The 144,179-nt window shown below is 40.6% G+C and overlaps 3 protein-coding genes across 5 annotated transcripts; 2 read left to right on the top strand and 1 right to left on the bottom strand.

The window, feature by feature from the left end:
- The first annotated feature begins 44,088 nt into the window (after positions 1 to 44,088).
- Positions 44,089 to 120,284, top strand: SPIN1 (spindlin 1). Of its 3 annotated transcripts, none has more exons than XM_039567756.1 (6): positions 44,089 to 44,167; positions 98,154 to 98,378; positions 106,491 to 106,539; positions 111,758 to 112,011; positions 112,983 to 113,216; positions 115,921 to 120,284. In XM_039567756.1, exons 2-6 carry the CDS (start codon positions 98,327 to 98,329, stop codon positions 116,118 to 116,120), a joined length of 789 nt encoding a protein of 262 aa, XP_039423690.1. In that variant the 5' UTR covers positions 44,089 to 44,167; positions 98,154 to 98,326; the 3' UTR covers positions 116,121 to 120,284. The 3 variants fall into 3 exon arrangements, with proteins under 3 accessions (XP_039423690.1, XP_039423691.1, XP_010398254.1); XM_039567757.1 differs by lacking the exon at positions 44,089 to 44,167 and adding an exon at positions 44,174 to 44,390; XM_010399952.3 differs by lacking the exon at positions 44,089 to 44,167 and adding an exon at positions 45,091 to 45,327 and having other exon boundaries at positions 115,921 to 120,066.
- On the bottom strand, positions 65,464 to 70,346 carry LOC104689715. Its single transcript, XM_010399949.4, has 2 exons — positions 70,270 to 70,346; positions 65,464 to 66,981 (listed from the first exon to the last, which is right to left on the bottom strand). Exon 2 carries the CDS (start codon positions 66,954 to 66,956, stop codon positions 66,168 to 66,170), a length of 789 nt encoding a protein of 262 aa, XP_010398251.2. The 5' UTR covers positions 66,957 to 66,981; positions 70,270 to 70,346; the 3' UTR covers positions 65,464 to 66,167.
- Positions 120,285 to 132,699: 12,415 nt separating the features above from the next.
- NXNL2 (nucleoredoxin like 2) lies at positions 132,700 to 139,703 on the top strand. Its single transcript, XM_039567707.1, is given in 3 exon segments — positions 132,700 to 132,906; positions 132,908 to 133,152; positions 139,095 to 139,703. Coding segments are annotated over 3 exon segments (471 nt in total). The 5' UTR covers positions 132,700 to 132,849; the 3' UTR covers positions 139,264 to 139,703.
- Positions 139,704 to 144,179: the final 4,476 nt, after the last annotated feature.

Here is a 144,179-nt window from a genome sequence, read left to right as displayed (position 1 = left end):
AACTCTGCCACTCGACTGTGTAGGTTAATTTTGTGCAGCTCTGTCTCCGGGTATTTTTGTGTTTTTTCTTCAGGTTTGTTGTGGTGCAGGGGGCACTCTGCATGCAATTCAGCTTACCAGAGCAATAGCTCTCTGGAACTTTTAAGGATAGGGTGGAGGATGACTGGATAGTGAGTTATAAGTCATTCTCCACGTTAATTGCTCTATCTGAATGTTACATCTAAGGCTTCCCCACCAGTTTCCCTACAGGAGGAGATTCTCCATGCTGAGGAGAGACTAGGAGAAGAACGGCAGAGTATTCAGCAGCATGTTCAGCAACTGCTTTCTATTATGCAAGAGTTTAAAGGAATGTGAACAGTCTGCCGAAATCCTTCTCATGTGACCAAGATCACAGCAACAACCCAGAGCTAAATGAACAACCAAGCTCTTATATGCTAGTACAAAGGCCCAGCTAGAAGAGCATGCTGGAAGTCTAGTTTCAAATATGGTGAATAGGATTTTAATCTCTGCAGGTTGCTCAGCTGGCTGCTTTTCAACTATGGAAAAATATTTTAATTAAATTTCCACCTCACCATATTGAGTGTATTTTCCCTTTTCACTCAATATTTTTCATCAGATCCTTGAAAATTCATCTCTTTGCTCTCTATGAGCTTTAAAAAGCAGAAGGGAAAAATTGCTTCTTTGCCCTATGAAATTTTTGACTGTTGGTTGTTACTTGTATGTTCTATTATTTTGTGTTGCAAAGTTAGGATAAGAATGGGTCTCACATACAACAAAACAGATGGGTATTTGAGCTGAATCATCAGAAAAATAAAAATCACAGCAATTGCCTGCAATGCAGAGATTTTGGAAAAGCTAAGGACATAATTATAGCTTCTTATAGAAAGGTCCAGATATAAATTATGCTGCAATAATTTCTGTCTCTAGAGGAAAAGCAGTGGTCTCCTGATTCAGGGCCTCTTAGTTTTTCACACTCAAATTGCTAAAGACAGGCATTTCAGTCATCTGTTTCTCTGCATTAAGCTATGTCTCCCTTTTGGATATAAATAGATTGCTTTATACCTTCAGGTGTCAAGCCAACTCACTACTGTTTTAAATCTGGCCTTGAAAATAAATGGTGTACCCCTATTAATTAAAAATATATTTTAGTAGACAGTTTCCAATGTTTGTAACGGTGAAGTTATTTATCATGTTATGTTTGTTACCTGTCATGAAGGGAGAAGCCCTGTTTATGAATTACACATTTTGATTGTTCTTTTATGTTTTTAATATGTGTATTTTATGCTAGTATTTTTTGAACATATATATTATGTAATATAATATATAATTTTATACTTAACCATGGTAGATATGCAAAACTAGAGCAAAGGTCTTCTGCGTTGGGGGATACTACAGATTTAAACTACACCTAACAGTCTGAGGACCACAAGGACTTAAGGGGACTGTATCTGTATGCCCTCTTCTATGAAGTGCATAATTGCAACGTAACAGCTCCCCTTTGAGATTAAAAAGTTTGTTTCTTATACCCCCAACCATCTGGTCAGAGCAAAAATGGTAAACAGTATCCTTAAATAAGACAGATAAAGTGCTTACAAATTCTTAAAGCAAAAGGCACCATTTTCAAAGAAAATGTTCACAAAGTTCTTTACACTTTGCAGTTTGTTGCAACCAAAATGACACTTTTGTCTAAGCCAGAGAAAAACTCCATTTCACTTCGTTGCAAGCAGAAAGGAGTTCCTGAACTTTCTAAGCAATGGTTTCCAGCACAGGATAGCATGGAGTTTCCTGGGCAATGATAGAACAGAGTAAACTGGGAACAAGAAGATCAGATCTCCAAAAGTGTCTTTTGCTGCTGGCTGCCTGCCTTTGGAATTCAGATTTTATCTGTCCTCAGAATGTGCTGTGTTCAACAAAGCAGAAACAAAACACAAAAGAGGAGAGGACTACAGTTGAAAGAAATCAAATAATAGATATTTAAATTAAGACTGCAAATGTTATCTTGCTGCAGGGAGAGTCAGTTATGTAGTTCCTTTTAGGAAAAGGGTCATATCTTACTCTGAGATGGTAAAACAAGTTCAAGTCTCTTGTCAGCAACTGATTACAAAACAGTAATACATAATCCTAACCTCATGGTAGCTAACCAGCTATTTAAAGAACTGCTTACATTTTTAAACAAATCACTCTGTAAAAACAGTGTAAGTGGTGAGATAAGACTGTAGAAAACCTTATTGCAGGGTTGTTTTTTTCCGACAAACATGGATTTTCAATAAAATATTGCTCTTTTTGTGTGTAAAAGTATATTTATTTTTGGACTGAGCAGGGCAGAAGGCTGCCCTCCCAAGTATGAGTCAGACCACAGCAATTTTAAAAGTTATCATAGGTTCAAACAGGAAAAGTTTCAGATGACTACGATTTTCAGACACTTGTTTATGCTGCATATAAAGGTCATTTTAAAGTCTAACTACCCTTGGTAAGGTGGTGGTTTTTAAATTACTATTAGTGTTTCCTCAAACAAAGTATAATGGTAGATGAAAACTGGAGGCTAGCTGATGTATAGGGCTCCTCTTAAATCTGGCCTGGTGACCAGTAAGTTTTGCTTCAGGTCTGTATGGTCACATTGATCATTTCTTCTTCATTGTTTTGTGTGTTTGGTCAGACTGACGATTCAGAAATTAACAAACACACATCCGTGCTTCACCTCCTTTCTCACTGTGAAAGGCTTTTTGTAAGCTTCCTGCATCCAGGGCAGCAAGAGGATTTTAAGCATCTGATCACAGGTACAAATAGGATACTTTTTTAAATCAGAAAAATTAACTAGGATTAGGTTTGTTTGTTTTTATTTTTTTTTCTATTTTGAATCTTGTAGCTACAGGTGTTGTTACTACCATGCAAATTAGCAGTATGTCTCAGTAGTTGGACCTAACCTCAATTAACTATAGTAATGCAGGTACAACAGCATCTTTTTACTAGAATTGTGTGTTGCAATAGCTGCTTCCATGGTAGTGCAAGCTTTTAAAAAATAATTTGCAGCTATTTTCTTCTTAGCAAGTAAGTGCGTTCATAGTTAGGATCTTTTGTCTTCTACAGAAAACTTGTATTTCTAATATTCTTAACCTGCATTGTAGTTGGCATCTTGTCATGCTGGAAGTGCTGTGGTTCCACTGATGTTAGTGAGAAGAGCAGAAGAAGGCTATGTGAGACAATGTGATAGGCTGACTGTGACTGCCAGCCTCCTACCAAACTCTCTCCCACTCCCCCTACTCAAGAGGACAGGTGAACAAAATACCAAGAAAAAGCCCATGGGTTGAGATAAGGACAGGGAGATCAGTCACCAATTACCAGTATGGCCAAAACTGAATCAACCTGGGGAAAATTAATTTAATTTATTGCCAATTAAGAGTAGGGTAACAAGAAATAAAAACAACACTAAAAACCACTTCCCCCACCTTCCTCTTCTTTGGGGGCTCATCTCCATTCCTTCATTCCTGACTCTATTCCTCCACACACAAAACACACACAAAAGCCATGTAGAGAATGGGGAACAGGGGCTGTGGTCTGCTTGTCACTGAAACTGTGGGAAAAACAAAACCCCTCCAACAACATTTTTTATGTTAGAGAGTCAAGGCATTCCTTTATTCTCTAGCCAGGATGTTGTTCTGGCCAGGATGTACCACAGAAATCATCTCATCCACACATAGCCCATCACCTTTACTAGATTTTTCAGGTCTTTTTTACAGTCAAAACTCACAGAAATGAATTGATTCAGTGTTCATTGGTCTCAAGTTGTGTAGTTCTTAGTATTTGGTCTCCTATTGGATCCAGATTTCTTTGCTTCTGATGTTAATTAGATCTTCATTCCTTGATTTTCTTATCAGTCTTTTCCAGAGGAGATGTCCCCAACTCTGCCAGAGGCAGAGTCTGGAGTAGATGTTCCTAGATGGCCGCTGATGTTCTGTTGATGTTCTGTCGATGGCCATCTCTTGTTGGGGCTACTCCCAGTCTGTTGAAATGCTGAGCCCATCAGGCCTCACCTAGAGAAACAATGCCCTGGGAAGAAGCTTCAGTTCCCTTCCCCTGGGGCAAAGATGAACAAACCTGGCTAAAGTCATATATAAAAAATTTTTAAACTGGTATGTTTTCCAACATGCTCATTATGCTTTGCCACTTCTTTCTCATCATGCCCTTTTCTTGCTACAACAACAGGTCCCTTCCATGGGGTACATACAGTCCTTCACAAACTTTTCCAGTGTGGATCAAAGACTGCTGAAAGGGATATTCCATACCACAAAACAGTATATGGGGCGTGTTGGCTGGAGATGCTGATTGCTTCTTGGGAACAGTCTGGGCATAATTAAATTTTATTTTGATTCAATTATTAAACTGTTTTTATCTGAGCACATGAGTTTTAGTGCTTTCTTCTCCTGATTCTCCCCTCCATGCCACAGAGAGTGCTGTAGGGGAGGGGGAAGCAAGGAAGCACCTGCATACTATTAGTTGCCAGCAAGGCTAAACCATGACAGGTGTCCCCCAGGGTCTGCAACGTGAATATCTGCTCCAGCACGCTCCTCCTCAGTGAGCTGCAGGGGGAGAGCCTGCACCACCACTGTCTTCACCACGGGCTGCAGGGCCTGGAGCACCTCCTGCCCTCTTTCTTCACTGACCTTGGTGGCTGCAGAGTCTCACATTTTTCTCTCTCCTCTCTTCCAGAGCTGCTGTGTATCATTTTTAACACTGTAATAAACTCTGTGTTATCACAGAGGTGTCACTAGTGTTGCTAACTGTATCAGGTATGGGCAGCTCTGGGTCTGTTTTGGAGCCTGCTGGTGCTTGCTCTGTCCAGCACCTGGGCAGCTCCTGCTTTTTTCACGAAGACCACTCCTGCAGTCTCCCTGCTGCCACCACCTTGCCATGAAAGCCCAACAGAGATCAATTATTCAGGCTTCAGCCACTGAAACCACCAGGTGCCACCAAAGTTACTCCAGGAAAGTTATTGAAAACTATCAGAATAGCTAAGGACTCTAACTCCCTGCATAAAAAGTAGTAGCATGCTTCTTAATTTCTCTGATAATAACGACAACAGTAATCCTTGCTATAGCAATAACCAGAGGGATATTAATGAGTTCTTCAGGCAAAAATAATAAAAATCAATGCAATTGCATACAAAGGGAGTCCATCTGATATTTAAAATCAATATCTTTTACCCAAGTGGTTGTATACAGTCTACCAGTTATGTGCTACTCCTTCAGATTTTAGCTTTCCTTTATATTTTGTTTCTTTCACAAGGGTGTGTAGGAGATCAATACATCAGGCCAGTTTTAGTCTTCAAAATAAAACTATAATAAACTGACACTGACTAATACACTTCACCAATGGCTAGCCTTATTTGCTCTCCCACTGCATTTTCAAAATTAGTTCTTGATAATTTTGTCTGAAATCAGCTGTAAATGAAGAGTTGATGCCATGCTGATAGCACTGATGGCTGTAGTTCTTCACTGCATTAGTAATTAAGGTTCAGCTCCTCTGGCTGGCAAGCCCCTTGATGAAGAGGAGAGAAGCTGAAATCAAAAGGGGACAACATGCTCCATCCTTATTTCAACACCTTTCATGGTGTTGTGCTCCTGGATCCTTCCAGCACAATAACAAAAGGGTGAGGCATCTCATCTTCACCCAGAATTTTTTATCTGATTTTGGGGGCTGGGTCTCACCAGGCAGCCTTCCTCTTTATTCTACAGAATTTTTCTGTTTTGGTGCCCAGGTGCTCATCTCCCAGGTTTTCTACCTGATCTACTGCTCAGGTGTATTCCTGCACCTTGGCTGTGCAACTGTATTGTAGGTCTCTTTGTAGCTTATCATTATTTATGTATTGATGCTTCATGGCATTACAAGATGCTCACAGGTTGGTGCCAGTTATGTCATAGCAGTATTACAGTGTTAGAAAATGCTTACATACTGCTATAATTTACCCTATTTTGATGTGGTTTTGGCTAGGTTAAATGCATGCAAATACTAATTACATTCTTTTTAGTGTAATTCTATTTTATGGGAAGCAACAGCCTTCTGCTTTTGCTACAATTTATTTCGTATTAAAGATTTGGCTTTCCTGCATTCAAAAATCAGCAAAGGCAAAAGAATTCTCTTTGCTGATTTCCACGTGAATTTAACCCCCAAGTATAATGAATCCTTGAACATACAAGTTTACCAGAGAAATGCTGTCAGGCACTTGCACTCTAACTGTTAATTGGGGATCTTTAACTGCAAAAGCATCATTTTGCTGTGTTGAAGCCCTTGCTCATGCCTCAAGGCCACCAAAAGATGTAGCATAGCATTTGACTTACTGGGAGTTGTTATCATGCAGTGTAAAAGAATGTAAACAGCAAACCCAAGCGGCACAATGCAAGATAGTGTTTCTATCTACACTGCCTTCTCCAGCAACTCTTTTTCAATTCCCTTTATTTTAAAATATGATTTATATTCACTTGGGTTCCCATTATGCATGTTTATTTTAACAGCACCTCGACTACTCTCTGTTATTACCAGGACATTAAAACCCGAAGTATTTTACTGAAATGAGTTTCATACCAGCTATCAGTTACGTGATATTCCTTCAGCCTTCAGAATTCCTTTAAATTTCCTTTATATTATTAGGATGTATAGGAGACCAATTAGATTCAGAGTTTCCACCACTAGAATTGACCTGACTCGCAAGCACGAAAGTCTGTCTTACTTGTTTATCTATTTTTTTTGTATATTCCCATAACCAGCATCTTGTCTTGAAACTCAAAGTTCTTGGCAACTGCTTTGTTGTACATTTCATATTAGGCAGAGCATGTAATTTTGTATGTCTGTTTAACAACTGCATGTGGTATGTGGCCTTCCAGAACAGCTGCATTTTTTACTGAGACCAAACAACCTCTCCTACTAAAGCATTATCACAGAATCACAGAATCACAAAACACCCTGAGTTGGAAGAGACACACAAGGATCATCGAGTCCAGCTCCTGGCTCTGCACAGGACAGCCCCAAGAGTCACACTGTCACTGAAACAGCAAGAAAAACTAAAACTCTCAGACATCTTTTCAGTGTTAGAGAATTTAGGCATTACTTTATCCTGGCCAGGATGTTATTCTGGCCAAGATGTGCAATAGAAATTACTTCATCCACACATGCCCAGGTTGTGCAGAAAATCATTCCATCACACAGGGTTCTTTACCTGTTTTTTTATATATTTATGTATACAAACCCCAAAGAAATTCTCATTCATTGTCCCAAATTACACAATTCCTAGTATTCAATCTCCTATTGGTTATTGATCCCTTTGATGCTAATTTGGTCCTTATTCTTTGGTTCTCTTATCAATCTTTTCCCAGACCAGGTGACCGACCGCTCCAGTGGGTAATGTTCGCTAATGTTCCCTTCTCTCCTGTGTATACTCCTAGCCTGTTGATTTTAAGCTCATCAGACTTCGACCAGGCTCGGTGAACAAAGTCTTGAAGAGAAACTTTGATTCCCCTCCCCCTGGGCAAAGGCAAACAAACACCTGAATAAAGTTACCTAAAGAATTTTAAAAGTTTGTGTCATTTCCAACAACACCGTGTGTCCGACAGCATTGTCCAAACACTTCTTGAACTCTGTCAGGCTGGTGCTGTGACCACTTCCCTGGGGAGGCCATTATGGTTGACATCTAACATCATAAACTGTGAGATTACTAGGCAAGTTCATAATGCATCTGGTGAACAAATGGTCAAATTCACAGAGTTTTAGTAAATGGGGTTACACCAGGCTGGTGCTCAGTCACCACTGGGGTTCTGCAAAGCTCGATTTTATGGTCAGTGCTTTTCAATGTTTTTATAAATAATTTGGATGCAGAAGGAAAATGTACATAAGTAAGTTTGCCAGTGATACTAAATTAGGAGGAGCCATGGACTCCCTACAGGGCAGAGAGGCTGTACAGAGACATCTGGAGAGCTAGGCAATCACCAGCCATTTGAAATTTAACAGGAGGTAGTGCCAGATTCTCTCCCTGGGGCAAGGTAATCCTGCTTATACATACAAATTGGGGGATGAGAGTCCGGAGGGCAGCCCTGCAGAAAGAGATGGTGGGTGGGGGGTGTCGGGCTGATGGTGAATTGAACACGAGCCAGCAGTGACCTGGCAGCCAGGAGGGCCAACCCTGTCCTGGGGTGCATCAGGCACAGCATCGCCAGCCGGGCAAAGGAGGGGATTGTCCCACTCTGCTCTGCACTGGGGCAGCCTCACCTCGAGGGCTGGGGGCAGTTTTGGGCGCCACAATATAAGAAGGGCATAAATCTATTAAGGAGTGCAGAGGAAGGTTACCAAGGTGGTGGAAGATCTCCAGGGCAAGATTTACAAGGAGCAGCTGAGGTCACTTGGTTTAATTAGCCTGGAGAAGAGAAGGCTGAGGGGTGATCCCATCGCAGTCTACAGCTTCCTTAAGGTGGGCAGTGCAGGGGATGTGCTGATCTCCCCTCTGGTGAGCAGCAGTCGAACACGAGGAAATGGAACAAAGCTGCATATATGATTTAGTGTTAGGTAGTCCTGCAGGGAGTTGATCATTAATGATCTTTATGGGTTCGTTCTAAATTGAGATTCTCTATGATTCTAGGGTTCTATAAGCTTCTCACAGGTTGTTAAAATTTAAACCCTGGAAGATGAACACTTCTTTCTAAACTCAATATTAGTTTTGAAAAACAAGGATGTGCCTTTCACTTACCAATTTAAGCCCCCTTAAATTTGGCCTCATGTTTATCACTGTTGCAATCAATACTGCTTCAGAAAAGACACCAGCCTGATAAACCACACTGCCACATTTAAACATGTATCTATGCTTCTACCTGCACACCAAGAGCTTCTTACAAAAAATCGGAGAAAGCTGCTCCAGGTGATAACAGCCACAAAAAATGCAAGTGACAAATCTTTTAAACTGAGAGGTGAGAGTAGCATTAATTTTATCAAGTAATCTCTTGTTTCTCAGCCAAAGATCTATTGTTTCTCAAAGACAAACTCTTCAATGCTAAGAAATACATTTGAACACATTGAATAATTGTAATTTCACAACTTTCAAATACTATGCATCAACTAATTTCTCTTGTGAATTTTGTCTCCACATTAAGTCTGAGGGTTAAAGCAAGAGCTGGCTGATTCTTTTTTCAGAAGAATATTTCTTGAAGAAATTTGGGGTTTTTTCAGCTGAAATTATTTTTCTTTTTAATAGGAAAAAAGATCACCTGAGGTGATTTCTTTATGATTATCTATCATAAAGATAGATATATATACTACACTTATCAACTAGTCTGTATGCTTTTTTACAAGCCCGTCTGTCGATTTTGTTATCCCAAACAAATTTTGGACCTGCTGGCTTATTCAAATTATTATTTAAATTTTAAAAACTGAATTTCTAAAAATTTTGTGACAGCAATGACTGAAAACAGCAGAAGCAGCAGAAAAAGTTTACTGGTACTCCTTGGCCCAGATAAGACTCCACCATGATACAGAAAATAATCTCAACGACCCAGCTTTTCTTCTGTTCTGATGATGAGAGAAACTTGAGTCAGAGGGCCTGATTATCTGCATGTGCAAATAAAATCCACACATCCATTCATCAGATGCAATTCTTCTAAGCAGTAAAAAAAAAAGATGCTTTTTTTGGTTTGTGTTTTGTTTTGGTCTTTTTTTTTTCATTTTATTTTAAGCTGATTTTCATTTTTTGGAAGAAAAAACGATCAAATTTTTCCCCTTTCTTAAAACTAAAGAAAAAAAACATTGAAGCATAGGATGTAAAAGACTATGGGGTTTTTTTCCTAATGTTTTTATCAAAAAAAGTATTTCTGAAGTAGATAGAGAGTTTTTATTTCTACCTTCTGTCCTTGGAAATCTTATTTCTGTATTTCTTATGAACACTGAGACATATAATGAGTTTATGATTCTGCCAGTTAACAAGGGGCCTTCATATAGTCAACATAAAGACTAATTTTGTTCTCACAGGATTAATTAAGCTGATTTGAAGGAGCAGAAAATTTTGTTTTGTTTAACTTAGATTGCTAAAATGATGCTAATAATTTAAATGAGGATTCTCCTCACTCTTTAATTAGTTTATTTTCTTATGAAAGGAAACATTTAAAAATATTACCAAAGAGGGAAAAATGAAGTTCAGAACTACAGCCTCTTTGTCAAATGAAGAGTTTACGTTATGAATATATATAAATTCAGTACAGTGGAGTACCACCAGTTATGTGTCATGAATTTATGCAGTAATTTTGTTTCTGTCACATCACTCTAAGTTCCAGTCCTCCTGGTTCAGCAGCCTACTGATTGATTCAATTTTGTTTGCATGGGTCAAACATTTTGCTTAAAATTAAAGCAAAAAGAGAAAGCAACAAATTGAGAACAAAAGGGGAGAACAAAACAAAAGCAAAGTACAGAACGGAAGAGGGAGAAATAGAGCAAAGGTTTCTACAGGTGAGACCACAAGTCTCAGATTGGATGAAGTGCCTTTTCCCCAGAAGGAACTTACCACTTTGGCTGTTAAGTCAGCCTAATAAACTCCACCAGTCTTTTGTCCCTAGCATTGATAGAATCCTTCAGTATATGCCTTTGGCTACAAATATTGCTTGAAACAACAACATTTTTGGTAACTTGAAAGCTTCCAAAGTGGCTGACAACCTCTCAAAGCACAATTCTAGGAAACTATTTTTAAGAGGTTACTTGTTGTTAGAGTAATCCTTCTGCCTATGTCTGGTCAAATAGGTTCAACTGTTTTGATCTCAAGTTGATCCTCCAAGCCATTCCACTGCTCCTTGCCATGCCACAGTTCTTTGCTAAATGCTCCTCCTTACCTTAACCTTCCTTTTGTACTTTGGTTGCTCAGTTCTGTGGACTGCTTAGACCCACAAACCACTCACACAGAATATCAGGATGTGGGGGAAAAAAAAGAGAGAAATAAATGGGGAGTGGCAAGTTTCTGGGGAGAATGGAAGTTGATTTACTCTTTTTTTAATTTGAGCAAAAAGACTGCAAAGCAAAAAAACCCACCAGATAACATCTGCACTTGCATCTTTGCATTTGTGTAAAGTGGTTTAAGTTGAAACTACAAGAGGTCTCAAACAGAGTAAGTCTCCCATCCCAAAAAACCCAAATCTGTTTCAGAGCTAGAAGTGTGTAGACACCAAGTTTCACTGGTCAATGGTCACAGAACCAGATGAAACACAACTTTGAGAAAAAAAAAATCTTGCTGAGTTATCAGATCAGCCAGTAAGCTTAATAAGCTTTGGAAGAACAACTTCCTCATTGCATTTAATTTCTAATATTCAGGGAAAGATATTTTAGTCATTATTTGCAAATAAATAATTTTGTACCAAAGATACCTTACTGTGTCCTCAGTCTCTGACATAATTTTCCCCAAAACTTGTGAAGACTTGAATATCTGACCGGCTACTTCAGTCAAAATGGATCGTGGTTAGGATTACTGGACATTTGCAGTTTCTGAGCAAGAACCATTTTCTTCTTTTTCTATTTACACTGATATGCTTTGAAATGGATCACATTCTATGTACTCTCTCTAAATACTTCAAGGCAAATGTTTACTCATCTTAAAAATTTAGGCATGTATGTTTCCAAATTCTGCCACCTAGTATACTGCAATATATTTGGAGAAACTTTTCATAAAGATAGTTACTACAGGTTTGCCCTTGCTTTAGGTCTACAGTCCCAGACTGATGACAATGTTTGGATTGATAAATCTCCCATTGACTATGGTGGTGCAGGACTTGGTACTAGCTGAAGATGCTAGATTGGTTTAATTTTGTGAACTTAGTGTGAAATTTTGTCACATATAATTTTGAAATTCTCTTTAATCTTTGAACTGTATGACAAACTGCTATAATACTCACATATTATTTATGTATCAGTAGTTGTCAGTTGTATTTAGCTCTTTTTTGTTCTGCTCACAGTGATCCTTACAGTCATATTTCATCCATGAATTAGAAGATTAAGAGAAGGAATGTATGTGCATTTGCACAGGAGCATACACTGCTATTACTTTTCAGATAACTGCCATGATCTCCATTTGTTTCACAAATGGAAGAGCCCAAGACCTTTTCTGGCTTGGGGTGTGACTAATCAGGGAAGAATTCCCAGGAATTAAGTGGGATTATGTTGGCCTGTCATCTCTCCCCATCCCCTACAGAAAATGATAATGAAACAAAACATTCTCTCGAAGTCTTTAACCTTCCTTTCTCAGACATTCCCATCTTAAAATAAAAATCCTCCAGATCACCCTACTTGATCACTCTTTCTCAAGAGATGTTGTTAGTTTGGGACAGGGAGTTAGTAGAAAGAGGAGCTCTGTAGTTTGAAAACCCCAAACTGATATTGATGAGTTCATGGTAATAACTTCACTGTAATCCTGTTTCCATCTAAAGCCCAAATTTCCAGACCCTGTCTGATTAAAATTTTCTGTTTAGAGCCAAAATTTCTGTATTTCCTTTAATCAAAATGCATTTGTTCTGGAACTATTTCCAAACTACAGTGGCCAGTGTCTTGTCCACAAAAACCTCTTCCATGGGTCACAGTGACAAAAAAGTCATCTCAGCTGTGGTCAAGATGCAAGGCTCAGTATGGCCCATGAATCAACCAACCTCAAAACAAGCCAACCAAATAAACAAACCACTGGGGGGTACAGGAATTATGCTCTATCTTTGGAATCTCAGCTTCCCTGGTGGTCTCCATTTAGTTCACAGTTCTCTTTCTGAGGCTCACCAGCATGTGCCAGAGAGGCAGAGTGCACACAGACAGGATTCAGCTCCTTGATTTACATATTTTTAGAAAACTTTTTTCTGCAGACTCCACTGCGGCTGTATTTTCTTTCCTGGCTTTTTTGCTGTTGTTGTTGTTGTTTTGTTTTTTGGTTGTTTGCTTGCTTTTTTTTTTTTTAATATAATTAAGAGCAACAGTACACTCACTTAAAAGATCTGAATTAATTAATCAGCAATTAGGCTGACTCACTGAATAAAGCAAGCCACAGGCTTCACATAGAGAGTCCTGCATCTAATCTTGAAATGAGCTGTTATGTCTTTAGATGTCTGTTGTCTCATATTTGTTCCAATGTTTAATTATATGTCCTGTTAAAAAAGCGGTTCCTGCATGAACTTTTCCTTATACCATCTGACAGCCATTGTATCTCATTACACCTTCACCTCCAAGACAAAAGTGGTACAGCTGCAGCTGTGAGAGTCAGTAGCATCCCCATGAATTCACACTCTTCCTCCTCTCAGAGATTTCTTTTTTTTGTAGGACTGCAGCATTCCTGCAAAGGCATTTGCTGCTGAGTGTTTCGTCCATGCTCTTGCAAAAGTGACGCTGTATTTCCTTGTATTTGCATAACTCATTTTGAAGAGTCATTAAATTTGCACACTGAAGACATGTAGGAAGTGGAGAAATAACTGTTGTGTGGAAGTAACTTTGCCTAATGAGAGCACTTTTCAATTAGATATGCTCCTCAAGTCTGTTGGGTACTTGTTGCCATTATATCCACTTGTAACTTTACCTCTCAAGATTGCAATTTTTCCTACTGCTGCTGTAATGAGACACAGCCTTTACTGCTTCTGTGTGTAAAGAAGCTCTTCCACAAGAGGTGTATTGATGACTAACACTTCATGCTTGCTTTTCCTTGCAGCATTCTCCTCTAAATATTTCTGTACGCAGCAACTCAGAACAGTAATTTACTGGTACAACTTTGTCTGTCCCTCTCAGTTCTATTCTGCTTTTCTCCAGCACTCTATTCCAGTATTTGAGCTTTATCAATGTGATAATCTCATGCCTCACAAAAATCATAAACTTTTTTGATAGTGCAAAGTGGCCTTCACGGTACTTTCCAAACACTGCTGCTCCTTAACTTGTAAAAGCCACAGACACCTTATAAAAGAAAGAGATGAGAAAAAGATGAAAATTGGAAATTAAAAATTAACAAATATATTTATTTATTCAAGACACTAATAAACTTTTTGAGTTAAGGTTCAGGCTTGTTTAATATGCAATCTTTACTTCTCTTTAGGTTTTTCCATGTAGCTAAAACGTGGAATATGTGAAATAATTTTCCAGCTTACAAATGACTACTGCTACTAAGACCTTCTTATAAATGTAACCAGAAGATAAAAGAAACATTTAAACAGACTTCTCCTGAGTTTGGACAGTTCCTTACATTCTAATGACTTATCCATACTCAATGTAACGATTCCTAGAATATGATAACTTTTTAAAAAAATACTCATTAATTTTGTATGACATCATGAATGTGCTGTGTATGTATGCTATTCTTCAATGTATGCTTCACTTGGGAAACTCAAGGCTTCCTTTCTTTTTTCCCCCAAGTTTTTTTTTATGCCTCAAGTCTTCTCTTTTTTTTTTTTTTGTTTTTGTTTTTGGTGTTTTGTTTGTTTGTTTGTTTTTGTTTTGTTTCCAGGTTGTGCTGGTGCTCAGGGGAGTAAAGATCCAGTCTAACAATGAAGAATCATTAATCCTCATGATCCTCTTCTGGAAGAAGTGTACCTTCTCTCCTCCAGCTGGGAGAATTTGTTTAAAAGCAAGAGATCACATAGCAACCAAGTCACCAGGCAAGCAGTGATGCAGATCAAGTCACCCCGGCACACAGCCGGGTGCTGCTGTAGTGCCAGGTAGAATGAGGATAGTCTGCTGATCTCAGGTGTCTCTCCACAACATATTCAGGTGGGAGCATGGGTGAGAGCCTGGGAGTCTTCAGCTTACTGGGCGTCTCACCAGCAATCTATGTTTGACTGCTCCCAGTATTGTAAGTAAAATGCAATTGTCATTGTAAAGCTCTGGAAAGCCTACTTCAGTGATGGGAACTGTACCTGTGGCGTGCTCTTGGAAAGAAAAGAGTGGAAATCATACTTAAATTGGTGGAATACTAAGCTGCCATCCATTACTAATCCTGCACCCGAAATGATTGCTAGAAGGCCCGAACAAAGGCAAGGTGTGATATGAGAATGCTGTCTAGCTCTGCCGATGGGAAAGCACACTGTACTAGGCTCATGGGTTTCTAACAAGCAGAAAGCAAGTCACTTGCAACAACACATTCTCATTCTAGTATTTCTACCTGGGGTCTGTATTCCCACTATACTGCTCAGGAAGCTGGCCAAACCAGAGCTGGCACCTCCCTTTCCTCTTTTACAGGCCTCACATACGGATACTATGGCTTCCATCTCTTTAGTCTCCTGTCCACAAGGCAGTGGATGGGGTCTCCTTTTCTTCCTAATACTTCCTAGCTCATTAGGAAGTTTTAGGGTTGAAGGAAACCAGAATTGTTCCAGGAAGCTAAATTATTTTCTTTACCTGTGCCAAAGACTAAACAACATTTTTAAGGACCACCAAATCATCGTGAATACAAATAAATCACTCTTTCTCTGAAGTCTTTATGTTGAAGGATAATGGCATCCTGTCAAAACAACAACAGATTAAAAAGATAGACTCTTGGAGAAGGAACAGTGTATCTAGGAAGAAAACTTGTGTGTTCTGCTCATGCTGTCATCATCCTGCACCTAGTAAACTAGCAGCCATTTGTGAGTCTGGGGACTGAAGCACTCTATTCACATTGAAAAAATGTCTTATAATGGGCAGTTTATTTAAATAAATAACTTTCCAGGGCTTGATAGAACCATACTCAAGCACAAAAATCCATCCACTTGGACAAAAATTACTCAATATGATATTTCTATTCACATATGCACAGGTATTCTTTACCAATGGCATTCTTGAATACAAAGGGTGATTATCAGAATTCCTGCTACATTTCCCTTCAATATTAATCCTTGTTCAATCTCCAGACTCTCACATCACACTTGAAACAAACTGCTGCCGTGGAAGGTCAGCAACCCAAATTTGCCTTTGTTTTCCCTCATAAATACAGGTATAAAATAGGATAAAATAGATATAAATCTAAAGCTTCATTAAAAATTTTAAATTATGTTGATAAATAATAATAGTCGTCATTATACATTAAATCCATAACCACATGAATTTACATGTGAGCTGAATATGTGTATGAGTTTTCTTTCCCTTATTTCTTTATATTTAATCTTATTTCTCTTTCCCTTCTATCATAAAATGCAAACAGTGAAATTCTCATCTTATTAAAAATTTTGGCAAAACTCCCAAGTCTGACATGGAGCCAGGATTTTACTTGGTAAATCTGGTTGACTGCTTTCTTCCTTTTAATAGCATTACATTGTATCTTTTTTTTCTGTGTTGTTTTCATGCTATATACTTTTGTGAAAGCTTATATTTGAATTAGCTAGCATGCAGCTGTGAGTACCTGTTTATAGAAAAAAGAATCTGAGTATTATTTTGCCAGGTTTAAAATAGAAGACATGAGCTGCAGTCGTCCTTTGTGCTCCTCTGATTGATATTCAAAAGCATTTGAAACCTCTTTTGATTTCTCACAACAGTGTGAACTGTGTGTCTATTACTTTCAGCATATTTAATGCGAAATATCCTCAGCATTTTCCACCTAAATCCTGTACCTTACATTCATTTATAAGGATGCTTCTTTTTGTTAGGTCTTTTCAATTTCTCCACAATCCCAAGACATGCTTTGGAGTTAGTGACAAGGTACACTCAAACTCTTCTCATATAAAAGAATGGGCAAGGCTGTAACTAGAGATAAAGAACAGTCTTCACAAAAGCATTGATAGAATTATTCTGCTCAACAGCATGTATGTACCACATAAAAGGCAGAACAGTAGTAGGACCTGTGAAACAAATAGGAATATTTTAAGGTTCTAAACATTTTTAAAAGAGAAAGATGTCATTGGATCAAAGAGCAGGTAATTCAGGTCAGCATATACCTCTATGAATCTGCATCTCCTTGTGACTCTGATGGATTTCCAGATTTAATGACTATATACTAAGACTAGAATAACATTTGAATGGAGGATCGATAGTTTGATCCTTATGCTGGTATGTTTTTTCACAACAAATCTGGCTTCAAGTGGCAAATGTTGCTTCTCTTCCAATTTATAATGGAAGCTGTATATTTGGGTTCTTTTCTTCTGTTTGCTGATGTTTGTGCAAAAACATACAAGGATTTTATTTCTATACTAGGCCCTCCTTTTTTATAAACAGCTACCTGTCTTTTCAGCATAGGTATAGATACAGATACAGATATCTGTATATATATATTGATATATATCTGTATATATATATTATATTGATATATATCTGTATATATATATTATCAAGCCATAACACCTGTAGATATTTTTGAGTGAATCATGGTGAAGACAGTTGAAGAGTCAGACAAACAAAACCCCTTCTGAAAATATCAGTGACAGGGAGGCTCACAAAAGTTCTCTTCAGTGACTAATAGTGGAAATCTGCTTGACAACCATCCAAAGTGGAGACCAGCCTGTTCTCCCTGGAGCTACCCTTTACTACTTCATTCATGCCATTTCAGAATTGTCTAAAATGCATTGCAGTAACATTTTGTTGGCAGTTTAAATCACTTGCATCACTTTTCTGTTGTGTTACAACATTAAAATTTTTCTCTATTTTTCCAAATATTTTTTACTGAACTGTAGAAAATTTGTCCGGGAAAATCCATTATGCTGTACCTAGCTTGTTCTTGGAAGACACATTTTTCTTTTGCAACCTTCTTCAGTGTTTATCTGATTCCACCACCTCCTCAATCAAGTTATTTCTGTGCTTACCTACATCCAAGTTTTTAATACTCCCCAAATAATACCTCATCTGCTGCAGTCTAAGTAAATTACATCTTGATTTGTCCCTTGTTTCTTTCACAGTGGCACTTGGCCATTTTGGACCTGTGTGAGACCATTCAAGCAGGAGTTTACATTCATGTCTCTACTTAAACATTAAGACACAAATGTGTCCATCACCCTAAGCTGCACTTAGCTATGCTTGTAGCTTCTGCTAGATTTCATACCTGGTTTCTCAAGTGGTGGAAATGGAATGAAGCAAACCTTTGCTTACAACATGTTTGACAGGAAAAGCAGAAGGTAGCACAGAGTGTGCAATATGCATAGCTGGATTTTGCAAATTAATCTTCAGATGTGGGTATCCATTTTCATGGAAAGGTGAATACATTGATAATAATGTAGGAGAGGAAGTCTGCCATACCAGTGGAGGAAAAAAATGACAAGGTTTAGCCCTGACTAACAGAACATGATGTTCACAGAATAAGGATTTCATGGACATCTTATTGTCTGACACTAGAAATTATATAAATTGTTTATAATTTTTTCTGTGAGTCCTTTTAATAAATTCAAATTTTACTGCAAAGTTAATTTCTCAATACTGATATATAAGTAACCTGCTGACATAAACATATCCCATGCAGAATAGAATCACATGGTAAGTAGCCTTATTGTTTGAGAAAAAAGTCCCTTCAGCTGGAAAAGGGACTGGGAAGTTGAGACTTCTGGGTTGTCTATACTTCTGAGTGTAATTTATTTGATAAAGGTGGGCTTTTCATCTTACTTTTGATGTCACACATCTCTCAGTAACCCCAAAAGACTTCAAACTTTGCACATCTGTAAACAGTATTTATGCACTATTCAAAACACATAATTTCTCAAATATACCACACAAAATTATATACACTGAATAAAAGAACTCCAATATTTGATACTTCAAATCAAACTTGGTCGATGTAAACACTTAAAATATAGGACAAAAGAGAAAGGCAGAGTATATATGTACAATGCCTGACTGGGATGGAGCTATTTTTCTCAGAGCAGCCCTTATAGTGTTAAGCTTTGCATTTGTGGTTAGGACTGTATTGAAAACACACCGGTGTTTTGGCTGCTGCTGAGCAGTGCATGAACAGCACCAAGGTTTTCTCTCTGACAGCTTCAACTACCACCAAAGGAGGGTAGGCTGTGGGTGGGCAAAAATTTGCAAGGGACAGCAGTCTCGAATTGATAGAAGTAATACCCTGTATCATGCAAAGTTCTACTCAGCAATAAAACTGGGGAAAAGGAGAGGCAGCAGGTGACATTTGTCATTATGGTGCTGGTCTTTCAAAGCAACCCTACATAAGTTGAGGCCTAGCTTCCAAGGCAATGGACAGACATCTGCCTGACAATGGGAAGTAGTGAATAATTCCTCTTTTTTGCTTTGTTTCCATGTGCAGTTTCTGCTTTTCTGGTTAAACTGCCTTTATCTCAGACAATGAACTTTTCCATCCTATTTCCTCTTGCTGTATTGTTGAGTACGAGTGAGAGAGCAGCTGAGAGGGCCTCTGGCAGCCATACAAGACAAAGTACAATGTAATTCAACTTGATCCCATTTATCCTTTTTCTGCAGTACTTAGAAAAGACACTGCATTTGTAACGCTTAATACTAATGTTGTATGAAAAAAATATTGTACCACACTTGTCAGAGACTGAAAATACTTCATGCCTCAAATATTGATATAAAGTTTTGCTCATTATAAAGAAGCTACAACCGAAGAAGCGTCCCTGAAGAGTGGGACTTTGAACTGAAAGTCAAACTGTTGATTAGATAAAGGGAAATGCATTGTTTAATCATCTCAGGCTGAGGGAACAGTATGCATCCACAAAATCCACAAAAACTCATCCCCGGCTGAGTTTGGGGTGGGGGGAGAGCACAGCTCACAGAAGCCAGGTTTACTCAGACTCCCCTCAACCAAGGGAGGAGGAGGAGGTTTTGGGTGCATGGTGCAGCCTCTGGTGAGAGGCAATAAACACCCATCCTCCGTTACACAAACTGGCCCAGCTGTGGAACCCCCAACCCCACAGGCCACATCCACAGGACATTCACGTGAGAGGTTTGGCCCCACAGGGCTGCACAGAGTCTGCTGTGAGAGACTGCCTCCCACCCCAGGGGGACATGGCTGGACATGCCCACCCAGCCTGAGCATATAAACCCATCGGACTCGGTGCCTTCTGGGGGGACCTACACCACCAAGAGAGCAGCTGGAGAGGACCAACGAACATGGCTGGGATCCACAGAGTGATGATATTTTCCTTATTCTGTCCCTGTCACTCTTTCTGTCCCCCCCATCTATCTTCTACTTCTTTCTTCCTTTCTTTCTTTCTTTCTCTCTCTCTCGTATTTACCATCAAATAAAATCCTTACTATTGTCCCTGGCATATGGTCTCGTTTGCACCTCAATTCGGGCAGAGGCATTTCTAAGAACCTTAAAACTGGATCATAACAACGCTGAATACAGCAAAGTGCCATTAGGACAGAGGAGCAAGAGATTTGATACATTGCTTATCACATCACCTGAACTGGTATTTATTTTCTGGGTCATGAAAGTAATTACACACCAAGAAGCAGTCCTGACAGCTTTCAAGGTAGGATGGTGGTAATTCAATATAATTGAATTTCTTTGCAAGCTTTTCAATAATTCACTTTTAGCACTAATTAATTTGAACAGACAAAATATAAACATGAGTTCTGAAGTAAATGAAAACCCTACTATCTTGATAAATTTCTGGTGTGGTTATAAAATCTGTTCCCAGTTGTGGTAAATAGTCAGAATTCTATAGTGTTGCTTTAAGACAGGGGAAGAATTGATGAGGCTGGTTGAGGAAAACATGAGCTGGGCCATTTGCTGGGCTATTTGCTTATCTTACATCTGGTTCAAGTAAGGCTTAGCAACAGAATGATGTCTGGAGTGGAGATGCTCAATGTTGTTTTGATGCCTTGAAGTGGCTACCTGAAAACAGAAGCTAGACAAGATTAAGAGAGTAAAAAAAGGTATTTATTTGAAGGGCCTACAAAGGTACACCTTGGGAGTAAAAAGCCTCCGAGGGGCTCCACCCAAGATGGACACTGGGTCATGGATTCTTCACACTTTTATAAGTTTGGTTCATTTGCGTATCAGGGTTAATTCTCCAATTAAAATTTCAGTTAATTATGTAATTACCCCAAGTTTGTTAATCCTCTCAAAGACTTTAGTTTACACATTTTGGGGCCTGGGACAACAAAGTGTCCTTGAAGTGCAAACCTAAAGAGGGTTTGTTATGTCTAACCAGCATGAGAGAACAGTTGTAAACAGGCCACATTAGGCAGTACCGGATTTGAAAATATAGAAGTTAAAACCTAAGGCATCAGTTTCAGTGAGGCACAGAAAAATACAGCACCCCTGTACCCTGTACAATAGTCACACTCCCTTCACCAGGAAAAAAAGCCCTGGTTCATTAACGAGATATGGTTGGGCACAAAGACCCTCTGAAGAAGGTCAGGCAACCTTTACTGCAATCTCAGTATGTGGAGGAGGACCAAAGTGTTTATTGCACCACTTCTGCCAATTATAAATCCTGACTAAAAGTAAGTGAGACCCTCATTAAGCCTCATTAACAGATTAATTTATCATCCTTTGGGATGCAAATGAAGGAGAACATGTGTTGTGCAATGCATGTATGACCAAAGCCGCCAAACATCACCTTTAACATGTGATTGGGATGGACCAAAATTTATAGTATAAAAGGTGGGCTTCAGGGCAGAAAAGCCTGGAGTGGGAAAAACACATCTGGAGGGGGAAAAAACCTCTGGAGGAGGAAAACATCACTGGAGGGGAAAAATATTTCTGCCTGCTTGGCATCAACTGATAGACTATGTCTATCCTTTTCCTCCTCTCCTGAAGGGATGCCCTTAGGTGAGCTTTACACCTCCAACTGCATTGTAGCACACCTCAGAATATTCATTTTCATATATACACCACTATTAGAATATCTCTTATGACACCTTCTGATGTGACACATACTAACACTCTGTACTTAGTGCATTTATCACTGGCAATCCTGAACGTGCTCTTCTGTTGCTTCAATAAACCTCATTACTGTGAATCTGGATTGTGCACAGAGTGCAACCAGACCTATAGTGCTGGACTGGTAAACTGCACCTGTGCTTCAACTTTTTTGACCTCAACCAGACTTACAGTGTTAATTGGTTAAAATCAGGCCAAACCCAGGCCCTCTGATCTCTGAAGGCCAACTGGAACTCAAGGGGTCTCATTTTCTGCTGAATTCCCAGCAGACTTAACATGAGACTGATGCCTAGGTTTTAACTTTTATATCTTCCTGATTCTGTACTGATTAGAGTGTAACTCTGAGGTTTCTTGTAGCTTGCTAATTTCTGCTCACTTGTGCTAGGTATACCTAACAAAGCCTCTCCGGGCCTGCTCTCCAAGGTCACCCAGACCATCCTAGGCCCAAAAAGTATAATCCAAAGAGCTTCTAAGGGAGGGCCAGCGGAGGGGAAATTACATCATTGAACTGAAGCTTTAATTGGAGAATTAACCCTGATATGCAAATGAACCAAACCCATAAAAGAGTGAAGAACTCATGACCTGTCGTCCATCTTGGGGTCCATTTTGGCAGTAGCCTCTGGATCCCCAGGGTGTACCTTTGAAGGCCTTTCAAATAAATACCTATTTTATTCTTTTACTCCTGTCCAGTCTCTGTGTCTAGGAGGCCTCTTAAGGCATCAAGACCAGGTAATTTGGTGTTTGGGTCGTAATTTTGTCTTTTTGAAATACATGTAAGTTGACCTAAGTATAATTACAAAATTGTAATAGCATTTAGATCAGATTAGACCATGCTGGTCTGATGTGCTTGGTGAGTTAAATACCCAAGTAAATAAATATATAAAAATTGTATGCTTTTCCTTTATATTATGTTTTTCCAAGTGCAACACTAGAAAACATCAAAATCAGGTATTTTTGTATTCAGAAATATGTAATTTCTTAGAATCTTGTCCAAAGCAACTATATTTTATATATACTTTTTGATCTTATTATGTATGACATTAAAAAAGTGCTAGTGACCTCCACAATAAGATTGTCCATTATTTCCAAAATAGATGTAATTGCACCTAAGTAGAGATGACTATGTCTTGGAGCATGTATTTGCAAATTGTGCAAATCAGTCTTCAAAATTCGGTTAAATGTCTAAGAGCTAATTAACAATTCTTTACAGATAAACAAGGCTAGTCCAATCCAAGAAAAACATATGTCTCATTTTTTACCACCTGGATTTATTTCTCAGGCTTCTTACCCAGAGTGGACTGATCATAATTAGGTCAAGTTATTACATGATTTTTTGCAGCACTACAGGCTGTTACAAATATTTGCTCTGGGATACAAGCATTTTTTCTTTCCTTTAAATTCACCATACTGTAATAAAAGACACACTGGTGAATGTATATTTATTCAAAATATTGACCAAAAAGATCTTTTTTTCCTTCTTCACCTCATGCAGTTTTGGAGTTAAATGAACCAGATACACAGCTGCTGTCAGAAGAAGCAGTCCAACCATTTATTTTTCTTATCTCCTCCCCACCCTTCCCAGTACGCTGATCCAAATAAAAAAATCCCATGTTGTATTTTGTACAGATCTGTTTTCAGTGAAAAGGCAGCTCCCACTCACCACACAACTTCACTGTCACTAGATCCAACACAGGGCAATCAGTAGGAGTGCACATCAAAAGGGTAAAGAAAGGCAGGACCAGGCAACAGCACTGCTTCAGCTTAATTTGAACCAGTCCTGAAGCGTCTTCTGAGAATGAAAGATGTGAATAGGATATTTCCCACTCCTTTTTTTTTCCTTTCTTTAAAGCTCAGATTAATTTTTCACTGCCTAGCAAAGTGACAGCTTGTACACTTGTCAGATTTATTGAGTTTATCAATAGTCTGTGGACATCCTGAGTGTAGAAGTTCTGTGATTTCACTGGTCATAAACTTTTGTTGTTGTGCAAGCACTTTCCAGGCCTTTATTTCCTTCCTGAGAAAATGGACTATGAACTGGATCCAATCATCTCTCCAGTCTTTCTCACTGACTATTTACTGAATATTTACTGAAACTGTAACTGTTCTTTATTATGTTATCATAAAACAACTGCTGAATACAAAAATGGAATCAAGTAGCAGAATTGAGACCTTGTTTCTCAAATAAACCAAATTTCTCAGATCTCTCCATATTACAGATAGGCTGTTCCTCACTTGATGATTGATTCAGGCAATTAACTCTCCATAATTCAATAACAGTGCAAGAGTCTACAGTTACCTTTTCAGTTATTTTACTTTAAAAAAAGAGGCACAAAAAATAACTGTGAACTGATACAATTGTTTCTCATTAATACAATTATATGAGTAGTTCTCTATTCTAGGGGTAAGAAGATTACTTTCCTGCAACATAGGAATTTGTTGGCCACATTATTCAGTCTACAGATTGAAAATTATTAATTATTAAGAGACACATTGATATAAAACTTACATTAGTTTGAAAAGGCGGTAAAGGTTCAGGATGTCAGCTGTGGAAATAGTACATCTTCTTGCTACTGGGGTGAAAATCCAATAAACCTAGACAGACACTTCTATGTCAATTTGATCTGGGAAACAATGAGGTGATGAGGATGTTTGCAGTGAGTACTCTTACGCAAAACAAATAATGATGCTGTCTCATGCCAAAACCTACTTTTTAAAAAACGCTTGCAAGATGAAGCTTTGATCTGCTACTAATGGAAGGGATTGGATACTATTGTTAACTCATAAAGTATCCTATTTACTACACAGTATAGATTACAAACAATATGTAAATGAAGGTAAGTTTAGGAGATAGAGGTGTATTTGAAGATGTTGTTTTTAAAGCTGTTACCAAAGATATGATCTCTCATTTATAATTTAGAATCATAGAATCATTTAGGTCAGAAAAGATCTTTAAGATCATTGAGTTCAACCATCAGTGTGACACTAACAAGTCCACTACAAAACCATGTCCTTAACTGCCACATCTACATGTCTTTTAAATACCTCCAGAGAGGGTGACTCAACCATTTTCCTGGGCAGCCTGTACCAGTGCTCAATAACTCCTTCAATGAAGAAATTTTCCCTCATATCCAATCTAAACATCCCCTGGCACAACTTGAAGACATTTCCTCCTGTTTCGTTACTTGTTACCTGGCAGAAGAGACCAACCCCCATCTAATTACAACCTCATTTCAGAGAGCAAAAAGATCACCCTTGAGCTTCCTTTCCTCCAGCATAAACACCCCCAGCTTCCTCAGCTGCTCCTCAGAGGACTTGGGATCTAGACCCTTCACCAGCTCTGTTGCCCTTCTCTGGACACTCTCCAGCACCACAGTGTTTCTCTTGGATTGAGGGGCCCAGAACTGAAAACGAGAATCAAGATGTGGCCTCCCCAGCGCTGAGTACAGGGGGACAATCACTGCCCTGGTCCTGCTGGCCACACTATTGCTGATACACACCAGGAAGTCACTGGCCTTCTTGGACACCTGGGCACAGCTGGCTCCTGTTCAGCCACTGTTGACCAGCACACCAACGTCCTTTTCCACTGAGCAGTTTTCCAGCCACTCTGCCCCCAGCCAGTAGCATTGCCTGGAGTTGTTGTGACCCAAGGGCAGGACCCACCATTTCACCTTGTTTAACCTCACACCACTGGCATCAGCCCACCAATCCAGCCTGCCCAGAATCCTCTGCAGAGCCTTTCTACCCCCAGCAGATCAACGTTCCCACCCAACTTTGTCGTCTTCAAACTGACTGAGGGGTGACTCGAACCCTCTGGTTCAGATCATCGATAAAAATGTTAAACACAACTGGCTCCAGTTCACAGGGCCAACACTGCTTGTGACTGGACACCAAATGTAATGGATGTAACTCCATTCAACACTCAGGTCATCCAACCAGTTTTCTACCTAGCAAAGAGCATGTCCATCCAATCCATGAAAGAGGATGTTTCTACAGGAGAATGCTCTGAGAAACAGTGTCAAAAGCCCAAGCAGGCAATATCCACAGACTTTCCCTCGTCCACTAAGCAGGTCATCTTGGCATAGAACATCAGCTTAACCATTTACTTTGTTCTTCCTAAGTCAAAGTTCTCTCCTGCTATAACTGTGACTTCTAGAATGTATAAACTACCTACTAAGTCATCTGGGCTTATTACACAGATCTTAGTGTGTTAATTATGTACATGTATTTATACATAGATAAATTACATCACTATGATACCAATATTATGTACTAATAAATAGATCAGTTCATGCTAGATAACATATCTATTTCCAATGTACTGAGAAGTTCAGCAAAGCTTTATATTGTATAATCATAGTTTGTCTTTCTAGGCTAACTGGAAATAAGAGGACCAGAAGACACTGGAAGAGTATCAGAGAAATAAGCTAAGATTTTCTGAAAGCAGAACTCAGAAGATAGCTTAAAAGCCAAAAAGCAAAAAAAAATTCTTTGCCTTACACAGGTTGTTAAACTTACTATTATAATGTCCACTTACATATTAAAGTTTAAGCAATTGTATGTAAATAATATGCAGATTAAAGGTATTGTATCACGTTATCCCGCAGTGGTAGGGAGGAGAAGAGAGATCTAACAGGCAGGCATTGTGCAGCAAGATTCCTTTTAATTATTTTACAGCTCTTTTATAGACTTTTTTCTTCATAGTCTAATTGGTCAAAGGATCAGCCGCCCCTTGGGGTGATTGGCTAAAATCCTAAAACATCCATTGTCAAAATATTTTTCTACTGTACTATAAACGAGACTTTTCAAGGTCGCAGGTGTTCATAGCTTATAGAACTCTGCTACTATCTTTGTGAGAGAAAAATATCTCATGAGACTGGAAGAAGCAAGAGAAATTCTTGCTAGCAGCATATTTGCATCCACGGTATTGGAATGATGTTTCTCTTTCACTAAACTCTGTTCTTCAGAGGTACTCATCTGCAAATGCCCCAAGTTTTCAGCAGAATTTATTCTTGCAATTTAAGTATATCCAATGAAGTTATCTCCCCAGTAGGCTGACTCACTGTCACGGAATCTTAGAATAATTCAGACTGGAAGAGATTCCAAGGTAAGTTCCCAACCTTAACAGCACAATTTTCAGTGTTGAATTTACATATTTATTTTACATTGTATGCAGTAAAAGACTGTCTATTGCTGTTATATGTGACTTTCATATGTTTTCTTGGCAGCTGATGAATCTTTATTTACATACTATTCCTCAGAAGTCCTGGAAAAAAAACTCGTTTCTGGTAAAATCTTGTTTATGTAGAGCAGCTTTCTTAAACTGCTATAGGTCTCATCCTATGTCCAAGAATCAGTAAGAAATTGCTAAAAATTTTTTGTAAGCTAGCTTAAGATATTACAAAGAAAGAAATGTTAATTTTTAATTTTATTTGTGAAGCACAAATATATGATATTTGTAATGTGACTCTCTAACTCGCAAATGAACAATCAGCATATTTCATAGTACCTCACAATTAGATTAATGGCAGTGAATCCACCTTTGATCATCAGATAACATGAATTTGAATTGAACAGAAACAACATTTTTGAAATTTTTCACCTGAAACCACTTTGAGAATGATTTAAACCAGCCCATTATCCATGCTTTCTTAAAACAAATCTTGAATTAATATTTGCCAAATAACTTCAGCTTCTTACACTATGGACAAATCCACTTATTGCAAGTCACAACGTATTTCTTTTTTATTTTCCTACCAGTAATCTGGTAATGGCAGGAAAAGAAAACAACAAACAAATAAACAAAGCTACAACACCCCCTTCTCCCCCAACCTAGAAGTTCAATCAAAAGTAATGATCTCCATAGAGTGCATCCATTTACAAATCATCTTACGCACTTGGTTACAGAAGAGTCAAAGGAAAACTATTTTTGCCTCAGATTTCAAAATGGGCTACTGGTTGGAAAATGAAACCCATTATATTAATCGAGTGACTTGTTCAGGTATTCCTGGAGCTTATTCACTACAGATGCAAATTAGATTGACACATGCTTCAATAGAATGTCCTCAACTGAAACACAGTGGACAGCCACATTGAGTCCATTCATGTATTTCCTGCAAGTCCTGAGGGACGGCATCAAATGAGACCCTCAGACTTGCTAAAAAAATTTCATGTGGAACAAATCGTATGCCACTCACCAAGTTCAGTGTTCAGTCAGAAGAATAAAAAGATGGATCCACAGTCAAAGTGGTCTTATAGATGGGTTTTATTCATGATTCCCAGAACCTGACAACCTTCTCCACAGTTTGGACTCATCTGGATTACAGGTGAAGATTGATCTCAGAGCCAAGCTAAAGAGCTTTCAGGTTTTTTTCACCTGTAAGATAAAAGAGCTCATGCAAGGAACTGGCAAGATGCAGAATGAGCACTAGGGGCATTTTCATCCCTCTTTGCCATAGCCATATACACACGAAAGGAGAATGAATATGAGTGCTAAATATCTTAAAAAGCTGCATGCACTATAAAAGCAATTTGTAGTTATACTTAATACCCTTTAAATATTACCCCCCTAAAACACCATCAAAGCAGCTGATTAAGAAATTCAGGTCTTCTGATGTTGTTGGTTTTGTTAATATATGCTGCTTCCTGCATCTTGGAAAACTGAAATCTGACTTGTCTGCTTTGCTTCCTCAGGCTCTCTCATTGCTGTAAAACAGCACTGTAAAAGAATATAAAAGCAGAGGGAAATGGCAAAAACTTTCATATATGAAAGTGCTTTGTCTGTTGGGGAAGATGAAACAGGAAAGCCTTATAAATATGATTGCCTGACAAAAGATTTTGGGAATATGAAAAATATAAGCGACATCGAAATGAAAGCCGCTTTTGAAATACCAAGTCTTAGTTACTGAACAACTGGAAAACAATGGTATGGCCGACTGAAGGTAATCCCCTCTTGATTGAACAATACCCTCTGCTTGCAGGCAGGTCCAAGGGTCAGAGCAGACCCTACTAGCTCAGCAGAAGGGGTCCAAAGAGTAGTTTTTAGAAGTTAAGATGTAACACTCTATGGTAATATAAGAACTCTTATAGACTGTATGTAAATGCTATAGGATTTGTATCTTGTATTAGATTGGTTAGTGACAATTAGAATATTCAGTATAGAAGATGATTTATTGTATTGTAACCAGGACTTCAGTATTCCACTCTTCGCACACTCTTACTCCACTCTTACTCTCTCTTACCACACTCTCTTACTGACACTCTTACTACACTCTCTCTCACTTCTTCATTCTCATTCCTTTCTTGCTCTCTCTCTCTCTCTTTACTTACCCGCTTACTCTCTTGCTCTCCTGGGCCTGCTCCGAGCTGAGTCTGGCAGCTCTAAGCAGTGCCCCTGTACCCACGCCCTTTGCAATAAACCACATGTTCCAAGATCTGACTATAGAGATCTCTCGTCTCCGTCTGTCTACGCCCGGTCCAGACTGAACCACAGCTCCCTACATTTGTCTTAAAGCCTTTGTAGGAGATTCAGTTTGGACAAAGCCATTGCTACTTTCTCTGTCCTTGCCTTAAGCTGCTTAAAGTCTGTGGATATCCTCTGCAAGCTCTCTGCCTGGGGTGGATTTTTATCCACAGAATCTGTTCAAGATAGTAGAATCCAGGCTATTTTGTGTTCTGCCATTTTTGGGGAAAATCACCCAAATAAATACATGAGATTGTTGATTTCCATGGTGTTAAGAGTTGTATGAGGTGAACAACTGATTTGCAACATTACAGCTGTGACAACTTAGTATTATTTTGTTTCACGCAAAGGGAATATTCTCTCAGGTTTTCTCTGCAACAAATGCCTATGTGAAACAGCAACAAAACTTCAGCTGTTTCCAATCAGACAGGCCTGTCTCCTTTCTTGACCCAAATTTTCCAGACACACAAAACTACTATTTTTCTCTGTTGGTCTAAGTAACAAATATTTAAGGTGTTAATTTCAAATCCTTAAAAAATAATGCCTGCATTATGAGTCATGGAAGAACATCTCTCACTGTAAACAAGAAAAAACACTTTTTCATTGAAGATATGATTTACCTCTTACAGAATGACTGCTTGAACTCCCTATTTGAGACCTAGCTAATATGAGGGAAAAGCAGAAAGAGGCATTAGTTAATGTGGGTGGGGAAAATCAGCACCTGATACTGCTTTCAGGAAAAATGTCCAAAATCAACAAGTTCCTTGGAGCAAGCAGATAGTATTGGTTCACATAAAATTACAGCCTGTAAATGCTATACCATGAATAGTCCTGGTGTTACTGAAATATAGACATAAAATGAGTCAAAAGTGTGTTTTCAGTAGTGAGCTATTTTGGCTAGCTGGGTTGAAATGGCTGGCAGAGTAGAAGTGCAACAGAAAGGTGTATCTTTGTGTTTCAAAACTCATACATACCATGCTGAGACAAGTTTGCCATTTCTCAGGCAGCAGTAGATTTGCAAGGCAGGAATGCATTCCTCCACTGTTATTTGTGAAGCCATACTGTCTGAAAAAATGTAAATATTCATCTAGTGAGATTAAACTGAAGTAAAAGAGTATCTCTGGTGAAGTATTATCTGTCTCCCAAATTAGGAAAGTCATGCTATATACTCCTGACATACTAGGAACTTCTTATTTGCCTATCTCTTTTTCTATCTTCAACATCTCTCGGCTCTATTTTAACAGCCATGTGTAAAACATTAATATGTATCTTCTTTTGAAATGTACAGTAGCTTATATTCTTAGTGCCACTTTTAACTATGGTATCACTTAAATGTATTTATCATATGTGTCAATCCATTTGTGACTCACTGGAAGACTGAAGATTTCTGTAGGCCCTCTTGAAATTAAGTGTAAAGACCTCCACCACTGTCTTTACTGTTCATCTCATAACACCATGAGTTTCCCATCTTCCTCTTTCTTCTAACACAATCATAGATATTTTGTAATATTAAGTGAATTCAAAACAATTTTTCTTGCAGTATCACAAAATTGTTTTCTCCAACACACAACTATTTAATAGTGTGATGTTCATTTAACAATCTTAGCTATGTTACATATTTTAATTCTGACATACTCTGGTTGTATAAACAAAAAGGTGCAGGGTACAAGCTGTCAGACTCTTTGCTTTGTAAGACTTTTCAAATTTGGTGATGGGTAGACTGGAGGACTGTGGCACCCACTTTTTGCACCTGATGAGTAAATTCCCTGTTTAAACTTGTCATACATGTCCTAAAACACTTTCTTTCGGATGGTTTTTGGTTTTATATTAATCTTTTATTATAATAATACTGCACACAGAATAGCTCTTACTTCCCCTTTTGAATCTCTTTCAGTAGTAGTCTGATTCTCAAGATGGCAAACCCATGTGAATATCCATTTATTCATGGAAATGGATTTGCTAATTACTATCTTTCCAAAGGTGATGCTTTATGCTCCTCAATTTATCTTTTTTTTATACACAAAATGATATGATTTTTCAATGTAAATATAAACATGAATAATTTCTATTTATTACCATGTGGCCTAATTTCCTCACAACACAATCAAAATTATAAGAAACAGCAAACAGACAGGACTGAGTGTAGAGCAAAACAGTAGAGCCATAGTTTTTAATTGATCAACAACATCTTGCTTTAATGAAGTCCTGGCTTCATTGTTTCCACATGCCCCTCACCCTGGCCTTTTTTTTGCCTCATTCCCTCATTCTATTTCACCAGCAATACAAACAGCTACCATGTAACATGTACCATGTCGCACCACCACCTAAAAAAGGATAAGTCTTAACATTGCGAATCAACATCAAGATAATGTAGACACAAAATTCAGTCACAAAAGACTTTACTAAAAAAAACGAAGTTTTATCTGGTTTGCTCTCCAGTAAAAACCCCTAAACTGTAATATCTCTAAACAAAGAGTATCAATTTGGCAATTTGAAAACCAAACTTTTAAACGTCCAACAATCTGGTAAAGATTATGTCCTTTGCTGGCTTTGTTTTTAACAAGAGAGAGGGAAGGAGGGAGAGCCACAGCTCTCCATCAAGAACTATTAATGGCACAGTAAGTTACCACTCCTAATAAATAATACAGATTCGTGAAATTGGTTCTCTGTACATGGAACATGAGAAGGCAGCCAAGAGGCTGCTATACAATCTTTTGGTCCTGCCCTCAGGCTGCCAGACATTGCACAGACAAAATCAGGAATTCTGACTGTCAAGGTATGGAAGAATACAGCAACAGCTGTATCTCTCTCCAAAGTGGTTATATTTTTTCTTAAAGACCCCTGGAGCATAAACTCTATCCACCCCCAGATTTGTAAGAGTAGGAGTACTTTCTAGACACTTGAAAAGACTGGAAAGGCATCGTGCTTGGCCATTGAAAATCTATTTCCAGTGTTTAAACACACAACAGATGCACTTTGTAGGCAATTCTACAGTTCTCATGCACTAGCCATGCAGACTTCAGGAGACAGGAAAATGAGGTGGCTTCCTCCTGCTTGACTACATGTATTTTGCACTGCAAAACAATCCAGGATGCACAGAAGGATACTCTCAGGTCTCATTCAGCTGGGATGTAATCTGGACCCAGTGAAATGTTTTTAAAGTTTCCCCACCTGGTTGTACTCAGTGCTCTTCAAATCTATCCAATCAAGTCTCATTATACCCTTCTCCAGTATTAGTCAGACCTGCTAATTTGGTGCTTGAAAGCTCTTTATCCATTAACCAACCCTGTGTGTATGTGTGTCTGTATGTGAAAAGGGTTTATTTTCAAGCTGATACTCTAGAGACATTACAATTCAGTCTTACTGCCAGCATACATCCTTCTTTTCTCTAAGTTAATAGCATAACAAAGTAGCCTTTCAATCAGACAAAAGGTCTCCATTCCATCCTTTAAATATAGTTTCATCCCTTTCTTCCATCCCATGTTCACTACTGAGTCACATTAATTAAACAATTAAAAATACTGAACACTATACAAATACAGAACTGTCAATTTACCAGTGGTTTTCTGCCCTTTTTGATTTAGAGATGTGTAGCTAATCCACATTTCTTTCACTGAATCTTCAGCAATATAGAACTACCTTAAGAAAATTTAAACCTTTCTGCACTGAAGGCAACATAACAAAAATATGAAATTATTCAGGCCTGCATGAGAATTGTCTGATTTTGTGCATTTACTAAAACCTGTTTATCACACAATTATGATGATTTTGAAGTTAAGGATTTGGGGACAATAAAATTCCTTATATTCTGGAAGTGTTAATAACAGGTTCTGGATGAAATTCACAAATAATTACAAACTCTAATTTAGATATTGTGTCTTCAATACACAGTGACTTCGAAATTATATGCTACCAGTAACAAAATAATTACTTAACATATGTGTATTTACTGCATTAGCACTGTATCTTTAAAAATGCCTGTATAATTAATTGCATTGCTTTTAATTTTCCTCTGTATCTCATGTTCCTTGATCAGTTGAGGTGAAGCTAAGTCCTTGGTTTCATGCAACTCAGAGCAGAAGGATGAAACTGGTTCCCACGCATATAATTAAAGAGCTGGTACAGAAGGGAAGACATCTTTTCTCTTCAACTAATGTGGTTGCCTATAGTTGAATGACTACTCCTGCTTGCTCCTAGAGTGAACACTTTAGAAGGATGCAGAAGAAAAGAACAGCTGTCTACAGAGCAAAAATTACATCCTATTTGAATTTATGGGAGACACCAGTTTAATGATCTGAAATATTTCTGAACAATATTTGTTTTCCTGTCTTTTTATACCATTAAAAAAAAAAATTAGTACTGTTTTGACTTTACTAGAAAATTGTAGGGTGACATTTCCCTGATATTTCTTATTTATAGGAAAATAATGTTTCTGTCTCAAGCATTTTATATGAGTAGTTCTCAAAAGTTAAGAAAGCTCAGAATTGCCTCCACAGAGAAGGATGCTCAGCCCTGAAGCAGAATGAAGACATTAAATAACTAGAATTTTCTCAACAGGATAGTAGAGAAATTCTTAACATGTTCATAGAGAAAATTATGTGGGAGGGAACATCTGTAGTACACGAAGCAGAGCTAACTTCAGACTTAGACAGGGCTGCTCAGGGACTTACCCAGTTTTGAAAATCTCTGAAGATGGAAATTCCACAGTTTCTAGGCAGGTCATTCCAGGGTCTGATCCCTTTACCAGAAACAAGCTGTTGTTTATATTGAGTTAGAATTCTCGCTCCTGTAATTTATGACTGCTGTCTCTTGTCCTGTTGCTGTGTACCTCCGAGAAGTGTTTGGGTGGTAAAAACTACAGCACATCCAATCACCTTGAAGACTGCTTACAAGCGCAAGTTTAGATATCACATAATTAAAACAAAGCACATACAGATGGCAAAAAAGACCCCACTTGTGAAGGGAAACAACAGGTTCCCTGTAAATCATATTGAATTTACCCCACCTGCCAAAAGTGACTCTCCATTTTATAACTGTTCCCTCCTTTTTCCATTTCCATTATGAACAGCCAAAGCAAATTTTCAAGAAGGTGGTTACACTGCAATAGGCATACAGTAGCATAAATAATCTGACAACTCATCACAGGCCTTACCTGAGTAAATAGGTATCTTGGAGATAGATTATGGGATCTGCCTCTTTCTCTGGTGAAATAAGAGACTTTAACCTCAAAATCCCTTTTGTGCTCATTCACCACCCCCATTTTACACAACACCACTGTTTGTTAGACAAGTTTAATTAATTATCATGCTAGAACATGCACTAATTTTTCAGCTACACTTTCACTGCAATTCAGACTTAATGGAGGAGCCTTAAGGGAGCTGTGTTCCAGTCAAGTGAACTAACAGACATTCTCATAAGAGGCCTCAGTTTATTTATTTGCAGTCTCATTTCCTCTTATATTCTTTTTTCAACATTCCCTTTTTCAACATTCCCTTTCCTACATAGATCTCTATATTTGAAATAATATTGCAACCCTGGGAGCAAAGCTTAAGATGAGACCTCATAAGAAGAAAAGGTTTATTTATTTTACAATAAAATCAATTTCACCCACACTGTCATATCCACACACTCAAAAGCGCACTCAAGAAGTGTGTCTCCAAGAGCTGTGTCATCTGTCAAGCATCAGGTGCCACTTAGTGTGCTGCCAGGTGTCTTTACAGGATTCAGATGCAAAGGGCAAGGTGCATGGACTATCAAGCCTCCTTTGTCACAAAAGCCACTACATTCCTAATGATCTGTTTATCCACTGGTTCCAACTACACTTAGCATCTGTGTGTCTACTTTTAAATTCTTTTAGCTATTTTCCCAGTTACTCTAAGCTCTCTTTAGCAACTTCAAGGGGAACTGAAAACTTCTGTTCTCTGTATTTTGTGTTGTCTGTCAGTGAGCACAAAGACAGAGGTAGCAATAATAAATAATCCATGTTACTTGTTTCCTCTGATTCACAAGTTGTCTGCAGAAGTAAGAAAGATTTATTTTCTACCTACCTGATTAAAAATGGTACCCTTGGATTCTCTGGAACCACAGGCAAAAAACCTTCAAGGATCACCTTCCTCTATCCTGCTACAATACATAAAAACCATGTCTTAAACCCCAAGATACTATCCTGTTGCAAAGATTGATGATTTCTGCAAGCAGTTAAGATTTCATTGAATGGTAAACTTTTTTGGGGGTTAACTCCAAACATCTCCTAACAGCAGGAGCTTATAAATTATTCTTTCTTTCCTAATGAAAGCAAATCCACTCCAGATCAAAAATAGGAAAAATTTACCTCAGTATTTTTCAAACTATTTTTTTCCTGCAGTATCTTTGGGAAGTGATAGAGTCATTATCACTAAATGTATTTAGAAGACATGTAGGTGTGACACAGACATAGTTAATGGCAGACTTGGCTGTGCTAGGCTAGTGGCTAGACTTGATGAGCTTAATGGTATTTTCCAACCAAGATAATTATATGATACTATGTCAAAATCCAATATTTTTATTAAATTCAATTAGGGACTTTTAGTCCCCTTTTATGAATGTTTGCTCCCAAGTTTGTTTTAGAAGGTATTTTTTTTAAGTCTCCCCAGAAGAAACATATTAAGGCACAAAGGACAGTTATTTTGTGAAAATACTACTACTATTAAATGGATATCTCCATCCTTTATCAACTGGTTCAATGCTGATGAGCAGTGTTTGATCAGCGCAACACCACACTGTTTCCATGAAGACACACGATGGACACAATGGAGTGGATCACATTCTGCTAAGTACATATATAGAATTACTATATTTTGATGGTTTTGCTGTAGGAGTTACCTATTGAAATAGTTGTGAAGTTCTGCAGGTAAGTCTTCTATCCATTGTTCTGGTGCAATTTGGTTCCATTTGCTGTATGGTCTCTAGGAAGCCTGACCCCAATGAGTCTCACAAGGCTATGGGGAAATTAAGTTCCAGCTTTAAATATATTTTATGGGTTCTTATGGAATTTTCAAAGCAGAATGGTATAAAATAACTGTGTGAGCTATCACTTCATGTGGTACTAATTGTATATAGGTTTTCTTAATTTTTTCTTGCCATGCTGAGCCTTTCAAACTACTCTTTCATTGTGTTGATCTTATTTTGTTATTTTCTTTTCAGGTTCTGTTGCAAGTGCAGCTGAGTAGAAAGTAATTGATGCTTTTATGCTTTTTTTAGATGGTTGCAGGTTTTATGAAGGTGGATGTGTTATGTCTAAGTGCACCTAGTAGTCCACAGGTTTCTATTTCTTTTCCTGTTCATCATCCTACTCAAAGCTTACTGGATAAGTATCACTATAAAAACAGACTAATTTTTATCCCTAGACCATCACAGCTGAGACCACTATAATATTCATCCTACCAAGTATTGTACAGACTCCATCTTCAATATCAGCATGGAACAGAGTAAAGCCCACGTTTCTTTTTATACAATCTGTGCATAAGAATTAGCAAACACATCTGAACTGGAAGTGACATGACTGTAATTAAACCAAAAAAAAAAAGTAATGAAGATATTACCCATAAAAAGTGAATGAACAAATGAAAATAATAAATACAAAGTACAAGTTATGTAAATACTATGAAAAATTGAAACGGAATGAGATATTATGCTCATAATGCAACTTGAAAATACTTTTTAAGATTTCCTAATTAATACAACACTACTGGGAGGAAAATCACACAAGATTATCTACATTGTATTTTCTATCTTGTATAGAAATATATTTGCCTTTCTTAAAAACAGATGAGTACTTCAAAATTTTTCCTCTCCTTTCAGTACTAAATCTTTGAAAGAACAATCTTCCTATCTTCTTTGGAAGGTATTAATAAGTTGGGAAGACATGCCTTTTTTTCCAAGATTTGTCACAGGGGTTTTCTTTATTTTAATTCCTTCTGTGTACTTTTTCAATATTATTGTTTGGTTCCCCTGGAAATCTTTAAAGAACATTACACAGAGACTACATGTATCTCAAGTGCTTCCATACCTCCTTTAAAACAAAAATTATCAGAATGGAAATGATTGGCACATATTTGTAAAATAAGTTGCTCATCAAACTTCTCATGTTTCCAAGTCCATATAATGGAAATGATGAAGAAAAGGTGTATTTTAGAGTAGGTATCTTCCTTTTCTGTCATAGAGATTTACTTTTTCTCCCTATATGGAAATCATAAAGAGGAAAAAATGCTATACTTTGTCCCACAAAAGGCTGACAACTACTTCTTTTTTATGTATGTGTTTGACAGTGAGCAGGGAAGATACAAGAGTGGGAGAAGAAGGGTTGAAATTTCTGCAACAGTAGTATGATCCATTTGACAATCTCTCTTCCTGTGACCAAAGTAAGTTTGTGAAGCAGGGTCTCATCTTACATGACAGAAATATTTATCTCTTCTAAAAGAATGTCGGGTTAATACCTGTGATTCTTCTCTCTGAGCACATTTATTAGACTTTTCCCCTTCAGTAGTTTATCATTCCTTGACACTTGGTAATAGATTATTCACTTATAAAAGGGATGTAACTACACCAGTAAAAATGAAGACTTTTGTTAATAGTAAGAAAACTGTAATCATGAATTGAGACTGGGCTATGAGAAAAATAATTAATTTTTCTACAAAAGCTTCCCTACCAAACCTCTCAAATTTCAGTTAGTTTTTGGATTTTGCTTCAAACTGAAGCTCTGGTTTAGTTTATTTTAAACTTTTTTTTTTTTTTTTTTTTTAACTTTTTATATGTGTTTCAATTCTAAGCAGATTCATTATAAGCCAGTCCTAGAAATTAAACACATTGATCAGAAGTCACTCTCTCTCTGTTAGCACAGGATAGAAACCTCTGATAGATCTTGAGCTTCAGTTCTGTAGTAGTTGGAGATTCTCTTTAAGCTGAGCTTTATTCACCATGTTCTGATGTATGCATAGACTAATTTTAAAAAAGACAAGTTTTAATATAAATCACCAATATTTGAACTTTATTGTGGTTTTACTTAAATTGTTAGAAGATACATATTTGGTTCCTGTAGACATGATATTATACAAATATTGGAACTATGTCATTCAGTAAACACACTAGGAGGCCTCTGTTTCCCTTAATTTTAAATAAGGTCTCTATCAGCTTTGTAACAACTTGTTTGGAGTAGAAAAATTTACCACAGAATCAATTAAAGTTACCCTTTAATACAGCAATTAAGTCCCCCTAGTCCCTTAAAGAAAATTAAAACAACAGGCTGACTGATCCCAGTACTTGAGGATGTGGATTGAAAATCAGGCTCAGAGGCAAGATGTCATTTCCCCTTCAAATTCACATCAAGCAAAGGTTTTTCCACTTGGATTCCAAGAGTTCTTGATTCTACCATCAAGTCAATAGCCAATTTCTTTCTTCAGGACTTAAGCCTGATTCCTCTTAGGCTTGGAGGATGTTGGAAAAGAAAATGTTTCTGGAACTGGAGGGAACCTGGTTCCTACCCAAAGCATCCCAACAGCATTCAAAGCTTGTGGGAGATTTCAGCCATTCTATTCCCAGAGAAACTAGGCAGCATTTAGAGCATTCCAAAATTCTAAGAAGTTTTTGTACAACACTTTGTAAAAAACCAGGATACTAATAACTGGATTAAGCTGCTTTTTGAGTTCACAATATGATGGCCTCAAATTCATGCCTCTTAAGATACAGGGAGCCAAATGAAGAGTGTTTATGGGTCTCCAGGAATTAAAGTTTCTTCGTCTTATGTTGTAACAAAATGTCCCATTATATCACGTTATACTTGCCAAGCTCCAGTGGAAGGCTTTCCAGCCTAAAGGAACCAAAAAGCTAGGAGCACAAACAACAGCTCAGCAAGGCCACCAGAACTGTATAAAGAACTTGCAACCTGTGCTTTTTTTAGCAGGGATTTTTGAAATGCTCCCCCATCCTCTTTTTGTTTCCCTGGTTCATAGATGACAAGAAGGAGAAAATTTTAAAGGAATCCTTCTGAAGGACTACTCCTGCATTTGAAGAAATACTGCTGTGTCTCTACCATAAGTAAGAAAATTGAGTACAAAACATAGTATTTGGTTTTGCTTTTGTCAGCATCTGAGGGCCTGTATTGGTCACAAAGACTTTGCCTAGTCACAGGAAATGCTAATTAATTGTCAGGCAGCTGCACAATCTTGGGCTTCTCTGTACAGACAAGACCACCTACACCTCCTCAGAAAACCTGAATGGACATGAGAGCTCCAAGCTTGTGCCAAGGAATCCACAGATTCACAGTCTGGCTGAAGCAGGTCAGATCCAAAGCTGCAAGGGTTACACAGTTCAATTTCCACTGCTCTGCCTACAGTCAGGAGGAGCTCTTACAATTCAGCAGGAAGAACAAATGGCCTTGATGGGCAGTCAGTTTCAAGTGTTTCTAAATCAAGTGATCTCCCATTCCTCAGGGATCATCACACCTAAGACGGTGGAGGAAGGGATGGGCTGATAGCACTGATCATCCTTTTCTATGAGGGTTTTCCAAGGTAATGGCTCTCCCATTGTTCCCAAGAGAAGAAAACAACTACAGCAACCCTGACGCAGCCCATGATTAACAGTAGTTACAGTTTTCCTTTTCAATTGCTCCTCCCCCCTCCAACAGCATAACAAAACTATGACGTCTGCAGTGTGTGCAGGACTGAATGTAGTTCTTGCTCCTGGGACCGCAGTTATCTCTCCAGAAATTACTTTGTTGACTTCACGTGTGGTCTGATGACTTCAGGAACAAGACCTCGTTGAACCCAAACACTATTTCACTCAAAAACCAGCCACATTCCATTTCTGTTCTGTGGCCCATAAACTCAGAAACAAGCCCTGTGGTACAATGTGAAGGCTTGTGGGTGGGCTTGGTAACTGGAGTTACTGGCAATGCACATTTTGGTCTGGCTTCCTGGGTACTTAGAGGCATCTGAACTGAAGAAGTGTATATGGAATTGGTTCTTATACTTTATGGTCTGAATGGAAGCTTAAGACAGAGCTTAACAGAGAGATCTTCCCACTGTGACGAGGGTTCAGAAAAGACCCCCTTGCTTTCTGAACTCCTCAGAGAGAAGTCTAGGTGCGTTGGATCCAACCCTAGTCCCAGACTTAATCAACTATTCATGTCTAAAGGATGCAGTCATATACAGGTATGACTGAACCTGTATATGACTTTGTCCTGCAAGACTGAGGATGGCAAACCAAATACATTAACATGAAGAAAGCAAATCAGTTATTTTAATTGATGACAGTGATTAGGCTAAAAGACTGCAATCAGAACTGTAACTACTAGTAGACTGCATCATTTGTTAAATCAATAATTTTGAAGCTAGCTTAACAACTATTAAATGGAGATTGATGTTACTTATCCATACCAATGACCATGGGCAAAGTAACCACTCACGGGAGGAATCTCCACATGCACTCCTAGAAGGAGCATGTTGCAAGTCCCTGCTGTAAGAAGAGGGACTGGGCTTTCATAGTATAAAGTCATTGACTGTCAAGTATATGTTTCTAGGCCAGATGTGTCAGATTAGCAGCCTTTAGCTCAGCAGCTTTAAATCAATTACAGTATTATCACTTGCTGGTTTCTTTATCAGGATCTTTGCAGCCTCCTCAGCAACATCAGCTGCTGTCAGAACATTGTTTTTCACATCCTCAGAATGTTTAGTTTTGGGATGAAGGACTCAAGCTGGTTTCAGCATTCTTTGAAACCAAAAGCAGCATGAGCCCTTCCTCTATCTATCACTGATAATTTTTACAAATAGGGTAAAGTTTGATCTGTTTTTTCCCCCACTTAGGCAGAGCATCCTGCTACAGTCAATGACACCTCAAAAGAACAAATACATCCTAGTACCATTAAATCCTCTCAGAAAAATAACACTGCAGCCGCTACTGCAAATATCTTTCCATGACGGAGTGTGTCCCACACATATATTCAGATCTTGGTATTCCCTCTGTCTGAACAGTCATGCATGATTTGATGGGTGGACTGTTCAGCAGATGAGGAATTGGTAGGATGCTTGCATCCAGAGAATAGCGTTCAACAGCTCAGTGTTCAGATGGAGATTGGTGGCAAGTGGTGTCCCTCAAGGATCTCCAGGGGAACAAGTACTGTTTAACGTCTTCATCAGCATCACAGACAGTGAGTCAAGTGCACCCCTAGCAAATCTGCAGACGACACCAAACTGAGAGTTGCTACTGACACAACTAAGGGATAAGATACCATCCTTAAGGACCTGGACAAGCTCAACAAGCAGGCCCATGTGAATCTCATGAGGTTTAACAACACCAAGTTCAAGTTGCTGCACCTGGGTCAGGGCAACCCCCAGTATCAATCCAGACTGGGGGATGAACAGATGGAGAGCAGCCCTGGGGAGAAGGACTTGGGGGTGCTGGTGGATGAGAGGCTGGACATGACCCAGCCATGGGCACTCACAGCCCAGAGAGCCAAACGTGTCCTGGGCTGCATCCAAAGCAGCGTGGGCAGCAGGGGAGGGAGGGGATTCTGCTCCTCTGCTCTGCTCTGGTGAGACCCCACCTGGAACACTGCATCCAGCTCTGGGGTCCCAGCAAACAGATGACATTGATCTGTTGGAGTGAGTCCAGAAGAGGGATACATAAATGATCAAAAGGATTAAGCACTTCTGCTATGAAGGAAGGCAGAAAGATTTGGGATGGTTCAGCCTGAGGAAGAGAAGGCACTAGAGAGGTCTTCAGTACTTAAGCAAAGGATGTAAGAAAGACAGGGACAGACTTTTTAGCAGTATCTGTAGCAACTGAACAAGGGACAGTGATTATACACTAAATGAGTGGGGACTTAGAGATGGTAGGAAGCAATTTTTTACGATGAGGGTGGTGAAACACTTAAACAGGTTCCCCAGAGAGGTGGTAGATTCCTGATCCCTGGAAACACTCAAGGTCAGATTGGATGGGACTCTGAGCAACCTGATCTAGATGAAGATGTCCCTGATCATTGCAGGGGCATTGGACTACATGATCTTTGAAGGTCCCTGCCAACCTACACCATTCTATGACTCTACGCCTGTTTTAATTTCAGGAAAATTTAACCAATAATTGCCCATCTCAACAACTGTCTTGTCATATCTCAGTGATATGCAAAGCTGGTTAGAGATCTCACAATCCTGCTGGGATGGCATGGCATTACCTGTACCCTCAGGTACAGGTAATTAACCTGTACCCTCATATTTGCCAATCTTTGTCCCCCACTTGATTGTTTCTCATTCTCTTTTCTCTCTCTCAGAAATTTATTTCTTTAAATTGCAAATGAATAATCTCTCAGAAGCTCAGGACTCTTTTGTCATAGGAATTACTGGGGATACAGTCCCTCTGATGAAATTAAGAGATGTGGAAACAACAAAGGACTAACTGAAAATACAATTCTTCTCCTGTTCTGCAAATAAGAATTTTAAGTAAAGTATGTATGTTTGTACCTTCACATATCTGTATTTTATTTTCTGTCACAGGCACAGAATTCATGAATTATGTGATCTGTAAATGTGACTTGGGATCTTACCCTGTGCACTTGCTACTGTTGAACTAAGAAACCCCAAATGTCCACTCCTTGAACTAAATCTTCCCTTCCCCAAACTGACTTAGTTTCTTGCCAAGCCTTGCTTCAGAAAAAGGTACGAGTTTGATTTGTTACGGCAGACCAGCTATTCACCTGCTTTCATTACTAAACAAATTTGTTAGAAGGTAACAATCTTACGGATGTTTCCCATTTTGCTGTCACCGTGACAGTATGAATGGATCTTAGATGTCTGTGCTTGAATGATTTACCAAAGCGATGGACTAGGATTTGATGATGCTGTATCATATTTTCAGCAACACATTTACAGATAATTTTACTTCCCCCCCTCTGTGATTAATGCCTTAGCCACAGTCTCATCTCTAAATTTCTGGTATGGCTTACCAAATTTCTTCCTTGTGTCCCACTCCATCTAGATCATGCATACCTCATGAATTAGAAAATAGGATTAAGAAACGTACAACTTTTCTCCTAGATGTGCTGGCATCTGACACTAACAGTTGAAAAGATGACACTTATCTATGGTCTGTCAATTGCTGAACAAGTCTTGATTACTTGCAAGTTTTCCATTTACTGCTCCCTCAGGTACTGTCTCTCAGCCTGCCAGGGACATGCAGGACAGCCCTTCAAGAGAGGGTAAGAATTTGTAACTACTGCTCTTGTTCAGCACAGGTTTTTGAAGGCTTCCCCACTTTTTTCATGTCCTTATTGCATAGATGAACATATTTTCAGGGAACCCTTTAAGTTTTGAAGGAATTACTCCTTCTTTCGCCCAGTAATGTTGCCTCTTTTAAAATGAGAAGACAATTTTCATACAAAATGCAGTTATTTGCTTGTATTATTTACAGATACTTTCCCTGCTCAGGTGAAATGCTAGTCGGCCTTCTGGCATCTGCACTACACTCTTGACCTTCTTCAGCACCAAACGTGACAGAGTTCAAGAAGTGTTTGGACAATGCTCTCAGGCACATGGCGTGACTCCTGGGGATGTCCCCTGGAGGGCCGGGAGTTGGGACTCGATGATCCTTGTGGGTGCCTTCCAGCACAGGACATTCTATGATGGTTCCGTGACTCTCTGTACACACAGAAGGCTGAACGGTGACCTGGGGCACGTCTGGGGCACGTCTGGAGCACGCTGCCCGCCAGGCGCACTCCCAAGGCCGCGCACCCTCTCCATGGCGGGGCGGGTGGGGCTCCCCCGCGCCCGCCGCAGTCGGGGAGGCGCAGTGCGCCCTGCGCGCCGGCGGGGGGGCGGCGCGGGGGAGGAGGGCGGGCCCCGGCCCTGTGTTTTGAACGGCGCGATGCGGGAGGCTCACTATTTGGCAGGAAGGTGAGGAGGCCTCTATCCTGGCGGAGGAGCTCGTGTAGGGAGAGGGGGATCCAAATGTGGCAGAGGCGAGCAGGAGGCAGAGGCGGCGGGGGGGGACAAGCGAGACGAGGGGAGCGGATGTGCCCGCCGCCGCTGCTGCCGCCGCCGCAGAGAAGCTGAGCGGCCCGGCCGGGAGGGGCTGAGCGGCAGCGCTGGCACCCGCGGGCGCCCGCCCCGCCGGCAGGTGAGCGACCGGGGCGAGGGAGGGGACGGGGGGAGCGCAGCCCGTCGCGCCGCCCTTGGCTTGGCCTGGCCCGGCCCAGTACCGGGCAGAGCCGGAGGGAGTCGCTGTAGGGGGACCGGCGCTCCCAGCCCGGCCGCGCCTCGCCTCCCTCGGGGCTCTCACATCGTGGATCCTCCCCGCACGGAAGCCGTAGGCGGCATCGGGGCCGCGGCGGCTCCGGTCTGGCGGTGTCGTCTCTGCTCTCCCTTCCCCCGCAAGCGCTCCGGCTGCTTGGCAACCCCCCGCCGCCCTTCCCGGCCTCCGCGGCTCTGCCGCCCTCCCCCGGCACGGCCCCGCGCCGCATCCAGCCGGAGGGGAGCGGTACCCTCCCCCTCTCCCCGCTGCGGAGCTATTGTGTGCGGGCTGGGGCCCCGCCGAGGGGCTGCTGGCGGATAAGCCTTTCCCGGGGGAGGTGGAGGCGGGAAAGCGGGACGAGGGGGGTGTGAGGGCGGCGGGGGAGTCGAGGCCGCGGGAGACAGCGCCGGCGCGGTGCGTGTGCGCCCCGCTCGCTCCGCGTTGCTGCGATCCTTTGTCTGCTGTGCCGCTTTCCCCCCCTCCCTCTCTCCTTTCCTCCCTCCTCCCTTCCCTCTCCCTCCCTGCGTTCCCCTCTCTCTCCCAGGCTCCAAGCGCTGCTGCAGCTGCAGGTTTGTAAATACTGGACCAACACACACACACACACACTCATACAGGCACACACACACACAACATGGCTGACGCTCGCCCTGCTCCTCCACCAGGGTCTCCGCCTTCTCCCTCAGTCTCCGCTGCTTAGCCGCTCCTCCGTGTAGGCTTTTGTTTCTTCCCCCCCCCCCCTTCATCTCCCGTCCAAAAAAAAAAAAAAAAAAGAAAGGAAAAACAATTCACCCTCCTTATTTGCGCGCATGGCGGGATTTCAAGGGTAAGAATCCTCGCTTTGGAAGCTTTCTCCTTTCGTTTTGCTATTTACAACAAAATGAAACCTAAAATCAGAGGTGATTTGGGAACCTGGCAAGGCCTAGGGCGAGGGAGGAAGGGAGGGAAGGAGGGGGGAACTGGGTGAGTCCCGCTGAGAAAGGCTTGATTGGAATGTGCGTATCTTTTTCTCGTGTTGGGTGGGGGGAGGCTGATGCACCAAAGTGCTGGCTGAGATGAAATACTGTGTTACACTTGGCGGAAATGAACTGGGGCCTTTTCTTTCAGGACATGATTCGGTATAAGGGGTCAACTCTGCACAATCCCATTGAGAAGATCTGAACTAGTTATGTCAGAATAGGCATTGTGTAGGTAAAACCCGTAGCATAGGCTTTTTGGCTTTTTTTGCGTTTCATATATCTCCTTGGTAGTATCTTAAACAGCTTGGAAACCATGGAATACAAAACTGGAATTTACACTTGTCAGGTCTTTGTTTTGCTAGCTTTGTGTCACAGATTAATATGCCCTTGTGATGACAGTAATACAAATTGAAGTATTTCCTTTTTCCTAAAAGGAGTGCTTTCGGATTTTTTATTTTGGGTTTTTTTTGTTGTTGTTACTGTTTGTTTATTTGGTTGGGTTTTTTTTTTTTTTGTAAAAAAGGCATGGTAATGTGAAGTTGAGTGAGCTCCCAAATGAAAACAAGACAGCATGCTTTTGACCTCTTTAGTAGTGTAAGGCAAATGCTCAGTACCCTCCGCCTCGGTTATTCAGAGCACCCCCTTCTGGCTTTGATAAACATGGCTTATTTTTTTGCTGCTTGTGACGTAAAACCAAAGCACTTGAATGTAGTTCGAGCTTATCTAAAGTGATCTGCCATGGAACGATGTTATTTCTAGGTTGTAACTTAAGGGTGAATGCTGAAGGTGTGAAGACATGATGCTGTATATTTGCTTTCTAGATATGTTACTGTAATTTGAAGTAAATGTTTCATTTTTCTAGGATCATACTTAAAGACATGGTCTTTATTTATACACATGGATAGCCATGGTTTTTGAGCACTGCTCTTAAGTAACAAATGTCCTAGCTATGTCGTCTTTTGTCTACTTTGCTTTAGAAGCTTCTCGTGGGGAAGCATTGGAATGGCATAATCATGCAGCTTTTACTGAGATAGAAATATGGGAAATAAATATTGTATATTAATACTTCTTTCTGCTACTTTTTTTGTCCTCATTAATAAGCATTGATTAGCAGATATTGATTATGGAGAAAATAATATGCAGAAGGAGTTTACAACGACATAAAACTTAAGTCATCCAAGTTACAAGATCATTTTGGAATGTGTATCTACGTCATGGTTTCTGAGCCAACTGTGTTACTTCTAGATGGAAAAGTCCAAGCAAAAGTCTATAACCTGATACATCAGTAGATTCCTGCAGCAGTCAGTTACTTTTTTTTTTTTACGTTTTTCAGTCTGAAGGCAATATTTTCTAAACTAGAATAGTTTACCAGTTATAGTTAATTTGCCATTCATTGTGATAACTACTGCATTTTGAAATTATGCTCACCTACTAAAAATGTGAAATACATTGAAGTGTGCAGCTCCTCCCTCAGAATAGGCCTTTGGATACTTGCGCCAATTCTTAGGCTGAAGAGCAAAATAAACAAAATAAAAATAAGCTATCCACAGCACATCTGTTTAAATAATGGATAACTTAAAATTAGTCATTTTTAACTCTCCGACATTGCAGTACTGTTGCTAGAGCTAAATTTTATGCTGTAAAATTTGTCTCTATTTCATCATCTTTGTGAAGTTTCTTATCTATAGCATCTTTACTTTAGCTTGTCATTATGTTCTTTTCTATGACACTCTGAAGATTTCTGTCTTGGTTGTGTTTAGTCAAAAATCAGTATTGTGGGCCATCATAGCCCGAACGGAGCAGGTGTAGTTGAAGAACTTGCTAAATCTCTGCATCTTCACTAAGTGAAGACACTGCAGTGTTTTTGCCATTGTGAGTTATGCTAGGCTGTGTTCAACCAAATTAAAAGCATTGTTGAGGAATGGTTGGAGGATCAGGGACATGGGTCCCTGGAAGAGCTGTACAAGCAAACACCTTTTTAGCTTGACATCAGCAGGCCTCTTGCTAACTGCAGAAATCAGCAGGCCTCTTGCTAGCTGCAGAGAAAGGAAATCGTGAGAACAGAAATCATGAGAATAAAGAAAGAAGGCAAGGACACAAACGCAGTGTTCTTGACAATCCTGTTATAGATAAACAACAGGACGTGCTGACAAGATGTACTGGCCATGAGAGATGAGGAAGAACCCTGATTTCCCAAATCGCAACATTAGCAATACGTGCAAAATGTAGCTTTTTACCCAGCGTCAATAGAGAAGTGACAAGTAGGCATATTTGAGTGTATAAAAGCGAAGTCTGAATTTCAATAAACTGAAGCTTGCATTATCAATCACACTGATTGTCTGCATGTCTTCCCTCGCCGGAGTCAACATTAAAACCTGATACTAGTAAAACCTCTTTTCAAAAACTGTTTGGCAAATGAAACTGAGGAAAAAGAAGAGTCCAAGAAATATAGTCTCAGTGATCAGCTTGCTGTAAGAAGTTAGAAATTAACTATTTTTTTTTAATCAGTCATGCTTTTCAATGCATCTTTAAGTAAATCATGACTCAGTGTAGTTCTAAATATTTATGAAATTACCAAGGAGGATACAGTCCTAAAGGTAATAAACACTTTTAGTACATTCTTATTCTTCAGTATTTTATATTCTCCCAGTCTGAGCATTCTTTCATCCTCTTAGCCAGTATCTTTGCGATCAGATCTTTGCGATTTGTTGCCAGGCTGCGCTCTTTGACATGTTCAGATCTGTAAACCTCTGGCTGATGCAAGAGCTGTGTGTTAATGTAATGCATGATTTGCTTAATGTTTGACAAATGAAATATTTTTAGAAGGATTCTGCTTACTGAAGCAAAACACAGTTTTTTTAACCTTTTGTTTGTTTGTTTCCTAAGAATGAACCCTTTGGCTGCAAACTTCTCATCATTCCGTTTTGTTTCTCGTCTCATTTTCTTTCTTTCACCAGGTAGTAGAAAGATCAAACTTGACTTCTTGATGGTATGGCATGAGAATATATTTTCATAGGTGACTAAAACGAATTCAACAAACTGGTTTAGAAAACCGTCTTTGAAAACTGTTCATTGAAGCTGAACCAAAAGAGAGAATGCTCTTACAGAAAGTTGTTTCCTGTTGTGTGGTTAGATAGCTTGTTAGTCATGACAAGTGTGAGAGAATTTTTTGGTTTGTTGTTTTTCTCATGTTCCTTCTCTTACTGCTCTTCAGAGGTCAGTGATTTCATGATGGAAGGGTGAATACTGATCTTTCTTGACACTGGTTCTCCTAATGAGTATCTCCTGTATATCAAGATGTGTCCCACTGCCTGTCCAGATGCTATCTAGATGTCATCATGCCACCTGCCTTAAAAGAACAGGGAATCTGACTTTGCCTTATGAGCGTGTAGACTGCTTCCAACTACGTCTCTGACATGAATACATATTGGGATCCTTAAAACAGTGTAGTTACCTGGCTTGTATTTAGCTATGAACAGTTGATTCTAGAGACAAAGGGGCCTTGTCACTGATCCATTTCAAACAATGGTGAAATAATTTAATTTGGTCTAACTGCTTTCACCATGTGGTGGTTGAAGTTAACTTTCTGTTACTGAGTAAAATGTGAATTTGCTAATGACATACAGAATTCAGGAGGTGAATGGATTTGGCTTTCAGGTTGTGGAGGATGGTTCTACAAATCCAGGTTATATTTTTTTATTTCTTTCCTGTAATGTATGTTGTGAAACTGCTGTAAATCTATGTTACATGAGGTCTGGAATGACTGACTTGGAAACTTAACTGTTGTAAGAGTTCCACAAAATGAAATGTATAGAAAGAGTTGTGATTACATGTGGTGTCTACTAGTTGTAACTGTTACCTAATCATATTTTAATTTTTGCAGTTACTGCACCTTGGTTGAGATGTTCTTGAAATGTTTTTATGTATTTATAGTATTTTTGATAAGACTTATAGATCCCTAAGACTTGATTAGCTCTTTGATTGGGTTGGGTTTGGGGTTTTTTTTCAGTTGGTTGGCGTTTTTTTGTGTGATTTTTTTAGTGCTATTGTGGAATATTCCAATACGGTATTCAAGTTCTGCACCTACAAATACTGATGAGAGTAGGTGCTGTGGAGAGTAGTTCTGTGGATTTCAGTGATTTGGTAATGTCTCAGTTTGAAAGACAGGTGTCTGCTAAGGAAGGCAGGAGCCTACCTTGCAGTGGAAAATATGACCCCCTCTCCTCCAAATTATTATAACTTTGAAATTAAGGGGCTTTCAGGCAAAGATATGGAAAAAAGGAATAGCGGGTTTTTACTAGTGTGTGTATGTATAACAAGGCAAACAAGCACCAACAAACAAGAACAGAAAACCCGCTATCAGTCTCCTCCCGCTCTTGAGGCGCTTTCCCCTTCAGTGCAGTTATGCTCACGGCCGGCAGGGGCGCTGCTGGCTCCGGGCAGGGCGGGGGTGATGAGTGCCCGCGGCTGCAGGGGGCGCTGTGGCGTGGGCCCGGCCGTCTCTCTCCGCGTGCACAATGGCGGGCGCAGCCGCCGGGAACGGATGGAGAAGGGGCTTTCTTTATGAATCCCCAGGGGCAGCTGATCCTGGTGCACCCCTCTGGATAGCAAAAGGAGCTGTAGCAGGAACCTCAGGAGAAGCAAGCTGGGAAGGCAGGGCTGAGCAGCATCCTGGAGTGGTAGATGAGATGTATCTGAAAACTCGGCAGCTATAGCTGCGACCGAGGGTCACCCCGGCAGGCAGGATGTGCGGGGGTACAGTGTAGCAAAGAAACCATGAAGCAGCGTGCCAAAAAAACAGGCAGGGGTGGGGCCGGAGCACCTGGCTCCCCAGCAGGGCAAGGAAAAGGCTCCCTTGGAGGGGTAGGGGGCTCGAGGATCCTGGGGCTTTCCCCTGAGGCACCCCAGCAGATGGTGAAAGTCCTCTTTTTTTAGCGAGTAGGATGTTAATAAGGTCCCAGTTCAGTAGCTGCTCTCAACAGGCAGAAGCTCACCCCACGACAGAAGAACGGACCAGGACTGAGGCATACCGGCCCGGGGAGTGACAACTCCTCCCCGCCACACAGCAAGACTCCGACCATCTCTCCCTCCAGACGCCTGGAGAGCACAGAGGTTGCAAGCATTGCTCCGCCTCCAACCTCATTCCCCCGCGCCAGTCTCAACGGCATCTCCGCTCATATCCCAGTTACACTGTCAGGAGATCTCCCCCGCCCCCCCCCCCATAGAGAGTATCGAGCCACACCCTTCCCGGGGCAACTTCTTTTGTTTCTCCTACTATACTCCGGTTTCGTATAATTGTAATCTTAGCAACATATGGGACCAACAATTCCCATGGAAGAGGAAGAAACAAAAGGAAGAAATCCTGAACCCCAACAAGTAAATACTTGACTTACACTAAATGGGCGCCCAACTTCAGGCCTTCTGTTCCATATGGTATTTTTAACAAAATTGGACTGTATCAATTAGTTACTACTTTGTAATTTAGTAAGCTGCCCTAGATGATCTGTGCCATCATGCTAAGGTCTGTAAAATGTCACCATAGACTTCAAAAAAACCATGAACAAAAACAAAACAATCAAGCAAAACCCAACTGCCCAACTTCTTTTCCCATGAACTTCTTTTAATCCAATTTAAATGTAAAAGGGAACTTTGCTAGATTATGATTTCTTACCCTAGGTGGATAAGGACAGAAAGAGTCATTAGATGTCAGACTTTTGGTCTGTCTAATTATTAAAATCAAGTAATTATTTGTTTCAGAACTGTTTCAGTTTTTCCTATTTTAGTATTTGTGTTTCCTACATGGAAGTCTTCACTAGAATACGGAACCAAGACAACTCAAGTCCAGTATATTATCTTGTGGTTTCAGTTGAAATTTTTGAATAGAGAAATTTTCAGCTTTCTAGGTTTAATGTTTTGTGAGCTGAGTAGCATGAGAAAAGCCATGTTCTAGATTAGCTTCCTGGTGAAAAATCTGTAAAGTTTTGTTGATAAACTTTTCTAGATACCTTGACAAACATAATGTTTGCTGAAGTCCACAGTTGTGCTTAGGGTTCTTTTAGTAAGCAAAGGTTAAGTACCTGCCATGGACTGAGAAGTATTATGTGTGTTCTGCTGCATATCTGTGACTTATTTCTGGTTTTAATTGTGCCCTTAAAAGTGTCTGCAGATTAGACCATCTTTCTTCAATTTTCTAGGAATGATAAAAGTTAGTAAAAATAATGCTTCAAATATGGAGCTTGTATAACTCATAAAATTGTACTTGGAAAAGAGTTGACTGATTCTGGATAATTGCTTGCCTGTCATGTTTAATAACCATATATGTTTTAGACAACGAGATAAACATTACAGTGAAACTAGAATGGGGGCAAACATGTTACAGATCAATTTATTCCTTCTTTCTCAAAAAGTTCCAGTTGCAGAGACCTTTGTTAAATGGATGTAATTACCTTTTTCTTCAGAAATCCCCTTCAGAAGTTCTTTGTCTTAATGGTGAAAGATGGCCTACAAACCCGTTAATTGGTTGTTTAGGTGTCATTGGAACTGCAAATGAGATATTGTGATGCTGAGATTTTGTGAGATATGATAGGCCAAAATCTGTACTCTGACAAGTATGTCTTCAAAACCACTTTAACAGTAGATTCTGACTTTGATGTGCCTTCATAGAAATCTGTTCTTGAGTGCTTTTAGGGTTAAGGGTTTGGTATACCTGGAAACCACAGGGTGTTGCATATTCTTACAGTTTTATGGTGATAGGGAGAGTGCTGGCCTCTGGGTCATCTCTCCCTACTGCTGAAGGGAGGAGTGAATAAGCACAGAAATCTCCTTTAGTCCCTACCTACACTGCAGGAGTACATCTCAGGTGAATTACATCTCTGTTTTCTACACCTCCATTTTGTCAGTAAAGCATACATACTGTTAGGTGCCAGACAGAAGATGAGAGTGCAAGCAGACCTTCCTACGTGTTCAAGCTGGGGGGAGTTTCACTCCTGCCTTCAGTTATACCTGTGTTTACACACCTGTGGCTTGTGTGGAAAGAGATGAGACAGGTTAATGTTACTTCATGCCACTAGAGACATGTGTCTGTATTGACAGTGGATGAAAAGTACATTTTCAAATGCTGTAACCTTGGTGACAGTGACATTTCTAACCAGCAGTGAAATAGGCATTGCATTGCAGATAGTTTTAGGCTAGAGGCTTGAAGAACCACATTTACATGGATTTATTTGAGGCAGGCTTTTTCTTTTGCTCCTAGGTATAATTTAATTGAAGAAGGAAAAGTGATGGTGTGAATAAACATCCTAGTTTTTGCTTGTGCTTAAGCTTCTAATCACATTTCTAGGAGAGTTTATATTTGGGTGGAGGTGGTGAAATATGAAGCTAGCGTCAGCAAAAAATGCAGAGGTGTGGTTGTTCTTGTGTTTACTTTGATTATCTCTAGGACAGACTTCTAGAAAGCCTCACCTGATTTTATGGGGAAGGATATTCTTCTTCCTGAGATCCTGTTAGCTGGAAGATACCTCACTTTTTCCCTTCTTCAATTTCTATTTTTCCCCTTCTCTGCTGCCCAGCTGAGTAGATTCAACTTTGTTTGAAGCACCACAAGACAATTTAGTCCTCTCTGCAAATAAGCATGTGCATTTTCAAAAGGGAAGAGGGATGTGTGTTTTCTGGAAGGATTGTTGTTGTTATTACCAATACCCAAGGTTGATGCAGAATCTCAGGAAATACACTTTCATGTTTATTGGTGAATCTAATTCAGATCAGATATAAAACTTTCTGGAGAGAAAATTAGATTATAAAGCAAAAAACCCGACTACATTTACCTGTTGCTGCCTCCAAGTTCTATCGTAATTAATTTACTTTCTCATTTCATTTGCATTTGTGCAGCATGCACAGTGGAGTAGTTTCAGAGCAGCATTTTTGAATACAATTTACCACCAAAGTTGAAGAAAGGAAAGCAGGTCTACTGTGGGTCAAACATGGTATGGTAGGGAACAAGTAGTTCCAAGGTGATTGTCATTCTGGAAGCCTTGACTTTCCTTCTTGCCATCATTTTGTTACCTCTCTGCAACTAGAGAATGAGGACAACGTAGTGTTTTAAGTCAGCTATACTCAAACACATGCAGATGTCTTAAAGTTTATTTTTTCACAGTCCAGTAAATAACTTTCCAGAGTAACTTGAAATAGTTTATCATCCTCTTAAATACTTCAGATCTACTAATTAGTTTCATGAGAATGCAGATAGCACACTAAAATCAGAGCTAATATTTTATGCATTTTTCTTCTGTGGTTTTTAACAAATACAAGTGGTATGAGGATTGGTGTGTTCTGATGTCTCTGCAGCTTTTAGGAAGAGTTACTGGTTTCACAGTTTAACTTTCCGCTCTGTTTTACTCCTTCCCAACACATGCACACACACATATGCAGGATGTGTTGGTTTTTTTCACCAAAAATGTGAAAGAACTGTACACAAGCAAAGAAGATACCATGTTATGTCACAGTTATGATGGTTCGCATCTTAGAAAAGAACGTATGATTGGTGGTTTAGTGAGTTACCATTGTCTTTACTGATGAATCCAGTGTTGACTGCAGTATTTAAATTAATATTGCAAATATCTGATATAAGTTTTCTACAGCTGATTTCTCTTCTTTTAAAGTAATAGTGTTTGTTCTTTCACTGACCCTCCAGAGTTAGAGAAACCAGTGTAGTTACCTGCAGTTAGAGGTTACATAATACAATGCTGAATTTTGTTTTCAGTGACTTGCTGTTATGCAGATTGCAACTTTGACATCTGTTGTAGCTATTTACCATTCAAATGTGATAATCTCTTTAGGCAAAGATTTTTAACAGTGAGTGAATATTCTGCAGTTGATCTGGAAAAACTTAAGATCTCATTTTTAGTTAGTAGCTATAGAAAGAGACCTGCCATTCTTAACAGCAAGTGTTTTCATTTAAGTGCTTTATGTTTTCACTGTAAACACTTATGTGAATGCATTTGAGAACTGATTTAATACAAGTTAAAATGGCTGAATGTGAAGAAAATAGGTAAGACAAATTCGGTTTAGGACTGACTACTCAGCTTTTTTGAACTGTACATTAAAGCCAACAGATCATTTTCCCTGAATCCTTTTTTCAGTTCTGTTTTTTTGGGGTTTTTTCCCCCAATCATTGCAAAGATAGGATGAAAAATGCTATTGATTTGAATTGTGTAACTATGTCTATAAGCTTTTTTTAAAACCAGGTGTGTAGTGAGAAATTTTCCTATGCTTGGAATATGAGTTTAGTATCTCTCGATCAATGTGATCATGCTTCAGTTTGGAAAAAACGGAATTGTTTGCTCCTTCATTGTAGTAATCCCTAAAGAATTAATCCATTTTCTTCTGAGTAGAAGGGGCCACAGTTTATAAATAATTTCACTCTAATTATTCTTCCTACTGTCAGCTGATTTAGAAAGAGCTACGTTTTTATTAGAATAGAGGCAGTCAGTGTTTATGTTCAGTGGAAACCCAAGTTAACATCTGATTCATTAAAAACTGTCTGTTATGATTGTAACTACTGTGATGTTGGTTATGGGAGAAGTTTAGATGCATGTGTCTCAAATTTATGAATAAAAGATCTTGTAGCAAATCTTGTAATAGTTTTGGTTGTATAGAAAGCTGTAATGTAGGTAAATATTTTCTAACCGCATCTTTTTCCAGTGTTTCCTGGTCCTGCTTTTTTTTTTTTTTTTTTTTTCCCCCTAGTGCTGAATTACTAATTATTTGTCAATATCCTCACTGGATACTTAGGCTGGGGTTCATAACAATTAAATTTTGACTTTCTAATCAATGCTGTGAATAACAGCTTGTTTTAATAAGAACTTCGAATGTTTATGTGCTTTGTTTAAATTTAAAATTGGTGGATGGTTGCTGTGTTGCACAAGTATAAAGTATTGATACATTGATTACTTGGCGTACTCTCACACACACAGTTTTTAGTGTATTATGGCCCTCTACTCCAAACTGGGGACCTATCACAGCTTGTCTTGAAGATATGTCAAGAGTAAAGTTTTAAAACAGCTGGAGAAACTGTACATAATAAGAATAATTGCTGAAGTGTGAACCTCTGAATGCAGGAACAAGATATCTCCTTTACTGTGGACCTTTACTCATAAAGTTGTAGAGGCATGCTGCATTAGAGAGAAAAAAATTTCAGGTATATCTGCAAAATTGGTCTTGTAAAACTGTTTGGTGTCACAAATTCATACATTTGGTTTAGGAGAATTTTTTATTATGCCTAGGTTTAATTTAGTGTTGCAGTGGCATCTTGCTGACTTCGGCGAGGGAAGACATGCAGACAATCAGTGTGATTGATAAAGCAAACTTCGTTTATTGGTAATACAGAGGCAGTTATATAGTATGAGTATACATGCTTGTCAGTTCTTGATTGGTTAAAACTTATGAGAGCGCATTCTTGTTTCTACATAATTGGGTTAGATAAAAGACTACATTGGCAAGCTTCTACTATTTATGTTTTAACTTGAGAAATCAAAGTTCTTCCTCCCCTCTCATGGTCAGTACATCTTATCAGCACAGCACTGTACCTCCTTAAAACTCCCTTTTGGTTCTCAGGCTTGTTTCTCATGCAGGCTTTTCTCATGCAGGCATTTGCTTGTACAGCTCTTTTATTGATCTGTACCCTGCAGCTCTATCAATGATCCATGTCCCTGATCCTCTAACCATTCTTCAACATTGGCATCTTCTCAGGGTACTCAAAAACAAGGTACTCAAAAAAAGAATAATTTGGTACTTACGATGCACAGACTAAAAAGTTTGCAAGTGGTCCATCAAATGGAGATCATCCCCCTGCCCCTAAAAACTGTATGTGACTTACATTCCCTCAATGTTTGAAGGTGTGTGTAGCAGCACTGCTAGCCTGGATTGTTGAGAAGTGGTTGTTGTGCACTTAAACTGATGCTTAGATCAGCCAGGCTTCTCAAGGGTTGTAAACCCCAGAGTTTGATTTGCAATGATTAATCAGTCTAGGAGACTTAAAAGTGCAGTAACTTACCACTCCATTACCTTCTAACAGCAGGGGTAGGTATGTTTGCCCTAGGCTTGCTCTTCCAGAATGTTGGAGTGATCCTTTTGGCTTTGTGGCAATGCTCCTTTGACTAGCAGAACAGAAATTAAACTTAGTCTTCTGACGAAGGCTGGCCAAAGTATATTCCTTGGGGAGACACGAGCAGAGAACAGAGAAATTCCTTACTTTTTTAAATACATATTTTCCTCTATGGTTTCCAGAGACCTCTTGTGAATGTTTTCAAACCAAATTGAGTAAACTTGCTTAGAATTGTAATAAATTATTTGGGTCGCTTCTGTCTGTAAGAGCATGACTAAGAACAAAATAATTGCATTGTGAAACTTAAAGTTCACTTGAATTTACCATAGGGTGGTAGCAAGTGTAGTGATTGTGCAGTGCTGATGTGATATCCTGGGCAGCTGTTATTTTTGTGCATATTTATTTATTTATTTAATTCAGGGGGAGAGCAAGATAGTTACCTACTAGGAAGGAAAGTTCTAGAACCACTCTGTGGTTTGGAATGGACCTTAAAGAACACTTAATTCTGACTCTCCTGCCATGGACAGGGACACCTTCCATCAGACCAGGATGCTCAAAGCATCGTACAGCCTGGCCTTGAACACTTCCAGAGATGAGGCATCCACAGCTTCTCTGGGCAGCTTGCTCCAGTGTCTTACCAGCTACACAGTAAAAAGTTTTTTCCTAATATCTAATCTAAACCTGTTCTCTCTTACTTGGAAGCCACTCCATCATGTCCTGTTGCTACTTGCCTTGGTAAAAAGTCTTTCTCTAGCCTTCTTGTAGGTCCTCTTCAGGTACTGAAAGGCTGCTGTAAGGTTTCCCCAAAGCCTTCTATTTTCCAGGCAGAACAATCCCACCTCTCAACCTGACTTTGTAGAGATGTGTTCCAGCCCTGTGATCATCAACTGAGAAGCTAACCTGGTTCATATTTGCCATGATGCAAAAGTGTCCAACTTCGGGCAATTACACAAGCTTGTGACAGCTTGTTACTGTTCTGTCTGTGCAGGTTCTTGCCCTGTGGTTAAATGCAAAGTTGTTTGCAGTGGCAGGGTCTTTAGTTAAAGAGGGCTCCATCAGTCACAGAAGTGATTCTTTTGCAAGGAGGTGCTTACAGCTTCCTCCAGACCCAATAGAACCAACCAACTGGCTAGTCTGAATATTGGCAACTTTTTAAAGCCACTTAAGAAGCTTGACACGCCTCTGTGATCTACATTTAAGAATGAACAAAGCCCGGGAAAGCCTCTCTTGCTTCCAGCTTTCAGACAGGTAACTGGGAACCCGCGGTGCGGCCAGCAGGGCCAGGCTGGGCCCTGCTCGGCACGGCCCAGCCGGGTCAGCCGTGGTGCGGCTTGGCTGAGATCTCAGCTGCTTCTGCTCACTGGACGCCCGGCGCAGCCCCCTCAGTGCAGGCCAGCCTCCCACAGCCCTGCTCCGTGCGGGCGGCCGCGCGGTACAGCCAGGCCAGGCCGGCCCTCACCCAGTGCGGCCGAAATTCATCTCAGGCTGCTGCCCGGCAAAGAGCAGGTGACCAACAGCGATAAGGGAATTCCAGCTGCAGGGCCCAGGTGAGATTCAGATCCAGAACAGATGAAGCCTGCAGACATCAATCCTCTCCCAAGTCAAAAGAAAGGGAAAGGTGAAGGCACGTGAAAAAAACACCATAAAGACACCAAAGTCAGTGAAGAAGAAAAACCTGAAAACCCCGAGAGAGGAGAAGGAGGAGATGCTTCAAGCTTAGAAGCTGAAATTCTGCTGTAGAGCTATGGTGATGGACTATGATACATTAGAGTACCTGTTGTAATTTCATAAAAGCAGTGGGGGGTGGAGTGCTCAAACTGCAATTGTGAGCAAAAGTATCTGTGCTGAAACCAGCAAATGTTGAAGTAGCTGTGATTTGATGAGAAGCATGAACAGAGAGAGATGAAAGTGATGAAGACCCTTGCTCCCAGGGAAGAAGAAGACCTCTGTTCCTAGAGATGAAGATGCTCCCAGACATAGGTGAAGAGAACCTTTGCTTCTGAACAGCTCAACCTTAAAATGGTACCCCAGTAGCTCAAGATTGGACCCTCAAAAGCAGTTGTGGGGAAAGCTGTTAAGTCGAAGGAAGGGACTTTCACCTGTGAGCAGAGAACCAACCTGGGCGGCTGTCTTGCTGTGACATTGAAGCCATGAGAGAACTGTTTCTTGTGGAGATGTCTCCATAGCATGAGCAAGAGAGACTCCTCTCCCTAAGTGAACTGAAGAAAGAGATTATTATAGAGGTGGTAAACTGACCAAAAAAATCTCAAGGGTTGTCTTTTTACGTTGTCAGTGGGAGAAGGGAGAAAGATGGGGGGAGGAGAAGTGTTCTGAAGGTTTAGTCTGACTTTTTTCTTTCTTTTAGGTATGTTAATAAACTTCTTTATATTCTTTTAAGTTCTGTGCCTGCTTTGCTTTCTCCTAATTCTTATCTCACAGAAGGAGAATAAGTAAGTAATGGATATTTTGAACCAAACCACTACAACACACAAGGTTAAATCAGCAAGTATTTTTGCATTGCCTGTAAGAGAATGCTTTGAAAAGAAATCACTGTATTTCAGAGTTGTGGTATATTGTGCAAAGCCGTAGCAAGAATTTTAGCTATGCAGTGAAAAGAAGTAATATCTTAATGTTACTAAGTATATTGTAAACTTTGTCACTGTTTTTAAAGCTGTTTGGCTAAACTTTGGTAGCTGATGATGATTCCATAGTAGAATGACGGAATAATACTGATATTGAACACTGTCTTCTGTTAGCATAGGCAAATCATTCAAGAATAAAAGAGGTTGTACTTATCTATGCTGCTTGAGACAAGAGTAGAGAAGAGCTATAAGAAAAGTCTTTTAAAATGCACTATATGTTTCTTTGTTGTTCTCATACTAAGGTGTGGATAATATTGCAGTAGTGGGCAAATTTTTTTATTTTCAAAATTAGTTTTGCTCTGCCATCTGTATGCATAGGAAAACATACATTTGTTCTTAGCCGTTAGAAAGAAAATAGACTAGAAATTTTTTTTTTTATGTAAGAACCACAGCATGAATTAGTGTGGAACTTTAAGTTTGTGTTGACAAGCCTATTTTGTTTGTTGGGTTTTTTTGTTTGGTTGGTTGGGTTTTTTTTAAGGAAGATCTTGTAAGCTCATTTGGCGTGAGTCAGTTCTCTTATTCTTTCATTAGCTTGATTCCTAATCAGTAGAACAGCCAACAGTTTTTAATACCAGACTGAAGAAATTTTTTTTGCATTTTTGTGCTCAATTTTTGGAATTTATTTTTTGAACCAAGAGAGAAGCAAGAAATTCTTCAAAGGGCAAACATATATCAAAATGTCAGTGAGTCCTTATCCAAATATTTAATGTGATTGTAATATTGCCTATGTGTGAAGCAGATCAAATAAGAAACTATTACATTTTAATCAGTTTAATTTTAGTAAAACGCTCTACTTTTGTGCAGCTTCACTGTTGATAAGCTGTAAAAAGCCACACTAAGCCTGCAAGGTTTTCTGAAATGAATTTCTGGAGAACTTAACTTTCTTTTGTTTTATGGGTTATTTATTTATGAATGCTTAAAGTGGCAGTCCTACAGTTTTCCTTTATGCTGAAAGTTCATGTGAATTTCAGAAACCTAAATGTATTTAGTGTGAGAATAAACTTAAAAACTGGAGTTAATTGAGCTTTTTTTATTTTGTTTCTGCACTCTGGATATGGCATGTGTATGCCATTTTCTACTTTCTTTTGCTTCATGAATCTCATTTTTCTTTAATTTATCGCTGGTTTTGTCAATGGTTTTTGTTTGTTTTTTTTTTTCCCACCTGTGCATGTTGATAACTAGCGGTTCCTTTTCAGGCAAAATCCTATGCCTATTTTTAATTGCAATCAACAGCTGATGTCTGGCTTAGGGACTGTAGTGTTATCACTGCTGCTTACCTGTAATCAACCCATATAACTTCAAAGAAGGTTTTGATCAGAGGTTCCCAATCTCTTTCCAGTTGATTCAAAGGCTCAGACAATGGAGAAGCCTTGGTCTGTGAATTATTGAGCTGGGCCAGCCAAGATGATCATCTTTTGCAGGTGCAACTGTTCTTTACGAGAAGATTGAGAGCTTTTGAAACCTCTGGACAGAGCTGGGTTAATTCCCACACAACAATACTGGGCTTGAATGTTCCATTAGTTTCACTAATGCCTTTTATATGGAAAAAATAGAATGAAAAATAGATAAAGCATGATTAAAGTACACTTTTCTTCTGTTGAAAGTGAAGGCATTCCCTTTATCCTTCTTTGTGAATTTTTTAAATTCCACAAGTAGGAAGACCAGTTGGTCTTTGGTTCGTTTGTTTGGTAGGAGAGGGGGATGATGACATGATTATATACATCTGTACTTCCAGTGCTGTTGCAAAGACTGCTCAGTGTATCGTGTACATACAAGTATTACAGATGTTAAGCAAGTTCCTGAGTTGAGACCTGTTAAAAATTTGCTGGTTATAGATGTGTTTTTTTATGTTGCTTTCACTCCAGTGACTTCTATTCCTGATAGTTAAATGAAGGTGCAAGTCGAAAGGTTGTGGAGCTGTGGACAATTAAATAGTCACAAGTTTTACTGAAGCATGGTATGTCTGATTATTTACAGAATTTTCTGCCAAAGGATGATTTTCACAGAACAGTTTAAACAGAAGTATCTGCCACTAATGGGTTGGAATGATGAAAATTTGTCTATAACTATTTAAAGGGGATTTCTCACTTTACTTGATGCTAGTGTAAGCTCAATAGAACTGGTGATCTTTTAGTGCATTGTAGGAAACAGATTTTAAAAGCTATAGTGAATTGTCCCCCTCTTGGATTGTTTTGCTTATTAGGAGTAACAAGGCACATTTTACTGCTGATTGCCTGAGGGTTGAGAGGTGTCCATTCTATCACTGCTATTAAAACTTGTGAAGGCAAAATGGAGGCATTCTTCTTGTTGAAGGTCATTGCGTTAATTTGTCTGTGTTGATCATGCAGGTGTTGAGGTATACTTGTAAAATGAGGTGAGTTTATAGGTGCTTGTGTATACCTGATTGTCTGTCTGGAAATTTGTTGTTACTTCATCATTTATTCATTGCATTTAAAAAAAAAAACCACTATATTTTTGCTCCATAAGGATCTGTAACTGAAGGCAAAATCTTTAATATCTTAGAAGTTTTTTTCTAAAATACAGTGAAGTATTGTGACAGTTGTATCAGAAAGGACATTGTTTTCCTCAGTCAGCTAAGCTTCTTCAGATGGAAACATGTCTTAATTTAACCTATACATATGGAAGCTGTAAATATAAATAAAAAATTGTAGTTGTGCACTCAGAGGTAATTTTAGGAAGATTAGTTTCTTGAGCTGTAGAAGGTGCTTATAGGTAATGACTTGTTACATGATCTCCTGAGTTCTGATAAACCATGCTTATTATGTCCTTGGGTTAGTTTTCATTAAAGTTCCATTAGTAATTTGAAAGATACAATGAAAGCATGCTTACACGGAATAATTTTAGGCAGTGTATTTTAAAAATAAAAATATAAAGTCTAGATAAATGATAAATAGAAAATACAAGACTTGGAAAAATTTGCTTTAGCTGTACTAAATTTAGCCTACCATCAAGTAAACAACAGAAGGAGATTATAATTTTCAGGACTTTTAAGGCCTAGTTCTCTAAAGTGATATTTTATTATACATGTGACATCCTGAATGAGTATGCTTGAGATCGCTCAAAAAATTGATTTCTGGTTTCAGGCCCTATGCGGTCCAGGAGAGCTCAATGGGCCCCATTTAGGACCAGTGTTTATAGGGTCACAAGAGAGTGGGCTTTAGTCATAACAGTGTTTGATCCTGTCCACAGTTTGGGTCAACCCTTTCTTTCAAAGTGTGAGAATGGGAATGTTATGCCATTTAGGCTAGAGAGGAATTTTCCACGGCTGGTCACGAGAAAAACAGAAGCTTGTTAGGAGTTCCTAAGAGGTGACTGTTTTTTGATAAGCTCAAAAAGAGCTGAGCCCAGGTGGTGGTTTCAAGGATGAGGCCTGATAAGTGTTTTCTCAGATCCCACTGCAGCCTGGAAAGGAGTGGGGGGGAACGCACCACCACATACAGGAAGGGGGAAAGCCCCTACTATCCGTCTTTGAAGCCTTCGCCGTACAGAATAATACTAGAGTAGTCGGAAAAGCTGTAGATGAATACTGTAGACCTAAGTTAGGAAAACTGTTGTTTTGGTTTTATTTAAGTTGGTAACTTGTTTTTTAAAAGCTACTAAAAGAAAATGCTGATAAAACTAAATCACAGAATTCTAGAATATGCTGAGCTGGAAGGGATCCATCAGGATCATCATGTCCAACCCCTGGCCCTCCACAGGACCATCCCTAAGAATCACACCATGTGCATGAAAGAGTTGTCCAAATGCTTCTTGAACTGGACAGACTTGGTGCTGTGACCATTCCCTGCAGAGCCTGTTACAGTGCCCAGCCACTCTCTGGGTGAAAAACCTTTTCCTGATATCCATCCTAAGCCTCCCCTGACTTCATGCCATTTACTCAAGATCTGTCATTGGTCATGAGAGTGAAGAGGTTGGTACCTTCCCCTCTGCTTCCCCTCATGAGGAAGTTGCAGACTGCAGTGAGGTCTCCCCCAGGCTGAGCAGACCAAATGACTTCAGCCACTCCTTATTAGGCTTCCCTTCCAGACCCTTCACCTTCCTTGTGGCTCTCTTTTGGATGCTCTCCAATAGCTTCATGTCTTTTTTTAATATTGTGGCACCCAAAACTGCGCACAGCACTCAAGGTGAGGCTACTCCAGTGCAGAGCAGAGTGGGACAATCCCCTTCCTTTCCTGGCTGGCGATGCTGTGCCTGATGCACCCCAGGACAGGGTTGGCCATCCTGGGTGCCAGGGCACTGCTGACTCATATTCAACTTCCTTTGGACCAGGGCCCCCAGGTCCCTTTCCGTAATGCTGCTCTCCAGCCTCTTGTTCCTCAGTCTGTACACATGTCCAGAGTTGCTCCAGGTGCAGAAGTTGGCACTTGCCCTTGTTAAACTTCATGGGGTTGGTGATCACCCGCCTCTCTAATTTGTCAAGATGTCTCTCAATCCTCAAGGGGATGAACATCTCCCAATTTAGTGTCCTTGGCAAATTTACTTAGTATCCCTTTGAGTCCTGCATCCAAGTCATTAATGAAGATGCTGAAGAGAACTGGGCTGAGGCTAAAACCTTGAATTCAGTTTAGTTAGTTTAGAGGTTTAATGAGAGGTTTTTTGGCATAGCAGGATTTTTATGGTATAAGGCCACATGGATCTTAAAAGTCACAGAATTTGAAGGGACCTTAAGGATTATCTTGTTCCAGCCCACCGGCCATGGACAGTGACACCTGCCACCAGACCAGGATGCTCAAAGCATCCTACAGCCTGGCCTTGAACACTTCCAAAAAGATAGAGCATCTACAGCTTTTCTGAGCAGCCTATTGGCAGTGCCTCACCGCCTGCATAGTAAAGAATTTCTTTCCGATACCTAATCTAAACTTACCCGGTTCTACTTGGAAGCCACTCCCTCACATCCTGTTGCTACTTGCCTTGGTAAAAAGCCTTTCTCCAGCCTTCTTGTAGATCCTCTTCAGGTACTGAAAGGCTGCTGTAAGGTTTCCCCAGAGCCTTCTCTTTTCCAGGCGGAACAACTCCAACTCTTTCAACCTGACCTTGCAGCTTAGCGGCCTTCCTCTGGGCTTATTCCAACAGGTCACATCTGTCATGTCTCTGCTGGGGGCCAAAGCTTTGGATGCAGTATTCCAGGTGCAGCTTTGTGAGAGTGGACTAGAGAGGCAGTATCACCTTCCCAGACTTGCTGGCTGTGCTGCTTTTGATGCAGCCCAGGATGTTACTGGTTTTCTGGGCTGCAAACACACATTACTGAGTCATGTCGATGTGCTGATCATCCACCAACACCCCCAAGTCCTTCTCTGGCTGCACTTCAACTGATTATCTGCCCAATGTCTGTATTTGTGCTTGAGATTGCCTCAATCCAAGTACAGCAGCTTGCACTTGTCCTTCTTGAGCTTCATGAGTTTCTCACAGATCCACCTCTTAAGCCTGTCCAGGTCCCTCTGGATGGCATCATTTCCCTCCAGCGTGTAGACTGTACCACACAGCTTCGTGTCTTCAGCAAATTTGATAAGGGTGGACTTGATCCCACGGGTGATGTTGCTGACAAAGATGACAAACAATTCAGGTCCCAGTACTGACCCCTCCGGACACCACTCGTCACTTGGATGTTGAGCTGTTGGCCACAACTCTTTTGAGTGCTACCCTCTGCCTCTGCGTCCCCGTGGAGTGGATCCCACTCAGCCCGGTCAGCTCCGGACGCAGTCGGCTGCGGGGGCCAGCCTCCGGACTCCGGGAGACCAGAGGTCTGGCTCGTGGGTCCTTCCACAGGACCGCTGGGATGGAGGCAAGCGGTGGAGGGAGGAGGCAGACTCAGAACTGGGTTAAATCTGGGAAGTTTATTGAGCCTCGGACACGAGGTCCCACCTCCCAGAGATGCCCAGTTCGGAGCGCGCTCCGAAGGCATCTGTAGGAGGATTTATGGGTGGGTGGTAACATGGGAGGGAACCAATCGGAGAAGGGAAGGGTGTGGTGAACAGGTTGAAAGGCGCATCAGGGAACCAACCATGGGAGAGGAAGGGAGGTATCTTTTTCCCCTAGCCAATCACACAATGCCCCTGCCAGAACTTTCTAGAAGCCTGGGAGGGGTGCCAGCATGATTGGCAAGGGCCAGGGAGGAGACAAAGGTGGGAAATGGGGTAATTGGCAGAAAATTGGGAGGATACAAGCTGGGTAGATACAAAGGTACAAAACTCAAGGGGAGACGCGGACTGAACCAAAGCAAAACACACTCCCAGATCTCCCCCTTTTTTGTTTTTTATGAAGACTCAAATTCGGGTTGGGGACAATATTCAGAGTCTGGATATAAGTTCCCAAACCACTGCGACTCTGGGGCCATGGGCTCGTGCTCTGATTCCAGGAGAGCTTCGGCCTGGCCAATGTCCACGGGGGAGGGGGAGCTCACAATCAATTTAAACAGCAGTCTTCTGAGAAGTCCAAACATAATCAGGGTAACCAAAAGGACGAAAAACAAAAGCAGTCCGGTCCGGAGAATAGACACTGCCCATCCTGATAGTCCCCATCCGTTGAGGATGCTGCCGAGCCAATCACCCGTCTCGCGTTGGATCTGTGATACTATGGCCTGCATCTTGTCGAGAGTCTTGTGGATGTTCTCCGCTCTAGATGACAAGTTTAGGCAGCACAGCCCTTCGAACTCCTCACACCGGTGGTCATGGAGGAGGAGTAGGAAGTCGATAGCGGCCCTGTTTTGTAAGGTGGCTTGTCTGGTTATTTCCTCGTCTTTTAGGAGTTCACTCAGGGCACTTGAAGTAAGGTTCGCTTGTTTGACGACCCAACATTCCAAATGACCTAATTCCCCTAACACTTTGGCTGCAGCCACCCACGGCAATAATGTGGTGATTGCAACCCCTTTTGGTCTGGCCCAATGAACAACTTCCGAGTCACAATTTTGGTCCAGATTTGAAAGTTCACGTTTTCGAATTGCCTATTCTGAAGTCCTGTTTCTTTTCCTTTCCCAATCATGCACTAGAGTTTGGTTGGGCGTCAACACTGTCAAGCGGCCAATGGTACAAGGGCCTCCTAACAGGCGAGAAGGGATGCCTGCCCACGCCCTGTCACCGCAGATGAAGAACAGTCCTCGGGGTAACCCTTTTGGGTGTGACCTATGTGGGTTGTCAGTGGTCACCCCGCTGACGGCCAGGCACCATTTGTTTGCCCCATAGTCACGACGGTTTGGGGCTATGTTTTTAAAAGCCTCCCGATCCGGGGACAACCTGAATTGAAATTGGACACAGTAGTGAGCCGGATAGGATCCCAAGAGATCCAGCTCTTGGGGCTCACTACTAGTCTTCGGGAGCAGGGGCAGCCACTTTTCCAGGGGGTTATCGGTGTTGCGTTTCCCCCTGCGGTGCCAGCTGAAAGGAGGCTGTCTCCAATAGGGTACCCAGGGACGGTGCAGGTTGACAGGTGGCTTAGCGACAGTAGCCTTACTTGCGGGCGTCGTCAGAGCCTGCGTGGCTTTGAGCTTTTCAAGGAGAGATGTAAGCTCCTCTCGCCCAAGAGGGATCCCTACCAGACATGTAGCCATCGGGTTTTGGGCCGTGGCTGTGGACAAACATATGTGGTCCTGGCCCATGGTTTCTGCCAGGACCGACCATACGTTTGCTGCCGGCTGGGGAACGATCCACAGTGACACAGGCCAGGGAAGCAGCTGCAAGATGATGATCAGATGCAGGCTTCTGGTGATGGCTCGGACGGATGGTGCAGGATCCATCTCCGGTGTCTCCAACTAAAACAAACTTAGAGAGAACATTATTAAAACAAGGGCCTAACTGGGGTAAAGTTGGGGTCCAGAGGGCATGGGGTCAGCCTATCCCGGTGTTAGGGGTTGCTTGACTTCCCTTTCCGGCGGGACGGGAGACACATGGTTTCACCCATCTCGATGGGATCCACCTAGGGCCCTCGGGGGTGGATATGCAAGCATATCCTTCCCCCACGTGATTAACTCATGGGGGCCCTGTATCTCCTGAGTCTCCGGGTCCTTAGTCCACACCGGAGGCTTTTCTTTCATTTGCAGCTGCCGAGACCCTCCAAAGTGCTGCACAATCGGTGGGTTCAGGTTCTCAAAGGCACAGTTAAGGAAATTCAACGTGAACAGTGCCCTTGAGAGCCTGACAACCGGGGAGTCTAGTTTTTCTGGGGACCTTTGACGCTGTAACATCCTTTTGATGTTTTGATGAGCCCTTTCCACGATGAAAGGGCCTGTTGGGGAATAGGGGATGCCCATTTTATGTTCTATTCCCCATTGCTGCAGGAAGCTCCTGAACTCCTTAGAAGAATAGGCAGGGCCACTGTCTGTTTTTATGACCTTGGGGATGCCCAGGGTAGCGAATGCCTGCACTAAGTGCCTTCTGACATCGCTAACCTTTTCCCCTGCGTGGGCAGAAGTAAAGACGGCTCCAGAGAAGGTGTCCACTGACACATGTACATACTTCATCCTGCCGAATGAAGCGACATGCGTCACGTCCATCTGCCACACCTCGCAACTGTTGAGTCCACGGGGATTAATGCCGGTGCCAATGGCGGGAAGAGCTAACTGATGACATTCTGGACACGCGGCCACAATCGCTCTGGCCTGGTCATGCTTCAGGTTGAACTGCCGGACCAGGGCAGGGGCGTTTTGATGAAACTGCCGATGGCTGATTTTGGCCTGCTCAAATATATCCGGGAGCGGGGCCATCACGGCTGGCGCAGCGAGGGCATCTGCCCGCCTGTTGCCCTCTGCAATGAACCCGGGCAGGTCTGTGTGTGACCTGACGTGCATCACGTAATAGGGTTGCTCTCGGTGGGAGACTAGATTGACCAATTTTGAGAGCAACTCATATAAAGCTGTGTTGGAGACTTCTTGCAAGATGGCATACTCGGCTCTGGAGACTACTCCTGCAACATATGCGGAGTCGGTTACTAAATTTAGGGGTTTGGGAAACCTTTCAAAAGCCCTGACGACTGCGTCTAACTCAGCGACTTGAGGTGATCCTTCCACCTCTTTAATATCCGCCTCCCACCGCTGAGTTTGGGGGTTTTTCCAAGTCATAACAGACTTCTGAGAAGCCCCAGACGCGTCAGTGAAAACGATCAAGGCCTTTAATGGTTCCTTACTCCGAACACTCTTTGTACTCAACTCAAATTGAATTTCCGAATTAAAAATTTTGTGGGCCGGCCTATGTAAAGAAATTTGGCCCGTGTAACCCTCCAGAGCAAATTGCAAGGCTTCACAATCCTGAAGCAGGCTCTCCAACATTGCTTTAGTAATTTGGCCCGTCTGCATCCTGATTGGTACGTGGATGCAGTCAAAGTCACGTCCCGATAACTCTCTGATCCGGACTCTAGCTTTCTGGATCAGTTCAGCCATCAGCTCTTGTGGCTGTGTCATCCTCTTGGACCTGTTGTGACTGAGGAAAACCCACTCAGTTATCAAGAGAGGATCCCTCCGGTCCTGGTCCTTCTTGCTCTTCCTGTTGTCTTCCCATCGGAAGATGACCCTGTGTAGGTGCGGCAGATTGCCCAGGATGATGAATCTAAACGGCAAGTCAGGCCTGTACCTGCTTGCCTGCCTGGTGGACATCAGGTGTTGCACCTTCTCCAAGGCTGTCTGTGCCTCTGGGGTAAGCGTCTGGGGAGAACTAAGCTCCTCTCCCCCTTTCAACAAATCGAAAAGGGGGGCTAGGTCTTGATTAGACAGACCCAGCCACGGCCTTACCCAGTTTAAAGATCCACACAGTTTGTGGACATCCGCCAATGTCTTTATATTTGTTTGGATTGCCAAGTTTTGTGGCACAATGGTCCGCTTGGTAATTTCAAGGCCCAGGTATTTCCAAGGTGGCATCCTTTGAATTTTATCTTGCTGGAGCTCGAACCCTGCAGCAACCAATGCTCCGATTGTCAGGTCAAGCACATTTGCCAGCATGTCATCATCGGGGGCACACACGAGGACATCATCCATGTAATGAAGGATGATGGCCTCCTTTGCGGCTGCACGTACTGGGGCAAGCAAGGAAGAGACATACCACTGGCAGATGGTCGGGCTGTTCTTCGTGCCCTGTGGCAGCACCTTCCAATGGTATCTCTTTCTTGGGGCTCCTCGGTTGATGACCGGAACCGAGAAGGCAAAACGTGGGGCATCGTCAGGGTGTAGAGGAATTTGGAAGAAACAATACTTAGTATCAATTACGGCCAAATTCCAATTTTGGGGAAGCATCGTCGGGGACAGCATCCCTGGTTGGAGAGAGCCCATGTCCTCAATCTCATTATTAATTTGGCGAAGGTCCTGGAGGAGCCGCCATTTGTCTTTGTTAGGTTTTTTAATTACAAAGACAGGGGAATTCCAAGGGCTGTTGGTCTCCACTATATTCCCCTTCTTAAGCTGCTCCTCCACGAGCTTCTCGAGCGCCTCCAATTTCTCGCCGTAGAGCGGCCACTGTTCTACCCACACTAGACAGTCTGTTTTCCAAGTCAATTTCTGGGTAGGGCGCTCCTCAGTGACCGCTGCGCAAAAATTCTGTGGGGGGTCAGGAATCTCAATAGTGACTCCCCACTGCTGCATGAGATCTCTCCCCAAGAGGGGTTCCTTGTAATCAAGTACGAACGGACGTATATTGGCCAGTTGTCCGCTCGGCCCCTTCATTTGTTCGATGCTTCTAGATTGTTTTGCCAATTGGATGCCCCCAACACCTTGTACGTGCCCTGCCACGTTCTGCAGTTCCCAATGTGCCGGCCATTCCCGTGTGGGAATGATCGTCACATCCGCCCCTGTGTCCAGAAGCCCCTTGAGGTGAAGGACTTCTTCCCCTCTGTTGATTTTGCAGTCCACCCTCGGCTTCCCTGTTCCTATTACATGGGTGGCACACACTATTGGGTGTGGCCCTCCTGCAGGGATAGCCTGGGCGACCATCTGCCCTCTGGGCAGAAACAGAGGTGGACGGACACAGCGCAGCCAGAGAACGGGTCCTTCGGGACTAGATGTCATTAGCCCCGGAGCAACTTCGATCTCTGGTGGTGTGCAGTTAACATCTCCGACGATGACATACCTGTCTGGGCTATGGTCTCTCGCCCCCAGCTCACCACCGGTGCTCACCGGTGCAGCATGCCACTCACTGTCCTTCAGGAGGAGTGGTGTCAACAGCTGCAACCTGAAAGAGTTGTCGGAGAAAGAAGTAAAGTCAGGCTGAATTGTCACATCCGGTAGATCTGTTTTATCACACCCTGCCCTTCCCAGCTCCTCCTCCCCCTCGCGTCCCGTCCCTTTTTTATCTTCACGCGGGGTGGGCGCGCGCTCCCCACTCAGTTTTTTTGAGACTTGTTTACGAGTCCCCCCAACCCCTGCTCCTTCTTAAACTGTTGGAATTCCCGCTTGAGCGGGCAGTCTTCGGTCCAGTGTCCAGGCTGGCTGCAGAGGAAGCAGGTGTTCCGGGTCTGCTGTTGTGGCTGCCTCCGGGCGTTCTTCGATGGAGGTCGGACGCCTTGGCCTGTGGTTCTCCTCTGGTCCGCAGCAGGGCGTGGTGTAGCTGCTCCCACAGAAGCCATTCCTCGGGGTCTTTGCTTGTCTGAGCCGGCAGGTTGCAGGTGCGGCGCTTTTGCAGCGCAGACTTCTAGCATGGCTTGTATTGTTGGCGGAGGGTCCAGAGAGAGGCTCAGGATGGCTGCTTTACATTGGGGATTCGCGTTGGCCATTACCATCTCCACGATGACCTCCTCTCTGGCCGCCGGCTGCCTGACCTGCAACTCTACGGCTCAGGTTAGTCTCTCGACAAATCTGAGGAATGATTCCGTGGGCTGCTGTCGGACCCGCGAGTAGCTCTCCACAGGCGTGTCCGGCCTCAGGCCAAGTAATGCCTTACCGGCCAGTTCCTTGACCCGCTGCACCACCTCTAAGGGCAGACCCTGAGCCTGCTTCGGCGCCAGTGCCCATTCCCCCTCGCCGCTCAGATGGTCCATTGTCAATGCCTGATTATTGGCATCAACGGCCGTATCGGATCCCTGCAATAGCACTGGAAGGAGTTGGCGGAGCTCCCTTTCCCATGCCGATTTCCAGAGCAGAAACTCTGCCAAGGAAAGTAAGCATGAGAAAAGTTGACGCAGATCAAAAGGCGTCATTACCGCTCCGGAGAGATTTGCCTGTAAAAGGCCGCGAAAATATTCGCTCTCCCTCCCAAACTCCTTCTGCGCTTTGCAGAGCTCCTTAATTGTTTGATGGGAGAGGGGTTCCTGTCGCGGGTTCGGTTTGTAACCGGGCGGAAACACCAATTTAGTGTAGTGGTTTGGTCCAAAATACTCATTACTGTTTATCTGCTGTGAGATAAGAATTAGGAGAAATGCAAAGCAGGCACCAAACTTGAAAGAATATAAAGAAGTTTATTAACAGACCTAAAAGAAGAAAAAAAAATTATACCACCTTCAGAACTCTCCTCCTCCCCCCACCTTCCTCCCTTCTCCCACTGACAATGTGAAAAGACAACCCTTAAGATGTTCAGTCTGTTTACCACTTCCATAATAACCTTGTTCAGTCCATTTAGAAAGAGAAGTCTCTTCTTGCTCATGCTATGAAAACATTATCACAACGAGACAGCCGCCCACTTCCAAATATTGTTCAGTCCATTTAGGAAGAGGAGTCTCTCTGCCTGCGTGTGAGTCCTTTCCCCCGACTTGCAGCTTTTCCCGCAACTGCTTTCGAGGGTCCACTCTTGAAGTTTTTTGGGGTACAATTTTAAGGTTGAGCCGTTCAGAAACAAAAACAGAGGCCCTTCTCCTTCCCTGGGAGCAAAGGGTCTTCATCATCTTCATCGTTAGGACTATCTCTGGGAGCATCTCTAGGGACTGAGGTTTTCTCCTTTCCCGTTTGGAGCAAAAGTCCTCATCTGGTTCATCTCTCCCTGTCCAAACTTCTCATGAAATTACAGCTGCGTCAGCATCTGCCTATCTCAGTGCAGGTGCTTCTGCTCACGAGTTGAACACTCCACCCCCCATATCTTCATGAAATTACAACAGGATACTCTGATATATCATAGCTTCACAACAGAATTTCAGCTTTAAGCATCTCCTCTCTCTCTTCCTTCAGGGTTTCAGCTCTTCACAGCAATAAAAAGGGTTAATCTCACCTCGGCCTTGCAGCTTTGCAGCTGGAATGTTGAATGTTTCTTATCGCAGTGGAGAGGGGGGAGAGCCGAGCTGCTCCGGCTGCCCACGGCAAGGCAGTGGGGGGGGTTCCATGGCTGGAACAGGTCCATCGACCCAGGACGGCCGTGGCCCGGCCCGGCCTGGTCCAAGCAGGGCCTGGCCGGGCCCACTGGGCCCTGCTCGGGGCCTGCAGCCACCTGTCCCAGCGCCGGAAACGAGAGAGAGCTTGGAGGGGGAGTTTGCCTATTCTTAAATGTGGATCACAGAGGTGATCACAACTTTAAGTGGCTTAGAGAATTGTCCATATCCAAACTGGCCAGCTGATAGGTTCTATCAGTTCCCAGAGGAACCTGTAAGCACCCCTTAGCAAGGACGTCCCTTCCGGGACTATGCTTGCTAACCTATGACAGTTCCCAATTGGCATGGGTCATTCCCCCTCTCCGGGACCTCTGATAAATAACCGGAGCGACTGAAGGGATGGGGTCCAGTTCTGGGTTCCGGTCCTCAGGCCCCCCCCCTTCCGGCCACTCACCGTGGGAACCTGAGGGCCAACCGTGGGAACCGGAGGTAGGGGCGTGGGAACCGGAAGCGGGAAGTGGGTGGCGACCAGACACGGACCTACGACAGCCCCCCGGGGCGGAGCAAGGGGGCGTACACTGAAGTGGGGTGGGAGGAGTAGCAAGGGCGGACCCAACTTGGGAGTAGGAGGGGTCAGGGTACAGGGAGGAGTTGGGATGGGAGGGGTTAGAAAGTGAGAGGAAAGGGTTTCGGGATGGGGAAGGAGAGGGAGGGCAAGAGGGGGTCTCTGCCATGCGGCGCCCGCCATCTTGTCCTCCTTGGGTAGTTAAGCCATTTTCTGAATCTTCCGTTAGGCTAAAACGAACTCGGGGTCTTAGAACTGGGGAAGTCGGGGAACGGGGCGAGCCCCGGGCAGTCTGGCCAGGACTGTCCGGGCGGGGGGACCGGGAACCCCGAGGAGAGCCAGGGAGTCGATAGCAACCCTGCGCAGCATCACGGTTTGCTCTCTTCAGGATGCCCGGTTTAAGGGACACGGGCTTAGGAGAAGACTGAGGGGTAGCAACTGGGGAACCCGGGGTTGGCTGTCCTTCCCTCTCCCTTTTTTTGTTTAAAGCCGACTGAATTTGCAAATATAACAAAGAAAACTTACCTAAATCTTTTTTTTTCGCCAATTGTGATTCTGCCAATTTTGCTCCCACGGCGTTCCAAAAGGGAACGCTTAAAACTGAATTTTGGGAGCAGTGAGGGAAGTGCAAGAACAGCCAACGAACAAACCTTTTTAAACATCCCTTAGAAAAACGTTTCCCCCCACCCTCTAGGAGTCCCACAACTTGGATATATACCCCCTTCTGTGCTGTGGACAGTTTAGCGCCCATATGCACAGCACAACATCTGAAGCCGAAGGAATAAACCCTGGACACTAAATCCCAACCGGAGGCAAGTGACACACCCGCCCCGGGGCTGTGCAGCCTCGCAGCTCCTCAGGAGCCAGGGACCGTAGAGGTCCCGAAAAGCCTTTACCGGCTTTGAAGTAGATTTCCCCCCCCCCCAGGGGAAAATACTTACCCCTTAGTGTCCAGGCGGGCTCCAGACGACCAATCCTCTACCAAGGACAACTCTGCCGGCGCAGGCGGAGCTACCGTCCTCTCCCCCAGGAGCGCAGCTCCCTAAAATGGAGCGTGCTACAACTGGGGTAGCTTGACGTCCCAAGGACAAGCTCAGAGAGCCGACCAGTCCGTTCCGCGGGGTCCGATGGAGCGGGGGGCCCCGCGATGGGCGCCAAGCTGCCTCTGCGTCCCCTTGGAGTGGATCCCACTCAGCCCGGTCAGCTCCGGACACAGTCGGCTGCGGGGGCCAGCCTCCGGACTCCGGGAGACCAGAGGTCTGGCTCGTGGGTCCTTCCACAGGACCGCTGGGATGGAGGCAAGCGGTGGAGGGAGGAGGCAGACTCAGAACTGGGTTAAATCTGGGAAGTTTATTGAGCCTCGGACACGAGGTCCCACCTCCCAGAGATGCCCAGTTCGGCGTGAGCTCCGAAGGCATCTGTAGGAGGATTTATGGGTGGGTGGTAACATGGGAGGGAACCAATCGGAGAAGGGAAGGGTGTGGTGAACAGGTTGAAAGGCGCATCAGGGAACCAACCATGGGAGAGGAAGGGAGGTATCTTTTTCCCCTAGCCAATCACACAATGCCCCTGCCAGAACTTTCTAGAAGCCTGGGAGGGGTGCCAGCATGATTGGCAAGGGCCAGGGAGGAGACAAAGGTGGGAAATGGGGTAATTGGCAGAAAATTGGGAGGATACAAGCTGGGTAGATACAAAGGTACAAAACTCAAGGGGAGACGCGGACTGAACCAAAGCAAAACACACTCCCAGAACCCTCCAGCCAGTTTCTTACTCATGAAGTTGTCTAATCTGTCAAATCACATCTCTTGAGTTTAAAGATGAGGATGTTGTGCAGGACGGTATCTAATACTTTGCAGAAGTCCAGGTAGATGACGTTAATCACTTTTCCACCAACACTGCAGAGGGCTACCACATTTGTCAGTCACGGTTTGCCCTTAGTTAATGTCTGCTGTTGAAATGAAAATGACCCTCTAGTATTACTCAGAAAAGCCAGTATAATGTTTTTCTTAAACCATTAATGAAGATGTTGACGAGAACTAGACATTATGAAGTGAACTGTATGGTGTGATAAATTCATGTTGCTTTGAGGGCCAGGATTATTTTACTCTGTGAGGTCACTGGACTACCTGCACGTTAGTAGAACTGAGTGTTACAGCTTGTGTCATGGTTTATCCCCATCCAGCAACCAAGCCCCGTGCAGCTGCTCACTCCCACACCAGCAGGGTCAGGGAGAGAATTGGAATGGTAAAAGACAGAGAACTTAGGGACTGAGATAAAGACAGTTTTATAGGGAAAGCAAAAGCCATGCAAACAAAGCAAAACACAGAATTAATTACTGTTTCCTATGGGCAGGTAGAGATGCTCAGCCATATCCAGGAGAGCAGGGCCCCATCACATGTAAGGGTTACTTGGGAAGACAAACTCCATCATTCCAAATGTCCCCCAACCCTTCCTTTTTCCCCCCACCTTTATATCCTGAGCATGATGTCACATGGTATGGAATATCCTTTTGGTCAGTTGGGGTTACCTGTCCTGGCGGTGTCCTGTCCTAGCCTCCCCTGCACCCCCAGTCTCTCACCAGTGTGGCAGTGTGTAAAGCATAAAAGGCCCTGGCTCTGTGTAAGCCCTGCTTGGCAATAACAAAACCATTGCTATATTATCAACCCTGTGTTCAGCAGAAATCCAAAACACAGCCCCATACCAGCCACTGTGAAGAAAATTAACTCTACCCCAGCCAAACCTAGCACAAGGTGTTAGAGAAGAAATAAAATTCACCAGCTTATCAGGGAAGTTATTCTGTGTCCTAGGAAATTAGAGGAAGAGAAGTCAGGTTTCTTTTCAACCAAATATTTCTCTTAAAGCAGGGACATTTGCTAAATCTACAGCTCTTGACAATAGAGAAGAACATGAAGAAGATGCTGAGTTGCTGGAAAATTTGGCCAAATATGCAGTGCATTATTCACAGCTGGAAAATTTGGCCTCTGACATGATACTGAGAATGTCTGAAGCATTTCTAATACATGCTCTACAGAGTAGAAAAAGTCTTGTTTTAACTGTGATAAAAGATACTATTGGAAATAAAAAAACTAAGAATGATGACTGTTTTTGCTCTAAAAACTTCTTTAGCTGCAGAAAACAGCAAAGAAACTCTGGTGTAGTTAGTAGTCATAGTATAGATATGTAACTATATTTCAGTAAAGCAAAGAGTAGTAAGCAAGTCAGAAAGAAGAATTTCATATGATTGCTTCCTGTAAAAGGGAAACTATCATCTGTGTACTTAGGAAAGGAATATATCTCCTATAGATCATAAGCTCATAATCAGCTTTAAGTATTCTGCTGGCTTTAACAGCAAAATGACTTTGTGCTCCTTACCTAGAAATATTGGTTATCTTACTAATTCTATATATCTTCAGATTGTCTCTTGCTTAATGTATGCAAAGCATATAGTCTTTCATAAGTGCTAACTGCATTTTGGATTCAGCTATTGTAGACAGTTTTTTCTGGGCTTAAGAGTTGTTCCACCTTTTAAAGCCATCAGTTGAAGAGATCACTTGAATTAACCAGTGTGTATTTCTTCCTCTTGCTGTACACTGCATGGATGCATGTGCTTGCATTGCATTCTGACCAGTATTAAGTTTTAGTTAGTTGTGTTCCTGATAGGTGATGAATGGTGATGAAAGTAACAACTCTTTTTAGTTGCATATTAACTCATCAAGGAAGAAAGGCTGGTGAAGTGTTTAGTGGGATTTTGCCTCTTAATATTAATTTCGGTTGATTTGCAGGTTTTGGTAAAATTACTTACTTTAAAGTGCAAGGAAATTTGAAAAATGCTTTTAAGTCCTGTACTGCCTTTTTTGTTCTGAAAGTTGTGACTAGTAATGCATGATCAAGTGTGTAATCCGTTGACTTTTATGTACTGTAATGGAAAATAGTGTTTTCATATAAAGTACAAAAGCAATAGAATAGCTTAAGTAATACTTTAAATAATATTTAAAAAAACATTTTCTCTATTAGACTTCAGGAAATTACAGTGTACGGGCTTATGTGTGCCCTGCACGTTGCTGTTGACTGGCTAAAACTTTTGAATACATAACTGAAAATAATGTATGACATGACTGGTCAGATACCAATTTTCTGACGAACATGTTTGATTCATTACTTCACTGCGATGAGTGTTTGTGAACTAAGAGCTACAAGTATTTTAGAAATGTAGCAGGTTCAGTTTGTAAATCAGGCAGAAACACCAATTAAGTGTAGTGATTTGGTTCAAAATATCCATTACTTACTTATTCTCCTTCTGTGAGATAAGAATTAGGAGAAAGCAAAGCAGGCACAGAACTTAAAAGAATATAAAGAAGTTTATTAACATACCTAAAAGAAAGAAAAAAGTCAGACTAAACCTTCAGAACACTTCTCCTCCCCCCATCTTTCTCCCTTCTCCCACTGACAACGTAAAAAGACAACCCTTGAGATTTTTTCGGTCAGTTTACCACCTCTATAATAATCTCTTTCTTCAGTTCACTTAGGGAGAGGAGTCTCTTCTTGTTCATGCAATGGAGACATCTCCACAAGAAACAGTTCTCTCATGGCTTCAGTGTCACAGCAAGACAGCCGCCCAGGTTGGTTCTCTGCTCACAGGTGAAAGTCCCTTCCTTCGACTTACAGCTTTCCCCACAACTGCTTTTCAAGGGTCCAATCTTTGCTACTGGGGTACCGTCTTAAGGTTGAGCTGTTCAGAAGCAAAGTTTCTCTTCACCTATGTCTGGGAGCATCTTCATCTCTAGGAACAGAGGTCTTCTTCCCTGGGAGCAAGGGTCCTCCTCACTTTCATCTCTCTCTGTTCATGCTTCTCATCAAATCACAGCTACTTCAACATTTGCTGGTTTCAGCACAGATACTTTTGCTCACAATTGCAGATGAACACTCCACCCCCCATTGCTTTTATGAAATTACAACAGGTACTCTAATGTATCATAGTCCATCACCATAGCTTTACAGCAGACTTTCAGCTTCTAAGCTTGAAGCATCTCCTCTTTCTCCTCTCTCGGGGTTTTCAGGTTTTTCTTCTTCACTGACTTTGGTGTCTTTATGGTGTTTTTTTCACGTGCCTTCACCTTTCCCTTTCTTTTGACTTGGGAGAGGATTGATGTCTGCAGGCTTCATCTGTTCTGGAGGGAACTTACAACACTAAAAGGATTAATCTCCCCTGGGCCCCGCCGCTGGAATTTGCCTTTTGCTGTTGGTCACATGGTATTTGCCAGGTAGTGGCCTCAGATGCAGCAGCCTCAAGGTGAATTTTTGGCTGTGCTGGGTGGGGCTGGCTGAACCTCACCGCAGGGCCGCCTGCATGGAGCAGGGCTGCAGGTGGAACAGGGCCGCACAGCTCCAGGATGTCTTCTGGCTGGCCCAGCCCGAGCAGGGCCCGGCCCAGCCCCATTGGGCTGCACAGGCCCCCCAGTTACCTGTCCCAAGAGCCGGAAGCAAGAGGGGCTTTCCCTGTTCGTTCTTAAATGTGGATCACAGAGGCATGTCAAGCTTCTTAAGTGGCTTAACAAAGTTGCCAATAATCAAACTAGCCAGTTGGTTGGTTCTGTCCAGTCATAGAGGAAGCTGTAAGGACCTCTTTGCAAGAGAATCATTTCCGTGACTGATGGAGCCCTCTTTACTAAGAACCCAAACTATACTAAACCATGACAAGAAAGTATAGTGACAGGCTGCTTAGGGAAGTGGTGGACTTGGCATTCCTGGAAGTGTGAAAGAAATGACTGGACGTAGCATTTAGTGCTGTGGTCCAGCTGACAAGCAAGATGGTTTTCTGCCAAAGGACAGTTGATTTTGGAGGTGTTTTCTGACCGTAATGACTCTGTGGGGTTTTTTCATTATTAGCTGATGAACTGAATATTTGCTATAGCCCTTTTATTAATTTGGATGGCCTAATTAATTACAAATCAGAGATCCTTGGGTGAAAGCCAGAAGGGGACCATTGGTTCTAAGACTTCATAATGAAACATAAGTCTACCAACAAAATGGTGAAAATGGCAGTGTGTAGCTGGTCAGAATATGCTGGTGTAAACTGAGGGATTAATATGGCTTCCTTTTATTGCATTTTGAACTAGTAAAATGAAAGTATTTGGGGAGTGCTTCTAAGAAGGCACATAAGAATTTTGTGGTGCTGCTTATTTGCAGTTCCTTTTGACTACTTGTGGTCGTCATTAGTGCTTGTACTTCTTACTCTGGATGTATGCTTCAAAATCTTTAAAGAAAATTCATAATGAAACTTCAATCAAAATTTCTTAAGTTTCTTTATGATGGTATAGTTAGGAAAAACAGTGATTATTTTTCTGCAGAAAGAAACAGTATTGTTCTTGATTAAGTATGTCAAACTTTGTATCGAAGACATGAAATTGATGAGTATAAAGAGTATGTCTTTGTTAAGGACATAGTTTGTTTTAATTGGAAAAATAATTAGTGAACTGCTAATGAATCAGTTCAACTCATAAGAAATAAGCATTGAACAATTCTTGTTTATGCATACTTAGCCAAAGACCCACTGCATTTGGCAACAGTGCTCCATATATCTCCATGTTTTCTATCCAGCATTGTGTGGGCTGGATAGGATTGTAACTGTAGTTTGTGGTGTTATTTGTTGCACTGCTGAAGACAACCACTGAGACTTGTTTGGTTTTTGTTCAGCAATCTGCTTCGTGCTAATGGTTTTGATGCTGACTGAAATACAGAGTTTTTCAGAGGTGTTGGCTAAAAGTTTTATTTATGACAAGTAGCCCTCAGTGAAAAACCAGAAACCACAGAGAAGTATGTACTGTTAGTTTTGGTTGGTTTTGCAAACAGCCTAGGACAAAAAAAAAGTGCTGCAGTGATCCCAAGATTATTGGCATGAGGAACTACATTAAAAAAGTTGAGCAGCTGATTGAACTGGTCATGGTCAAATGACTGAAGGACTTCTTCTGTGAATCAGTGGTAGAATGACGTAAATGCAAGAAAGACCAAAGGCTGAAGTCAGGGAGATAAAGCAGAGAGTGTAAGGCAGTGCTTGAGAAAGTAAGGTATTTTGGAAGAAGGGAGAGAATTCTTTGCTTACTTTAGTTCAGTATTTCAGAGTGGCAGACAGCTTTAGAAACTACAGAGTGACTAGTGATTTTGAGAGGTAAAGAGACCCAGCCAGTCTGGAAGGGTAACCAGTGTATGGTAAATGTGGGCAGAGCCAGGCAAGCCTAGGTGCTACCAGTGGCACTGACTTGTTAACCTGATACCCTTGATAAAAGCATTTGAATGTGTGTATGTGGTATCACTAGCCACTGCTGTTGTGTTCATGTTAAGACTTACCTCATCTCTTTAATGGTCATTATGCTTGTACTTAAAATGTTGTGAAACGTGAGAAGAGCAGAGCTCTAATGAACATGGAAATAATGAATTGTGCTTTTATAAAGAAAGCTATGCAATTAGAATGAAGCAAGTGTAAGGGGTGCTCAACTTTGCCTTTAATATTTGTTGAACTTGTATTAAATAGCAATGCATCATGGCAAGCTCAAAAGATCCTACTAAGAAAGGTGCTAATACTGATTTACATGATTTGGAGAAAAATTTTCCTTGAGTTCTGTAGAACAAGTCTTTAAAATGTAAAAGTAATTTAGAAGCCTTTTTTAACTTATGAAGCAGGGTCTGTAGGCAAAAGCTTGAGCTTTGCTATTTGTAGGGATTTGATCTCTGAGTTGTATTTTCCTTAAATGTAATCTTTAGATCAGGTTCAAGTATTTTAGATTGTTTTCAGGATGCGCTGTATTGTACACTGCTGCTTTGTTTTGTGTTTAGTTTTCATATTCTTTGAGCAATTTTTTTTTATTGCTCTGAAATAAGAAATCTAAAATCAAAACATTGCTGTCTTGGAGTTTCAACAGCTTGGGCAACAGCAGTTCCTGTTTCAGGTCTGATGTTTGATCGTGGGCTGTGTTTTATTTACAGTGTTCTTAGCACAGAGTGTGCTGAAATAAAATCGGGAAAATTGTCTCGTAGTTTTAACATACATGTTGTGAAGCAAGGTTCTTTATCTGTTACTTGATCAAAAACATGCTGTTGGGTTTCTACTTTCATTTAACAGCCCTTCCTTTCTTAAAAAAATGTGAAGTCACCACTTCAGGTAATTTTTAATGTGCAAAGTGATTCTGATACAACCCAAATGTAAGGACTTAAAAGAGCACAGTTGCCTGTCCAGACCTTAGAAGGAACTTGCCATAAAATAAGCCTGCTCAGTGGCAGCTTAAGGTGGCAGAGAAGGGAGGAAGTTGTGACCGGAAGATGCCAATTCTGGGCCTGGAGGAGGCAAAATCTGGTTAGTGCATCCTGATTAATGCATCCAGACAAAAATTCCTACTATAGCAAAGTGTGTGAAAGGAAGCAACTGCTCATACACTTATCCTTGGTCAAACACCAGTGACTCCAAGTTATGGGGATATGTGCCATGGATATGTGCAACTTGGGACTGTGTAGGTGGTACCCCCAGAAGAATGACTTGGGGATGCCCGCCACCAAGAAGCCCAGGGTGAAGAAGGACCAGTGGGGCACCACTGCATCCCTCTCTCTGTCTCCCTTCCCCCCTCTCCAGAGTTGTACTCAGTCCTGTGGAGAAATAGCAGATGGGCCCAATGGATTGATGTGTTTGCATGAGAACCTTCTGTATGAGGAATTTCTTGTATTTTGCATGAGAACTTTTTATGTTGAAGGTACATACCCTTAATAACTGGATCAGGTATGAACTGAGAGAATTTAACTTGCAAGTCCAAAAAAGTGTCAAAAAGGTCTTTAGATACGTTATTATTAAAGGAACAAGGTGTATGTGAAATGTTAAATCTTAATAAAACTGAATGTTTTATCACTGTTCACAGTGCAATGGCATCTATTGAAGAAGCCCAAGGCAAAATTAAATAAATTGCTACCAATCACTCCAAACCCAAGACAGTCTTCTAGGAGTTAGCCCCAGTTCCTGGATGATGTCAGTACTCTGATCCTTGGGACTCAGAGGGTAGGGGAAGTGGCTAATGAGACTTAGGTTGATGATTGCCATTGGATATGCATTTTTAATGATTGGGATAGCTATTGTACACTGTATGATTGTTTATGTTATTGCTTCTGTCTTTTCTCCTACTGTTGCTTCATACTCATCACCCTTGTGGACAACCTGAACTGAGGAACTAAGTCCCCAGAGGACAGTGTTTGAGCCATGGGGTGGTGTAAGGACTTAACACAGTTTCCTGACTCAAGCTGTCAAGGCCACAGAAGGTACTTGCCTCTAAGATAAGGCGTCACAGTGGAAACTTCAGACTGGGGACAGAAGGGAAGAATTTGCAACAGGAAGGTGCTAATCCTAGGTCTGGTGGAGATGAGATCTGGTTAGCACATCCTGATTAATGCATTGAGACAAAAATTCCCACTGTAGCAAAGTATGTGGGAAGCAATTGCTCATATACATATCACCAGTCAAAGAAAGATCACCCCAAGTTAGGGGAATACTCTTCTGTATTCTCCCTCCCTTCCTTGTTAACAGTTTTGGCACATTTAAACTTAGGATCTTTAATTCTTCATCTTTATTCTATGATCTTAATTTCGCACTTGTCCTAATTTTGGCTAGGACAGGGTTAATTTCATTACCATTGCCAGGAGGGAGGTAGAGCCTGAAGCTCTGTGAGCAGGACCAAGTTGTTTTATACCGGCCAGGTCATCACTAGGGGCTGTGGCTTTATATTGGAGAAGAAGGGAACATGATGCAGAATGGCTGTTATTTTGTTTTGTTTTTCCAGGAGAGCAAAGCAGCAAACAGAATGGTGTGGTGCCATGGTGTGGGCAGTCCAGCTGGAGGATATGTCCATTGTTGTTTTTGTCTCAGGCCTGGGGGAGGAGCATGGGTGCCGACAATTTGTGTGCAACTGTTTTTCGTTGTCTCATGGAAGAAGATGGTAGCTGTGGTAATGTCTGCAATATTCTCCTTGTCTCAGGAATCTGTGTGTCACTGGACACAGTAACACTGGGGCAGTTGGACTTCTATAAGCGTTTTTTGCATGTGATCGCCCTCTTTTATACACTGTTGCTGTTAATATTGTTGCTACTACTGTTTGTGTTCTTTAGCTCATTGCTGTTTTTCTAGTGAATTGTTGTCTCAATCCGTAATCTGTCTTTTTGTCCCTTTCTCATTGGAGTGGTTGGGAAAAAGGAAGTGGCAGTTTGGAGCTTAATTTCCAGCTGAGTTTGAGCTACAAGAGCCTTCAAAAAGAAATCTTTTCATGAGAAGAATTTCTGTGCATTGTCTCACAGTTCTGTGAACTTATAGAGTAGGATTTCCTTACAATAACTGCATATCAAAGTTTCCTACACAGGGATTTCTTCAAGTACGTGGATGGTTAATGGCAAGTTGATAATGGAGCTTTTTACAGGTTATGTTGAGATTCTTACCTGTATGCAAGTAACTGATAATTCCATGTTTCTGATGGATCAGGCTTCAACTTCTGGTTTTGTTTGCTAGGTTTCTTTAGGCAATTTGTAGTAAGGGCTGTTTTTTTCCTGCCCCGTTATAAAAAAGAAAAACTAGACTGGTACAGCATGGGCCTTTGTAACCCTGAAGGTAAAAAAAAGTGGTTTTGTGATCATACATACTTATTCTTTTGACTCGTGTTCAAGTGTGTTGAAGATACTACCTTCCACACAAAAGGATCTACAGAGGAAGCAAGCCAGATGCTCTTTCTAAGGAGTATCTAAATGGCAGATGAAAACAGTAGTATTCTTGATGCCAGAATTCAGCATTCATGTTGGATAGAGAACTTCTACTATGTCTTGAGGGACAGCATAAAATATCAAGCCAGTCAGATGAGAATCAAGATGACATTATCTTAATCTGTAGTTGCCCAGAAAGTCTGAAAAAATCCTTTGTTTGCAGTAGGATTTAGACACACTTTAGAAAGTGACCCCTTGGTATATTTCAAAAGAGTAAGCATTGGATTCTAGATAGCTAAACTTTCAGGAAAGTACTTCTTGCTGTCTGGAAAAACCTTGATTCCTAAAGCTGAACTTCAATAATCAATTTCAGTGATGTGGCACTAGTTAGGTCTATTGACTCTTATCTTGGGCTGGAAAACATTTGGGAAGTCTCATATTTCACAGACACTTTTTCACCTTCAGATTTTGCTCATTTTAAAACTAAAATACATATATGTGTATATATATATATATATATATATATGACTGTTTTAAGACAAATGCTGTATCCTTCATTGCATAGTGCTTAGAATTCTGAAATTGATCTCTCTCCCAGTAATCCAGGGCTTTTCAAGGAGCATCTGTTCCTCCCATCAAGTATGATATAGTATGTTCTTCCTGTGATTTAAAGCAGTTGTCCTACCTGGTAGGGTAGAGTAATCTAACATGATTACTCTGTGTTTTGGATTTGGTTTGGTCTTTCTCAATAGAAAGGGAAAGGTCCTATTTCTTTGGGGTTTTTTGTTTTTCATGCTATTGCTGGATGGGCGCTCTAATGCAGACAAGAAGACGCTTATTTTTTGTACCTTGAATCTCCCACAGTGATGGGGGATATTACAAATACGTGTGCATACAATTTATGTAAACATAAGAGTAATGTAGGCACTAAAAATTATTTATAAGCTTGGAGGAAGTAGCATCTTTTTGTCATTTAGCCTCTAACTTTTTTTTTTTTTATATCAGAACTATCTGCATTCTAACATGGGGGCTGAGAATCCTGTGCCCTCCTAACCTCTTCAGTGGTGTTTCAAAAAATTAGTCTTGCAAGGTAATACTCTGATCCTATAATATATATATTATATAAGGTGTTAATTAAGTCTCTGAAATTAAAATAGATAAGTTTGTTTAAAGTACTGTTTTATAGTTACAGCCCTAATGAAGTTTTTACTGCTGCCTTTACAATGTAGCTCAAATATACACCATCAGAGTTTATTTCAAATTATACCCATTGTAAATCTTAAGTGCTGAATTGGATTAAGTAAGACAGGCTGCTTTAATGATATGGCATGAGGAAAACATAATGGAAGTAAAGCACAAACTATACTGGGGTCCCTAACAGCTTCATTTTGCTAATTAAAAAAATAAAAAAATAAGCCTGGATAGGAAACATTGGAAATTACACTTTTAGGATTTCTCTCTGGCTGTTCTTTCCATTCATGTTTATTTTTCATGTGTGTAAGAACTTTTGAATGCAGTATTCACAGGTTACCATCTACATGTGATCTTGTAAGACTATACAAATGTTTCAAGTTAGTGAAATTGAACTAGAACAAAATAAATCCACCTTTCACCTTGATCACTGTTTCCAACTTTAAGAGAGCTATGGTAAGGACGTGCTAAAAGATAATAGGTTTAGTGAAACTGTTGCCTGAGATAGCAGCCTTCCGAAATAATAGTATCCTTTGTAAAGCTGCCTATCTAATTCTGAACATTTGGGATAATTCTTCAATATAATTACTGTTGATAGTTACTGTTCTTCTATAGTGATACCAAATTTTTCTTAGGATTCCTAAGTTATGTCAGCTTCCCTGGTTTCACTCTTTTCTTCATAACTGTGGTGGTTTAACACCAGCTGGAAATTATACTCCAAATACGCCACATCTCTTCTCCCTGCACTTCTAGTAAGAGAGCAGGGACAAAGGCAGACACTATGGGTTGAGATAACAATTATTGCAAGCAAACAGGAGTGGAATAGGAAACACACAGTAAGAGCAGAGATATTGATAACAAAAGTATAGAAAATGAGAAGGTGCTTTACACACAAAAAGAGGTGTTAACTACCATGACTTAGCTTTGCCTGGCTGCCAGGACAAAGACAAGATGGCAGCTGTTCCCGCACTCAGTGCCATGTGGTTTCCCATGGTGGCAGGGTTACCAAGGTGGTTTCCAGGCTGGCAGGGTGCTCCTCACAGCCAGCTCTCCTTGTCCCCAAGCCCAAGACAACAGAAAACAATGTTGGACAAACCCTCAAAAGCAAGACCATCCATGTCACAGTGCACCACTGCATCATTCCTCCTGGCTACTTGTTGAACCGGTGATGCTGGTTTTGACCTCTCCACTCAGCTCCACTGGACTCTGCTGTGCTTGGCACCCAGAGCCGCAGTCTCCTGAGGTGACAGCGATTGAAACACGGACCAAGCAGTGATACTGCAAGGACATTTATTAGTAAAAGACACTGATACTTACACTGTTTTAGCTTCTGCATAACAATTTCCACTTGTTCTGTCTACATGTTAGCTAATGCTTAGCAAGCTACAATGTTACTTCTTCTTTTATGCTGTTGCTTATCACAGCAGGATGTTCCATAATCGTCAGCAGAGTGTTCCGTTCTTTGCAGAAGAATGTGATTTCTGCAGTTCTTATTTCTCATGACTCCTGCTGGACCAACTTCATTAAGTCAGCTGTGCTGTTTATGTCATTTAACTCATTCTGCTCTGCAACACTTCCCCCTTTCTGTTCTACGTACAGCACACGTTGAACTGCATTACTAACCATTCATTGCATACATTGCAATAAGCAAGGCACAATCATAAAAAGGCACAAAAATATTCCCAATACATAAATTCCCAATTGCAATAGCCTCTCAGCCCAGCCATAGATATTCAAATACTGGAGCAGTTGCCCCAGCCAGTCTGTTCCGTCATCCCATTGCAGTTTCTTAACATTTTCCTCTGATTTCTGAATGCTGGCATGTATAGATTGAGAATCATAAGATAAATTCATACAACACATTCCTTCAATAATCCAGATATCCATGACCATGGGTTAACAACAGAAAATCAATGGCAGCACAATTTTGCAAAGTAGCATGGTGTACAGAATCAACATCTGCCAAAACGCCAGAAAGAGCAGTGGAAGTTGCATTAGTTTCTGGGTCAGCCAACAGCCAAGCTTTTGCAAGGTTGTAAGGGCTTTGGCTGCTGCAACACCTGGAACAAGAAATGAAGCAGTCCCAACAAGTGGGGGATTCCAAAACTGTGCATTTGGGTCACAAATCTTTGGTAAATTCATGAAGTGCACACCTCTGTTGGTCCCAGTCTGCTTTATGTGTATGATTTATAATCATGGTTAGATTAGGAGTTAACATTGTGAGGCAGCCAATAGTGCAAGGTCTGCTGATCACTCACGAAGGCAAAGCAGGCCAAGCACATCACCACAAACCAAAAATATCCCTCGAGGCAGTTTACATGGGAGAGAATCTGAGGGTGCATAGTACACTGAGCCATTGGATATTACAGTTTGATTGCACCGCAGAGAGCTACTGTGGTATAACAATTGACTTGGGGAAACATCCAGAGTCATCTTGTAGTAGGGGTCACTATTATACTTCTTCCCTAATTGTCTGTAGTTGAAGTATATGCAGACATCTGCCTTAATCAATCCCAGAATTTCAAGTTCCTGTTGTTGTGAAGGGGCAAGGGGTAAATGATTGTCCCAAGTATCGAAATTATCCATACATGATACCATGGAGGTATTGCAGGATATGTGGGGCTCCCTACCATGGGCTTTTGTCATGATCACTGTGGGTCATCTACAGGAATTCCTACTAGACATCTATGGAAGGGTGCCTGGGGTGTGGCCATTGATAAGCATAGTGCTGATTGGTTCAAAGCCTTAGCAAGAGTGAGCCACACATTACCTCGTGGTGATGGGGGGATGGTAGCCTCTCCCCAAGCACCCTCCTCCTTTAAGCATAAAATTAGCAAAAGGAAGGGCCCATCACATTTGGGGCACCAGTCCCTTTCCCACACATACTGGTGTGGGAGTAGACCATATTTCCACCCACACACAGAGCGCTATACAATTCCCAAAGGAATAGCACAGGGGATCACATCTAGGGCACTTTGCTCAGCGACGCTGTGCCTTGCAAAACCACCTTTTATGACAGCTGGTGCCTTCACAAAATGCCCACGCCTGATGACTAGGGTCGGCACACTCTAAACACAGAATAGGATTATTTTCTAATTGTAGATACTGCTCTTCACATTCTCCCTGAACCCATCTGATGTCATCTTGTTCCTTCTCAAGATGGTGTGCTAGTTACAGGTCAGTGTACCCATATCTTTCACAGTAAGTGCTAAGGTCCACAGGAAACCAAGGGTCTGGGAGATTTGGGAGTTGACGACGCTGAGGCAGCACAAGGATTATAAGGCTTCACCAGTCAAGCTGGTATCTAGTGGAGTCCCATTCCTATGGAAACACAAGCATAACCTCTTCCCCAGGTTATCAGGGCATAAGGACCTCATATTTGGTTACTTTCTGGATCCTCGAGAAGAACCTGGGCTTTTTCTACAGTATCTATGCATTCCTTCATAGCTGTAATATGCTTTACTATAGGTGTTATAGGGTTGTCTCCATAAAAGTTATAAACATTTAAGGCTTTGGCTAAATGATTCCGTGGCGTTTCCCTGAGCATTCCCTCTTTCTGTTGCAGCAGTAAGGTTTTCAAAGTAGCGTGGGTGTGCTCTACAATGGCCTGACCTGTTGGTGAATGAGGAATGCCCGTGACGTGAAAGACCCCATCGTTGAAAGGAGGAGTGTAGCTTCTGAGAAATGTAAGCAGGGCCATTATCAGTTTTTACTTGTCCAGGCACCCCCAAAGCCGCAAATGCCTGTAAAAAGTGATGACAAATGTCCCAGGAGGCCTCGCCTGTATGGCAGGAAGCATGAACTGCTCCAGAAAATGTGTCAACAGACACATGCACATACTTCATGCGACCAAACTCAGGAAAGTGTGTAACATCAGTTTGTCAAATATCCAGGCTTAGTAGGCCTCTGGGGTTGACTCCTGTTGTCACAGAGGCAAAATTATGGCGCTGGCAATCTGGGCAAAAAAGCAATAATATCTTGAGCTTGGCGCTGAGTTAAAGCAAAGGTCTTTTTGCAGTGCTTTTGCATTTTGATGAAAGAAAGCATGACTAAGGCCTGCCTGTTCGTATGTATTGGGGTCTATCACAACAGGTGGTGAGCAGGTTAGCTTGCCAATTGCCTTCTGCCAATTCTCCAGGAAGAGTGGTGTGTGACCGAGTATGAGTAATAAAATATGGAGAGACCCATTGATCTAATAAGCGAATCAGCTCGCATAAATGTTCTGCCAACATAGGGTTGGTAGGGTTGTGTAAAAGAGAGGCTTCTGCTCTTTCTACGAGACCTGCAAGGTATGCAGAGTCTGTAACCAGATTGAAGGATTCTGGCCATTTCCAGGAAGCTCTTACAGCTGCAGTGAGTTCAGCAACTTGAGGGGACCCAGGGACAGTTGAGATATCTGAATCCCATTGGCCTGTAGTCGGGTTTTGCCAAACTAAACCAGACTTCTGTGTCTTTCCTCATCCATCGGAAAAAACTGTTAGGGCTGAAAATGGTGCTTCAGAGTGCTTGAGTTTAAGCACGGGAACAAATCCTGTGACAAATAATTTGTGTGCTGGTGAATGCACTAAAACCTGCCCAAGGAGAGCAACCGGGGCAATCTGAAAAATTTCAGCAGTTGGTTGAAGCTATAGTAGGTATGTAGCAGTACAAGGGACAAAAATTGCCATGGGTTCCTGTCCTGCAAGGGCACAGGAGTGCTTCTGTACTTTCATTATTAATTGTGCAAACATCTCATATTGTACGATGACAGTCTTAGACATTGCATGAGGAAGAAACAGGCACTCCAGAACTAGTAGGGGATCAGTCAGATGGTCATCCCACTGAAACAACAGTCCATGCGGTTGTTGGCTGGGGTTCAAAATAATAGTCAAAATAGGTAATTCTGGATCACAGCGAGCCACTTGGCATGCAGCAATTGCTGATGCCACATGTTGTAGGGCCATATGCCCCTCAGGTGTAAGAGTCCAGGGTAATGCAATATGGGTGTCACCTTTTAGTAACTCAAACAGTGGTTGAAGGTCTTCATTGGTGATGCCAAGCGGAGGCCATACCCAGTTGACAGGTACCTAACTACTTTTGCAGGTCATTCAACGTGTTGACCTGTGTTTGCAAGCTGATAGCTTGAGGTCTCGCGGTTTGCTCTGTGATGCACCATCCCAGGTACTGCCAGGGTGGAAAGGTGTTGTACCTTTTCTGAAGCAATTCTTAGTCCATGAGAATGCGTGTTCCTGCATGTCATTTAACTCATTCTGCTCTGCAACACTAAGGGAATGTTTTTGCCATTTGTTTCCAGTCATGCTCACCTCAGCTTTCAGTAGAGTCAGCTGTTGGGATCCCCCTGTCACCCCAGAAATAGAGATGGATTCTGCCTCTATATATCTTGGTGGCATCAGGGTACATGGTGTGTTGATGCCAACTAAAGCCTTATATTCTTATGGGTCTGGTGTGCCAGGCCATCAGATCCACATTCCAGTAGACCTGATTATTCCTTTCCCTGCCTCCTGTTTAGAGGCAGGGCGTCTCTAGGTCTGGTCATTGTTATTTCTTGTAAATATGACCTGGAGGTCCCTTCAGGAGGATCAGAAATAACATCAGCCTTTTTAATATCTCTGAGGACTTGCCCAAGGGAAACGGGGCAGTATTTTTTACCAGAGTTTCATGTGGTGGTTATCCTTCCCCTCAACACAGGTACCTGTGCTGCTACAGCAGAGGTGGGTTTTCCATCACACTTCCTCATGTATTCTCAGTTGTCATGCAGGTAGAACCACAGATTACCTTGTGGTGTGTACCTTCTCTCTCAAGCTGGGGAGCACCTGCTCCCTAATAGCAGAAACTCTTACATGTACTGGCAGGGCATGGGACATTTCCTCCTTAAACTTTTGGTAGTCCTCTTTAAATTGTTGGTCCTCTTTTAATTTCCCTGTTAAATTGCCGTTAAGTCCTTGGACAGTCATTTCACAGATGAGATGCAGGCCTGTATTGGGATGGAGATAGTATCTTCATATAGCTGGAGTTTGTTAGCCAAATTGTTCACTTTTTTTTCTCCTTCCTTATATGACTTCTCTGCCAGTGAGTTGGCATGTGACCCCAGCACGCTCTGTAGGAACTTCTGCCACATGTTTTGTGTACACTGGATGTCATCTCTATTTATAGGGGACTACTTATTATTTGAATCCTTACAGATTACCTTCAGCACAACTAATTCTCCAAAGTACTGGATGCCTTGTGTCCATGGTGTTCCACTTGTGTTGATGTACTAAAAGATGCATCCATGCAGAGATTCCTCTCTATCAGACTTGACAGGAGTTACTTCCAGAGGCTGAGAGTTTCTGGTCTTTTCTAAATCTCCTGGTCAATGCCTGCATCCTAGGACAGGGATCCTAATTGCTTGGCTTCACTGGGCCTAGTGTTGCACCATTTGCCATGATATCCTAGCAGCAAGCAGCCAGGTCAGTAGGGGCTCACCAGGGTGGTAGCTGTAATCTTTTTGTGCATCTCAGAGCTCACCCATGGATAGGGATCAGGTGATTATGTCTGGCCGTGTCTCTTCCTCTGGTTTTGAGGGTCCTGTTTCTTCTTCATCCCTCATTATGCTAATTGATTTGTTCTTGAATTTTTTCTTCAGAACAGCAACTCCTACTGGCATGGGTTTTTTCTCTGGTTCAGCTGCACTTTGAGTGGCCTTGGTGCCTGTTGGTCTGCTTTCCTCTCCTCCCCCTGAAAGTGCTGTGCAGTGTCTGATTAGTAGTAGCCAGGGCCCAGCATGTTGCATAACTTCGTGCCTCTCTGCAGCTGTCACAGCATTTTTCTTTCAAATATTTTGCCACTTGTATCAAGGTCCTGTATTTTTCAGGGATGAACTTCTAAACCACTGGAACAGCATACTCCTTTAAAAGCTGGCTCATTTTCTGCCCCATACTATACTACTCATGACTGTTCAGCTCCAGGGCAGTTCTCTGAACAACTTCCCTGGATGTCTCTATCCTGACTTGAAACATGGCGTAGACTTCTTATTCTAAATTTCATTTATTCTAGACTGTATTGAAGAAATTTGGCAGACACTGCAATTAGAATACACTTTCTTTAACATCCAGATGGAATTCAAGATTCTCAAAAACTGTTGTAGCAGACCCAAAGGAGGAGAAAGGGGTTGAAAGGCTGAGAAAAATCATTGTCTCCTGGCCTCCCTACAGGATGGGTACTGTTATTAATGAATCCTCAGAGGTAGCAGCCAAGGCCACGATGGCTGAACAGCACTGAGCACAACATCCCAAATGACCCTCATTGCCACGGATGTTGTCATGTCATAAACTGATACCACACATTACAGCAACACAGCAATCCTGATCCTTCTCCCTACTCTGAAAAAATAGCATCATGAGGAGCATGTATGGGAATATATACAGGGTTAAATATCACCCCTCCATGAACAGATAGAGCAGCTGTAGCTAGGGAGTTCTGTACCTAATACGCAGGTTTTTAGATCAAAGTTGTCTTTACCCCTTTCATGGCTCACCATAGGCACCAGCTGAATGTGGTGGTTTGACACCAGCCACAAATTAAACTCCAAATAAGCCTCTCCCCTTCCTCCTGACCAAGGAAGAGACTATGGGTTGAGGTTACAATTTAGTGAAAGCAAACAGCAGTGGAATAAGAAATGCACAGTAATGGCAGCAATATTAATAACAAAAATATACTAGAAGAGAAGGTGCTTTATACACAAAAATGGGTGTGCACCACCTCCATGTAGTTCTGTGTGGCAGCCAGGACAAAGACGATGGCAGACACTCCCTGCAGTACCATGTGGTTTCCTCAGACAAAGACAAGATGGCAGGCACTCCCCATAGTTGGCTCTCCCTGTCCCTCAAGCCTGAGACAACAGAAAACAGTGACAGTCCCCTGAAAGCAAGATCATTCACATCATACCGCTGCCACTGCTTTGTTCCCCATGGCTGTTTCCCACCCCAGCACCACTGCTTTTGCCCTTTTCACTCTGCTAGGGTTTGGTTCCCAGCAGCACCACAGCTTTTCACCATTCCACTGGGCTCAGCTGTGTTCACCACCCAGAGCTGCACGCTCCTGAGGGACAGGAATGGATGAGGAGTGGCAAGAGAGGGCAGGGTCCACTCAGCTGATCCCAGCAACCTCTCTGAGGAAGAGAGGTGAACAAAGTGGTGTCATTTCTGGGGATTACTCATCTTTTCTTTCCCCCAAGGCTGTTCCCCACAGTGATGATGTAGGCACTGTAGAATAGCAATATAAGCCATGCCCATCAGTTCTGAGCTCCACCCCCTCCCTACAACCACAAGAACTTACTAGCAAACCTTTTAATATTGTTTTTCATTATGGTAAATAACTTGCCCACTTGTTTATGCTAAAATATTTTAGTAAATAATTAGAAATTGCAGTGTGCTGCTTCTTGAATTTTGAAGACATCTTGTCAACTAAACACAGTTTGCACAAATTTCAGATTCTTCTAGGCTTCTGCTACAGTTTCATCACTGTGGCATTGTAATATGGAGTTAACTTCAAATTCTGTGAGTTTATTTCTGTCATGAGTGGTTCGTGTTGGAAGGGGCCTTTAAAGAACATCTTGTCTAACTGCCCTGCCATGGGCAGGGACTTCTTTCTGTAGACCAGGTCAAAGCCCCATACAGCCAGTACCTGTGCAATGGTACATGTGTCTTTATGTATGTGCACGCACAGTTGTGTGTCAGTGCTGCTTGTTTCTGTACAATTGTAGATAGCACCTCTCTGGGTAGAGACGAAACTTCAGAGGCCATCGTAGTGGAGAGGTAGTTATACCCTGGTTTGGGGTCTTCCAGGTCATAGACATGATTCTGAAATGTATTTTTTCCATGGTTATCAGCTGCAAATCACTTTTATCTTCAGACTTCATGTACTGTAACTGTACTTTCTTCTCAGACATCAGATCTTATTACCTACAAAAATCCTAGTATAAAATAAAAGAAGTTCCTAATAACTAATATTCTGGTTAAGCTGGTAGAATATTTCAAAACAAATTTGGAATTTGAGTTGCTGAATTCTTGAACCACAGGAAAGCATTTGGAGTTTTTTATTAGGGAAGGAAAAAAACAGTAACAAGATAAAACTGGCGTATTTTTATTCCCTCCATTATTTAGAGATATCTTTGGGAAGGCAGGTGCAGAAGACTTGCATAGAATGATCCTTTCTGCTCGTATAATAAGGATTAGGGAGTCTAAATAACAGACATGCTTCATCCAACTTGTTAGTGCTGGAACAAACTATGCTACTGCTTCACCTGAAACATGTACCAGTAGCTCTGAGCTGTGTTACGGAAATCACAATGTTACTTACCAAGGAAGCTAGTTGTTGCATTTCAGTTTAGAATGACTCCTTCCCCAGAACATTCTTGTGAAGTGCTGGTCCTCCCCTGAGCATCTAGCAGTGGAAGTTCTCAGTGAGTTGCCTGCAGGAGAAGTGTTGTAGATAGTGAAGTAAAAATGTTGAAGCCCACCAGGTGGTGCCAGAAGGCCTAATCACTGGTGGCTCTGACAGACCTGAGAAGGTGAGACTGCCACTTTTGTCAGAAACTGTACAATCCGAATACAAGCAACACATGCCATTACCCTTCCTCTGCTTCCAAACTTTTACCTGTAAAGCATTTCCTCAGCAAATTACTTCCTTCTGTGTTCATGATGGTAAAATTTAAATACACTGTTTAGGAGTAAGGCACTTAAAATTGTGGGCTTGGTGTCAGCTTTAATTATCACTAGTTTTGTGCTGCTCACATCCCTCTTCAGTGGATAGTAGAACCATGAAGCTTTTCACAAAAATGCTGTAAACAACATTGTGCTGTGTGTTGCAGTGAAATGCATGCAGTTTTATGGAAATAGAGACATGAATGTTAGCTAAATTTATGCTAGAGAATTATCTCAGGTGGTTACTTTTATTTTCATGGAGTTAAAAGCTCATACAACATTTTAATGTTTCTAAACAACTAAGTTTATAGAGAGGGTTAAGATGTTTCACAGTGAAAACTGAAAGATGTTTTTTCCATCATTTCCCTTTATACTGCAAAAATTATTTTTTCATCACTTTACTTTTTCTGTCTTTATGTCATGTCTTTCTGCCTGTTTTGATAGAATGATTCTACTATTCTCATATAAAACTGGTATGATTGACAGTTTGTAATGCTAGTGTTTTTATAACACTTAATAGTCTCTGAAACACTCCACAATAATTAGGCCACTATCAGACAAAGGAGTCATCTAATTTCCACTTTTTTTTTTTTTTCCTAAAGTATACTTTTGTGTGGAAAGGCTTGTAAAAGCAGATGAGCAGCACACGTGGGCTGGTGAGTAGCAGCTCACAAGTCAAAACTTGTCTGTTTTTTAAGTGAAACCTGCAGCTGCACTGATGGTGACCTGTGCTGTTGGGTGTTGGGGAAATGGGTGTCTGACAAGTAGGCAGTGGCACTTCTCTTCTGAAAGTTACTGGCAGTCTGTACTAGTCTAGCTTGCTTTGGATGTGTCACTTTGTATCCAAAAAAACCCTACTTATGTTGGATTTACTGTATCGGCTGCTATCAACAGAATACCTCTAAAAAGTTGATTGTTTCATAGGTCATCTTACGTATAGCCAAACAAGAAGTATCTGCTCTTTCTTAACAGCTTATTGCAACTCTGAGTGCATCAGATGCATGTTTTGATTTTGTGTTTCCTACCTTTATATGAAACATGACATTTCTTGGGACTTGAAATAGAAGAGTTTTCATTTTGTGAGTCAGGTTTTTTTCTTGATGATTTTCCATATTAGGAGATCAAGATATTTGCATAATGGCATTAAGTCTGATGTTTTGTCATTTATCACATTTAAGAACCCTAAATTTTACAGGGTTTGGTGTATTTTTAATCAAGTAAGTAAGACTTATTTACATATTTTTAAAAATTCAAAGTGTTCTTAAAGTATATCAATTTATTTTCAGAAAATCAGGTTCTATGCCTCCTTATTATTATCTTCAGAACTGTCACTATGCAACTGATATGTAAATTGAATTCAGAATGCTGGTTTTAGGAAAGCACAACTTAATTCTTCAGTAAGGTTTTGAACTAGTAACAGTTACGGGCTTAGTTTCTAGAAAGTCAGTTTACACTGCTGGATCAGGTTTTAACTTCAGTAGCCTTGTGTCCATCCATAGCTTCAGAGAGCACAGTGAAGCACTTTATTATTAAGTGCTAGCAAACAAATTGTAACTTTAAAAGGATTAGAAATAAATTTTCTGTTTCTGAAGCATGATTTCAAATTTGGGGCATAGTAATGATTGGGGATATTCTATTATGAAAAATTAACTGGTAGAAAACAATATATTTTGTGATGTCTTAATTATTTTTGTACGCAACTACATAAGCAATGCAATCAAAATACCTAGTACTTTTTATTTTTACTATGAATTGGAAATCCTGGGAGGGGGAAGTGTATAATACAGGTGTTACATGAATAGCAGTTCAACAGCTTATTGTAAAAGGGTGTATTACTTTCTAAATTTGAAGAATTTTCCCATTTTGTGTATTTGTGGAGGTGGTGATGATGGTTCGGTTTATGTTTTGGAGGGATTTTTTGTTTAGTTTTGTGGGGTTTTTTAGATCAGAAGATATAATACAAGATTACAGTTACTTCTGAACTAATAGCTTTTCTGGAGGAAAATAGTTGATCTCTTGAATGTTTGTGCTGTACCTGTGAGACTGAGTATAGTAGTATATTACAGCAGTGCTAAGAATTCAGAGTTGGTTTTTCATAATCTGTGATGCTTCTGTATTAATGTGTTTTAATCCATAGGAAAATGAGTCTGAGTTCCGTAGAAAAAGATCATCCTTATGCTGTTTCCAGTAGTTAAGCAAGCTAATTGCTTCCTATTAGAATATTGTTGAATATGGTTGCCCTGGTATCATTTAGCATTGTTGGGTATATACTGGTAAATTTCAGGAAGAGATGAAATGTAGAAAAACTAGTAAGTTTCTGTAAATATTTTTTTTAATTTCATAAGTTCTTAAGAATTCCTGACTGTGAATGTCTTAAGTTAGTTCTTTCTAAAAACTGCAGATGACTGAATGTTTGTCTCCCTGTTGCCACTTTTTCCTAGGTGTATTGCTCTTAGTTGCTGTATTGTTCCTAGAAGTCAATGGGTACAATTCATGAAAGAATTGTCAAGTGTTAGATGTAAATGCATTTTTCTGTGTAACAGTTTTACCATACCTCAAGGTATGCTAAAACCTGTATGTTCCCTTATTCAGTAAGGGACAAGCTTAAGCTACAATTTTTCCTCTGCTGGATCACTAGTTAAGGGCATTCTTCTGGTTTTAACCCCTGTATGAAAATTGACAACAGCTTCCAAAACTGAAGTAAAAGAGAGAAGACAGTGCTGTCTCACAGAATAGAGAGGCCATGTCTCTCTCACAGATGAGCAGTGACATTTCTTAAGGAAATTATCTGATCTCACTTGCCTTAGTTGTGGGCAACACTGAAGTAGTGAACAAATGTGTCTGGCCCAAAAATGTTACTCTGAAATAAGTTCACCTATAATGCTTTGATTTTTTTCACACGGTCAAAAATTTCTGTAATTAATTCTTGAAAAGGGCATTAAAAGGTTGTTCTCAGTTGCCTCCCTCATCTAGAGGAATGTGATGACAAAATGCTTTAGGAATTTGATGAGCTTAGGTAGAGGGAATTGCCAGAAACTTAAACAGATTTATGAATCATCAGATCTGTGAACTGTCGACCTACTCAACAAATTGCTGGCTTGAGCAGTCATTGCAGTGTAATCAGTATTTTTAAAACCTTTCGTGTTGCATTTTTTTCAACAAGGCTCTTTTAAACTTCTGTGAAACAAAGTTATTCTGCTATGTGAGTGGGAGCACATTATTTCTAACCAATGGAAAGAGTTGATTTGTGCTTTACCCTGGTAAAGGTAGTACAGTTTCTTCTAAGTTAGTAGTCATTCTCCCATATGTTAAGCTCAATGGTTTTTAAGAAGCTTTTTTCTCTATGTAATTGACATAGTGATGTGGTGGAACTTTACTGTAACTAGGACATAAAAGTAGCAGCCCTTGTGTTTGTTTGGCCATATACTGCTGAATGTTTTCAGAATAACAGAATGTGAAGGAATATCCTATTGCGTATGAAAACAAGCATTAAAGTGAGACTTGGTTAAGATAGAGTATTTTTGTTTCACGCTACTTACACTCCACCTGTTTTGTTTTTCAGATTACTGTAATTGAAAGTGCATCTTCTACATTTGAGGAAGGAGAAGTTCTTGATTGAATGGTGGATTATAAGTGGTTGTCTCATCCTAAGACTAATAAGATATCCTGGAAGTTGAAACGAACTGGATTTTCACCCTAGTCCAGCAGCTTTGCTGCTCACTTAAACACAGATGAATGAAGACCCCATTTGGAAAATCACCAGGTCAGCGGTCCAGAGCTGATGCAGGTGAGGTGTTCTTTATGGTGCTTTTCTTTGCTTTTAATGGATAAAAAGTGTTCTTACTTTATTGACTTTTTAAATATGTAAATGATTTTCTGCAGATGTTAATTATTTTCCCACAGAAGATTCTGGAATACAACTTAAAAATGCAAATGTCATTCTTGTTTTAAAAGAAAATTTGCTTTTGTTCTAGAAGATCATGGATTGAAAAAACAAATGTAAATTTAGCAGTACAGATCTGACCTTACTATTTTGTGTTGTGTCAAAAGTTATTAACCAGTGACCTTTGTGGGGAAAACAACATATTTTTTATCACCAACCATTGTGAATTGGAGTGTTTATGAAATTCTTGAGAAACCAACCAACTGACAATGTAATTGGGAAAGCTCAGTTAATTTTTAAAATACCCAAGCAATAGAATAGACCATTCTGGTGCTTTCAAATACTTGTCTGATTCATTAAAAATTGAAACAACTGATACTGGAGGATTTCACCCTTTGGAAAATTTCAAGCTTGTATTTTACCTGGGACTGTGTTAAAATGTGCTATCACTTATTTGAAACATGTACTGATTCCAAAGGTAATACAGTTACCTTTCAAGTAACAATTACAGGTTTCAAAGGAGAGATCCAGTACGAAGTTACACTTGGTTAAGTGACCAAATTGAGACAGTGATGAGTGGAATTTCTCAGGTGTCAGTATTGGGAGCAGCATTGTTTAACATCTTATTCAGTGGTAGGGACAGTGGGAATTGGGTGCACTCTCAGCAAGTTTGCTGATGACACCAAGCTGTGTGTTGCCATTAGCATGCTGGAGGGAAGGGGTGCCATCCACAGGACCCTGGAGAAGATTGAGAGGTTTATACCTTGCGATGTTTGACAAAGCCAGGTGCCAGGTGCTGCATCTGTGTCAGGGCAATTCCAAGCACAAATACAGCCTGGACAAAGAATGGATTGAGAGCAGCCTCAACAAGAAGGACTCCGGGGTGTTGGCAAATGAGAAGCTCGGCGTTACCCATCAGGGTACACTCACAGCCCAGATAGGCTCGCAGATCCTGGGCTGCATCAAAAGCAGCATGACCAGCAGGTTGAGGGAGGTGTTATTGCCTCTCTAGTCCACTCCAGTGAGACACCATCCAGCTCTGGGGTCCCTAACATAAGAATGATGTAGACCAGTTGGAGTGAGTCCAAAGGAGGGCCATGAAGACGATACGAGGCCTGGAGCACCTCTCCTATGAGCAGAGGTTGCAGGAGCTGCGGTTGTTCAGCCTGGAGAGAGAGAAGGCTCCAGGGTGACCTAATTATGGCCTGCAGTACCTGAAGGGGCCTTGAAACTGGAGAGGAACTATTTACAAGCTCATAATGACAGGACAAGGGGAAATGGCTTCAAACTGAAAGAGAATAGGTCCAGAGGATGGCCATGAGTGACCAAAGGACTGGAGCTCCTGTCATATGAGAAAAGGCTGAGAGTTGTTGTTCAGCCTGGAGAAGAGGCTCCAGGCAGTACAACTTTTTAATTTTTAAGTGGGGCTTATGAGAAAGACAGAGAGAGGCTATTTTCCAAGGCCTTCAGTGACAGTACATGGGGTAATTGTCTTAAACAGAAAGAGAGTACAGTTAGGTTTGAGTATACAGAAGAAATTTTTTATGATGTATATGGTGAAACACAGGAACAGGTTACCTATATATGAGTGACTCCTTGTTGGAAATGTTTATGGTCATGTTCAAAGGGATATTAAGCAACCGGATCTAGTGAAAAGTCCCTTCCCCCATCTTAGGACTGAACCCTTAAGAGGGTCTGTGAGATTACCTAGAACAGCTGTAAAAAAAGAAAATTAAGAAGTAACTTTTAAATAGGATTTACTGAGCTTTACAGCATTATGAATACAAATTTATTGCCTTCCTTTTTTATGATGGTTGCCACTTGCCAAGGAACTTTATGAACCACAATAGTCTTCCAGAGTAGCTACATCCTAAGTAGAAATTGGGATTTTAAGTCTTGCTTATAAAATTGCTATCATCTGGGATTGGATAATAAAGCAGTAATGTAGTCTTACTCAGAAGGAAAAAAGAGTAAAAGAAAAAGATACAGTAAAAGAAAAAGATACAAAGAAAGAGTGGAAATAGTCTTTGTATTTTATATTGGATAATGTTAATATTGTAAAATCATAACATTTCTGGTCTCTAGGAGGACTGCAAAAAACAATCTGGAGGTAGAGATAAACCAGTGGTAATGTCAGGTATTCATACAGGGCAAAATTTAATGCATTAACAAAACATTTTTCAACTGGCCTTGATTTCATCGTGTTGTAGAGACTTACCAATCAGTGACACTACAGGTTGGTAGCATGTTTAACAAAGCTGATTTTCAGCTGTCCTGTTTGTTTGCCTAGGAAGGAAGTGCTTTTATGTGTTGTGAAGTGGGTGTAAAGGAAGAGGTACATGTTATTTATAATAACTAGGCTTTTGAAGTCTCTCTCTCTGGGAAATATACTTTGTACATAGTTCCTTTTTGGGAAACAAAGGGTAGGATTGAAGGTGGAGAAAAGAAGGAAAGCTAGACTTGTAATTTTTACACAACAGAAGAGTACATGGCTACAGACTCTAAGAGTTTGTCAAAGCATAGAGTTGCTTTCCACGATACAGTTTGAGTGAATCAGACAAGGTACTCTTGGTGATGTGCCTGCCTGTCTCTAATTAGTGTATTGCTGTCCCAAATATAGGAGAAATACAGATTTTAAAAAAAATTAATATACAGTATAATTGATTGTAAGATGTGATTACCCCTGTGTTAACACAATTGAGCCTTTCAAATCTAATGATCACCTGTTTAATGCTGTGTAAGTTAAAGCCATGGTCATCTGGAGTCTTAGCAGTGTTCTCCTGGTACAGAATCCTACCAAACTGCATGATGGTCAGGAGCAATTGTAATGCCTTTACTGGATGGTTTGAAAACATAAAAGTACTTTCTTAGTAAAGAAAACTTTTAACATATGTATGAACATATAACTATTAAGTTATATATGAGCATTTGTAGTTTTTTCACCCTTAAAAGCAAGTGTAAATTGTTTTAGTATTGTCTTTACGAACTAAGAAAAGAGATCATGGATGTGAATTGCTTAGAATTGCAGTGAAGTCTTTCTGCAGAGTTAGAATTTGGTTTATGTCTCTACTTCTGACCTACTTCAATTGAAAGACCTCCCTTCTTCAAACTCTTTTAAGTTGAGGTTGAGCAGTACTGGCTGTGAATCAGCACACTGAAGTGTTTGTTAGGTCCCTGAAAGTAATTCTGAAAGAGTCTCCAGATACAGAGTGGAATTACTGCTGTTCCCACGGAAGATTCTGGGATGCAACTTAAAAACATGTAGGTCTTGCTGTGTGTTGTAAATATGGGATGTATTCAGAGAAGTAAAATATTGTTGCTGTTTTTTGAAGAGCCTGTCTGATTTCCATGAATTGCATGGAGGGTACCAACTCATGTCACAATAGCAAAAACATTGCCAGTAGCTTTCTCCCATCCTTCTTCCTATTCTCCTATAGCCCCAGCTGAAATGATATGCGTATTTCCCTTGAAGCCAACATCCTGAAAGATTATTTTAGTCTTGTTATACCCTATTTCTTTGTCTTTGCCCGGAGTAAAGTAGAAATATTCAGAAACATGGTTTCTAGTTTTGCTGTTGAATTTTAAGGGTTTGTTGAGAATGAACGAGCCTCAGAAAATGCAAGAGACCATATGACAATTGAATACTTAATTCTGTTGCTCTTGTCTGGAAGCTGGAGTTTGTGTTCACTTTCTATTACAAAAAATATGTTTCTGTGCTCTAATGTCATAAAATAATAAAATAGTTTGATATGGATGGGACCTTTTGAAGGTCATCTTGTACAACTCCTGCAATTAGTGGGGACATGTTCAACTAGATCAGGTTGCTTTGAGCCCCATCCAACCTGCTCTTGGACACTTCCAGGGATGGGGCAACCACCACCCCTGGGCAACCTGGGCTAGTGTTTACCACACTCAGTGTAAAAAATCTTCTTTCTTATATCTAATCTTCTCCATTTTAAAATCATTACCCCATATCCTGTTGTAACAGGTCCTGCTAAGAAATGTGTCCCCATCTTTCTTCTAGGCCCCCTTCACATACTGGAAGGCTGCAATAAGGTATCATCAGAGCCATCTCTTCTTCAGGCCAAGCAATCGCAACTCTCAGCCTTTCCTCCTTCAGGAGGTACTCCAGCCCTTCAGTCATCTTCATGGCTTTCCTCTGACCTCATTCCAGCAGGTCTGTTCAGTGCTGAGGACCCCAAAGCTGGATGCAGTGTTCCAGGTGGGGTCTCACCAGAGCAGAGCAGAGGAGCACAATCCCCTCCCTCCCCTGCTGCCCACGCTGCTTTGGATGCAGCCCAGGACACGTTTGGCTCTCTGGGCTGTGAGTGCCCATGGCTGGGTCATGTCCTGCTGCTCCGTTCTTATGGACCAAGAAAGATTCAGGAGGCGGATAATTCTGATTTTGACCTTCTCACTAGAATATGTTAAACATAAGGATTCTGCGCTGTTCTGTCCCTTGTCCAGAGAGGCTTTAAAGGACAGAAACTCTTGTTGCAGTTTTTGCAATTGTATAGCCAAGCAATTCAGTAGTGTAACCTAATACATCCTTAAAAGCAGTTTACATCTCCTTGAGACCTGTCTGAATTCACACAGTGCAAATTAGGAGGGCAAATTGTGGCAAATAGGCATCTGGTTGGTACAAGGGTGCATTTAACTTAGGATCTTCAAATACTTGCTATTGATATTTGTATTAAACATCCAAATGCCGTTACTTCATGTTTTAAACTGGGAGCTCTCTTAAGATACTGCCTGACTTAAGATGATGAGTAGTACTTAGTCTGTGTTGTCTTTGGTATAGAGCTCATTACATCAGTGAACAAGCTGAATCTTTGATCAAAGATCTGAAGATCCCAAGGTGAGAAGTTAGTAAACAGCAAAATCCCATTCCTGGAGGTCATCATGGCTTCTCCTCTCTACTTATGGCAAACGCTGTAGTAAATCTTCCTTCTGTGTAGGTCTAGTGCTTCTGTTCTTGACTTTGGAAGGTAAATGCTTCATACCTCCTTTCTTACTCCCAGGTTCCCAAGTCCTTGAGCAGAGGGCAGAAAGCAAATTCTTGTGCTGCAGCATTCTGTTGTTTCATTGTGTTTTTACTTGAGCTAATTTAGCCAAAATCTTACTTTTCTCTCATTAGCCAGAAATGTAAAATGTAGACTACATGTATTCATCTTCTGGTGATGAAGTTTCTCTATTTTGTAAGGACAGTTCTTGGATTTTAAGAAATTACTTCATTTTAATAAAACACCACCATATTTTTAATAAAATGTGTTTTATTATATTGCGTATTAGTAGAACACAGCCACCTTATATACAGAGAGGTAACTGACAGCATGCGTAGACAGCTTTTTTAATAGGGTGTAATAAAGTCCTAAAGTCTTACAGGTTTCCAGTCAAACTTTTGTGATGCTGGTTTTGTTTTTCCAGCTAAGTTCTTACAAATACTCAGTTTAATTATTTGGTTTTGTAACAGTCAAAAATGTAAGTAGGATCTTTACTGCAGTAATTGACACACAGGGCTTAATTTTTAAAATGGAACATTTCAGATATCATTGCTGTTGAAAGTACAGGTTCTTGAAGATCTGATGCAAGCTTGATTATACTAAATAGAAGATTATTTTAATTATTAATTAATTATATGAATTCTGCCATTTCTGTAGCTTTGTATATACCCTCTTAAAGTTTTCATATAAAAATGAAAATAGTAGAATATTCATGAAGACTTGGAACGTTAATGATACTGTCAGTGCTTGGCTCCTGTGTGATTCTGTTAATATAGTGAAAGTTTTCAATACATATATAATTCCAGTTATGCTTGGAACATGCATAACTGAATTTAAAAGAATTGGTTTGTTTAGGCCTATAGAGAAATTAAAATATTTCTCTGTAGGTGTTCATTCAAGCAGTCCTAGTTAAGATTCTAGGCACGTTTGTATATAAACACAAGGCATTAAGAGTTACACACGGGTCAGTCCAGCATTGTGACCAGATTGTTTTAGATACGGCAAACAAGAAGCAAAAAATCCAAAAAGCCCAAAACAAGCTACTGTGAAGAAATTTAAATCCATAGCATTCAAAACCATTACAGTGAGCAAGACAGGCAGAAATCAGGATCAAGCCAGGTATCTTCTGGCCATGTAGTCACCATCAGCCATCATTTTAACAGGGGCTGTTTCAGTCAGCCCTAGGAAATGATTCCTTATGCACGTGGCCATTGGCTGTAATCTGAGGTGCAGTTTTCATTCTAAGAACTAATTTTGATTTTTTTAGCTGTGCACATCACCTTTTATATACGTTATCTTTTAAAATTGCTTTTCTGTCATTTTGTTCTTGCGTATTTCCTCTGCTGAATTCTTCATGGCTGCTCATGAGTGGCTCTCTAACAACCAGCAGAAGCCTGATTTCCCATTTACTCATTTCATCTTATTAAAAGCTTTCCATTTTTCACATTCATCCCAAATTATCACTGGGTCGAGTCCAGTGTTCTTCCGTCTGTAAAAATCTTGTTTATTGTTAGATTTTTATGTGCTCTGTTGGGTAGTGCTGGTCTGGCTAACTCAGGAAGATGTGTATTTGCATCTCCTTTTATTAACTGAAGGATGAAAGTTTAAAACAGCCTGTTGATTCCCTATTGTTGCTGATTGACCATGTCAACTATTGTCCCTGTTGTGTTTAATTCAACTTTCATTTTAATAGTTGCTGTCAGTCACTCTTTATGTTCATCACTGAGCTTTTGTGTTGGGTTTGCATGGCAAGGTACCAGGAGGGTGCAAGGGTAACTTCTTTGAGAAGCAGCGAGAAGCTTCTCTTGTGTCCAACAGAGCCAATGCCAGCTGGCTCCAAGATGGACCCGCCATTGGCTGAGCCAAACAGTGATGATGGAAATGCCACTGGAATACTGTATTTACGAATGGGGGAAAGATTCTGCCCCGCAGCAATTGCAGGAGAGGAGTGAAACTGTGTGAGAGTAGCAGCCCTGCAAACACCAAGGTCAGTGCAGAAGGAAGGGGAAGGAGGTGCTCCAGGGACTGGAGCTGAGGTTCCCGTGCAGCCTGTGGTGATGCTCATGGTGAAGCAGCTGTGCTCCTGCAGTCCATTGGGGGACCCTGCACTGGGGCAAGTGGATGTGATGGAAGGAATCTGTGAACCTGCAGGAAGTCTGCACTGGAGCAGATTTCCTGGCAGGACCTGTGGCCCCATGAGAGAAGAGCCCACACTGGAGCAGGTTTGCTGTCGGGAATTGTGACCCTGTGGGGGACCCACTACAGAGCAGCCTGGTCGAGAAGGATGGCACACTGTGGAAGAGAGCCATGCTGGAGCTGTTTGTGAAGAACTGTAGCCCCTGAGAAGGATTCACGTTGGAGAAGTTCGGAGGACTGTCTGCTCTGGGAGGGACCCCACACTGCAGCAGGGGAAGAGTGAGAGGCGTCCTCCACCTGAGGAGGGAGAGCTAACCCTAACCCTGAGAAGAAAGAAAGAAGTAGCAGACACGTGTGATTAACTGACTGCACTTTCATTCCCCGTCCCCTTGTGCTACCTGGGAGAGAGGAAGTAGAAAAAAATTGGGAGTGAAGTTAGACCCAAGAAAAAGGGAGAGCTGAGGGGAAGGTATTTTTAAGATTTGGCATTATTTATCTTACTCTGACTTGATTGGTAATAAATTAATACTCCCCGAGTCAAGCCTGGTTTGCCTGTGAGGGTAATTGGTGAGTAATGCCTCTCTGTCCCTCTCTTGAGCCAGGAACCTTTGGTTGTCTTTTCTCTCCCCTGTCCAGCTGAGAGAAGAGATAGAGCATCTTTGGTGGGCACCTGGCGTCCAGCCAAGGTCAGCTCACCACAGCTTCATGTGCACATAGTCCATGTCTATCTCTCTAGAGCCTTTTCCCATTGTAGCAGGTCACTGATCAGTCATAACATGAAGTGTTTGGATTCTTTACATTTTGACATTTAATATGAAGGCTTTAATGTAAGTTTTTAAATTATTTTTCAATAATTCCAACATCTTTTATATTGTAGGTCATGCAGGAGTGTCTGCCAGCATGATGAAGAAAAGAACTTCCCACAAGTAAGTTGTTAATGTATTTATTAAAGAATAGCTCTCAGTAACTGGAAGTACTGTTCTAGAAATATATCTGTATTGTTCCACTCAGTTTGTTCTTAAAAATTGTGGAATAATATTCAGTCCGTATATGTGTGTAGAGTCAGACTTTTAATTCTTTCAAGAGGGTAGTAGGAAAGAAAGCCCCACAGATGAAGTTTTAAACATTGTTTTGACTGTTAACATTATATCTTTCTTGAATACAATTTTGAAATTCTTTCTGGAATCTGTAGAGAAGGTCTTTCAAGCCTGAAGTTAGCCACATCTACTGTAGGATGTCTGTTCTCTGGCACAGAGTTCATGCAGTCACCAGGTCAAAAAACCTGCAAATCATGCTTAGTAAGAACCCAGTTGGTAAGGAATCTTACATATATCTAATCATGTATGCACTGTAACCGTAGTGGTGGAAAAGATTTTTCATTTTTTAAAAATAAAGAATGTACTGAAATACTTCTGTAAGGAAGCTGCTGTTAGTATCTGAAGGAAGGATACCTGCTTTTGCTACGCTTTCATGGCATGTATTTTTCCATCTACAACATTTTAAATAGTAGCAGCTGAACACTGGTGAGTAGCTGTGTGAAAGTACCTTGATAGTAGCAGCTGAACACTGGTGAGTAGCTGTGTGAAAGTAACCTTGATATAATTGGTCTTAGTGTCATACAGCAAGATTCCATATCTGGCTATATGTGGTGAGAGAAATCTAAGCTGGGTAAGTGGGAAACTTAAAATGTTTCTAGCTGTTTGTAAGTGTAAAGTCATATAGTGTGCATCAATCACAAGCAATTTGTTTGGCAGGTATATTTTCCACAGTTAATGTAGTTAATCACTGTTAACAGTATTAGCTGTTTCCCAGAGACAACACCTGATGTAAAACTACTCTGATGCCTTCCACCAGCTCATCATTATCCATTCTTGTCTATCTTCATAGAAGGCAAAGACAAACATTTATTTGTCTAGGGGCAGGTAGAGTTGGTTAAAATTTAATTTCTCTTGTTCTCTTTCAACCGCTCAGAGAAAGGAGTGTATGATGGGAAGACTATCAGAGGTGGGTTGCCTTTTGTACTTGAGGGTGGCTAGATTTGTCTTTATTGTTGTGTTAATATACACTTATTTAAATAACTAAATAGGCTGTAAATTTATTAGCATAAAGGCTTTTGTGGGACATAAGAAGTTTTGATCCTAAGTGACATAATTTTGAGGTATTTAACTTAAGCATTCAGCTTAGTTTTATGTTAATTTAGCCTAGTTCAATTGTTTATTATTTAGTTAAGGTTTTTTGTACCAAGCCAAGATGAATTCTTGTTTGCTGCTTACTGACTTGTCTGAGAATGAGGTAGAGTAGTAGAATATTGTTTATAGTTTACTGTAAATTACTAGGATATGAATATGATGTAATACTATATGCTGATACTACTCTGAGCCAATACAATAGACCATGAGTTAGTAATGTATACTTTTGTCACTGATTTAGCTATTTATTTAGTTACCTCTTCATTTAAGGAAAAAGAAAAAGAAGCCTACTGGCACTCAAAGACTGTTGAGATTTTAAACAAGCTTCAGAAGGTTTGCAGCAGAGGATGGAACAAGGCATGACTCAATAAATTGAGGATGTGATAGAACGAGCAGTGTGGATGAGCCTTCTGAACTCTTTAAATGGTAGTTAAGTGTTGAGCCTTTTGGAGATGGTTCCCATGGTTATAGGACAGTTCTTCCAAGTGCTCTGTCAGTGGGGAGTGATGATCTCTGCCAATATGAGGCTGACCTCATTGGCATCAGATCAGTCAGTAAACTAACAGATGTCATTCTTTCCACCCTTAGTTTATAAGGAAAGTACAGGAACTAGCACAAGTACGAAACAATCCTTTCTTCATAGGCTCTCCAGACTTCTTGTAGTCGGCAATTCAGAGACTTTGAGGCGTAGGTTATACCTGCAATTTAACTACAAGTGAACTTAAACATTTTGAAATTTTGATACCACTTTAAGGTAACATACTCTTGGCTTCTACAACATCTAGAGCTGAAATTCACAACTGAATGATTTTTTTTACTTTTGAAGGAGTACAGAAAGTACTTTAAAACTTCTGTCTTAATTAATTTGCCTCATAGTCTGAATATCATGAAAAGTAGCTAATAACAATTCTCCAATCACCATTCTGTTGTTAGTGATAGATATTAATAAGATCACCGTTTTATTAAGTTTTATGTCCTATTTTTAGTAACTTTTCTGTTTCGTACCATGGAAGATTTGAAAGTATACTGACTACTGCTGCTGTACTGCTTCTATAATGTTTTATAGTTTTCATTCCAGTTTTTCACAGTTGTGCGTGTTTTGCATATCTGAGAGATGTGGTTTTCTTTCATCCTCCTGGGTTTTTTTTTTCATGTGGTGTTTTTCTGAGATGACATGATTGGGATAAAAAACAATCAACAATGAAGCCTAAATGGGTAACTTTATAGGTTACTGGGCATTGCCATTTCCATTTTTCTAAAAGCTAGTTTGTGTTTTAAGCACAACTCTCTGGTAATGGCTGATTTTTCTGCTACCAGTCCTCTGCTGTTCTACACTATGTTGGTTTCCCTGGTAGCAGTTGCCAAATAAAAAATGCAAGGACCATATAAGCGCAGCTTTAAAAGCTGGGCAGATTTCCTTCTCACTGTGTAGTCTTCAGAACGTTTCCAAAGTATCTGGTTCTGATAATGAAACTTTTTCACACTAGGTTTTACTTAACAGCTTACAGCCTGCAAGATAAAGAAGAGGATCAGAAACTTTAGGGAATCGAAGGACCATTTACAAGGAGAATGTGTCTGATGTGTCAAGAACTATTTCCAGGACTTGCTATTTTCTGTTTTTCCTGGCTTCATGTCTTACATGTCTAATTGCTTTCAAATATCCAAGAGTAAATCTCTGTGGAAATTTTAAAGATTATTGTAATGAAAGAGAAGGAAAAAATTGTGTTGGACGTTCTGGATAGAGCATCATAGAAGGTCATTTGTGTAACTTAATTTATCACAAAAATGCCAATCTTTCGAGGAAAGGAGAGTTGGTTACTTGGTTGTCTTGAATGGAAGTGCATTCATAACTTATTGATAGTTAGAAACTTTTGCTTACTTTCTTACCACATATTCAGATGCGAGAAGTAGGTTTTCCTTGGTAATATACTAGTTTGAATATCTCATTTCTTAGCAGTATGAACCACTTCAAATGAGAAGTGAGCAGCTGTTCAGTAATGCAACCTTAAAACAAAAATTTGTACTGCAAGTGCACCCAGTGGGTACTTGACTTGTAATTAAATTTCTAGTGCTCTTTGCTCTATGAGGCATTTTAAACATAGTTAACTGTTTGAATTCAGTTATGTTGTCTTCTTCCATCTTTTTTTAGAATGAGTGTGGAGCTTCCTGCCTTATTGTTCCAAATTAAATATTAAAGTGGATTATGCTTTGTAGGCAGAAACTAAAGTTGACTGTGAGGTTGAATATCGATAACATTTCAAAGATGAAATGATGAGCAACATAAACTGCTTAAACTAGACAGAGCAATGTCAGTTTTAACTTCTTTTATCTCTGGTTGTTTTTATTCCCTTCAGAATGAAGCAGTGTTTCATTATAACTAAATAAATGAATTGAATACAAAACAAACTCAATTTTATTGTGCTGAGAACCAGATCTCTGATCGTATTTTGTAATAGTAAGCTGTTACTGACACTTACTACAATTAGAAATACATATACGTACTTGAGCAGAACTAGAATTTGAAAACACATTCTAGTTTTTGCATAAAATTAGAACTAGCTTTGTGGGAGAGTCTCTCTTTACAGAAACTCCAACCTCTTCCAGTTATCTGTGCTGTCAAAGTTAGGAATGCAGAACTGATCTTTGAAAACCTCAAATGATAGCAAAAGTGAAATTTGAAAACACCCTTGCTAATATCTTCAAGGTGAATTAAAGTCTGGAGGTGGGACAAGTGCTGAAGTAATTGTATATCTTGTTTTTAATAGTTATGATTACAGTTGTGATACAGCATTAAATGTTCCAATATCATATTGTGAGTGTATTATTCTGAAATACTGCTTCCAAGATTTCAGTGGTATGATTGTTATCTGTATTTTTTGAATCATATAGGGACTTCTGTGAGAGCATTCATTATTCTTGGAGACCTTTTTCTTTGATCACTATCTCTAGTCTAGGGAAGAATATTGCCTTCTGCAACTGGTCATCTTTTAGATACTGCTTTTAAGCTAGTTGTGTGCATATATTACTGCCATTGAAATGATGTGTGCTACAAGTAGTAGTCCAAAAAATGATTTTACAACTAGTTGACATCCAGGAGAATTTTGTATATTGTCATAATGTCCCTTAGTTTCTTCCATTTGTATTCAAAATTGTCAATTTGTGTTTTTAATAGCTGGATAAAGCAAAACTTGTGTAACACTTTCAGTGATTTGAAACTGTTAAATGGCTTACATTACAGTTCATCAGAATAGCAACTGTTACTCACCAGAGGGAATTTCCGTGCCAATTCCATGAAAGTATCAGAAGGACAAAAATGTTATATAATCTGTCTTCCACATAGAGGAGTATCCCTTCTATGGCCATTTACATTACAAGCAATTTTTCATTTTCAATACTAAATACGGGAATGTTGTTGCTGCCATGCGTCTTTAAAACTACTTGGAGTCAAAATTACCTATAAATGAAGGAGCCTAAATTTCTTTAGGTGAAAACAGGTTTGTTTTAGGGAAAACAAACATTTTGAAAGAATTTGAGTCAGCCACATAATGCTTCCACTGAACTTCTTCCTTCTGGGAAGGAGTTGTTTACTGTTCTGCAGAGAGCAACAAGGTTGTAATACTGCCAGGTAACCTTGTGCTCTGGGAATTGATCAGGTGAGTTTTACTTTTGACATTCGGTGTAGCAAGGGGTAGAATAGTTACTTTGGCTTAAGCAAATTAGTTTTAGAATTTACTGCTAGGAATCTAAACTTACACAGCACGTCAAAAATGTATCACTACTCTTAATTGTGTTCTTCTTTTTCACAATTAAGTGTGATAAGTTTTATGCCCTAATTTGAATAAGGTGTGCTAAGCTATAAAATATATTGTTATGTAAAAGCATACAACTATTTTCTGAAGTAGAATTTTGAATATGTATGTACTTGTTTAATATTAATGTTTGTATCTGTGTACAGAAAACATAGAAACAATGTGGGACCAAGCAAACCTATTTCTCAGCCACGAAGAAATATTGTAGGCTGCAGGATACAGCATGGATGGAAAGAAGGGAGTGGACCTGTAACACAATGGAAGGGCACAGTTCTTGATCAAGTTCCTGTAAATCCCTCGCTGTATCTCATAAAGTATGATGGATTTGATTGTGTATATGGACTAGAACTTCACAAAGATGAAAGAGTTTCAGCTCTTGAAGTTCTTCCAGACAGAGTTGGTAAGTGTTTAGGGTTTTTCTCCTAAATAAATACACATATTGGCTGACATTTATCACTAAATGTTTTCCACTAATGCCTGCAGACTTCCCCCAAGATAACGTGACCATGTAAATGTTACTGTTCAATTTAATTTTTGTTTCATGGCAGGTAATCTAAATGCTTTAATTATTTTTTTCTATTCCACGAAGTTTTGATGATGTGAGTTAGTGCAGTTGCTGTCTTCTGTCTTTAAATAGTAGGCAGAACATTCTTTAGTTTTTAGATTAACATTGATATTTCTGTTAAAATTTCAACTCTAAGCCATCTAGACTATATTGTCTATTTTGTGGGTCTAACAGTACTAAGGTCACATTTTTTCTTGTACTACCCCCATGTACTTATAATAATGGCAGGAAGACATTTTCTAAGTGAATTAACCTGATTAGTAATAATGCTTTTTCTTTTTCAGAATTAGCACTGGATTATTAAACTGCAGGTTTTTCAATCCACCAAGTTTGATATCTACTCAAGTAAACACTAGTTTGTAAACAGAAAAAGCTGTTGCTTCTTCTAACTGCAAAGGAATTGGTAGCAGTCTGTAGGGTGGCATTAGGAGGAACCAAACCCCAAAGTTCAATTAACAAAATCATAGAACTGTTCTGAGCTATGCCTTTTGTTTCTCCTGTCTGCCTCTCCCTGTCCAGTGCCTAGTTAAAGTTCAGAGTCTCTGCTGCTGTAGCCTTGACTGATCTCTCATTAGCTTGCATTATGATTGTTTATTCACAGGGAGTACAATAATTCGTTATTTTAACAATGTTCTGAAGTTCTGTAGTTCTGCAGCAGTAGTAAACTCTCTGGAATGAACAGTTCGTTCTGTGTATGAATTTACTAACTGACGATCAGATTTGTGCATTGATCAGCATAAAGATTATTTTTTACAAAGATATATATCTGTGCTTTTGAATGAATTTATGAAATGCTGTCATTTCAGCTTCGTCTCGAATTAGTGATGCCCACCTGGCAGACACAATGATTGGTAAAGCTGTGGAACATATGTTTGAGACAGAGGATGGCTCAAAAGATGAGTGGAGGGGGATGGTTTTGGCTCGAGCTCCTATTATGAACACATGGTTTTATATTACCTACGAGAAAGATCCTGTCTTGTACATGTACCAGCTCTTAGATGATTATAAAGAAGGTGACCTTCGCATTATGCCTGATTCAAGTAAGTAGGCCAGTTACTGTTTTCTTCTGGCAGCTTTTCTTATTAAAGATTTAGCTGTGGTATATTTATGGACAGGAGAGCTGACAAACAAGCATCATGTTCATTATTCCCTTCAATTTTTTTTTGAGGTATCACAGCTAACAAATGTAGTAGTACAAGACAGAACATAAGAACATCTGTGTTAACTGCTGAAATATTTAACTTTTCTTAGCAATGACATATGCAGGGAAATACTTCTTCATAATTATTCTTAATTCTGATAGAAATATGGGTGTACTACTGTGGAAGACTTTATGTTTGGGTTTTTTAGTGGAAACTGACAAACCAGAAGTCTTTCAATGTTGTTTTCTTACGGACATATCACGTCTTACGGAGTTGGCTCTTGATTTGTGTCTCTGAAGCAGTTCTTGTGGGAATGAATAATATTTTGGGTCCAAGTAATACAGTAAGAACAATGTCACTGAGTTATGTGTCTTCAGTGTGAAAAACTTCTTCAGTAGTTGCTTGTGAGAAAGAAGTACTCATTCTTTGAAAATTTATTTTCTCTCATATTTTGTAACACTAGCAAGAAAAAGATTTCAGCATATTAGGGATATTTTGAATGGGAAGTCTCCTTTCTTCTTCAGGACTTCCGTTAATTTAGAAGGATTTTCACAGAATCAATATTGTTCTAGAGATTTAGATAGTCAATACAAAAAAAGAAGGGGGGAAGCTTATAAAGAATACTTTGGGTTTACTTCTGTGTAACAAAACAGCCTTTCTGACAGAAGCCATCTCGGATTTAAAGAAAATTAATTGTAACTAAGACACATGCAAAGCATTATGTAGGCAACCACTACAGTTACCCAATTAATGATCTGTTGAGTTCGAGATAGTCTTCTTTCAGAGGCACCACTGGTAACGATCTACTGGCAGAATAAAAAAGTGGCACTTATTTGCATAACCTCTGTGTTAATGATCTATGTTTAGATTACCCTCTTCTCTCCACCTAGCAAAAAGCAACATCTCTGGTACTTTTAAAGAGTGAACCACGGATGTTAATGGCAAAAAAGTGACCTTTCTCTTCTTAAAGAAATAAAGCAAGCTCTTTCAGATTTGAATGTTACAATAACTTGTTTTTTGTCTTAACCACTAAAAAGGACTAGGAATATATTTTAAGTCTGCTTTTCTTTCTTCCACCTTGAGGGTAGGAAAGTCTTACATGCTTTCTTTCCATTTAAAAACTAGTTGCTTTTAGTGCACTTTACCCTCTGTGCTCACCACAAGATTATTGACTGCTTACTGATTTTCTAAACACTTCTAAGTATTTGCTTCCTTCCCTGAATGCGAATGCTTTCCAGTTATTTTGAATTATGTCCTTGAGTCAACAATTGGATGTTACTATTTTGGAGTAGTATTTTTCAAATCAGATTTTAGAATATTTGCGAGTACTTCTGTAAATTTGGTGGAACTTGCCATAATATTATAAATAAAATTTCTGGGGTACTGTCTCTTCTCAAATATAGGTTCTGAACATGCAAGGAGACCAAATAATAGATAACTTTTTTTCTTTCTAAGGGGAAAATGTATTGCTGGATCTGATACTAAAACTTTGCCTACACTTCTAAGTCAAAATGCAGGAATTGAACTTGCATCTTTGCCAAGAAAACCTCTTCATGTAAAACTGATACTAAGAGGATAATAACTATGTGTGACAATGCATTTATAGAGGAACTGAAACACAAATTAAAAAAGAAACTTCTTATGTTCATGGAAGAATTTTTAAGCAAGCCAATTAGTTCATTCTCTGTTGTGGTTTTTTTTGTCTCCTTTGAGAGTTCTTTCACAGCTCTCAAAACTGAAAATAAAATGGGTAGAATCTGTAAGGGATTCTTAATGCAAACTTGGAACAAGGTCATTAATTTAAAAGCTTATGATTTCCAGAATAAAAGCCACATCAGATCTTACAATTGCTTTAGATAGTTTTTCAGTGGAATACAAACTACAAGTTTATCTAAATCAGGAACCAAAGAAGAGGAGCTGAGAAAGACGATGTGGTTAGCTTCCGTAAAGTACTTTTTACCCTTTATTCTGCTTGTTCTGTGATTGGCTTGTAGCCGATCACTTGGCATGTTACAATCACACTGTTCATTATTCGGATTTAGCATAGGGAATGTCTGGGTAGGTTTTGCCAGAGAGGAAAATAATACAATCAGACTTTACCAATAGCATTATTCAAATATGGAGTCAAAAGCCCCTTTTAATAACAAGTTTACACCTACTACCATTTCAGAAAATATGCTTTTGTTGCAGTCCCATACACGCATTAAACGTTTGAATAATGTGTGTGGAAAGAGAGAAGTTAAGTTAGGCTAGCTTTCTGCTAAGGAGGTCCAATGCCTTTTTCTGCTCATGGCTTAAATTAGTTGTCTACAGACATTTTCTACAACTTGTGCATAAATCTTCCTGTCACAGATTTACTTCTCTTACCAATCAAACTGCTATTTTTGTCTTAATAAAACTGAAGACAGTATTGCTTGAAATTTTTTTCTGCTACTACTTTCTAGAAGCATGGCAATTGTTAGGTGTTTGTCTGAACTAAATTTATTAATCTGTTTACAACTTTTCATTGTTTTGTATGAGTTTTAAAGAAGACTCTGCAGTTCTCTTCCATATTGCAAAATTTTGTTAATGTCTACTAAAGCACACTGGGTTTATGTTACAGATGATTCACCTCCTGCAGAACGGGAACCGGGTGAAGTTGTGGACAGCCTGGTAGGCAAACAAGTGGAATATGCCAAAGAAGATGGCTCGAAAAGGACTGGCATGGTCATTCATCAAGTTGAAGCCAAACCATCTGTCTATTTCATCAAGTTTGATGATGATTTCCATATTTATGTCTACGATTTGGTGAAGACATCCTAGACGTCCTCATGAACTTTTGCCAAATTTGTGGAACTATTAAATGTAAAATTTGTAGACACAAAGACTTGACTGCTTTCCAGTTTAACGAAAGCTTAAATGTCCCTGCGAACCCACAATCTCTGCCAGCAAAACTGTTTTGTTCTGAGTAATACAAACATGACACATTTTGTGTAAGAGAACTCCTTTTCTTGAAGGAAGTTAATATGTTAGGGCAGGAGGGAGTTAAAAGCAAAGAACAGCTGCAAATTCAAGCTGTGTAAAGTTGATCTAGTATTGTAATCATTAAATTTTTTCATAGATTTTGACTTTTTCTTCAATCTTGCACTCACTTGTTCAACTGCCACATGCAAGTGTAGTTTGATATTTTGATACGCCTTCTTTTGTAACATTAAATTTAATTTCTTGGATACTGGCAGTCCTTGTTTTCAGGGTTGGGACAGAGGTGACTTCTGTGAAAGGTTTAAACAGTTTGTGTAGCATCAAGGAGTGCCTAACCCATGTAACATCAATCTGCTGTGTTTCTACACTTTATTTCAAATTTAGCTTTTTAAGAACTTTCAGTGTGTGGAAATGCTTGTGCATTTTTTACTAGTCACAGGGCAGTAGGATATCGTGTTTGGATTACGCACCTTTCAGTGAAGAGGCTTTAAACTATAAAATTACATTTAATCTGTATAACCACTTAATTAGAATATGCAGGTTAATGGCCCATATTTACAAGTTGTAGGAACCAGTAAAATACATGCAACAAGGCTGCCTTCAATCCTATATGTTGTACTTCTTTCTTTCTTTGTTATACACATTTCTTAGCAAAACCCAAGTGCTTGGTGCCACAACTTTAACAGTACATATGCTACTTCAGACAACTTTAGACTACGCATTGGCATCAGTAGTCTCATTTAATATCAAAACCTAGCAACCTGAATTGTTTGTGTGTGGACTTAGAAGCCTAACAGTAGTTAATATTTTACATGGCAAATACAATCTCATGCCAGGAGAGTGGGAGGGGGTGTCCTTTTACAGTGAAGATATAACTTTAGAGAAGGAGAAGCATTTGTTGCCTTCTGCTCAGTCTGTTGCATTCCTTTGTGTTGGTTTACTTTTAATCATTTTGGTTCAAGAAGGCATCTTCCCAGTTTATTTTTTTTCTGGCTTTTCCACATAAGGAGTGTCTGGACAAATCTACAGTTTAAACCTGTTGTTGCCTTTTGTGGTGTACATTGTACTTGCTTTGAGGTATGCTGTTAACTTGAATTTCATTCTATGAACACTAGAGTTCTGCATGCCAGTGGTGTACTATCTAATGGAAGCTATAGGCAGTCTCAGTGGTTCAGTCATCTGCATTAGATTGTGGATGTAAATAGCAGCCCACAACTGCAAAATCCTTTCATGGTTATAATCTTGCAAGGTAGTTGTAAATGAAAATTAGGGTTTGTTAAGAGTGGCAGCTTTTAAAAATAACAGAATTGGAACAACAATCCAGCACAGCAACAAGGTTGTCATGTTACATTAAGGCAGAGCTCCGCAGGAACTGCTTCACAGAAGTACAGCATGTGAAGGCAGTTAACACTTGTTGATGGAAGGAACAAATACCCTGATATCCAACCGTGTGCCATTAGTGGAAGAATGCAGGAGAGGTGCTGTTAATCAGAGGACAGAGGTGCAGATTACCTCTGTTGTGGGTATTCTTGATATTGAAGACTCAGTGGTTTAAGCCCCTTTCTGTCCATTTTTTTGCCTGATTTCATATTTTAGCCTTAAGGCTTGTGCCTCATTATGCTGTTGAATGGTAATAAATACTCTCCGTATAAATATGATACCTTAATTCTTTGTCCATTGCTACTATATTGCATTATGTCCAGTATTTCATCATGGGCAACCAAAGGCAGGCTATTGTCTTTCAGTGAATAGCTTCTCAATGCAGTCCTTATGCAGTAAGTACCTGAGTCGTAAATGTTTCTTGTGTTTGAACAAAGTGAGCAGATTTGCAACACAGTGTTTTCATCCTGCAGATCTGTTGTGTTTTCTATTGACTCTTAAGAGTCCTGCATGTAAATCTCAAAGCTGAGCCTGGCTCCATGAGCCCAAGTCGATATTTGTGGCACAGGAATGAGTGAGTGTATTAATTATACACGAGATACATGAATAACCTAGTATGCTGAACTTGGGGCTATATATCTGAGGAATAAGAGGTTTGTTTTGGAATATCTGAGGTTTAGGTCTACTGGAACACTTTTAGCATTAGGCTTGCATTTGTGGGTTTTCTGCAAGCCTATTGAATACACTATGTATTCTGACAATTAGACTATAATCTACAAACTGTAAATTTCACGGTTGTTTTTCGATGTCCCCGTTGTCTGTTGCGTGGGTATTTTCTTTTCACTTTTTTCTTTTTTTTTTTTTTTTTTTTTTTTTTTTTTTTTTTTTTTTTTTGATAGCTTAAACCACCGTTTTGAGGCTTGAGACTAATTCCACTCCCTGCCCATCTGCTTTGGGCTTTGTTTTAGGCTCATGTTTCAGATCTGCATGCAGTGCTTGCGTTACCCTGGTAACTAAATGTTGGTTCCTTGTTATAGGGGTTCAACATTACTTTCCAAAATCACATAAGGCTTGTGATGGCACAAGCCATGGATCTTTGTATAGAAGTTATTCACCTTTCACATTTACCTGCTGTAGTATTGTTGTATATTGTGTGTGTGCGTGTGTGTGATGTCAGGCTGCCATGTAAAACTTCTTAAAAGGGAAAAAAAAAAAAAACAAATGCAGACCATCCTTTTTTGCATGCTTAGAGGGTTAGAACATTCAATGTAACAAACTAAAGTTGCATGTTAAAATGTTTAGGTTTTTGTTTTGTTCTGTTTTTATTTTGTGTTCAGTTTTTTGTGAATTTGCTTATTGTGCTGTTTTAATGGTTGTTAGTAGGATTAAATGCACCGGTGAGACGAGCATAGTGCCAACGGAAGGTAATTTTCCAGTTGTATGTGTCATACAGCATTTGAAGGGACCATGTATTCTGTTAAAGAAAAAATAAAATTCCAGTTGAATAGCAGAACACTACATTCTTCTTCTTTCTTTTGAGTGCCAAACCCTAAACTATGTTGGAGTAGAGATGGGGAAAACCCTTTTTGTCACAATAGGTAGAAGCATTATTGAAATGGATTGTTTAAACATAGGGGCTTTATGTTCAGAGAGAATTTACTAGCTGTGTCAGGGAAAAGATTATGGTAAAAACAGTTTCTGGTTCCTTGAAAATGCTGTGCTTTTTGTATTTTACATCATTAGTGCAATTTGGATGGTTCTTGGTATGTGTATAGTTCAGAGGTCTTCGTGTTCACATTTTTAAATTAGGTAATGAATTCATCTTTAGAGCTTGGTTTCTTTATTTTTATTTTATTTTGAACAATGTAGACAGTTCCCTGTTCTCTGCATTTAGAAGTATAAACACTTTAAATCTGTTACTTAATTCTGTAAGTAATTTTTATAATTATGATGTAACTCTATCCTTAAAACATTTAAAATAAACCCTTTATGTGCAACTTATGCCTGTAAACTTTGTTCTCATGAGCAAAATGTAGTGATGTCATTTCAGATTATGAAGAAGCAATTTCTTCATTTTTCTGATTGAAATGATTTATTATTTTAATGTTGAGCCATGTATGCTGGTATAATACTTGCCCTATGAAATACGTTTGCTTGCAAAGCCAAATCTTTATTCTTTTTTCCTAATAAGTGCTGGTAAGATGGAACTTGGCTAAGGTTAAAGCATACTGTTAAATTGTATTTAATTAACACAGAAAACTCCCCTCCAGGGGCTGTGCAGGTCTGTGAGGTGTCTCTATTTCCAGAGCACACTAAATATGTCGGCAGTGGGGAACAGTGCAGAAACATTTGGCATTGTTTTGGTGATACATTCATTTGCTTTGAATTAAAACAATTTAAAATTTAATGAAGTGTATTTTACTGGTGATAAAAAACAAAGTTGATGCAAATTGGAGGTGATGAGCAGAGAAGGTAGCATCACCATGTTGTAGATTTTCTAAAGTCCTGTAAGTTGTTGTGAAGACTTGATGTGGTTAAATTACTAAAGCAAACTTCCCATGTTGAACAGATTTTCTTTATTACTACCTCTTTTCTGATAATAAAGGGTGCATGGCACTTAAAGGACATGGTAGAGTGGTGGACTTTGTAGTGTTAGGTTAACGGTTGGACTCAATGATCTGAAGGATCTCTTCATCCTAAATGATTCTGTGATTCTACAACATGTTTTTGTCACCAGGCTCATTTAGTTGTATACCGCAGAACATGGAGTATGCCAGCATACATACCCAAGCCTCTTCGCTTAGTTCAGCTTCCAGTTCATTGTATCCCATTGCCTCTGACACTTCTCCCATTAAAGATTTATATTGTGTACATCTGTGATTAGGGAGTGTCTAAGACATTGCTGTAGCAGGAGTATCACCTGCAAAAAGCAGGTGTTTATCTCTGTGACCTGGCTGTTAAATCATAGTTAAAAATAGATACACTAACGTGTTGTGACTAACACCTGAACCTGTTCTGTATTACCGCTGATAAACCAACCTCAGTTTGGTGGCAGCTTCCTCTGTATAGAGAAAAAGAGAAGCCTTATAAAAGCAAAGATATGTTTATTGCTATCACTGCAGTAATGAACTCACCCCTGAGAGCTGGTTACTTATGAGCTCACTTACAAGCAGCTTAAATGTCAGTGCTTTGTTGACAGTAATGTCCCTCAGATTTAAGAGGGTGGTAGCGGTCCTACTCAGAGCTATTGCTTTAATACTACTGTACTGTATTTTCACATCTGTCAGGTTCCTCGTCCATATGAACAGGTTATATTTTCAGAAAAAAAAACCTGCTCTTTGCTTGATGAGTTACTTATTTTGACATACTTTTTTATATTCATGCTGTAAGCAGTGGAATCATTGATGACTTCAGGGGACTCCGTGGTTTTCTGGAAAGGATAAAGTTCAGTAAGGATATTTTGGAGGAGGCTGGGCTGCTGCAATTTAAGATCATTGAGGTCTAAAAGAAGTAAGAATAGGTCGAGGAAATTCTAGGTATGTTCTTTCATCCTCAAGCTCTGGAAAATAAAAGATTTTTACTGTTTTACACACTTAGAAGCATTTTTTTACAAACTAACTCGTTTTTCTTTCTGTAAGTTCCTGCCTTAGCATGTTACATCACTTAACCTCTTTGCCAGTATCAGTATCTTACCATTTTAATTCATTTCAGGATTTGTAGCCAGGTGAAATTATCAAGCTACTAAGCATTTTTTTCAGGCTCTGCTCTTCCCACTACCTTGTGAGTTTCCTTATTTCTCTTTCAAAGAGAGTGCAGAGCTGCATATGCAAAATATACACCTGTGTGTGTACAACAGAAAGCAGCTGAGGTCTCAGCAGTGTAAGTAAGGTGGTGTCAACACTTCCCTATTCTACTTAGATGTCCATTACAGATCTCTGCACATTTTCTTTCTGAAATCAGTTACGATTAACTTAACTTGTATGCAGCTTGTGTAAATGATCTTGCAGCCTGACAGTTTAAAAACCTCTGTGTTTTGACACTGGTTCCATCCACCCCCATGCAATTAATCCTTAAATTTATTTCCATGGAGTCTGACCTTTACAAGCCCTTTTTAAATATTTTGATTCCATTGTTCTTCAGATCTATAGATTGATCTGTTCAAAGATTACTTAAAAATGAACATGGACATCTGCACATTTACTTTGATTTGCATAGTCTTGTTACTTCCTGAGATGTTCCACCCAGATCTGACATGTGAGAGGCATATTTTTGTTAATAAAAAATACATCAACACAACTTTATACTACTTCAAGCATACATTCATGTTGATCAAAGTGAATCCCTGTAAACAGCCACTGAGGAGAGAGGACTTATTTTTCTCTTTTCTTTTATGGGAGATTGCTCAATGTCAGGACAGCACTCATCTGGGATTTGGGCTGCTGCATTTCAGTCCTGCTGCACTAACTAGCTACACATGGTGTATTCAGCTTTGAAATGGATGGGAGGATGACTGACTAAATTATCTTCATAAAGATCTTTACCACTGGAGCCATGCACTTGGAACACTGGTTGTCATACTTTCCATAAAAGCTGTCAGTAATTTATATGATTTTGCAACACTGTTTACTAACTCCTAGCTATTTTTAGCTTACTGAGGCAGATGTCTAACTTAAACTTCCATTAATCTAATGAATTTAAAAACATACTAACCTTTTAAGGTATAAGAACAAAATAAATCAGCACAACGGCAGAAGCACTAGACAAGATTAAGTGATTCAAAGGTTATACTTAAAAGTGTTGAAAGAATGGCAACAGCAATTTTTACAAGCAACTTTTTGTTACGTTGCCACACATTTCATTATGGCCAGTTGAAACTATCTTGCTGGGAATCCTCAATATTCTCTAGTATTTTTCATTTCATTCAGGTTTACGCCTTAAAAGGATGTCATTCTTCCTGACATGAAATTCTCTTCTATTAGTCCAGCTCAGTGTATTGTCTCCTCAAAAGCTGGCAGACGAAAAATAAAAAGGGGAGTTACAGTGCAGTTTTCTGAAAAAGCAAGACAGAAAATCTAACTACTCTGATTCAGAACTTCTGATGGTAGGAGGAAAAAAAATCCAAACAATAAAGGATCCATTATCTACTGACTGGGAACTGAGAATAAGAGTTCATTCCAAAAGAAGTGGAAGGAAGATTAAACAGGAGGATGCCCATAATATGTGAGAAATGCAATGTATGAAGTTTCACCAAAGAGAAAAGAAAATACTGATTAATTACAATGGGTAGTGCTTTCTAATACTGTAAATCCAAACATTATCCTGGCCTTTAACTTGATGTTACAAGACTAGCAGTGTACATAGAAGTTTCTTAGCATTTTGGCTTCTACAAATTTAGTATAACACATGGAAACTGTTGTATTTAAAATATAATCAAATTAGACAGGTAAATGGCCTAAAGTAACACCATGTTCTCCAAATTCTGAATTTTTAGTTCAGCTAATACCACTCTTGCAGATTACAAAACTACAACTACCTAAAATTACTGCTAATTGTTATTATCTAATCATACTCCTCTGGATAAAACAAAAGCATTAAATGGAGATGTGAATTGCTTCAAATTTTTAAAGAATACACTTCTGTGTGGAAAGAAGAAAATATTTGAAGAGTGCTAAAAAACCTCACTGCAGAAAGTCTGTGATGCACTTCATGCTTTGTTTTGAGATGCTCCTCTGTGGAGAATAAACATTTTTTTGCACTCAATGTAGGTTCAAGATTGCAAAGATAAGTGATGCTGATATCTGTGTCCTTTTGAGACAATTATTAAAAAACAGAAGTAGGCACTGTGCTGCCAAAGGCAGAAATTTGAATTCTTCAGACATCTGCTTTTCTGTAAACTACTTGGTTATATCACTGAAAGCATTTTGGAAATAACAAATGCAATTTCAAAGTTTGATTTGGTTTTCTTACTGGGATTCATCACTTCTCTTGAATGGTAAAGGTGCAGAGTCACCACCAGAGAAAATCATGCCATGGAGTGAAGAAGTGATCCGGCCAACTGACTGAAATCCTGAACTGTCTTTTGGGATGGTACTGAGACAGCAGCCTCCTGCAAGGTATAGCAGCAACTGAACCTACTTTTTACTGGCCTTTGGACTAGACCTGTAAGGGTATAAATACTTAGTTCTGAAGCAGTAATCCTTTATTAACTGGATCACATTATGGTTGGTCCTGTCCCATGCTCTAGTGCTCTCGTTGCAATGTGATTAACAGCACATAAGGAAGATTGTGTCTTGATGCTCTAGTACTGGGGGAGTCCTGTCTGACCTCAAGTCTGTTACTTGTGTTTGAGATCCAGGGCCATCTCACAGGAATAATTTGTGTCACAGCCAATTGGAAATGCAGAGTGAAATGTGGTCTTACTGTCAACATGGAAGACTTATTCCCTGAGTCTTCTTTAGTACGTAACTGTTTATGGAGACAACAGGTTAACCTTCTGGTGACAGCTGACATGTAGCATTGAGGTCCTTGCATCCTGGACCTGACTTTCTGCATCTTCACCATGTGCTGTTTGCAGTGATCTGTTTCTGTGGCTTAGCCCCCGAACCATCCCTGGAACAGCCATTTTTCAGAGTTAGCAGCCTTATAATTTCTTGAATATGAAGATGATTCTGTTCAAATAATTACTCTTCTGAATTGTTTCAACCATAGGAAAAGTTTTAGGATGAAGTTACTGGGATGCAAGAATTTAAAGCCAGGGGTATTGGGTGTACATGTCAAGTGTTGGTCGTAGAGAGGTTGTAGGGGGGGCTTCTGAGAAAACAGATGGTGCTCACCTTGTGTAGGACACAGCCAGCCCCAACAGTCCCACTGCAGGACACTGCTGATGACATCAGCCAAGCTACTAGTGTTGCCTCTGGAAAGCATATTAGAGAAAGGGTACAAAATGCTGCAAGACAGCTGTGAGAGAAAAGTGAGATTATGTGAGAGCAACAGCCCTGCAGACACCAAGGTCAGGACAAAAGAAGGGGCAGAAGGTGCTCCAGTCACTGGAACAGAGGTTCTCCAGCAGCCTTTGGTCCAGTCCACAGTGAGGCAGCTGTGCCCCTGCAGCACATGGAGTACCACTGAAGGGCAGAGATCCACACTGCAGTCATGGGAGGACCCTGTGCTGCAGCAGGTGGACATGCCCTGAAGGAATCTGCAGTCTGTGGAAAGTCCATCCTGAATCTGACTCCAAGCAGTACCCATGGCACTGTGGAAAGAGCCCACACCGGAGCAGTTTTTCTGGCAGAAACAGCAGCCTGATGGGGACCCAACACTGGTGCAATCTGTTCCTGAAGGACTGCAGCCCTGGTCCACACTGGAGCAGGGGGAAAAGTGAAAAAGTGAGAGGAGGAATGAGGAGCAATGGACATCAACTAAAACTCGAGAAGTTCTAGTTCAACATGAGGGAGAGCTTTATGCTGAGGATGGCAGAGCACTGGCACAGACTGCCCAGGAATGTCATGGAGTCTCCCTGTCTGGAGACATTCCAAACCCACATGGATGCATTCCTGTCTCACCTGTTCTAGCTGACTGGCCTTGGCAGGGGTGTTGGACTGGATGATCCCTAGAGGTCCCTTCCAAGTCTTACCAGTTTTGTGGTTACATGAAGGAGCAGCAGAGATGGAATTTTATGAACAGATCACAACCCCTATTTTCCTCCTGCACCAGCTGGGCAGGAGGCGGAGGTAGGAAATTCAGGAGTGAAGTTGAGCTTGGGAAAAAGAAGGGTGGGAGGAATCTATTTTTGGCTTGGTCTTTCTTTGTTACCATCCTACTCTTATTTTTAATTGGCAAAGAATTAATTTTTCCCAGAAATCTGTCCTACCTGCAATGGTAGTTAGATACTTAAATGTGGTACTTAAATAATGAGGTGTCTTCATCTCAACTGATGAATTTTCTCATCATTTTTCTCCCCCAGTTCTGTTGAGGAGGGGGACTGAGAGAGCAACTGAGTGGGCTTCTGGCAGTCATGCAAGGTTAACCCACCACAATAGCATAGGGATTTATTCTATTCAACAACCTTGTGTGGGATTTTTCCTTTCCTTGCCCAAGATGATTTTCTATGTAACTGAAAATCATAGAATTATAAAATGTCTTGGATTGGAAGAGACCATAAATTCATCTAGTTCCAAACCCCCAGCATGAAAGTCAGTGTTCATGAGGCAGAGAAACTAGCATGTGAATCCTGAGTCTTTCACATCTGTCATTCTCTCAAGTTAATTGTCATTTCAGAGCTCTGAAATACAGTTACTGTTTGTTTAACTCATAGTCAACCAAAGGAACTGGCCTTACCTTCTTAGGCTACTTGTTGTGGATTTTGTAGTGGAGTTTTCAGCCTACGATAATGATTTAGTGACGTTGCTTTCTCAATTATTTCTATGATTCTAATGGTTTTAAAATTAGAACACGATACTACAGGCTAGAGAATGTTATTTTTCTGAGTATGTGCAGGGGAAAGGTCTTTGGGATTTTACAGTGGTTAGATAAAACACGTACAATATAAATGACAGTGAATCCCAGCCTTAAAATAACATTCCCTTTATTCAAACAGCAAAAACCAGAGATTTCTTATGAAAAGGAGCATGCTAGACAGAAAACTCTTAGGCTTTTGCAGGCTGCCTGCAAACTCCTGAGACAAGTGACTGCAGTGAGGTCAACGTGCTCTGCCAAAACTCTTATTAGGAGCTCCTGCTAGCAGCTGCAGCATAGCTACATTGGCAACTTGGTTATTGGCAGAAAAATATTCCAGTTTCAGCACTGTAAAACTTATATTGGCTGCCTAGGACCTGGTCCTGTTTTTGCTAATAAAGGATCACCTGAAATATGTGGTTTAATTAAATCATTCAGTCAATCTAGCTACAAGAGAGGCTGCCAACAAGGTGGGCAGGATTAGATGCATGCTGTCCCTTCCATGACTGAAGACTCTTATTCAAGTTTTGCCAGAAGAGGTTGTGCAGATGCCAATTACTTTTGTATGTGGCTATCAAATTACTTAAAGCAACTGAAACTGCTGATAAAATTCTGGAGTCCCTCCTTGTAGCAGAGTGCTTGTGACAATCTGGCCTTTTTCTGCAATCAAAAGCTCTGACAAAAAACCAAAATTAGGTGGTGGTTGCTAGCAACTGCAGAGGACTAGCTGGATTCTGCAGGAAGATTCAAGCAGCTTTACATTTCTCGAAAGGCACATAAATGCAGGATCTAGTATTGGATGACTCTGACCTTGAAGGGAACTCATCTAGTCAGAGGTGTCTTCAGGCAAAAAATACCCAAACCAAACCCCTAAATGTCCACTTTGTTACACTAAACTGCCAAAGGGCAAGAGTGAAGTGAAAAGTGTGTCTGAACTCAAATGAACTAGAGCAGAATTTTACTAGCTTTTTCCATTTCTGCAGGTGCAAGTGTTGTTCCTTGTTGCCATGAGCTGCTGCTGTATTAGATGACACCGCGTTGTTTCCCTGGCGTACCTGTTTGGAAGTCAGAAATGTTACAGCACTGATATTTAGACTATCTAGCGCTTGGTAATTTGAGATACACTACTCAGGATAACGTTAAATGCAAAGGATCATTGAATCAGGCTTTTTATACTGCAAGGATAAGTTCATATACCTTTGCTAATTTCAAAATCTGTAGAATGGAAAGAATGTACCCTAGTGCTGCACTTCCTATAACAGACTTTTTGCATAGCAGGAATCTATTAATAGGTTGCAGTATTTCCAGGTTAAAAGAAAAAAATATTCCTTGCAAACTCTCAATTCTACCTAATTTATAAGCATTTATAAGGGCATTCTTTCACTCTTTCCACATGTGCTATTAATCTACATTAATAATGCATATTAAACTGGGACACAGAGTTAATGTTGCAAACATTTATTTAAAAATTGTTATTGTAGAACCACAGTACATCCTGATTTGGAAGGGACCCACAAGGATCATTGAGTCTAACTGCTGGCCCTGCACAGGATATCCTGTCCTGTGCCTGAGAGCATTGTCCAAACACTTCTTGAACTCTGTCAGGCTGGTGCTGCTTTTCAGACCGCTTCCCTGGGGAGCCTGTTCCAGTGACAGCCACTCTCTGGGGTAAGAGCTTTTTCTTTATATCCAACCTAAACCTCCCCTGACACAACTTCAGGCCATTCCTGCAATGAGGTCTCCCCTAAGTGTCTCTGGGCTGAACAGATCAAGTGACCTCAGCTGCTCCTCATATGGGCTCCCCTCAAGGCCCTTCATCACCCTTGTTGCCCTCCTTTGCATGCTAATAGCTTAATGTCTTTTCTATTGTGGCATCCAAAACTGCACACTGGACCCGGAGTGAGGCCTCGCCAAGTGCAGTTTTCTCTAATAATTGTTGCCTCTTATTGGTAAAAATCTGTTGCTTCAAAAAAGAAAAAAAAAGAAAAGAAAAGGAGGTATACCTTACAGTATCTTCTGTACTAAAATGTTTTGGTTACTTGGTAGCTGCTAAAGCTCTCATTCAGTCCTGATGATGATGGATGTCTTTGTGGTAAGAATGCTAAGCTACATCCCAGTATCTCTTACGGAGGAAAAGTTAGATTCCCTAACAGGTAGCCCTTGATATCTTCTACAATTAGCGCTAGAGTTTAAACAAAATTAATAAAATTGTAATTAAAAAAACCTGTGTGGTCCTTATTTGGTTAATTTTCCTACTTGAGAAAAGATAGTGTTATTCTTTTGTGTTCGGAGGTTATGTAGGGGAAGCAGTTCCAAGAACAATCATGAAGGAACATTCACTAGGTACCTGTATCACTGCTGACTATGTCATAATGAGCTGTGTTTGGGTCTCCTGAACCCAGCTGACGAAAAGGTGTTCCAAATGCATCAGCTCTAAGGAATGCTATGAATAGCCAATAACTACTTTAGCTGGCAGGTTGTGTATGACAAAATTTAATTTTTTTGGCTCAATAATTCTTTGTGCACTGACTTCTTTCCCCAGCTCATTGGTTAATGTGTTGGGTTGAGACCAAGAGACTTGCTACTCCTTTTTGTTCACTGTGTACATTGTGGAAAGTAACTTTGCCTGCCTTCTCACCAATAACTCAGATTATAACTCTCTCCTGTAAAGCACATAGTTATGTATTATGAAAATGAATTTTAAAAGCCCCAGCTATTTAATAAAATTTTATCAATAATTGCTACTTATTTAACTATTTAATCCACTGGCATGTCTCCTTTATTCTATGTGTTCTTGTCTCCTTTGGGGTCTGATTTTCTGTCTGGCTAGTATGCACACATAATGGGATTCACTGAGGCCAGTTGCTAGCATGATTTCTTCAGGGATTGCACTACATACAGTATTGCCAAACCAGAGTTTATCTTGATTAGTTTTGTGACTTACATGTTTTCATCAGGGTATAATTAAATAGACGATGTGCTAATGATCAACTGAACCAACAAGGCCTCACCCACATCACACTCTCCTTTGAGTGAATTTAGTCAGCTTTTGCCTTATGGCTTCTCACTGGATGACTATACAGCCTGCCAACATCAAATGTTGGCAGGTATGCATTTCCTACAGAATGCTTAAGAATTATAAACAGACTGAAACTTGGTGTTTTATAACTTTTCACTTAAAAATCCAGTATCATGCATGTAACACAAGTTTTAAGAGACTGTTTATTGCAAATGTCTATTGGATCAAATTCTTTACGAAGACCAGTGCTGGCTATGAAGAAGGTACATGAAGGAGAGAGCAAAGGGTATGTTCCTTAAAGACCTAGACAGGCTTTCAGAACCTTCTCACACTTCACCTTTTGTATGGCTTATAGGGACATTAACTCTGCCACTACAGGGGTATGGAATTACATTGCTTTGAGCACATACTGTATTTTCTTATATTATTTTGGAGTCAGCAAGTCTGAATATTTTTTACTTCCAGTTCATTTCTTCTGCATCTCTTTCTCAGCATGCTGCCCTATATCACTGAAAACATGACTTTATGATTCAGGCTCTTCATATTTTTTTTTTAATTCTTAATTGTGTGTAAAAATCTGGAGATGTAATTAACTTCAGTGTTAATTGAAGAAATACAAGGAAAGTAGGATCATCTTTGCAATGTGAGCACAAATAAACTAGAAGTCTTGTGCTTAGATTAAAAAACAGGACTAAATACTGTTACTTTAAAATAATATAGTAAATTCAATAATAAAAAGCTCTTTTCTAGCAAAACCATAAATGCAATTTTTTGTGGTGGGAAGTTTTTATTTAATTTTATCCTGGAATTCCCCAGAGGCTTCCACTTCATGAGCATTGTTTGCAGGATTTCTGGTAGTGTCATGTCAGAGCTACCACACTACCTTGAGGCAGGACCACGGATTCTGTATAAAGAAGCTCCATTATTTTCATTCCCAGTGGAGATTAGGGGATGGAATTAATCACCATAGTGTTAACACCTCTAACAACAACATGTTGTTGTTAAAAGTTGTTATTGTAGAACCACAGTACATCCTGAAATGTCCTAGAAGACATTTCTAACTGAAACAGGTCTTAGTCCCTTTGGTATGAATCATAAAGTGAAACATTTCTTATTGGTCCATGCTGGTGTCATGGAGAACTGTCTCTGTAGTCAAATCAAAGGGAGGTGCAAGACAAGATTGTCCGTGGTATGCAGCATTATCAGTGAATCTTTGATGCCTTCACAGGGTTGATCACATTAAGCTTCCGGAGGGAAGGTATCTGATTTCTCATGCTTAGTAGCTGTTCCTCAAATAGCTTCAAGAAGTTTAATGTCACTGTCATGTACATCCAGCTCTTCTCCCTGTGGAGATGTAGGGAGCTATGAGCTTTTTCCTCCATGCCTAGAGATCTCAAAGACAATCTCAGTATGTTCTTTTCTCATGGCACAGCACTGGTTCTGCCTAACCAGCTTTCTAACCTGTACAGATGAAACAGCTGGAAGTTCCTTGGGTCATTGCTTTAGTTCATAATACCTGAGAAAATACACTTCCACCACAGATTGAAGGAGAAATTGGTAGTAATATCAATAATGTATGTACGGTAGCCTGAACTTGTGTGGAAACTTTTTTCCATGTTTTGGTGATTCTACAGGCTCCAAAGGCTATGACTCCATCCTGTTTCACAACTGTCTCGCAAAGCAGACCATATGGCACATCAAAGACTCGGGTAAGCCTAATTTCTCACCTGTACTATTTTAAGAACAGGCAAACTTCACAGCTCCTTTTGTCTTCTACTTTTGACATCAGGAGGCATTCTGAAGGGGGAACTGCACAAAACAGCACTTAAGATTTGGAGAAAGGACTGATGGGAGATATGACAGATGGGAGGACTACGTTGTTTTAATGTCACTTCTGTATTGGAAGCAGATGAGTATCTGGGTTTGAAAACAGCATAGCTTAACTCTCTGTGAAAATGGAGAAATACTGTATTGAATAAAAGCCACTTCTTTAACACCTAAACAATTCTTTTAGGTTTTCCAGTAGAATATCAGAATTGTAGTAACATATTAGTCCAGATATAGTTGGATGTAAATAAAAACGCCTGCTTTATAAAGATTAATGTAAAAGAATCTCTTCAAAAATAATGATGACTGAACTATTTTCTTTTAAATGTGTGAACTTTTGCACAAGAAGCAAATGGTATTTTAATTAGCAGTATATCTTAATAATAAAAGGCAAAAAGGGTAAGAGAAATGGCAGGAATGCATCTCCCAATCCAAAGTGACCCTGCAACTAGTTCTGATGAGCCTACTAAAACACCCATAAGATTGCTGTGTTACTTCTGAGGTTCATCTTTGGGCATTCTCTCACACGTTCAAATATTTAAAATGATACCTTGTTTTTTTCCACTCACGACAGAACGTAAATAAACAAAAATTTTGTGTCAAGTCAATGGAAAAAAAGCATGTTTCAAAAAGACCTCAAAAGAAAATACACGTGTCGGAGAATACTTGTGCTTGGTCCATTCCTATACAAATTCAAATTGGAATTCTTGACTTCAAGTATCACTGTTCTTACTGTTCATACTATATGGTCAGAAGATGATCAGATGTAGAAATTGGACTTTAATTTCACTATGAACTTGGTTGCAATTTACCCAACCAAGCACTCGTCATGACCAATATCCATTCCATTCTAGTGTTCAGTATTTAAAATATAATATATACTCATCACAATTTTATCTTTTCCATAAGTAAAACTGACAGATTTTTGGAGAGGCTGCAGATTAAAACAGGAGAACAACTGAAGAGTAAAAACCTAGAATGCATTTGTGCACACAGTTTTAATGTGAAATATTTTTAAGCTAGCTTCATTAGACACTTGAAGTAGCCATTATAAACACTAGAATTTATTTTGGGGGATACTGATAATTTTTTTAAGATAAATTCTCTTTTTAATTGGGTATTGTGCAAGTCAGGAAAAAGAGACAATGTATCAGGTTTGATTATCACCCTATTGTGACCCTTTAATTAAACTGTAATTTAATACCCCTGCTGCCAAATCATCTTTCATATCCGTTTTTGCAGGTTGCTTTAGGCAGAAAAAAGATATGTTTGTAATATAATTTTTATTAATTCCTAACTCAATATCAGCTGGAGGAAAAAAGCATTATTCAACCCAAACACATTATAAGTGCACTGGAATAAAATGAGAATTCCTCTTATCTACTTGGACAGAGAATAGACAGCCCCTTCTATCCACAATTCAGATAATTCTCCATGCTAAAAAAAAAAAGTGCTGGACATCTGATAATAAAAAGTTTATTGCCAAAACTGACCAAGACTTGTGATGAGACCTTCAGGGGAGAGACGGTGAGCTCCTTGGCAAGCTGAAGGGGCCCGGCGCACGCGATTACTGTTTACATTTATTGGAAGTTCGACATCTTCAGCAAGTCTTGCTTCGACAGAAAGCCGACTCGGCGCTCCGAGGAGCAGGGAGAAGGGGCCGCGTCTCCTCGGCTGCCCCGGGCGCTGGGCGGGCCCGGGCGGTGGCGGGCTATAAAGGCAGCGGCGGCGGGGCCATGGGAGGGTGGCGGTGTCGCGTGTGTCGCTGAGTCGCTGAGCCGCTGCCCCGGCCGAGCTGGCAGCAGGGGCAAGGAGGGTGGGTGCGGAGTGCGGGGCCGCGCTCGGGCTCGCAGCCCCCGCCGTGCCCGTCGCGGGTCCGGCGGTGCCAGCATGGTGGATGTGTTCAGCGGGCGGCTCCTGGTCAGCAGGGATGGCCGCAGCGTGGACCCCCGAGGAGGCCCTGCAGAACAAGGTCGTGGGCTTGTACTTCTCTGCCGGCTGGTGCTCGCCGTGCCGCGACTTCACCCCCGTCCTCTGCGACTTCTACACGGAGCTGTTGGAGGAGACCGACCCCCCAGCCCCCTTCGAGGTCGTCTTCATCTCCTCCGACCACAGCGCCGAGGAGATGGTGGGCTACATGCACGCCATGCACGGAGACTGGCTGGCCCTGCCCTTCCACGACCCCTACAAGCAGTGAGTACCGACGGCCATCGCCGCCCGGGCGGTCCGGCCCCTCGGGGAGCGCACGGCCGGCACCCCTGCCCCCGAAGAGGGCGGGCGGGGGCGCACCTGAACAGCCGTGTGCGGTAACAAGGAAGTCCCTGATATAAAGGCTCCCCGGGACCTCCACCTCTGCCCCTTAGCCCGCGCCTGCCTTCCCGCTGAAGTCCCTGGAGCCCAGGCTGCAGCCTCTCCCGGCCGTGCCCCGCCCCGAGCCGCGGCTGCTGCAGGCTGCCGCACGCTGTGACAGCTTGCTCACTTGGCTTTAGCCCGTCCCGTATGTAAAGAACGCGGTTTTGCGCACTTCATTTGCAAACTAAAAGATCTTTGAAGAAGAGTTAGTTAAGACGCCAAGTGTTGACGAGATGACATGAATAGTGAGGTAAAATTAGAAGAGGATCAAGTGATTGCTTTTCAGCACGGCGGTATTTGTTACGAAGGTTGTTCTGCATTGTCTAGGTTAGTGCTCTGGGAAAAAGGCAAGACTTGTAACTGAACTACTTGAAGCAGAGCAGAGCAAACTGTGAAGAATTTCAGACAGACACAACATCAGCTGGAGTTTAGCGGTGGCATATTGCACCTGGTAGCTGGGGTGTAAAATTCCTGTGCTGCTCAGTTTCCAAAGAGACATTCCTGTAGGCAGCTTACTCATGAAAACAGCAAAAGGAAAGGACATGACTGTGTGTAAGTAACGGGGTGAAGGATAATACCAAGAAGTGTTTTGATGACCTAGGTCAAGGGTGCAGACTCATTTGGTAGACTTACAGGAATCTGATTTATCTCCTATAAGAATAGACTGGGATTACAGGAGCACAAGTAAGATATTCAGGGTTACTGAAATTCCTGTACTGTAACTGGAGACTTGAAATACACGTAAATACTGGTAAAGGGATTTTTTTCCCGCCCTCTTTAAATAAGTAGATTGTGGAAAATTTTTTTTCTATCAAAGTCAAGGAGGTAATGCGAATTTTAAATGTAGATTGGGTAAAAAAACTTGCAGCTAAATTAATTTTTCTAATAAAGAACTCTATTCTAGTGCTTCTAGTAATTTCTACCTTTCCTTTTAACTCTAGATCCATCCCAGTGTTCTACTAACACCCTAGTGTGTAACACCCCAGCAGCTCACTGAACAGGAAGCACCTTTGCTAATCTTGTTTTTTCAGTGCACTTTGACAACCTCAAGAGCAAATGACTTGAAGCCAGGAACGATTTCGTCCTTTCTTGGCTCATTCCTGGATGTCAGCTGGCAATTGATGTTAGGCCTTTTTAATGACAGTTTCCACTGGCTTAAATATTGCTTTCTGTAGTTCTCCACAATCTTCCCAGGCAGTAATTGTATTTGATATCTACTAATCATAATAGAATGCAGGCACGTTTCCTGATGGAAATGTAGCACTTGAAGTCCCTGTACCCAGCCAGCTGTTCAGCATGGCCCACAGAAATGCGCTTACAGCTTCATCCTCTGTGGATTAGAGGTCTATTTCTGACTGCTCTTGCTCAAGTCATGCAGAGTGGAGGCAAAGAGATAGTTTAATTGGCTTTTCTGTGGCATCCTGTAATGTCCTTCAGAGTACTGTAGAGAAGCATGGCTTGTCCTGCCAGGTGACTGTGAGATCACAGTGGCTTACTGAAGAACAAAGTGCAGAGGGATATGAAAAGGCAATGCTTTTGAAGTTGTGTTTGTTGCGTGTAACAATAAAGGGCTGTGTGGAGCTGTTCAAGGTGCCTAGGTTGGATTAACTGGTAGTTTGGGGTCAGGGGTACTGGTGAATCATTGTAGACTTAGAGCAGATGGATGTGTATTCACTAAATCAAACTATAATTCTGGCTAGATACTAGTTCTAATTAATATAATTTTTAAAATTGGATTTAAAAAATAATAATTTTGTTATTAATATTTATTAACGTATTAATATTTTTAAAGTTCCACTGCAATTAATTGAATTGGTTATTGGTGTTTTGGATGTCTCAAGAAAGCATTTCTGTATGTCCAGTGAGGTTAAAATATCCTAGCTGGTGGCTTCAGTGTTTAAGATACATAATTGCAGCGTAGATTGATGTCTCTTCTAGACACAGCAGAGGCAATTTTAAGTGTGCCATCTAAAATGCTTTTCAACAACGGAAGCATGGATTTTCTTGGTGATGAATTTTGTCTTAAGAAATAGCCAGCATTCCTACTTGTAGTGTATGAAGTGTAACACTGCACTGTTATGCCTACCTTCAGAGAAGCAAAGTACTGAATTCAAAGCAGGATCTCCAGACTCTTCTATGCTGTCAGTCCCAGCGGTGGGACTACTTCATGTGGTCTGTGGCATGACTAATAGGAAATATTGCTCCTGATTCTTTTGCTGTCTGCAGGTTAATATAAATTTATTTGTTGCCTGACAGGATTTTGATTCTTGAAGTGGGGTGTAAAGAAAGTCTGGTGGGAAGTGAGCACTTGGAAGAGAAAGAGGGTAATAGAGAGGAAAAGCAGGTGTAGGACAGAACATGTCAACAGCAAGTGCTGATAAATAGGACTGATGTTTTAATAATGGTACACAAAGACATACTGCTGTGTTTGTACTGAACCCTGTGGTGGAAGGCACCATTCTTTGTGAGGGTGCCTGCTGTGCGCAGTAGATCTTGCAGGCTTCCAGGTAGGCAGGTGTTTACTGAGTCCGTGGTCTGTACAGCTCAGTAAAAATTAGAATCACAGACAATGCCTGAAAAAGGAAAATAAAAAGAAGCTTTATGTATGAGGGTGGGTGTATGTATGTGGGCAGAAACATTGGGGAGGATGAGGTGTTAAAAAACAAAGGCAGAAGAATGTTAAGCGTCTGAGCGGTTAAGAGCGATTGCTTAGTTCTTACACTTTTTAGACTGCTATTGCAAAATCTCAGCAGACACTTTTAAAATTGAATCCCAGCCATCTGACGTGCATGCTTACGCGACTAAGATTTAACAATGCCGAAATTTCACAGCTAAAAGAAAACACTTACAGCTGTGTAGTACAGGTCATACTGCTAGAAGCAGATGAGCAAGATGTCCATCACTTTCAAGTGACAGCATTTCCAAGTGAAAGCTGTTATAATTCAAATGTTGTCAGATACCCCATTACACATGTGTATAAAATTTACCATCTGTGTTCCCATGATTATATTAAATCTGCCCTGTGTTGTCTACATCTGAAGAACCCTCTTGCCTATAGAACTTAAACCCTTACACAAAAATACTCACTTGTCTTGTGAGTCAGCCTGGGTAGGCAGTCAGGCCCAAGACAGCTGCTGGGTCACTCCCTGCCCCCATGGAATGGGGTAGAGAATGTGAACAGTGAAAATGAGAACACTTAGGGGTTGAAATAAAGACAGTTTAATACATAAAGCAAAGGTGAAGATACACAGGCAAAGCAAGATATGGAATTCATTCACTACTTGCCATTCACTGACAGATGTTTAACAGTTTCCACCACAGCGGGGCTTCATCATGTAATGGTTCCATGGGAAGGAAAATAGGAAAATGTCCTGGCTCTGAATGCTCGTCCCTTCCCCCTTCTTTCTTCAGCTTTTACAGTGTTTTATGGTATGGAACATCCTTTGATCATTTGAGATCAGCTGTCCCAGCTGTGTCTCCTCACAGATTCTTGTGAACCACCAGCCCACTCACTGGTGTGGTAGCATGAGAAACAGAAAAGGCACTGGTACTGTGTAAGCACTGCTCAGAAATAGCCGAAACACTGGTGTGTTATCAGTGCTGTTTTGGTACCTACCATGCGAGCTGCTGTGAAGAAAACTAGCTCCCAGCTATTGTCAGTATTATCTACAAATATAAAATCTGTGCTCTCAGAAACTTTCATCCAGCCTTCTCATAAGAATCAAAAGATCTAGCAATAGCTATGACTTCCAGTTTCCCTCAATCTTAATGTCATATTTTTGGTATTTCACGTGCAAATGTAGGTTGACCTTTTGTCTTCAAGCCTTGATGGTCAAGGTCTGATACCTCAAAGGATTTGGCTAAAAGATTCCCTGTGTTTGTACAAAGGTTACTCAGGCTTCTATAGCTATCTTATTTTTTATAGCTTCCCCTTCTGCTTTCTCTGTTTGCGTGTTAGATTTTTCTAGTCAGTAAGACACAGTATACACCTTTACTCTTAAGCGGGAGTAGCCAAGCAACTAACAATGTCATTATTTAAATCACTGTATTTTACTGTAGGAAAGTTGAATTTGCCTTTGAAGGACATGATATTTCTGTTTATGGATTAATGATATAATGAGTTGTTGTCGGAGTTAGTCCCATGGCATGTGTGTGTCGTTCGTACAGGTGAGCCATGGGATTTTACATCCCTATCGGAGAAAATGATCTTAATAAGTTTTAAGAAGTCATTTTTGTAATCACCTGTCACATGTACACAGTGATTAAGAAGTGTTGTCTGCAGAACTCTTTCTGAGCCTTCTTCAGGTCCACCCATCTTGCAATTCGCACACAAATTTGTGCATGATTCAGTCTGGTTTGATACAAAAAACCTTCAGCCCTAAGGCTGTTTGAACAAAGTGCTGTGTTGGGCTGGATGTATGCATCCCCTTAGGAAAGCAAAGTGTAAGATTCCTGTCTCCATAGAAAATTACCTTCAGTCTCCTAGTGTTTTGTCTCTGATTGCTACAATTGTGTTTATTGTGCACTGAACCAATAAAAAAAGTCTTCCACCCATCTTGTTTGTCATTCAGGTGGTATGAGGTGATAGTAGTTGTACATGGCTTCTACTGAACTTGCTTTGGAATGTTTTGTTTTCTCCTGTTTTAGAAGATTTCGGAAAGGTCTATGGGGATTGTTGGTTGATTGCTTGTATATCACAATTCACTGAGAAAGCAAACCTGTTTCCATACCTTATTATAGCTGCTTCCATAGTTTTCCTGCATTACTGCTCAGCCAATGTAACGGCAGAGCAGTGTCCTCCACCTGTTTATTTTTATTGTCTTAAGGAAAAATACAGAAGGAAGGTACATTTCAGGAATGCCTTGTCTGGGTCAGTATGTCACTTAAGTCTTATTTTCTATATTTTTGACTCCTTTTTTTTCCCCCCCAGGAAATCACTGAGAATGTCTATATATTAGTGTCATGTATTTTTAACAACATCTACATTCTTTTTCTCCTCAAATTTCTTTGGCATTTGAACTTCATACAGCAAATGCTCTTGCTTGTGGCGATGGCGCTCAGGCAGGATATTTCCACTTAGTATTTAAAATATGTTTTGAGAGAGGTGTTGTTAATATTTTGGAATCTGGATATTCTGTTATTGCTTGTTTTGTGTCTATCCTCTGGTTCTTCTAAAGGTGCAGAGGAGGAGTTGAAATTTTATTCTTTGGCAACATAGGTGGGTGGCTATTATTCCAAATATTTTGATTGCTCACTTTTCTGCATGTAGAAGTTCTGTTTCATTGAGAGAGTTTAAGGAATATCTTCAGTCTCTTCCATTTACACAAAAAGATTATGCATCATGCTTTAATGGTGATTGCAGGAAGTAGCACTATGGGACACTTGAGCGTATTTTTAGGGGAATGAATGTCAAATGCTAATCTAAGTGAGATTCTTCTCCTGTCCTGTGAAAAGAGCCCAGAAGACATCTCATCAGAGCTAGTAAAGGAATCTATGGATTCCTTTTCCTGTGGACACTGCAGGCAGCAGTGAAGAGCAGTTACAGGAAGGATGCTGCAACTGTCTGAACTCCCAGAGCTGTGTTTCACTATGTAGGCTCCCAACTGCAGCCTTGTTCATCTCCCTACACTACCCAATGCTCTGCCTCAAACTCTGAGGAAGCCCAGGCACTTATCACTTCTGCTCTCCCATATGTCCTGGCCAGAGTAGCCTTCATAAGAGACTAGGAGCTTTCTTAAATTGTTCCTAATGGTGTGTTTTATTTTTAAATTTTTTCCTTTCAGTGATCTGAAGAAGAAATACAACATAACAGCAATTCCTAAGCTGGTGATTGTGAAACAAACTGGAGAAGTCATTACTGACAAGGGAAGAAAACAGATCAGGGACAAAGGGCTATCCTGTTTCCGGAACTGGCTTGCGGGTGCAGATATCTTTCAGAATTTTTCTAGCTAAAATGTTGACAAATAAAAGCAAGAAAAGGCATCATGGAAAACTTGGTAGAGCTCTGAAAAGACTCTTGCTTTGTTCAGAATGAGAAAGGTATGACTTGTTTATTTATCTTTGCTTGTAAACAAATTTTGGGTTTGACTTGAAGACCAGTTATTCCAGTGTCATAAAATGCAATTACTGTTATATTTGTATTGTTCTATCTCTACTGTATTTAGTATGAACCAAAGCATTCCAAATAATACTGAAGGACTTCAGAGGAATAGCCTGTTTAGACAGTAATAATAGGAACCTGTGAAATCTATGCAAACACTAACTTTGCAAAGTCAACACAGTAAAAATAAATGCAAAAAACCTATTAATTTGATGACTTTTTTTCCCAGGTCATTAGCACATTTTATTAAGAAAATGAAATTGTTTGCTTCAATAAATTTCTGTTTATGAAATATGTCTCCTGTATTTTTCATATCTACCTTAACAAGATAATCAAAAAATGTCATGACTTTTAAATAGAACAGATTTGTTTGTCAGTACTGAAGAAGTATTCTTCTATTTTATTTTACTTTTTGTGGACTTTATTTATATTTATTTATAGTCCTGCTTAGTTTTCCTTACCCCTGGATTTTAAAACTTGGCCCTATAAGCTAATTTTAGGATTGGAACTAGATGATCTTTAAGGTCCTTTCTAACGCAAGCCATTCTATGGTTCTGTGACGTTAGCTCTCAAGTTGACATCAGGTCAGGTTAAGAAGAAACTCTTTTCCATCTCTTCTTTTGCCAAAATACGTAGAAGCAAACGTGGAAAATTATACCAGGTCTCTCTGATGAATCCTCATGTTGTGTATAAAGCACAGCCTTATTTGCTGTCTCTTCATGGTTGGGGTCCCAGCCCAGACATCCATGCAATTAATGAGCCAAAAAAAAACCCCACTTCCCATGCAAACCAAATGTTTGTTGATTAGAATTTAAAGACTACAACAGAGTTATTGTTGGTCCAGTTGCAAGCACTTAGGTTAATAACACTTGAAGTCTGGTGTGCTCAATTTGGAGAAAAAGAGCCTGTGTCCACCGATTGTAGCACGCCAGTTGTGGGTACGTCCCACCAAATCTTTGTGATCCCAAGAGGGGCACAGCCCTCTAACTGCACCCAGAATTCTGACTTCCTGTCTGTCCCTTGGGCTATGTGTGTTAGTGCAGAGCATTTCAGTGAGGCACCCAGGAGTGCTGCTTCCTCAGAATGTGGTTGTTCTACAGACATTTCTTTGCATGCCTGTGCTTGAAGGGTTACCACTTCAGCCTTGTTTTGTTGATTGCTGTGTCTTGTCTGCAGTCATTGCCTTACTGACCCTATCCATGACTGTCTCCCTTGTTTGTTGAGGTACACTTGCCTTACCATGAGAAAACTTAACAAAGAGGGTCTGAAATTTAATGTGTGTGAATAATTGTATCATTTAATAACAAACCTGTGACCTTTTCTTGTAATGGAGGAAAATAATTCTCTGGATAGTGGGCATGTAAAAAGTCATATGTACTTCACAATAGGTCAAAAAAGTAAACTGATTCTGAAATGAAAAATAATAGCTCTAGAAAGTGCTCAGCAGGGTTGTGAGTTCTGAGCACCTTTTGGCTATTTTTAAAATTACATCTGGGTATACCACAGACAATTTCTAATTTTTGCCATCTCATCATATAAGTAGTATTCAACTTCTTTCCTAATGAATGTTAAGCTCCTTGGTGAATTTTTTGTGCGAGATGTAAGCACTGCCTGCTGTTCTGAAACCACCTAATGGCAGATACATTTCAAATATAAGATGAGAAAATAATAATAGAAATGTTTCAAAAAGTTTTAAGATATGTTACCTGAATGTGGAATAATTCATATAGCAAAAGTATCCACTGCACCCTATTACCAGGTATCAGGTATTATTTCAGCCAAGACAGCTTGGTCCATTGTTTGTCTATATGCACATACATGAAAGAACTCAGTATTTTATAACAGAGATGGAGATAGGCCTTTTCAATAATTGACACCAACTGAATAACACGGGTTCCAAGCAAAATTCAGCTAGGAATTCATAATGATGAAACAAAGATAGATACTTTACAAAATGCTTGATGTGACTTTGATAAGGAGTGTTGGTTTTGCGCATCAGTGTTTGGAAGATCAGAAAATTTGTTTTCCTCATCAGTGCTAAAATAATCCATGTTTGGCCTGAAAGAAGTACAGGGTAGTGGAAAATATATTCTTATTAGCAATACCTTGTGAAATTAAAGAAGCAAGTGTTAGTGGGTCAGCTGTAAGGACTATTATTACTTGGAATGTGTGTCCATTAGAAATGGAACTTACCAGTGTACTAATCTTCAAATGTACAGGGTTGTCCCTTTAACTTTCTTAAATTATTTCTCAGTTCATTGATGGCTTTCTACCCTCTATCTTTAGCCACAGTTACCTTGAATATTAGTGAATACTAGTACATTTTCAGTGGAGGAGGGAAGAAAACCTCATTTTTCAAATACAATGATAGACTGTAGCATAGTCATACTGGTTGATGCTGCACACTCTTAAAGGAGTCAGCTAAAAAGCAAGTAAAGTTAAGAGGAGGAGCATCCTTCCTTATTCCGCTGGACAAGATATTGTCCATTATTACTAAATGATTTATGGATCAATATATGCTAAGATTGCGTAAGAACCAATGGTGTTGGATTTGTTGTAGCCTTTATGGAGAATTACTTCACTAGGAAAAGCGGCAAGTAAGTTGATACTTTGTGAATTGATAAACATCCTGAGTCTTGTGGACACTTGCTGCAGGTGAGTGCTGCAGGCTTTCCTGTGACTCTCTGTCACGATCTGCTAATACAAGCGGGGGTCGTGATGGTTCGTTTATTGATCTCAGAGTGTAAAAGGACACAAGGGTTTTCAGTTTTAATCAGAACAGTGCACCTTTATTAAGTGCCCACAACACCTAATGCGATAGAGGAGAGAGAGAGAGAGAGATAAAGTAAAAGAGTAGAGAGGAAGAAAGAGGGGGGAATAGCTACCAACGGATGAGACGAAGTCCTCGTGGCCTTCTGCCAATAGATTCATCTTCTTTCCGTGGGGAGATCTCATCGCAGTTATTTCAGAAAGTCCCTTTATAGTCCTTTTCAGAAGCGAGGGGCAACTGGCCAAGAGGTTGGGAAATCTACAGCCATTGTTATGGGGCCCGTTGCTTTGGTATAGGACAGGTCGTACAGGACAGGTCATTCCTTTCCGCTTCAGCACAGTCCTTCCCACCTGGGCAGCAAGAACGGCACAGTCCATTGCAACCTGCACTAATTTTCCTCAGGAATGCGTACCAGTTCCCAGTGGGCACACCCACAGGCAACACTTGGCAGACATCCCACCTCAGCCAGGCCAGGACTCCTGTGTTCAGTCTCTGTCCTCATCGATGATCGTGAGGCAGATGAGGGATCTTCAGACTGTCCCTTACACTCTCTTATTTTAGGAAGAGGCAAAGCAGACTGGTGGCAGATTCGGACATGAAATAAACATTATCAGAAAGGCAATGAACATCTCTCCCTGTTAATCTCTTATTCCTGTAACTCTTCACCCTGCTACCCAAAAATCATTCCTTCTTCCTCCTCCAGTGCTGCTGTTGTCAAACTTTAATAGTCTTATTATGTATTTAAATATATATATATGTGCTTAAATATGGGTGAGGGGTGGGGGGGGGGGTAATCTCTGTTTATTCACCTAAACCCTTCAATTATGAGATTTTGGGCTGAAGAACAAAGACCTACAGTAGGTAACTTGGAAATTCCTTGAAATGTTGTAATGATATCTTAATAAGCATTTTTAATATGAACTGAATCTTTCACTTTTCTTCTCAGCTGAAAGTACATACAAAATATCAGTAGCTCTTCCTGAAGCATGAGTTAAATCTAACTGCAAACAGGTGTTCTTCAGAGCACAAGTAGTAGCTGGTACATACATGACAGGTTTTTTTACTTTTCATGCCACTTCTACCCTGTGCACAGCCTGGTTTTGCCTTTTGTATAGCTGAGTTTTTTGTTAAGACCAGACGCAGGTAAGAGTCTAGCTGTTACCTGTTTTCTCTGCAGGCAATATTCATAAAAGGGCAACCCTAAACTTTTTTCTGTCAGTTTCTATGAAGATGGACCTATAAATGACCAAAACCAAACAGAAACAGTTTTAAGCCTCGTACCTCCTCAATGTCTTTTAAATTTCTCTAGATGAAGTTCAATGATCAATCTCATGATTCCCCAGTATTAAGAAATGCTGTCAGTGTCAGGTGAAGAAGTTGCTATGGAAGGTGCTGTTTCTGTCCAAAACCCCTTGCATTTAAACATAGTGGCACAGTCCCAAAGAAATACTTCAAAGAGAAGTTGAAGTAACATAGCACAGGGGTGTTCCTACGTAGACTCCTTTCTGGGCAGGAACTGGGATGGGAGCCCTAACAATTCAAACAGATAAACAAAACTTGTAGGCAGGCTGTAAATAGATACAAGCACTCTTCTGGAAATGTTTGTACTAGCTGTTCCAGTAACTGCCTACTTGGATTTGTAGGACATTGACAAATCAATAGATTCTTAGAACAATAAACAACCATTTTGCATAGGCAGTAGCTAAACCTCCCCAATCCTTCTTGTACAAATAATCTTAAGTGCATGCACAGGGCTTCAAAGGACGTATTGTTCAGAGATTACTGGTTTTCCAAGTATAACATGAGGGCACATTTCCCATGCAAAGATAAAATTTACCAGTATTGTTATGCTTGAATCAAAATTAGTTTCAAAGGAAGTTATTTTACTCGAGTAGGTGGGGCTTTGCCCCAGAACAAGGCCATTTACTGAGATTCACTGCTTCGGTAGTAAATTCAGTTTGGTTTTGAAAGGCACTCAGATTTCTAGCAGGACTGCCA

Source organism: Corvus cornix, chromosome Z (genome assembly GCF_000738735.6).
Source record: "Corvus cornix cornix isolate S_Up_H32 chromosome Z, ASM73873v5, whole genome shotgun sequence".
Classification (NCBI taxonomy): Eukaryota; Metazoa; Chordata; class Aves; order Passeriformes; family Corvidae; genus Corvus; species Corvus cornix.
This window is presented reverse-complemented; position numbering and strand designations above follow the sequence as displayed.

Excerpts from the sequence above, each read along its gene's own strand:
- LOC104689715 (XM_010399949.4), bottom strand. The coding sequence starts at position 66,956 with ATGGATCCTGCACCATCCGTCCGAGCCATCACCAGAAGCCTGCATCTG.
- SPIN1 (XM_039567756.1), top strand. The coding sequence starts at position 98,327 with ATGAAGACCCCATTTGGAAAATCACCAGGTCAGCGGTCCAGAGCTGAT. Across the intron at positions 98,379-106,490 it reads GCGGTCCAGAGCTGATGCAG|GTCATGCAGGAGTGTCTGCC; the intron begins GTGAGGTGTTCT and ends TTTATATTGTAG. Across the intron at positions 113,217-115,920 it reads TCGCATTATGCCTGATTCAA|ATGATTCACCTCCTGCAGAA; the intron begins GTAAGTAGGCCA and ends TTTATGTTACAG.